The sequence below is a fragment of the Miscanthus floridulus genome, chromosome 16 (genome assembly GCF_019320115.1).
Source record: "Miscanthus floridulus cultivar M001 chromosome 16, ASM1932011v1, whole genome shotgun sequence".
Taxonomy (NCBI): domain Eukaryota; kingdom Viridiplantae; phylum Streptophyta; class Magnoliopsida; order Poales; family Poaceae; genus Miscanthus; species Miscanthus floridulus.
In genome coordinates this window covers 3739359-3883537 of record NC_089595.1, presented here as the reverse complement: position 1 = coordinate 3883537, position 144179 = coordinate 3739359, and the positions used below count along the sequence as shown (strand labels likewise).

At 43.7% G+C, this 144179-nt stretch overlaps 1 protein-coding gene and 4 pseudogenes across 1 annotated transcript; 3 read left to right on the top strand and 2 right to left on the bottom strand.

Moving 5' to 3' along the window:
- The first annotated feature begins 29606 nt into the window (after positions 1 to 29606).
- LOC136511699 (kinesin-like protein KIN-13A) lies at positions 29607 to 37166 on the top strand (annotated as a pseudogene).
- Positions 37167 to 37956: 790 nt separating this feature from the next.
- On the bottom strand, positions 37957 to 73785 carry LOC136510167 (toMV resistance protein Tm-2(2)-like; annotated as a pseudogene).
- On the top strand, positions 40814 to 43944 carry LOC136514219 (uncharacterized; annotated as a pseudogene).
- Positions 73786 to 78901: 5116 nt separating the features above from the next.
- Positions 78902 to 95414, bottom strand: LOC136510166 (probable inactive leucine-rich repeat receptor-like protein kinase At3g03770). The gene is made up of 3 exons (XM_066504719.1): positions 95390 to 95414; positions 92981 to 94084; positions 78902 to 79359 (listed from the first exon to the last, which is right to left on the bottom strand). Exons 1-3 carry the CDS (start codon positions 95412 to 95414, stop codon positions 78902 to 78904), a joined length of 1587 nt encoding a protein of 528 aa, XP_066360816.1.
- Positions 95415 to 133605: 38191 nt separating this feature from the next.
- Positions 133606 to 138304, top strand: LOC136510165 (uncharacterized; annotated as a pseudogene).
- Positions 138305 to 144179: the final 5875 nt, after the last annotated feature.

Sequence of the window (144179 nt, the reverse complement as noted above, 5' to 3'; positions counted from 1 at the left end):
TATCGTTTTACCAAAGGAAAAAAGTACTTGCCTTGGCCAATTTACCAATTGCTTGAAATTAGCTAGCAAAAAGCCTCTGATTTCACATTCTATTTTTTTTTAAAAAAAAAGACATCCGAAGGTGAGATATTACCATTGGTATATGTACTAATGTGTCTATTTTACGTCCAGCAAAAGACAAGTTCAAAAATAGTGTTAGCCTAAACGAGTCTTCGAAGAAGCTTACTACGTGGGTAGGAATTGCATGCGGACGTTGATGGAGGTGAGTGTACGTACGTTATGATCGTCTACGTTATACTGTGTAATTCTAAAATAACAATGTTTTAACGATAAACGACCGTTATTCTTTCGATCCAGGCCATAAAACGGCTCAACAAACAGCCTGACCACTTATTTCTACCATTCAAGGTATTTTTATTAATTTATATCCAATTCAAGGTATTTTTAGTAAGCTCTGATTTCAGGATCACAACGTATAAACGAGGGATACTACTACTTTTTTCCCCCTTTGCAAACAAGAAAAGAAACGGTCGTCAGCCTCGGCATGTCATGTCAGCATTCTCGTGAATTTGACTTGCGTTCCAAGGAGGAGGCGGAGGAGCTGAGGCCCCGTTTAGTTTCAAGCCAAAAACTAAAAATTTTCAAGATTTTCTGTCACATCAAATCTTGCGGCATATGCATAGAATATTAAATGTAGACGAAAAAAAAATTAATTACACAGTTAGTCGAGAAATCGTGAGACGAATCTTTTAAGCCTAAATAGTCCATAATTAAATAATTTTTACCAAATAAAAACGAAAGTCAAAAATTTTCGCAACTAACAAGGGGCCTGAAACCGGATCGCGCGGCGCAGTGTTGCAGTTGCAGCCCGGCAAAACAGCTAGAGCATGAGTAGCATCCAAGTAAGGTCCATCCGTGGAACTTGCGGAAACCATAGGGTGCCATCCGAAAAAAAATCAATCACCGTGCGGTAAAACTGGTAGTTAAAAATTAAAAAAAATAGGAAAGACAAGAAAAGAAAACACCTGTCCGCTGTCCACCACGAACACAAGGTTTGACTACCGGGGGCAGGAGAGGTCTCGGTCAGCACGTGTAAAAGTAGATGACGTGCGCGGGGGCCCAAAGCTCCCTCGGTGGCCGACGACGTCAGTCACGGTGGCTGTACGGTCACTGGGACTCTGGGTGTGGGTGTTCGCGTATGCAATGCAATGCAATGCAAGGAAGGTAAAGGCCACCCCCAGGCGCCGTGCTCTGTCTTCCACGTCCCACATGATGTCTATCAAATCACATCACATTTGTGTTAGTGGTTTAGGTAAGACTGTCTCCAACGGCGCACACCTAAACACGAGAGGCATTTCATGATTTGGGTAGTGTACAGCGAACGGGTCACAGACCCAAAACTTTCCTTTTCCAACGACCGACGCAAACGAGAAGGCCGGAACGCCGCGTCGGGCCGCTCCCGTCCCCACCGCGCATCCATGGCTTCCTCGTCGATCCACATCCACCATCCCCGGCTTGCCGGCGACGAGATCCACCGGACCCTGGAGTCCTCCTACTCCCCCAGCGCGTCCTACTGCTCCGACGAGGCGGCGTACGAGGTGCTCGTGGCAAGCGGGGAGGGGATGTTCCTCAAGAACAAGGCCCCGGCCGCCAGATCCGCCGTCGAGGCGCTCCCGTCCGCCGTCGTCGCGGCCGGCCAGGAAGGCGAGGGGGATGAGTGCGCGGTCTGCAAGGACGGGGTAGCCGCCGGCGGCGTGAATAGCACCTGTTCTTCTTTCTTCTTGTCCTTGGCAGTAGGAGTCGCCGGTGTCACGCCGTGGGATGAAGGGCGCCGGAGCTCGCAGGCGCGGCGAGGCGATGTGACGGATGCGGGCGGCCCCGAGGCCTCACCGGAGCCGGGTGCGCGCGGCCATGGCGGTGGCAGAGGAGGCAGCTCGCAGCCTCGCCGGGCGCGGCCACGACAGTCGCCGCGAGGTGGCGGATGCAGCGGCAGGCGACACAGGAGAGATTGGGGATGAGTGCAAAGCAGAGGACGGTGGGAGGCCAGCGTGTGGAGACGCAAATGACGGAGAGCGGACACATATTTGCGTCCCGCGTCGGCTGGCACCTAAAATGCGTCGCTCGTTTGCCTGCTCCGTTGGAGCTCGTTTGATGCCGATAAAACACGGTAGACAACCCATTTTGGGTTTGGGTCACGCGATGCCTATTCCGTTGGAGTCAGTCTAAGGGGATGTGTGGTTCGAGCTACTAAACTTTAGCTACTAAACAGTTTAGTATATTTTAGTAACTTCAGAGTTACTAGAGATGACTAAAGCTCTTTTAGTAGCTTTTAGTCATAGTGTTTGATTAAAAGTTACTAAAGTGACTAAAAGCTACTAAATTTAATAGCTACTAGGCGAACAAAGAAGCCTTAAGTCATAGTTAGGACAGTGACCATGTAAGCAGCTAGTAGTTCACGTTGGTCTCAAATAAAAGCGACGTACGTTTCGCATAGGTTTGGACAGACGAATGTAACGAACCACTAATGCAGGCTATTAATTACTTCTAGACCCACCAGTGTTACTAATTTGTTTGCTTTTTCCAACTAAGGCCTTGTTTAGATCACCTCCAAATTCCAAGTTTTTTCACTCTCTCTCCATCACATCAATTTTTAGCCGCTTGCATGGAGCATTAAATGTAGATAAAAAAAATAACTAATTACACAGTTTAGTTGGAAATCACGAGATGAATCTTTTGAGCTTAGTTGGTCCACGATTAGACAATATTTACCAAATAAGACGAAAACGTTACTATTCATCAGGTTGCAATTTTTTGCAATCTAAACATGGCCTAAAATAACGTTTCTGCGCACTCACCCGCAGCATTCTCAGTCTCTATATCTCTCTCCGTGGACCACCTGTTGTTCTACTCAAGCCACCGATTCTTCTTTGCAAGTCACCATTTTCTCCTTTCTTTTCCCCGCGTCGTGCCCGAACCTACGAGAGTCCTCGCAAGGCTACAATCCAGACTGGACTACTGGAGCATCGTGGAAGCCCTTATATATCTATATATAGAAGCTACGAAACTTGCATCAACTTAAACATACGTTGTGACGGATTAGCAAACACACGTTCATCACTATCGGACAGAGCATCTTTGCCGAGGGCCCAGGGCACAGGCCCTCGGCAAAGGCCTAAAAGCCCTCGGCAAAGGCTTTGCCGGGCGCCGTCCTTGACAAAGAGCCCTCAGAAAAAAATTTAACGGCAAAGAAGCTCTTTGCCGAGGGCCAGTTGTCGGGCACTCGGCAAAGCATTTTCCGAGGGCCAACAGCGGCGCTCGGCAAAGAAAAGCAGCCGTCAACGGCGCTGCTCCGTTGACGGCGTCTTTGCGAGTGCCGACAGTTTGGGCACTCGGCAAAGACATTTTTTTTCAAAAACTTTTTGCCGAGTGCCACGGCGGCAAGGCACTCGGCAAAGACATTTTTTATTTTTTTTAAAAAAACTCTTTGCCGAGTGCCTCTCGGCTTGGTACTCGGCAAAGATTTTTTGCTTTTTTTAAAAAAAAATCTTTGCCGAGTGCACTGTCCTGGCACTCAGCAAAGTTTCTCAGCTTTGCCGAGTGTCATGACCATTGCACTCGGCAAATCAACTGAAACTACAATTTTTTTTTTGTTTTTTGCATTCCACCGACACAAACAGTTCAAATATATATCACATGTCATATATATATCACAAACATCACAATAATCACATATATATCACAACGAAACCATTTTCACACATTATATCACAACCACAACTCAAATAACAATATATCGCAACCACAAGTCAAATATCACAATCACAAGTCATAAATTCACAAACACAGTCCATCAAGTCAAAGCACAAGTCACAACCACAAGTGAAGCTCAAGTCCAAGCACATGACGAAGCACAACTCCTCAAAAAAGCGGCCTATGACACGATGGTTCATTCGGTGACGCATTAGCGGGGTTATTCGAACCCGCCGACGGAAGCTGCAAAAAGGATAAGAGGTTGCATGTGTGAGATTCATCTAGTAAGTTTCTATGTGAAGCATTGGTGTATGTCATAGCTAGTGCAAGCATGTAGTAAGTTTCTATGTCAAGCATCTAGTAAGTTTCTATGTTAAGCATCTAGTAAGTTTGTATGTCAACCATGGTTGTATGTCAAGGAAGCATCTAGTAAGAGTGAATTTTCATACTTACAGGAGTGGCTGTAGGAGTAGGCGGTGGAGGTGCTGCCAACGGCAAAGGTACACTCCCTTGCTGGACACTCCGCATGAAGGCCTCCATTTCTTGCATCCTCCTCTCCTGGGCCGCGAACGCTTCCCTCTGGGCCTGCAGTTGCGTGCTCTGAGCCTCGACCACGAGCTTCTGGGCCTGCAGCTCGGCCTGCAATACAAACTTCAATGTTTCAGTAATGCAAATGTAACTTAGGTGTGCAAAGATGAACGTACGACGAGTAAAACAGGACGTACCTCGAGAGCGTCGACCCGCTGCAGTGACGGACTAGGCCGTGGGCGTATGGGCTGGCTGGAGCTCGTGCTCCGTGCTCGGAGCACGTCGAGAGAGGGAACAGTGGTGGAGTTGATGGCGTCGTCTGCAATCCACAACCGGCCATGCTTCTTGCCTCCTCCTAGCCTCATGATGGTCTCTGCATCAATGGGCTCAGTGCGCACATCGTAATCTTCCCCATGGACCTCCCTCACCTTTGAGGTGTACTCTTAGACCTTAGTGTGCACGGTCGGGTCGGAGTACACCTCGCGCGGGGCAAACGGGTCGAAGGAGACAGAGGAAGACGCCCTGCCCATGTGGGACATAGCCCACGCAGAGAACTCCGAGACCTCCACGCCTGGGTGTGCAGCCTCCTGCGAGTAAGACGGCAAGATGGTGAGAAATAAGGCAGAACTCAGCGTCAAATAAGATAAAAGAAATCACTTACATATGCTTGTTTGTAGGCCGGGAGGCTGCGGCTGCCTTGATGGTGAGTAGCACCTCGCCTCAGCAGACGCTGGTCCCGCTGCCTCGCGTGGTTCTCAGCAAAGTCGTTGGACAACCACCTGTCCACGATCATCTCCCAGCACAAGGAGTGGGATCGGCACCACCAGGGAACCACCTACAAGTCATCGATTATTTGACATAGAAAAAGATAAAATTAAACCGACTTAATCTCAAAACAAATCATTATTAATGTTTTTCGTCTACCTCAAGGTACTAGGCCCGGGACAGCTCCACCTGTCTTGCATCAGGCTTGCTGATGGACTCCTTCAACACCACGGCGTAGTAGTCTCTGTGGGCCTGCACGCGCGCCTCGTGGTGCATGTCGGTGACGTACTTCCTACAGGCGGCGGCAGCCGCCTGATTCGCCCGGGCCTCAAGTCCTTCTTCCGGCTTGAAATACATCTGCATACAAAACCGATGTATCCATTCATTATTTCAATAAAAGACTTGCCCAATGAAAATGTTGTGCGAGAGAGACTTACCCAAAACTCCGCCAGTACCCGCTCCTGCTTGTTGCGGTACATGTCGTCAGTGGCCAACTGGTACCTGTCCCACGTGTAGGCCGGCTCTCGCACGTCCTCGGACACGTTCACAAGGCCGGGGTACCATTTCCTGCACAAAACACCAAGGATGCTCGTGGGGGAGCGTGCAGAAGTACCCGACAAAACCAACCAGGCCCTGCACAAGTGATTAAGAAAATTTATCAGTTCCTCTTTTGATTTCCAACATTACCATATGAAGTAGTTGTGATAACATCTATAGTTACTTACCTCTTCGCCATAGGGCGAATCAGTGCCCGGTTGTGAGGAAGTGGAGGCTGAGGGAGGCTCACGGGACCTCGCTGGTAGACAGTCGGGGTAGCGAAACTGTCGCCCTCGGCGGCCTCGTCCTCGGCTGCCTTGTCCTGGGTCTGTCAGACGTCCTCGTCCTCGACCTCATCCTCGGGCGTGGCCGTCACGTGCTCCTCCTCCATCACCTCTTCTGAAGGTGGCGGGGAAGGAGTCCGCTACCTCCTGCTGACCCTAGTCCTCCTCCTCTGACCTCCTGTGGATGCTACCCCTAACCCCGACCCCTCGTCTGAAACGGGAGGGCATGGTCTCCCATAAAGGGAGGCCGTCTCACGTCGTGGACGGCTGCTCGCCATCACCTGCAATCACAAAGAATGAACAAGACTTATTAGTATATATATTAGAAATAGATTCAAAATAAATAAAGAAAACACAAACTAAAAGAAACGTAGTATTACATGTATTAGGAATAATCTTCATGATTAGGATCATAGGTGTCGTCATCACTGTCAAAATTGTCCAAATGGGCAACACTATCTGAAGGTTCTATGTTGTCTTCGTTGTCATTGCCTAGCCTTAATCGATCAAGCATTTCTATGTCCTTGGCATTTTGCACCACATCTCCATCAACCTCGTCATCCTCCGTTTCGTTGTCTACTTCCATTTCGATCGCTTCGGGTAAGACTATCTCAAACGTGTCTGGTAGCCCATCTTCTTGAAAGAACTGTTCATTATATGTGTTTGCGTTGAAGTTGTAATCGTCATCGTTTGGGGCAGGTAGTTTACCGTGTGGAGACACCTGGTGCACAATAGCCCAACCCTTAAGATCCGCTTTGTCTTGGTTGGCATATCGCGTATAATACACCTGCACGGCCTGTTGAGCCATAATGTAGACATCTTTTCTTGGATAGACGGAATCTTCTCGAATCTCGACTAGCCCAAGATGAGGGATCCATCTCGTTTCTCGAGGATTAAACCAGTGGCATTTGAACACGACAGGTTTATGTTTGTGACCATGAAATGAGAGTTCATATATTTCCTCAACTCTACCATGATAGTCGAGGCCATCAGTGCCGGGCGTGCAAACTCCACTATTTGTGGTTTTCCGTTTGGGCCGAGTCTGCTCATATCTTGTTGTGTGGAAGCGATATTCGTTCACGTCATAACCCGTAAATGACTGCACCCTAACGTCATAGCCGCCTGCAACCTGTCTCAACTCCTCACTCATGGACGAGTCAGTCTGGGCCTGCAAGCTCAAGCATGATAGGTCGTTATATTAATCGAACGAATGAGAAACTTGGAATATGGAACGTGGGAGCTAAATTGGACATTACCTTTTGTTTGAACCAATAAATGAAATCAGGCCTCCCCGCACCCGCACCCCGAGAAAGAAGGGTGTCATGTTCCTGCGAGGTAGGATCCCTTGATTGATGCTAGGACTCATGAACAAATTCCCTGTCCGAACGAGAATCAGTGGGGTTGCATGAAGAATATTCAGGGCGTATTGAAACAAGTTCGTTGAGAACTTACTCGATGAACGGCTGCACCTCGGGAAGGTTGGTCAACACATATAGCATGACACTTCGCCGCTCTTCATTTCCCAATATCTTATTGGTCGATCCACTTGTGCTGCCGAGTTGGCCTTGGAACAGGCTGTGGGTCCATTCATTTTCGCCAACATTGTAACGAGGGAGTGGATTATGATTGCTAGGAAGTTTCGGCTTGTAGTATAGTGTTGTGAAGTTTGCCACCTCCTCCCTTAGACTTGCCTCTACAATGGAAGCCTCAATTCTGGCTTTATTTATACATTTCTTATGAAGAGTCTTTAGACATCTCTCGATTGGATAGCACCACCGGGCTTGCACGGGCCCCCCCAAACGTGCCTCGGACGGGAGGTGCACAATCAGATGCTGCATGGGCAAGAAGAAGCTGGGTGAAAAGATCTTCTCTAGCTTACAGAGCAACACAGGTGCCGCTTTTTCCAAGTCCTGAGCGACGGTCCGAGATATCTCCTTGGCACAAAGCTGATGGAAGAAAAAGCTCAACTCTGCCAGCACTTGCCAGACATGGTCAGGAACATAGCCTCGGACCATCGCCGGAAGAAGCCGCTCAATCCATATGTGGTAGTCATGACTCTTCATCCTGTTCACTCGTAAAGTGCCTAAGTTCACTCCCCTGCTCAAATTTGCTGCATATCCATCTGGGAATATTAACGTCTTGATCCATTTTAGTACTTCCCTCCTTTGATCGGGTTCCAAGACAAAATCGACCTTAGGTCTTTTCCATTGTTTGTTTCGGCCACTAGGAGGCCGCATCTCTTGCTTCGGTCTATCACACAACGTCGCTAGGTCCACTCTAGCCTTAACGTTGTCCTTAGACTTGTCAGTGTTCATGAGAGTTCCCCAAAGTGCCTCGGCGATATTCTTTTCGGTGTGCATTACATCAATGTTATGTGGCAGAAGAAGGTCATCGAAATAGGGGAGCCTCGTCAAGCCGGACTTATGAGTCCACATATGTTCCTCACCATATCCCACAAAACCACCTCCTTCATTGGGCACGAGAGCATCTATCTGAGCACGCACCTCAGCACCACTCTTCATGCGCGGTTTAGGGTCTATCACTGCAACACCTTTCGTAAAGTTCTTGATGTCTTGTCTAAATTGATGGTTAGAAGGGAGGAATTGACGATGCCTGTCGAACGACGAATACTTGCCACCCTTCTTCAACCAAATGAACCTCACAGCTTCCTTGCATATTGGGCACGGGAATTTCCCGTGGACACACCAGGCGGCGAATATCCCATACGCCAGGAAGTCATGCAGGGAGTAGTGGTACCAAACATGCATCTTGAAGGATGATTTTGTAGCTCAGTCGTATGTCCATACCCCCTTCTCCCAAGCATCGATCAATTCATCAATCATAGGCTCCATGTACACACCCATATTACTCCCCGGGTGTCTAGGAATTATCAACGACAAGAAGACGTTATGCCGCTGAAAGGAGATGCCGGGGGAGAGATTCAGGGGGATAACAAACATGGGCCAACATGTGTATGGGGCAGACAACTGTCCATAAGGATTGAACCCATCTGTTGCCAGCGCGACACGTACATTATGAGTCTCAGCAGCTTTGTCAGGATGTTTGTCATTAAAGTACGTCCATGCTTCGGCATCGGACGGATGCACCATCATCCATGGCTTGTACCGTACACCTTCTTTATGCCATGTCATCTGTTTCGCAGATTCCTCGGTCATGAAAAGTCGTTGGATCCTCGGCACAAACGGAAGGTGCCGTAGGACTTTCATGGGGATCGTAAGCTGCCTCTTCTGGCCATCTCCAGAGTCTACCTCCAGGTACCTTGAGGATTTACACTTCGGACTGTACTTTGCATCCTTGTGATCTTTCCTAAATAAGACACACCTCTTTGGACAAACATGTATCTTGTCATATGGCATCTTAAGCATACGAAGTAGTTTCTATGACTCGTGCAAGTTCTTCGGCAGAATGTGCTTCTCCGGTAGCATGCTGCCAAACATGTCCAACATCTTATCAAAGCCTTCGTGACTCAGATTTAACTCGGCCTTCAACCCCATAACACGTCCAATGGCATCCAGCTGAGAAACCGTTGTACTCTCATGAAGGGGTTTCTGTGCCGAGTCCAACATTTTGTAGAAGGCCTTAGAGGCTTCCTCCATCTCCTCCTTCTCACGTCCTTCTGTGAAGTGAGCTTGGCGAGTGTCATCTAGCATGTCTGCTACTCTGGCATCATCATCAAAAGCCTCGAGGTGTGGTCTCACCACCTCCGCTCTTATACGATCTGCTTCACCATGGTGGATCCACCGGTGGTAGCCAGTCGTATAACCATTGTACACAAGATGTTTACCCATGGTCACCTTGTCTACCCTTCTGTTGTTGTCACATTTGCTACAGGGACACCAAAGTTTAGAATGTCCTTTAGCTACACCCGAGCTCCATGCATGTTCCAAGAAAGCATCTGTCCCATTCACCCACTCAATGTCAAAGTCACTCCTGCTTCTTCGGCCCATGTACATCCACTGATGGTCTTCCATCCTTCCACATATACAGAACATAGCAATGTAACCATCAATTGCATCTACGTGGTGCTCCTACTCTCTAATAGGTGAGGATAGGTCCTAATCCCACCTGTGGATGCGTAGATGAGGTTAGTTTCCATGCTCCACTCCCTATCCGAGACAGAATTTCGGCAGCACCTCCTCGCTGTTCTCCCGATGCACGTCCTGCAAGGGAGAGTGTGTATCCGGAGAACAACAGTGTGATGCCGAAACACCATCTCGGACCGGAGCGGACCATGGAAACTAACTTATCTACGTATCCGCGGGCTGTCCAAAAAACGTGGATAATCCGAAACAGATACGGTCGCAGATATACAAAGATCTGTATACCTCCAACCGTATCTCTTTCGGACGGGAGACACCTAACTAGGTTATGCGACCAAAGACCACATACGGATAGAGGGGTTATACCTAGGGTGCCGGTGAGGTCAGGGTAGCGGGGCGATGGAGAGTCGGTGCAGTGGCGAGTCGACGCGGTGCAGGAAGACCCGCAGCACCGACGAAGACGATCGGGGTCACCGAGTCCCTCCCACAGGTCCTCCTGCAAAAAAGGGCAAAAATGGTTAGTGTCGACTCAAAATTTCGGCAGCACCTCCCCTGCACGGGGAGGTTCCCAAAACCTGCAAAAAACATGGCACAAAGGCCAACAACCACATATATACCAAACATGGGCACGAAGGCCAACAACCACCAATATATCAAGAAGAGTCATGTATTTTAGTTCTCTTTCCATTCAGATGAAAGTATTGAAGTAGTACAACAACAATTACTACTAACCCTACAACTACTACTACTAACCACTACTACTTACTAACTACTACTATTTACTAACTACTACTACTACTAACCCTACAACTAACACTACTAACTACTACTACTAACACTACAACTAACTACTACTAACTACTAACTACTACTACTACTAACCCTACAAGGGTAGGGCTTACCTTGGCGGCAAGAACGACAAGAGCGAGGGCCGACGACGACGGCGGGGATGACCGCAGCAGCGCAAGGATCAACGGGCGGTCGGAACGAAGCGAGGATCGACGGGCGGTCGGGTCGGCACCTTCCTCTTCTTCCTCCTCCCCTTTCTCTTTCTTCCTCTTCCTCCTCCCCTTCTCTTTCTTCCTCCTCCCCCTTCTCTTTCTTCCTCTTGCTCCTCTCCTTCTCCCTCTGCTAGCCGGCCGCAGGGGCGCGGGGCACGGGGCGCGGGGCCGCTGGGCCGCCGGGGCCGAGCGAGAGCGCCGGCCGGGCGCCGGTGAGCTTGGGGCGCGGGCGCGGGGCCACCGGGGTGGGGGCGCGGGGCCGCCGGGGCTGGACGGGGGCGCCGGGGCGGGCCCGGCAGGAGCTCGCCAGCCTGAGGGGGACGACGGCGCGGGCGGCCGGGGGCGGCGGCGGTGCGGCAGGGACGCGGGGGCGCGGGTGGGAGAGAGGAGGGGGTCGGTTGGGCCGGCCCGTTGTGGGCCTTTAGGTTAGAAGCTTTGCCGAGTGTCGGGCCCAGCGGCACTCGGCAAAGTTTTTTACAATTTTTTTTTAAAAAAAATCCTTTGCCGAGCGCCCTATGACCTGGCGCTCGGCAAAGACAGTCTTTGCCGAGTGTCAAGGTTGGCACTCGGCAAATTAAAAAAAAAATTTGTTTTTTTTCTCCCCATTTTTTCCTGGGCCTTGCTACAGTAATTGAAACTCCATTTCAAAATTTGGGACAATTTTGAGTTTTTTTACTATATTTCCTTAATTATTTTTGTTTCGTTGAATTTTTTCGACTATTTCAAATTTGAACTACATGTACATGAAATAATGGAATTTGTCATTCAAAAAATGGTATTCATGATGTTTGGCGTATGTTGAGGCCGTATCCAGGAACTCGCATGAAATTACGAGCATCTTGTTGTCGTAACATGGCGATGTACTTGCGGTAAAAGTGTATTTAAATTATATAAAATCCAAACGAAGTCCGAAAATCACGAAACCTGTCGAGGTGTCTTGTTATCGCATGTGGAGGCCGTGGTAAAAAAATTGAGAAAGTTTGAAGCAAGTGGTGACGTCGGATGCCTAAAAGCCAAACATCTCCACTTGTGATCACATGTGGAGATGTTTAGCTTTTAGGCATCTGACGTCACAATTTGCTTCAAACTTTCTCAATTTTTTACCACGGCCTCCACATGCGATAACAAGACACCTCGACAGGTTTCGTGATTTTCAGACTTCGTTTGGATTTTATATAATTTAAATACACTTTTACCGTAAGTACATCGCCATGTTACGATAACAAGATGCTCGTAATTTCATGCGAGTTCCTGGATACGGCCACAACATATGCCAAACATCATGAATACCATTTTTTGAATGACCAAATTCCATTATTTCATGTACATGCAGTTCAAATTTGAAATAGTCGAAAAATTCAACGAAACAAAAATAATTAAGGAAATATAGTAAAAAAAACTCAAAATTGTCCCAAATTTTGAAATGGAGTTTCAATTACTGTAGCAAGGCCCAGGAAAAAATGGGGAGAAAAAAACAATTTTTTTTTTAATTTGCCGAGTGCCAACCTTGACACTCGGCAAAGACTGTCTTTGCCGAGCGCCAGGTCACAGGGCGCTCGGCAAAGGATTTTTAAAAAAAATTGCAAAAACGGTTAAAAAGTCTTTGCCGAGGGCCTAACGGTGATGCCCTCGGCAAAGATTAACGTTAGAAGACGGACATCGTGTCAGCCGGTGTTGCCGAGAGCCGACCCTTTGCCGAGGGTTTAGCCCTTGGCAAATAATTATTGTTACCATGTGCTTGTCTTTGCCGAGGGTCTGGCCCTCGGCAAAGAGTCTTTGTCAGGCCCTCGGCAAAGACTCTTTGCCGAGTGCCTGATTATTTGCCCTCGGCAAAGGGACAGGCCCTCGGCAAAGATGCTCTGTCCGGTAGTACATGCTTTTTTAGAGGTTGAGAGATATAACAAAAAAAAAAGGCATCAACTTAAACATACGTTGTGACGGATTAGCAAACACACGTTCATGCTTTTTTAGAGGTTGAGAGAGATAAAAAAAAAGTCGAATGATGAAGTAGCGTTTTTTACTATGGCTATTAGCTTAGATTGTAAAATCGATAACTTCGTATGCTCTCTATATATTTGTGCGGACTTGCTACGTGCCTTTTAGCTCAACCATATGTGCAAACAACCCACCAACTAACGTTTGGTTTAATTTAACCCCTTCGAAATAGTTGGTGGGCGTAAATTTAACCACATATTAGTTTAGGGGTTATCTGAACATAGGTCAAATCTTAAGAGAGTATTCCTTTATTTTGGGACGGAGAGAGTACACTATAAACATGGCCAAAAATCCACTGCAGCATCAGATTGCATATATAGAGGTTGTCCAAACTATTAACGATGGGGGATTTTCGGCAACATCATCAGCTCCGATCTTCGATGAATGCTATGGACAGATTTTGCAGAAGTTTCCATTGAGCACCGTACCAGATCGAGAAGCCAACGACGTTGCTCATGAGTTAGCTCGACAAACGTTTATTATGTCTAAAGAGTTTTGTATTCGGGTCGATGAACCCTCCTAGTTATATTTTTCATTTTCTAGCAGACGATGTAACAATTTTTTCAGATGAATAAAGCTCGCCGAGAAGGCTTTGTCAAAAAAAAAAAAAACATGGCCAAAAATCCGTGTCACGCGAGCGCGCCGCCGAGTGGATGCTGCTGGGAGGCTGTGACAATCGGATCACGATCACGACCAGATACGTTGGCACTTAGATGGAGCACGAGCCTCTCCCGGTTCATCGCATCGAGCCGGCATTCCTCTCGGCCAGGCATCAACTAGCATCCAGGTCTGCTCGTACGTAGTACGTGTACGCAATACGGATGCATGCATGGTAGTACTACTCGTCGTCCTCTTTTTTGGCTGGGAGACTGGGGCCTGAATTTCAATGGACGGTTGGTCGGTTTCAGTCGCAGCAGCTGCTCACGGTTTGGATTGCCGGAACCTGGTGGCAGCTAACCTGGACGAAAAACTCGAAGCTCGGCTCAGCTCGTCGAGTAAGGTTTTAGCTCGTTAGCTATAACAAGCCAACTCGAGTCAACTCATGAGCAGCTCGCGAGCCAAGCGAGCCACGGTTTTAGGGAAAAAGTCATCATACCTTATATTACACTACTACAGAAATGAGCTTTAGTCCCGATTGGGAACTAGCTCTACTCCTGGTTTCCCAACCGGGACTAGCAATTCGGGCTAAAGGTGCGCCCTATGAGATTCGAACCCAAGACCTCATGCACTACCTCGCACGTAGCTTACCACCCCACCTACACAACACATCTAACAATAGATGGGATGTTTTTCTTTTGAACTAACCCATCCGGAGACCTTTAGTCCGGGTTGGTGTTACCAACCAGGACTAAAGGGTCTACTTTTAGTCCGGGTTGGTATTACCAACCGGGGCTAAAGGTTGGAGGACTTTTAGTCCCGGTTTAGCCGTTGGGCAGGGACCTTTAGTCTCGGTTGGAGACACCAACCGGGACTAAAGACCTTCTAGTCCCGGAGGCAAAAAAAAATGCCGAGGCTAATGCCAAATTGGGACATCGTTCTAAAGTCTGTTCTCTAGTAGTGTTAGTATTGTATTACTTCATGTCTTGCACTTTACAAATGGTTGATATGTTAGCACATATGAATACTTTGTTCGATTTAAGACTGTTGGCTGTATTATTTTTGTATTATTAGTATTCTCAAGCTTTAGATAAATGCAAATATTATATTTTATGTACTTTTTATACCTGGCTCGCGAGCTTAACGAGCCAGCTCGAGCTCGTAAACAAGCCGAGCCGAGCTGGCTTTCTGGCTCGTTAAGATAACGAGTCGAGCCGAGCTAGCTCGTTATCTTAACGAGCCGAGCCGAGCCGGCTCGTTATCCAGCCTTAGTGGCAGCCGTTCCTGCCCTGCACATGCCTCTTGTTCAGTTCAGTTCTGAGTTCTGGCTCGCCAATGGGAGATGGATGGATCAAAGGCGCCGCCGCCGGCCACGGAGGCGGAGGATGCACAGCCCAGCCCAGTCCCACTCCCACTCCCACGGGCTGGCGGCCGTTGTGGGGGTGGAGGTTCCGTTCACTCCAAGAGTCCAAGTCCAAGTCCAGGAGCAGTGTCCTGGCAACTATTTGCATCTACGTTATATTTCAGTTATTTTTTAATTAAAAAAGGAAATACTTCGGTTATTAAAATCTGCGATTTCATAATATGATTTATGTTTCAAAGATCTTAATTAGAGGTAGGGTATGATTCTACAATTCTATATTTTTATGTTATTATTATGATATTATCGAAGTTCCTCTATATCGATCAAGACCAGAATGGGGAAAGAAATTGCGGAAAACATAAGTATTATACAAGCCCTAAAAGGGTACACTGAATGCAACACCCAGACCTATGCCCATATATGCAACATCTATCTCATTAGTCAATATGGCTTGCTCGAGAGCCCAAGAGATGAGTTCAAGCTGAGTGCTAGAGTGAACCGTCTGTCTCGTCTTCTCTCGTATCGATGACATTTGGTGTTCCGCATTTCTGAGGCCAAGGCGATCGAGTGGCGACTGCCTATAAGGAATGACGAATCACAATCAAGACAGAGGAGGGGTACTGCATGGATCAGAGGCCGAGTGGGCGACTAACCGATTGCCCCTAATGCATCGGTGCAATGATCATGAGTAAATAATGCCGTCCCTTTAGGATTTTCAATTTATTTGCACTTAATGAGGTGACACATCGGAAAAAATGATGACGTACATGGCGCATAGATTATGTGAGGAGAGAAAGAAGACACTACCGTCGATCACCTCTAACAAATGGCCTCTATTAATCCCCTCTGTAAATGGTTTCTAGAAAACTCAAAAAACTAGATGTTATTCAAGACTCGAACCCACAACCTACTACTCACGTACCAATGATTAGTTTTGTGTGGGGGACTATAAAAGGTTTAGCACAATTCTTGAACCCCCTTGCTTCTGACACATTAGAGGTCAAGAAACACCCATCACTTTCGCAAAAAAAGAAACACCCATCACATTTGCTTGCTAGCTAGTGATTGCATTCTTGGTGAAATTAGAGTGATCTTAGTGCATTTGCTTGAGAGATTACATCGACTAGCACTAGAGATCAAATTTACTCTTGGGCGGTGGTTGTCACCACCTAGATGGCTTCAAACAAGCACTCAATTGAAGATTGTGGGGGGTTGCTCCGGAAGTGATTGTGAGGGGCTATTAAGTTCATCCCCACTATAGGAGGGAAAGAACCACTCTAGTGAAATCGGAACTTAGATAGCACCTTGTGATCGAGCTGGCTCAAGATCAAGTGCTCACGTCAGAGCCAACCTTTTGAGGGTTGTATATGTGATATAGGAGCGACGATAATGTTGGGTTTGCCTTAATGTGGACATAGGTGACTGGCAAGTCACTGAATCATGGGGTATATCTTGTGTCATCCTTCTTGTGTGGTATTGATGCTTGTTTACTCTACTCTTGTGGATTACTTTGGGTTGATTCGTTTCACAGTAGAACTATTAGGCATTGTCATCCTAGAAAGCAAACTGTCGGTGTTTTATAAACCGGACTAGTAAATTTATACGATTGCCGTGCTGCTCTAGGTAGACGATGGTAGCATCCAAAAGACACGAGGATTTATACTGGTTCAAGCCGGAGCCTTACGTCCAGTCTCAGAGATAATCGAGTGCGTGTTCCTCACTTGAATGCTCTGAAGTTCTTACAATGGGGGTGCAAGAATGGTGCGAGAGGTGGTAGAACCTATGCTAGGCGAGGGTTTACCCGAAGGGAAGCTTCAGGAGCCCTACTACTATGGTGAATGAATGGAATGGTAGGGGATGTTCAAAATGCGTTGCCCTGGCGGTCCTTATATAGAGTTCGGGGCCAGGGCTAATACAAAGAGGAGGTTCCCCCGACCGAAGGGTCGTGAGCCTAAGGGAATCCTAGCTAACTTGGCTTGCAAGCTACGCCATCTTCTAGTGCTCCTCCAGGCGTGGCTGTCATCATGGTCTTGTGGCCACGTCGTGGCAGGGTGTGACGTGGTGCTACTGTGCTAGCCATGGTGGCACTGTAGACACAGTGATGGTTCATCAGCCATCCTGTGCAATGTGATATCCATCATGGCCTTCGTTGCCATCTCATGGTTTCCCGGGACATCACACAGGAGTTGGTAGCCGCCTCGGGTCGCCGTTCGCCTAGTTGCTTTGAGGGGCTGAGGGCCATGACCCCGATCGTCGGGGTCGGGGTTTTCAGCCAGTCTGGACGGCCTCTGTGTTGGGACCCTTGTCGTGGATCACATCCTATAGTGGGTGGGATCGTACATACGTCTTGTCGGTCCGTATCTGGACGGTGGGTTTTGTACCCGTTGCCTCTGCTATGCAGTGTTGTCTCGTTGGTGTAGCGTGGCACAGGGATAGTGTCTGACCGGACCGAGATGACTACCATCCTCTCGGTCCTTACGGGGTCGGTGCGGCGTGCTTGCTCCTATCAGAGCAGGCACACCAAGCCGGGCTTGACCTCTCCCCGTCCTTCCTAGGGGTCGTGATAGGGGAGAGTTCGTGGGTCTACCGTGCGGCTAAGGAAAGAGAAGGGGCCATGGCCGACCCTGCCCTAGGCGTTGGCCTGACGTGCTTGGCTTAGCTGGGCCTTGGTCATTTGGGCCTTTGCTAGCTAATGTAATACATGCCACGTGGCCTGCTAGCTAATCGGTGCCATGAGACACCCCGGGGTTACAACCCCGATAGTAGCCCCCGAGCGTTTTTACTATCACATAGTGATCATGAAAGCGATGGTATGCGTATTCGCCTAGAGTGCAGGCTCGTAGTTGTGACTTACTCGAGCCTCGTTGCTCGATCCCTTGCGGGTTGGTGGATTCAGTACGTTAGGTGGCCATTGCGTTTCGCCTCGTCGGGATGCCCGGATGACGTGGCACATGACCGCTGAGCTCTGCTGCGTTAGTGACACCGGCTGTGACCTTCCCTGGTTCGCCACGCGGCGTGGGGATCCCGGGCTACTTAGTCTACCTCTCGTTTGAACCACCCATAGCTGTGACTATACATTTCTCCCTTCTTCCCGTTAGGTGAGTGTGGGAATGAGGGAAAGAGTAGCGTGATCGTCCTTTCCAATAGCTAGTGCTAGAAGGGATCTTGCGAGCGGGGGAGGACGAAATGTCGTGGAGGTTGGCTCCGTGACCATGCGACCTTGGTTTTACCTGTGCCTGAGTGGCGCAGGTAACCATGAGGGCTATTGATTAGGGGAAGGTTTTCCCCCTGCCGCGAGTCATCAAGGTGTGCAGGGGGCGAGTCAGTTCCCCGGGGAGAACGTTCGTCGCTTCCTGGCCGCCGAATGATGGATCCAGGGCGTCGTTCGACACCATGCCCCGCTGTGAAATTATGATGACGCGGCGGGAGATTCCACGCCGGAGGCCATTTTGTCCTTCTCTCCTCCCCACGCTCTTTGGTTTCGGGGGGTCGCGATGCTGCGAGGGGGGCTCTAAGGTGATCTTTTCCACCTCGTCTAGTCGTGCTCGCGGTTCGCACCCCTGGTGGTGTCGTCTTTGACGTGGCGTTGGGTTTGTTTCTTTTTGTTTATGTGGATTGGCCGCGCGTGTAATGCCTATACCCATGGAATGCATATTTCTAACTTTTCATTCCTACCTTGAAGTCGCGTCGAGCCCCCGAGCCGCTAAGTTTGGCTGTGGGGCTTTGTTTCCAAAGCCAGGCTTTTTGGGCAGGAGGTCGACCTTCCTTCCTGTGGGATGGAAAGGTTGCCTTTGACATGAAAGCCTTTGCTTCGTTTCCGTTTTGACCTATCTGGTCCGGGCATCCCTGTTCACTGAACAAGTTATGACCTTGTCTCCGAACATCGCTGTGATCATGGGGCGTTTCCCTCTGGCCAAAAGTTGACACTCATGCTCAAGTGAGCCCAGATCGTACGCGCTAGGATCATGGTGGGGTTGTTTTCGCATGGGTTTTTGGCATTGCCTTGTGAGGAGGGCATCATCACAGGCCCCGGGCACCCAAGGGATTTTTCCGTGAGAGGTCGCTGACCCCTGTTGGTCCATCGATTTTTGGTCGTGGATTTGGGATCCTAGAAAGGGCCTTGTTTTGGGATTCCTAGCGGCCTCGGGGGTCATTACGACCTGTTTTTTTGGTCAGTTTTGGTTTCGCACCACGTGGAGAGAGGCATGTCCACCGTAACCACATGGTCAGAGTGGTGTGCCTCGTCGGGGTCAATGGGTAATTCGAGCGGGACCTGATATCCTCCCCATTCGACGTGGAGTTCGATTGTGCCTCACGTGAGATGTCCCATAAATCGTCGGCCGTCAATCCCGTTGGTCCCCAACCGCCTCCGCAGCATCCAGAGGGCAAGATGCCTCCCCTCCAGAGGGGGACAACCCGGGAGACTTTGAAGCGGACAACTCGAACACATGGAGAGATGGTCATGTGGCTCTACACCACTGATTAGAGCCGTGGGGGCCCATCTCCTTCCTGCTCCTATCCCTTTTTTGGCCTCGAAACCTTCTAAGGACTGGCCAAAAGGTAGAATTCCTAGGTACAATGCGGGGTCATGGACGCGGTGGGTCGCTCTGTGCATAGACTTGAGGGATCGTTGCTTCCCCGATCGCTACGTGGCTTAGCGGCGACCGCTCGATTATGGGGCAAGAAAAGGTTGCGTGGGAAATCAAAGAAGTGAAAGAAGGGGTGCAGGTCTTATGCGTGCTCTACCTATCGCTTCTTTGTTCCTTGCCTTTCGCCTCGTCCCGCTGGGGCCATTCCTACTTGTGGTATTTTCGTGAAAGGGGTTACTTTGTGACGGCAAGTGTTGGTATTTCTTAACGCATACAGAAATAATCCGCAAGCGCACAGAATTATCGTTGTAGCATTTCACCCGAAAGTATTCAGGGTATCGTATTTTTCACAGGGAACGAAGATACTCTTCTAGCTATTTCATCCAAGGACAACACAAGGGTAGAGTTTGTAAAGGTTGAGATGGATTCCTATGGTTATAGGGTCTATGGGTAGATAAACTTTACTTTTACTTGCTTACTTCGGGCACCGGGTTGCAACTGGTCTGCCAGTCGATTTCGGCCTGTAGCCGGCGTCGAACCCGGACGTGGGGGAATACGAGGGACGAATAGGGCTATCACCACCTACCGCCTGCCCCTCAACCGTAGGAAATGAGGCAAACGAAGGTAGCCTCCAGCCTAGACACCATGTCTACGCTATCGACTACTACTCTAGTGTGCTAGCTAGGGTTATCCATTTTTATCAGGGCCCTTCTACTAGAGCATCCGCCACGGGAATGGACAACGAACCCATAAACAAGTAAGAGTATAGCTTAACTAATCAAAGACTTTATAACCAAAAGAACCACGAACACTCACTTAGCGGAAAAACCCATTGGAGTACAAGTGCTCATCGAGGTACAAGGCAGGGAGACATCGACAAGCCTGGCGCTTCCCCAAACTCTTCCTCACATCTCTCCCTTACAACTCTAGCTAGCTACTAGGACCTAAGCCCTTTGGAGTGTTGCTCTAACTCAAGTGAGGTGTGCTCTTTGCCTTGTGTGTTGTCTCTTGTAGAAGGGGGGTACCCCTCTATTTATACAAAGTCTTGAGGCGGTGATGAAGCTAATTCTGGCGCAAAACCCAGTCTCCACCGCCTCAGCATGGTTCCATGCAACCGCCACTTGAAGGAGAGGACGAGCGGCATCAGGAAGGGAGCGGCCGCCCCTTGACTAGCTCCGATGGCCACCGACTTCGCACGGTGGGCTCTGGGTTGGACGTAGAGTGTGTCCCGGTGGTGTTTTGCCCTGTTGGAGTTGAGTTGGTGGCGTCTTTGTTATTCCTTTGCGCAAATGAACATCGAAAATGCCTTTTCAGTGAATTTCTTTATGTACTCGTGTTTGTGACCTGCAAAATGTGTTTGCACCAAAACTCGTGGAGAGTGTGAGTTGAAAACCCCTAGTTCTATGTTTTGATGTTCACTTTTGTATATTTTATGTAAATATTGGCGGTAAGATTATGAGTTAAGCATCGCCTGAGGATGTGGTGGAGTTCCAACCCGTCGAATCTTTCTTTGAGTTTTCAGACTTCGTTGCAGTAAGCCGCCATCTTGCTATCATGACATGACGCTTCTTTCATGACCTGGCTAATAACCAGCTCTGAGTCTCCCCTAATGAAGAGGTGGCGGGTGCCAAGCTCAGAGGCAATTCTAAGGCCATGGATGAGGGCTTCGTATTCCACAACGTTGTTGGTTGCCCGGAAGTGGAGTCGGATGGCGTACTCCATGTGCTCTCCTATCGGGGAGATTACGACGACCCCAGCCCCCACGCCCACGGCCATCAGCGACCCGTCGAAATATAGTGTCCAGTACTCCTGGCAGGTCGGAGATGGGGTGTCTGCACTTCGATCCATTCGGCGATGAAGTCCGCGAAGACTTACGATTTGATCACCGTTCTAGGGACGTACGTGATGTGGCAGCCCATGAGCTCAGTTGTCCATTTGGCCACATGGCCAAAGGCATCGCGGTTATGAACCACGTCACCGAGCGGGGAAGATGCCATGACCACAATAGGGTGCCCCTCAAAGTAGTGTAGTAACTTTTGTTTGGCGTAGATGGGCTTCTAGATTTGCGGGTAACGCACCTTGGTGTCTGAGAGAACCTCGCTGATGAATTATACTGGCCTCTGGATCTTGTGGGAGTGCCCGCTCTCTTCTCGCTCGACGATGAGTGCCGCGCTGACCACCTACGTGGTTGTGGCAATGTAGAGGAGGAGTGGTTCTCCCTTCTCGGGCGATACCAGCATAGGGGCCGTTGCTAGGAATGCCTTAAGCTTCTCGAAGGCCTCATGCGCTTTAGCCATCTAGGTGAACTGGTCAGCCTTTTTCAGGAGCTTGTATAGTGACATGCCATGCTCCCCCAGCCGCGAGATGAAGCAGCTAAGGGAGGCTAATCACCCCATGAGCTTTTGGACTCCTTTTAGTTTCATGATGGGGTCTAGATTCTCGATCGCTGTGATCTTCTTCGGGTTGGCTTCGATGCCCTGCTCAGAAACAATGAACCCGAGGAGCTTTCCCTTGGGGACCCCGAATATGCACTTCTCAGGGTTGAGCTTGATCCTGAATTCTCTGAGACGAGCAAAGGCGGCTTGCAGGTTGCCGACCAACAGGGCGGCTTGTTGAAAGCCCTAGTTTGGTTTTAGATAATTGATGAAACCTAGCACTAACCTTTGTCATGAGTTGTGATATGAGCTAGGTTGGTGCAATCCGAGTGTGGAGCTTGGTGACACTCTAGAGAAGGTGATGATCACATGAAATGATGAGATGACCACATGTGATGATGATTAAGTTCTCAACTTGGAAAAGAAGAAAGAGAAAAACAAAAATCAAGATGATCAAGGCAAAGGTATATGATAGGTTTTTGTTTTGCACTCAAGACACCATAGAGGGTGTGGGTGACTTAGGATCAATAGCCATACTATAAAGAGGGGAAATCTTTGGCTAAACGGTTTATCAAGTGCCACTAGGTGACATGATTCTTGCATATGCATTTAGGAACCTAGTGTGCTAACTTTGATCCTTGTAAAATGCTTTGAAAAATACTAACACACGTGCACATAAGTTCTACACTTTGTGGTTAGCAATTGGAAAGCAAGGGCGAAGTGGTTGTGGACTTAGAAAAAGAAAAGGAGGCGAAGGGTGCTGACCGGACGCAGGGGACCTGCACGTCCGGTCCTAAACCCTGGCTCTTGGGTAGTGGCGTAGCACTGACCAGACGATGCACCTAACGCAGCCAGTGCGTCTGGTCATGCTGTTCCAGAGGCGGCGTGAAGCTTGGCAAGCAATCAGACGCAGGCGCGGTCAGTCGATCGGACACGTAGTGCGCGCGTCAGGTGAAGGGTGACGAACGGTGACTTCAGCTCTGCAGGTGAGCATGCAGTAGCTGAGAGCTGACCGGACGCTATAGTGTGTCAGGTCGCATTCAACCGGGCATGTCCGGTTGCTATTTTTCCGCTTTGGAACCTTACTAGAACTGATCGAACTCAGCTTCGTGCGATGTTAGGTCACTCGAGCTGTGCGTCCGGTCCTAACTTGAGTGTTCGGGCATTCAGCTAGTAACCGTTGAGATCGAACGACGTGGATTCGAATGCAGACACGTGGATGGCCAGGGACGACCGGACGACTGGGGTGCGTCCCGTCAGTGCGTTCGGTCACCCCGCGAGTCCCCAAAGGTTCTTTGAGTCTTAGGGCTCTATAAATAGGAAGGTACCGGTTTGGGGCTCACTCTCTTGGCACTTTGACATACTTGACTTCCTTGTGAGCCTAAGCAAACACCTTCCACTCATCTTCATCATTTGATTCATCATCATAGTGAGATTGGGAGTGATTCCAAGTGCATTTGCTTGAGTGATTGCATCTAGTGGCACTTCGGGATCGTTGTGGCTGCGGAGTTCTTGTTACTCTTGGTGGTTGCCACCACCTAGATGCCTTGGAGCAGCGGAGGAGCTTCAGCACGTGTTGGTGATTGTTCATGGCTGGCTCTGGTGATTATGAGGGGTCTTGTACCTTCCCTGGCGAAGAGTCTAAAGGTAACTCTAGTGGATTGCTCGTGTCATTGAGTTACCTCACTTGTGGGTAGGTTCTTGCGGTGTCCAATTGTGTGGACGAGGTTCATGCAACACCTCTTAGCCGCCGAACCACCAAGTGTTGGTCGACACAACGGAGACTAGCGTGCCGACAAGCAAAGATCAGGAGAAAAATTGCTTGTCTCTTGCCCTTTGGTATTCTCCCGGTGATTGAATTGGTATTCATCTTATGATTGGTTCACTCCTCGACACGGCGGTATATCACCCTGCTCACTCTTTTATATTCCTTGCAAACTAGTTGTCAAGCTCTTTAGTGTAGTTAGTCTTTGAGATCTTGTTAGTTTGGTTAGGGTGGCTCTTTAGTTAGTCTTTGAGAGCACACTAGCTTAGTGAGTAGTGACTTAGCTTGTTGAGTGCTTAGTGACCATAGCAACTAGAATTGTTGGGTAGGTGGCTTGCAACCCTTATAGAGCTAGAGCAAATTGCATTACGCTATTTAGTGTACTAACCACTTGCTCTAGTGTGTTTGTAGAAAATTTTTATAGGCTATTCACCCCCCTCTAGATATTTAGGACCTTTCACTTTCCTAGACTTTATGATGATGTCGTCGATGTAGACCTCTACGATGTCCCCGATGAGTTCGCCGAGGCATCGATTCATGCACCTTTGGTAAGTGGCTCCCGCGTTCTTGAGTCCAAAGGGCATGGTGATGTAGCAGTAAGCGTCGATTGAGGTGATGAAGGAAGTCATGAGCTGGTCGTCCTCCTTCATCGCAATTTGATGATACCCCGAATACGCGTCCATGAAGTAGAGGGTTTCGCAACCCGTGGTCGAGTCGACGACTTGATCGATTCACGGTAGTGGGTAAGGTACCTTTGGACATGCCTTGTGTTAAGTTGGTGTAATCCACGCACATCCTCTAGGTCATGTTCTTTTTCCAAACCAGGACCGGGTTAGCGATCCAGTCTAGGTGGAAGACTTCCTTGATGAATTCTGCCGCTAGGAGCCTGGCGATTTCTTCTCCAATGGCCTTTTGCCTTTCGTCGTCGAAGCAGCGGAGGTGCTATTTGACCGGTTTGGGTCCGGGTAGAATATCGAGGCTATGCTCGGTGACCTGCCTCAGGATTCCTAGCATGTTGGAAGGTTTCCATGCAAAGATGTCCCAATTTTGGAGCAGGAAGTTGATGAGCTCGCGCTCTTGCCAGTCGAAAAGGACGCAACCGATTCGAACGGTTTTGCTGGTGTCTTCGGGGTCGACTTGTACCGCCTTGGTGTCTTCTGTGGGCTTGAAGGCTCCCATAGACTGCTTCCTCATGCTAGACTCGAGCGTGACTTTGGTCACGGTAGCCTAGATAGTTCGCAGCTCTGAGGCTCAAACCGCTGCCGTTACGATGTTGAGGTTTTCCTCCTCGGAGGAGTGTGCCTGGTGCAAGTCACCACTTACCGTGATGACCCCTTGAGGACCGGGGAGCTTAAGCTTGAGGTAGGCATAACTAGGGACGACCATGAATTTCACGTAGCATGGTCGGCCCAACATGGCATGATAAGCGTTGGGGAGGTCGATTATCTCGAAATCGAGCGTCTCGGTATGGAAGTTCATTCGTCCTCCGAACGTGACGAGCAAGGTGCTCCGCTCGAGGGGTGATACTCATCCTTTGGGTACGACCCTGTAGATTGGGGCATTCGTTGGTTGTATTGCTGCTCTAGAGAGGCCCATGGCATCGTACGCCCGCAAATAGAGGACGTTGAGTCCGCTTCCTTCATCCATCAACACATTGGTGAAATGTGTTTTTCCGATCGTTGCACTGACGGTGAGGGGAAACCACCCTGGTAGCTGAATGTGGTTGGTGTGATCGGTCCTATCGAAGGTGATCGCTGTTTCCGACTGTTTCAGGTAGGCCAGGGTGGTTTTGGTCTAGGCTGCAGTCATGCTGACCTCCCTCCCCACTGAAGTCGTCTTCAGCTCTGACTTGTCGATGGGTGGCTTGCCGATAAGTGGAATCGATCGTCTTGCTACGATAGATGCCCGGGCATGGCCCTTAAAAGCCGTTCCGTAAATTCACCCGCCATGGCCTAAGAGCTCGGGGCTTCCGGAACGGGGGATTTGATCATGATCTTCGGTGCGGGAAGATAGTGACTCTTCCATCGTGGTGTACTCTTGAATGTGGCCACCGTGGGCCGTTCCATGAGTGTGTCCGCCATCGACGGCGAGAGAGGCCGTTGGCCCCCTTTTGCGGGTTAACTCCGAGATACAGCCCCCGAGGGGTTCCGAGAGTATGTCCGCCGTAAACCGCGGGATCTAGATTTCCAAGGTGGAGGCCTGGACCGTGGCTGAAGGCGGACGTGGGCACTAGACCTTTGACGCCGATGAACTTGTAGTTTTCACGGCGGATGTGGCCATCGCGGGCCATTCCACCAGCGAGTTCATCAGCGATGCGAGAAGCCATCGCTTCCTTCTCAATAATTGAGAGTGCGCGATTGTCCCCTACCTAGTGCGCCAACTATCAGTGTTTTATAAACCGGACTAGTAAATTTATACGATTGTCGCGCTGCTTTAGGAAGACGATGGTAGCATCCAAAAGACATGATGATTTATACTAGTTTAGGTCGAAGCCCTACGTCCAGTTTCAGAGATGATCGAGTGCGTGTTCCTCGCTTGAATGCTCTGAAGTTCTTACAATGGGGGGGGTGCAAGAATGGTGAGAGAGGTGGTAGAACCTATGCTAGGCGAGGGGCTGCCTGAATGGAAGCTTCAGGAGCCCTACTACTATGGTGAACGAATGGAATGGTAGGGGATGTTCAGAATGCGTTGCCCTGGCGGTCCTTATATAGAGTTCGGGGCCAAAGATGATACAAAGAGGAGGTTCCCCAAACCAAAGGGTCGTGAGCCTGAGGGAGGTCCTAGCTAACTTGGCTTGCAAGCTACGCCGTCTTCTGGTGCTCATCCGGGCATGGCTGTCGTCATGGTCTTGTGGCCATATCACGGTAGGGTGTGACGTGGTGCTACTGTGCTGGCCGTGGCGGCACTGTAGACATGGTGATGGTTCGTCAGCCATCCTATGCAACACAGTATCCGTCATGGCCTTCATTACCATCTCCTACTTTCCCGAGACGTCACATGAGAGTTGGTAGCCGCCTCGGGTCATCGTTCTCCTGGTTGCTTCGCAGGGCTAAGGGCATCGGGGTTTTCAGTCGGTCTGGATGGCCTCTATGTTGAGACCCTTGTCATGGATCCCATCCCATAGTGGGTGGGATCGTACATACGTCTTATTGGTCTGTATCTGGATGGTGGGTTTCGTACTCGTTGCCTCTGCTATGCGGTGTTGTCTCGTTGGTGTGGTGTGGCGCAGGGATAGTGTCTGACTAGATCGAGATGACTGCCATCCCCTCGGTCCTTACGGGGTCGGTGCGGCGTGCTTACTCCTATCAGAGCAGGCACCCAAGCCGGGCTTGACCTCTCCTTCCCAGGGGTCATGACGGGGGAGAGGTCGCGCGTCTGCTATGCGGCTAAGGCAGGAGAAGGGGCCGTGGCTGACCCTAGCCTAGGCATTGGTCTGACGTGCTTGGCTTAGCTGGGCCTCGGTCATTCGGGCCTTTACTAGCTAATGTATTGCGTGCCACGTGGCCTGCTAGCTAATCGGTGCCATGAGACACCCCGGGGTTACAACCCCGACACAAACCTAGATAGTTTGTTTAATTATAGTGACATAGCTCAATCTCTCTATCTTGATCACTAGAACTGTGCAGGTTTCTTTCACCCTAGGCTTGCAAAATAATAGTTAGAGGTAGAACTATTAGGGCCTCATTTTGGTCTAACTCTTTTGCCTTTTTTGCTTGCAAGACTTTTAAAATTGGCATATTCAACCCCCTCTAGCCATCCAAAGATCATTTCAACCACCCCACACCAACATAGGGGATATGATCCTCCCCTCTTATTTCCTCACAGAACAACCACATGGGTGCTACACCAATGTAACTTTACATCGAGTTCATATCATTGATGTTCTTGACATGTCAATAACAACCTTGAACTTGCTAGCAATCAAAGAACAAGTTGACAACCAAACAATTCATGGACTTTGCCATATGATGAATCTGGTACACTCTATGCTAGGGTTCTGAATAAAGTAGAACAAATGGTCTAGTCGAAACATGCGTTTACAAGAAAGTAACAATAGCTAAAGTTACAATAAAAGCTAAATCTTGTAATCAATGGTGGGCTAATAATGAATTTTGAAAGCCCTATGTTTTATTTTGGTAATTGAGTGGCAACTAATGGACTAATGCGGCTTTCAATGAGTTGTGATTGAGAGATAGGGTCCACATGGAGTGATGAGTAAGAGCATCTCCAAGAGACTCTAAATCTTTTCTAAATGCTAGAAATAGAGATTTTGGTGAAAAACTACCCTCCAACAGTTTCTTTAAATGGTTATCCAAATATAGCCATCTTCTATTCCAGATTTTTCGCTAGCCAAAAATAGAAGACGAGAATGACTCTCTAGAGTGCGAATGAGATATAGAAAAACTATTGGAGAGTGAAAAGATATAGAAAACGATTTTTATGCAAATGACTCTCCAAATGATGATTTAGAGTGAGATTTAGAAAGGCTCTTGGAGATGTTCTAAGGGTAGGAGATAGTGGAGATGTAGATCAAGCCATATAAAGCTAAGGCTCACATTTGGAGAAGAAGAGGAGATGAAAACAAGCTCGAAGGCAAATGTATATAAGCTAGAGGTTTTTATTTCGCCAACCGAGATGCAATAAAGTGCATGATCAGGTCTAGGATAGATAGCTGTACTATTAACATGGAGAATTCTAAAGCGAATACGGTTGTATAGTGCCACTAGGTTTGAACTAACTTTGCATATGCATTGAACCTGGTGACGTGGTGGGGAAGTAAGTGAACATGCTTGGAAAAATGTTTTGAAATGCTAACGAAGTTCCTAAGGTGAAGACGTTAAGTTGGAACATATTTGAAGTTAGCAAATCCAAAAAGCATCTGGGAGGCCAAACCGATGGTCCAAATGCACCCATATATAGTTTTTCCTTTTGCATGGTTGTCCTCATCAGCGGACTAGTTAAGCTCATGGTGTTCACCTTGAGGAGGGTTTTAAATAATCATGTCAATTGCGGAGATAATTGTAATTTCTGCTGCTAATCTGTTTGCTGAAGTTCTCCTATTGTTGTTCATCATTCATCGCAAGAAGAGTGGATAATTGGCACCGCCAATTCCCTCTTTTATCCCGACAACTTAGGGAAAAGAGCTGAAACCTCTCTTGAGTGATAATGTGCTTATGGACCAAGAGTTCATTCAAACCTCTCGAGTGATAATGTGCTTACATGCTCACATTGCAAAAAGAAAAGAGGAAATAGTTCAATGTGTATCATTTGATTGGTGGTGCAAGGCCGTGTAAAAAACTGCCCTTCTAAACCCACCCTCCGCCACTTGTGCAGTTTTGCTAGTACGCAGGAGTAGCTTACCTGATCTCTCATATCACTTCTGTTGCAATTGTAATTACCAAACCACTAATGCCACACAAGACACAACATGCTGAGTTGATATAATAAACTAAGACTGTGTTTAGTTCAAAAAAGTTTTCCAAAAAGTGCTACAGTTGCCATCACATCAAATCTTACGATACGTGCATGGAACATTAAATGTAGACGAAAAAAAACTAATTGCACAGTTTGGTTAGAAATCACGAGACGAACGTTTTGAGCCTAATTAGTCCATGATTGAACACTAATTGCCAAATAAAAACGAAAATACTACCGTAGCCAAATTCCCAAATTTCACGAACTAAAGACCGCCAAAATAAAAAACAAGCCGGCCATCCTCTCCCCGAAAACGCACAAACAAGTCCTTCTCTTCTCCCCACCAAAAAAAACAAACAAGTCCTTTTCAAACACAAAATTCTCTAGAATTCGAAACAAAGCAACGCCCTTTTTCTTCGCTCGCGAAAAAATTGAAAAACCAGAAAGGAAACTCCGTTCAGGAACTCCAATTTGCAGCCACCTTTTGCCACTCCTTTAATCACTTTTTTGGAGCGGAAAAAAAAAAGAAATAAAAAGCCGAAGACAGCCAGCCAGTCACCCCATAGGCATAGGCCCCCCCAACTCTCTTCTTCCTCCCCCGAATTCCCATTCCCAATTCGCCCCTCAAATCCGGCGCCTCCCGCATTGCCGACCCCCCCGCTCGCGCAGATCTGGGATCCGCCGCCGCCGCCCCGGGACGACGCACGTGATCCCGCTCGCCCGCCCCACCCCCCGAGCCGCCAAGTTGGCGCCCCAGCGGAGGTCGCAGCGCCTCGCCGGCGGCGGCGCGGGCTCCGCTGCCGCCGCCGCCGCGGGGCCGCCCGGAGCCGCCTCCTCCGGTGCGCAGGCCGCGATGGGCGGCGACTCGGGCGACGCCGTCATGGCGCGCTGGCTGCAGTCCGCGGGGCTGCAGCACCTCGCCGCGGCCTCCTCCGCCGCTGGCGGCGCCGCCGACTACCGCGCTGGGATGCCTGCTGGGCTTGGCGGCGCTGGCGCGGGGAGCATGCTGTCCAGCCTGCTCATGCAGGTGAGGTTCCCCTGGCCCTCTCTCTCTCTGTCGGGAGATGAGTGCGTGATCTAGCTGTTGGAATGCGGATCGCGAAGGTGGCCGTCTTCTGCGCGTTCCAGCGCCGCGTGTTCCGGATCGGGTTGCTGTTGATATGAGGCGCCGGAATCCCGCGATTCGCTTTAGGGTTTGTTGCTTTGCACGGAATCGATCGGGTTCAGCTTGGCTTTATGAGTAACTGGTTTGTGTCGTCAGGCTGCGTCAGCATATTAGAATCTACAATTATGCTGAAATTTGGCTTATGCTGATGCTTATGCCTGAACAGAAATGCTATACAACACACATGTGTTTTAACATGAAAAAACACATGAATTTTTTGCACAAAGAAACGCACGCGGCAGCGCGCTTTCGCTTTCTGCGCCTCGACTGTCGTGTGGGCAGCGCAGCACCAGCAGCCAGCAGCGCAGCACCAGCACCTGCACGGCGGCAGCGCAGCACCAGCCGCGCACGCGGCACGCAACGGCAGCAGCACCAAGTGGAACCAACCCCTCTGTACATGACGCGACACCAGCAGTACACCAGCAGCACCTCTGTATTTTGTCCTTCCATAAAAAAAAATTGTTTTCTGTGATATGTGATTTGTGATATGTGGATCTATGATCTTGTAATTGTCTTAAGGTAGAAGAAGACTAGAGGTAGAAGAAGGATGAAGGCTATTGGATCTTAATCTTATGGTGCAAAAAAATTCATGTGTTGGAATCGTATAAAACACATGGTTGTATAATAGACAGACTCATGCTGAAATGTTATGAGAGGAAAACACTGTTACATGGCTGAAAAGTAGCTCAAGCGAACAGGGCAAACCCATTAATCGAGGAGTGTGATGAGCTCTATGAAATGCCCTACCCATTAATTCACGGGCAAACCCACATTGTCTAACTGATAGCCATCTGTGATTACAAACATCTTTATCCATTGTGTAAACTTTTCTGTATTTTAAAATGGAATTTGGAAAGAGAACCGTTAAAATGGCATCAAGGACTTATTTTTTCTTCTTTATGATTCCTTTAGGTGGTATTTTGATTGTTGATTACCATTTCTTTTGGAATGCCTTTGAATACCATACTTCTATCAGCAAAATAGTCTGACAAAATCTGTAAGAGATGATTTAGTTCATGTGTTTATTGTTTGTTATATTAGAAATTAGAAATAGCATGGTTCAGATAAAAGGCAACTTGTACCGACTGCAGCAAGAAATGATCATGGGCCTATTGTGACCAACCATGCATGATCACATCGAATATCATTTTGTCTTTTGTTGAAAGTTGAGGCATCCAGGAAACCCAACTAACTTGAATCTAGTATGATTCTTGTGTAGTTGCGTTGACAAGGAGCACCAAGTTAAAACTAGAAACTAACTTTCAGCACATATGCATATGTCTAAGGTGCCTTATTTAGTCCTTGTTTGTTACGTGTGATGTAATGAAATAATAAATTCTCCTGTTTTCTTCTAACACTGTTTCCTTCAAGTATTGCATGCCACTACATAAAAGTATTATGCTTTTCCTAGTGATAGGACGTTTACATATGCATACTCTCATAACATGTGCAATTGCATAAATGATGATCATCATAACTGTTATTGTTTCATAGGGCTATGGGCCAGAGTCGATTGAAGAAAAGCAGAGGCTTTATACGCTTCTAAGAGGACTAAATTTTAACGGAGACTCTGCACCAACATCAATGTCTGAGCCTTACACACCAACGGTTCAGAGCTTTGGTGGTGGGAACCCTGTGGAGGGGTTTTATTCACCCGAACTTAGAGGGGAACTTGGTGCTGGACTTCTAGACCTTCATGCTATGGATGATACTGAGCTTCTATCTGAGGTATGCCTTGTAAACATTCACGATTGCACGATCTATGCGCGAAAACAGTACTTCGTATTGATTCGTGAAGTGGCTTCATTCAGTTTACTTTAAGCTTATTATTTTTCTGTCGGCAGGATGTAGCATCTGAACCATTTGAGCCGTCGCCTTTTATGCCAAAGGATATTGATGATGATGATGAGGATGTGATATCAGGGAGTCAGCAAGTCCCAGTAGATAATTATGGTGTGGTGACCAGTGAAAAAGAGAGCACTGCTAGAGAAAATAATGTAGCAAAGATTAAAGTAGTGGTATGTTAATCTTGTTCAAGTAAGTGATATGCTTCAATCTGGTTAATACTTGACATACCTGACTTAGTTCTTCACATTTTCAGGTAAGGAAAAGACCTTTGAACAGAAAGGAGCTATCTCGAAAGGAAGAAGACATCATAACTGTGCATGATTCATCATGTTTGACAGTCTACGAGCCTAAGCTGAAGGTATCTATGACTCATCTTCAGGAAGTTTTGTTGTGCTTATATAAAGCTACAACCATTTGTTTGGTTTCTTTTCATGGTTATGGAAATCAACCATTTTACACTTAAATGTCTATTTGATGCATTAGATGGTCAACATCGCTAGAGATACTCCTTTAACTCTTTTATGGTTGTATACTTCATTAGAGTTACTTGCTGCCAGTCATATTAACTATGTATCAAACCTGGAATGCTGATACTATTCCATGCCTACCGTGCTAGATAGCTACCAGATGGGTACTAAGTAGGCATGTAGCTTTCCAGTGGTGTGTGTATATATTTGTGTTGGGGCGTGCCTGTTCCTTGGAATGTGCAGGAATAGATTGCCACCATTTTGATTTATTATGTTCTAATTTAATGATAACTTAATGTCTCTTGTTGACTAGCATGTTGGGTTTAACATTGCTGCTACACATTCCTGAGCTTATTAATGAACCTATGCAGTGAACCTGCAGTGCTTAAAGTAATCCTTTAGAACGTTATTGCGAAAAAAAGGCATCGAAACTAACTGAAATGCTGCTCGTTTTCCTTTACTTATCAGCTATATATACATTTTCCAAAACAATTCTAAAATAATTCTGAAATGCTGTAGGATAAACGTGAATTCATAACTTAAGATTTCACAGGTACTTCTTCGGACCCTTCTTTCCTACTTTTATGCTGTCTGCTAACATATTCTTTCCACTGGAAGGTGGATCTGACAGCCTATGTGGAGAAGCATGAATTTTGTTTCGATGCTGTCCTCGATGAACATGTTTCCAATGATGAGGTGTTGCTCTTTTTTATCTGTTTTTTTTTCTTGAACAAGCAGGAGGGTGTACGCTCAAAACGAACTTACAGTTAACCTTATGGAATTTTCTGGGCAGGTTTACCGTGAAACAGTTGAGCCCATAATCCCAATTATATTTCAGAGAACAAAAGCAACATGTTTTGCTTATGGACAAACAGGTTAGATAGTACATTCTGTTATTACAGGGTTATCAATATATATCTTTTGTGCATAATTGCGTTGTGGTTTCTAATAGTTTCTGTTGACCTACCATCTATCTAATTCGTGAACAGGCAGTGGCAAGACATACACAATGCAGCCTCTGCCTCTGAGAGCTGCACAAGACATGGTTCGTCTACTGCACCAACCTGTCTATCGGAATCAGAATTTTAAGTTGTGGCTTAGTTATTTCGAAATATATGGTGGGAAACTCTTCGATCTTCTATCTGACAGAAGGTTAGTTTTTGGATTTTCTTGTATTTTTCAGGTTACATGACCTACGTAAATATTTAAAAATGGCATACCTTTCTACCTTCGTGATTTTGATGTATTGAATACGAGTCACATTGTCTTTTTCCCTCTTCCTGGTTGTGTGTGGGTGAACTTGTGCATGTGTGATTGTCGCTCTTATTCATGATCACTGGTGCGAGTGTTGAAGCATGTTCTCTACTTCAAAGTATCTATTCTTCATCTATACATAGTCTATTGTTAGCCTTGAGCCATTATTTGTTTGGATTAGAAATCCATGTTTTCAGATGTTAGGCTGAAATGCCACTTGATGTTTTTTTTTTTAAACAGCAGTATTGTAGATTTATGAAACACTGTTAAAGTTCTCGTTGATATAACTTACATTTTTCATCAATTACCGAAAAGAAATATTTATGTCTGAAACAATGACACTTCCTTTTGGGTTTTGAAGATTCAACTTATTGTTTGAAATATGGGCCTAAAAATTGTTCTTGGGTTGTTATGTCCAAAGTATACTACCTGAACTGAAATTTTTCTATCCTTTGTTTTATAGGCAACTACTAATGAGGGAAGATGGCAAGAAACAAGTTTGCATTGTTGGTCTACAGGAATTTGAGGTTTCTGACGTCCAGATCGTCAAGGAATATATTGAAAGAGGAAATGCAGCCAGGAGCACAGGTTCAACAGGGGCCAATGAGGAATCATCAAGGTCACATGCTATTCTGCAACTGGCTGTCAAGAAGCATATCATTGTAAAAGATACCAGGAGACAGAGAGATCGTGATGCTAATGAAGCTAAAAATACAAAGGCTGTGGGGAAAATATCATTTATTGATCTTGCTGGAAGTGAGCGTGGTGCTGATACTACTGACAATGATAGACAGACAAGGTGTGTTGCTAATGTCTCTATATATTTGCACCGCTTTGTTGACTTCTCAAGCTCCTTTACCATCTCACTTATTTTTACCATCAACTTGTTATCATATATCAGGATTGAGGGAGCAGAGATAAATAAAAGTCTGTTAGCTCTTAAGGAATGCATTCGAGCTCTTGATAATGATCAGATACACATTCCTTTCAGAGGAAGCAAGCTTACAGAGGTTCTTCGTGACTCATTTGTTGGTAACTCTAGGACAGTGATGATTTCTTGCATTTCTCCAAACGCAGGTTCATGTGAACACACACTAAATACCTTGAGATACGCAGATAGGTAACAATGCTATATATTCAAGTGATATACGTGATTTGTTTGTTTCAAAAATGCTTCCTGTCATTAAATTGAATTAAATAATAATAACAGGGTTAAAAGTCTTTCCAAGGGTGGAAACACAAGAAAAGAGCAGTCCACAGGACCAACTACCACTTCTAGCCGGGAGTCTTCGTCAGCTCCATCATATCCATTGCCTGCTGAAGCTGAAGAAGTTCCTAGTCAGATTCAAGATAAGAGACCAGTTGATACCTACCGGAAGGGCATTGAAAATTTTGTCTCCAACGCTTCTGCAGAGCCTGACAGAAATTCCTTTAGTATGATTCCAAGTTATTCTAATAGAGGGAGAGAAGAGAACGGTGCAGCATCTGGTAATGACAGGGAGAGGTATGATTTGAAATCCAGCCAAACGGCTTATACTAGTAAGGCACAGTTGGTTCAGAATTCAGCAAATACACAGGAGGAGGAGAAAGTCACAAAAGTCTCACCTCCTCGGAGAAAGGCTTCTAGAGAAGACAAATCTGATAGGCAGAGCAACTACACGAAAAAGGATAATGTTCCTGACACAGGTCGGGTTGGGTATAAGATGCAGCAGGCAAAGCAGCAGCAACAGCAGCAAAGGCCAGCATCTGCTTCAGCTTCATCAAGGCAATCTGAAAAGGAAAGTTCTTGTGATGATGTAGAAATTGATGCAATTCTTGAGGTAAAGAACAATTCATGAATACCAATTCATGAAACTGCTGTGTTATTTATCCTGCATCAAGCTGTGGTGCTAAGCTTTCTTTTGTATGTTAGGAAGAGGAGGCCCTCATAGCAGCTCACAGGAAGGAAATCGAGAATACTATGGAGATCGTGCGGGAAGTAAGTCTTAATATACTTAATAATGTCCATGATCATGTTCTTAGATTGACAGCTGTATACAATAACTATAAGTCATCTCACTGTATGCTACTACCTCCATTTCAGACTGTAGGCTGAATTAGAATTCGAAAAAAGCCAGTCACTGTAAGCTTTGACCATCAATTAGTTAAAATCTATCTACGTTTACTTTTTTAGTGGACAAAATGATAAACCAATAGATTTGTACTCCATCCCAAAAAGGATGCGAATAGTGCTAAGTCAAACGATTTGAAGTTTGACCAAATTTATATAAAGAGATGCTAATGTTATCATATAAATAAGTATCATTAGAACCATCATAAAATATATTTTTATGGTATATCTATTTGGAGTCATACATATTGGTAATATTTTCTATAAACTCTGACAAACTTAAGATAGTTTTACTTTGACCAGACCTAGAATTGCATCCTTTTTGGGATGGAGGTGTATTTCACAGATCTTTTAGTAACATAGTTTTGTAGTAATTGATATTATATTGTAAGAGAATCAATGGCCAAACCACACCTTGTAGATTCTTCTAATCATATTATGCCTTGTTATAATGATATTAGTGTGTTCCTAGGAAGAAATGTGATTAGCTAGTACACATATATTCAGATATATGTCGAGTTATCATGAGGACCATATATTTTGTGAATTAATGTTAAGCTGTCTATTTGCTTTAACTTCCTTGTTTGTTCTGTAAGGTCACTGGTTAATACTACTGTTAAACATATGTTTTATTTGTCTCAGGAGATGAACCTTTTGGCAGAGGTTGATCAACCAGGTAGCCTGATTGACAACTATGTGACCCAACTGAGCTTTCTGCTGTCACGCAAGGCTGCGGGCTTGGTCAGCCTCCAAGCACGCTTGGCACGGTTCCAGCACCGCCTCAAAGAGCAAGAGATTCTTAGCCGCAAGAAACCCTCTAGATAGTATGACCAGCAATGGCTCTGGCCTTTTGCTTGGAAATCTGATCGTTTGGAGCTCAACTGTGGTCTATTAGTGTTTTTTCTCCCGTGTGCTCCAGAAATGCTAGATCATCGCAAGGCGGTGAAAGAAGACACGTGGGAGTGGCTTAGGGCTGGGCTGATGTCGGTGCGTGGTCCTGGTTGATATCATCCGGACACTTTGGATTTGTCAGGGTTGATAACCAGTTTGGTAATAGTCTTTTTTTACAGTGGGGCTGCTTGGGTGTGTTTTTTTGGTGGATGTATGGCTTGCCCACTTTGCCTTTCTTTTCTTTTCCCCATTTTGTACGAGGAGAAACTGGAACTGTTTGCAGATATCAGTGGGTTGATTTTCGCCGTGGGGCCTTTGTTGAAACTAATACATTGTTGTTGTATATTCATTACTGATATATTATTTGCATTGAGGAAGGAAAGGATGTGTGAATGGTGAAGTGTTTGAAATTGCGTTATTCCCATTTGTTTTGAGCGAAAACAGGAAACACCTGTCGTATTTATGGAATTTCTTCCTGTTCCAAACACGTAACACTGAACGTTCTCTGTGACCCTGCTAGTATTCTTTTTTCTTGACAGGCTCCAAATGTTTAGAAGGGCACTCATTTCTCTCCAACTTTAGGTATGAATCAACTTCAAACTATGAAGATTGATGACTACTCATGAAGGACGATAGTAGAGGACTGAATAAAAAAAAAGGATTTTGACATTATTGTGCATTTCCCTTTGTGACTTTTTACTTGAATGTTTTTCTCATAATTTTTTTTAACAAAACAGCATATATATGCTCTATACTATTTTATCCAAGGACAATTTCCCCCACTTGGAACGAATTTTTAACAAGCATGTCAAAATCTCACATCATTCACCAAGCAAGAGTATTGCAGTTCAAAATTGGAGCCAGATTGACTTACAAATAAGAGAATACATTATCCACCATACAGTTATGGTTTTTTTATGAATAAAGAAGAAGAGAGATGGGGGAGGGAAATGTCTCAACCACTAGCAACATGCATATTTATTTATTACAAATAAGTAAGTCCTCGACAACTTGAAAACACTAGTATATATAGATCTCGATGACATCTAGCGATAGATGGTATACACGCAACTGGATTGGTGCATAAACCACCAGTCCCATTTGACTAAATATATATCTAGCAGCCAAAGCCGAATATTTAATTGAATCTGTCATTGTATGCCAAGCAAGCATTGCCATGTCACCTCGTCGCCCGATCACACGTCAAGTACTTGGCTGTGACCACCGCTGTTGCTGACATCACTAGGTGGACACTGTTCTGAGGAGGCGTTGCTCCCCACTTGTACGTCTTCTGTATCCAACGGCTCCAGCACAAGAACTGCACCATCGCTCGTGCCCACTGCAACCTGGTTTGGCTTCCACGGATGCGTAGTGACAACTGTGGGATAGACAGTTTCACCACGGCTGTAAACAAGAGAGGTAACAGAAACAAGATGTTGGTAATGGTTAGCAGAATTTTTTTGCAGAGCCGCACACAAACCACAGCAACTTGAGCGAGCTGGGTAGGGTGTGAACTACCACTCACAAACAAAAAATAGGAACTGCTTGAAACTCCACATACCTGGATATTGAAGATGGTATGTAGGCAGAGGGTGCTATCCTGCACTGCAACTTAAGAGATTCTGCCTCGAATATTCCAATTGCACCATCACGAAATCCAGCATAGACCAACAAACAACCAAGTGAGTATACTGCACTCGAAATTGGAGCAAGGAGTGCATCTCTTGGGAACCACTGCATTATCAAGTTATGGAAGGTCAAATATCAGTGTGTAACATGTTTATTGCAATGCATCGCTAAGATTAGAGGCATTCTACAGGCATGATGTAAAACATGTAATATGTTAGTCAAGACTGCATATGGCAAGTAAGAGAAAATATATTTTTATGAAAATGTTGTAAATGACTTACCGAGCACATGCATTCTAGTTGCCAATCATAGATCACCAACTGGCTCTCATGAACTACTAAAAGATGTGTTTCATCATAGTGAAACTATACCATTGTATCACCAGCTAAAGTACTGGAAACATTAGATGGAGGTTGGATGTATCTCGATTTCTTCTTCTCCCATCCATCAATGCTCCAAACGCATAGCTGAAGATTAATTTTATTTCATTGCAAAAATGATTCAGAAACAAACAAATATAATATGAATAAATTTTCATGCCATCAAGATTGCATTTATAGATCTTTATATCTTTTAGAAAATGGAGTAAAGGAAAATATGAAATGCCACGAATATAACATTGGGGTTGGGGGTTGAAGCCATGCTCACATGCACAGAGCTTACATTTAACTTAGGATGCCTTTAATAAAAAACAAAAAAATTGCCAGTCCAATTTTTTTGATATATATTGGAATTCACACCTGAGCATCAGCACATGAAGATACAAGCACCTTCCTTGATTTTGAAAATGCTAGTCCAGTTATCTTTTTCTGATGACCCGTGAGCACATTTTCAGCTTGTGCAATTCGATTAAGTTGATATTTATCACGTCAATGTTAAATATATACTAATGGTAAGTAGTACATTAAGCATAATGTTCCACATAGGAAGAATCCATAATCATCAAGTATTCCCAGATCTTTAAAAAACAACATATGGTTTATGAAGTTTTTTTGGTGTTATGAGTCATGACACAAGGTACTTTATGCTTGTTTGGCATAGCTTCTTGTGGCTCCTCTGCACTAGCAACCGTAGCTGTTTTTTTTCTCTATCCCGACGAAATAAATTATGAGCCCGAAGAAGCCACGTTTTGTGGTTCCTCCATCTCCATCTCCTTTGTACTGTAGCAAGAAGACGAAGCCAGAAAGAGCCGGACAAACAAGGCCTTACTACTCTTCATATGTTGCCTGGAGATACGACAAACTTGTGATGGTGTACCTCTGTGGTATCTCCTCAAAGTCCGCAAAGAGTGCATAATTTGTTATAAAGAAAAGAACACATGCAAAACAACATTTACAAACTCATGATATCCTGATACATACGTAAAAGATGAGGGATATATAGTCTGAAACGAGAATATATTATTTTATGATGGGTATGTACACTACAACACTCACTACGTGAAAAACGGTTTGTAGAAACGAGCCGTTTTTTAGGGGCGGCTGAGGTTGGCGGCGCCCCTACAGTGGACGTCCTCGGGCCCCAGCAGAGGAGCCGCCCCTACAAATTGCACAGTAGGGACGGCTGGTAACACGAGCCGCCCCTACAAATGGGCTGATTTGTAGGGGCGGCTCACTCACCAGCCGCCCCTACTGTCCGATTTATAGGGGCGGCTATTATCACCCGCCCTTGCTATTCCCATTTGTAGGGGCGGCTAAATCACCGCCACCCCTACAAATACCCGACGTATACAGCACAACAACCATATTCTTCCACCTCGGGACACACTCTTCTACCCGAAAAAAAGGTTGGGAGCTGACCTTGGACTCCTCCTAAAAATTGCTCTACTAAGGGGGGAGGTTTTAATTTCAAATACTTTGGTGGAGAGGTTGTAGAAGGTAAGAAAATACTATTCCAAGCTTTTATTTGAAGTTTTAATGGTTGGTTAGTGAGTAATTAGAGTTTTGTTTTTCTCTCTCTTCCATGGTGCTTGAGCTTTGTACGAAGCAAATTAGACCCTAGTTTTCAAGTTATTAGTGTAAATTAGTTAGAGAAATGAGGTTACACCCTTTATTAGTTGATCTTGCTTGATTTTAGTGGAGATTACACCTTAGTTTCATGTATGTTTCATGTAGATCTAGTTCTAGATCTAGGGTTTTTTTTTATTTTTTATTTTGTAATTTATGTTTCATGAAATTGGAATGGAGTTGGCATGAAAGGTAGTGGGTAAAATATTAATTGTTGTCTTTGAAATTGTTTATTTTAACCAATTAATATATTTTAAAATATTTATGCATTAATAGGCAATTAATTAATTATCCTTTACCATGGTGTGTGTCTAAAGTATATACAATTATTCTCGAGTAATTAATTATTAATTTGATTCCTTTAATTTATTTTCTTTGGTTGTTTTGTTTTGATAAGATGGAGTATAGGAACTCTTGGATGTATGGTTCGTTAAGGTTTAAGGCAGGTTTCCGTAAAGAGGTGGATGAATTTATTGAAGCCGCAGCGAAGCATGCAGCGACGTTGACAGAGAATAAGGATACAATTATTTGTTCATGCAAAGATTGCAAGAACCTTATGGCATTTCAGAAGTGACAACCATCAGAGAACATCTGATTATACGAGGATTTGTTCCAGACTACACAGTGTGGATTCATCATGGTGAAACAATGGTTGTTGATGACAACGACGATGATCAAGAAGACGAAGCTGAAACCCTAGAATACCTGTCCCAATTCTCAAACGAGCTTGCTGCACAAATGGATCGTGACTTTGGCAATGAACAAGGTGGTGACTTTGGCAATGAACAAGGTGGTGATGATGCTGGTGGTGCCGACAATGATGGCGAAGCACGTGAGGGGGATGAAGATGACGGTGACAATTTGGAGGAAATGCTTCGGGCCTTTGGACCATAAATATTACTAAAGAGCAAGAAAGGTCTAGAAAATCTAGACAGGGTGAAAAAAGCATCGAAGGAAACTGTGTATGGTGTTGAAAAGGGTTGTCCGACACACTGGACACTGCTATGTTTTGTGCTTGAGCTACTCATCCTGAAGGCTAAGTACGGCTGGTCAGACTGCGGTTTCAATGATCTGTTGCGTCTCCTGTCATGGTTGCTCCCATAGCCGAACTCAGTTCCCGCCAACACATACCAAGCGAAGATGGTTATAAGTCCATTGACAATGGGTGTTGAAAAAATCCATGCATGCCCCAACCATTGTATCCTTTTTCGTGGAGAAACGTTCAAGAGACTGGATAAATGTCCTCGGTGTGGGGCCAGCCGGTACAAGAACAATGACCTTTACAGTGGGGACGAAGCATCCACGGGGAATAAGAGGAATAAGAAGGGTATGAAAAAGCCGGTGCAAGAATCTCAGCCCCCAGAGGACACTCCATTAGGCAATGATGCAAAGCAGAGAAGAATTCCTGCCTTGGTAATGTGGTACATGCCAGTGACTGACCGCTTGAGGCGTATGTTCCTAAACCCTAAGGAAGCCGCACTCATGGCATGGTGGGATGATGAGCACAAGGTGGATGATGATAAAATTGCACACCCGGGCGATTGTAGTCAGTGGCAAGTGTTCGATGAGAAGCACAAAGATTTCAGTGAGGACCCAATGAATGTACGGTTTGGCTTGAGCACCGATGTATTGAATCCCTTCAATGAGAGAATGAGCGACCATAGCACATGGCCTGTGATCTTGACCATGTACAACATCTCAACGTATTTGTCTCAGAAGAGAAAGTACCTTCTCCTCACTATTCTTATTTCTGGCCCCAAATAACCAGGCATTGATATAGACGTGTTCCTGGAGCCTCTAATGCAAGAAATTGAGAGGCTATGGAGGTATGGGGAGCCGATGTACGATGCATTCTGACAGGAGGACTTCATATGTAGAGTAATAATATTTGTTACTACCAATGATTACCTCGCGTTGTTTGCCTTGTCTGGACAGATCAAAGGCAAGACGTGATGCTTAGTCTGTTTGGATGGTACTAAATGGGTGTTCCTAGATGGATCCAAGAAGGTAGTTTACCTAAGGAATCGGCGCTTCTTAAAGATAGGTCACAAGTACTGCAGCAGATTGTACTTAAGATACTATGACAACACCCCGGAGAATGAACCCCCTCCGGAGAGATGTCGTAATGGAGAACATGTGTACAAAATGATGAAAAACATACGTGTCATCTATGGAAAGAAGAATCCAGATGGAACGAACAGAGATAGAAGCACACCTCCTATCGAAGGCATACCTTTTAAGAAACAATCGATCTTCTTTCAGTATCTGCCTTATTGGCCAGACTTGGAGGTCCCCCATGCCATTGATGCGATGCACGTGCAAAAGAATGTCTTTGAGAGTCTCATGGCTACCTTGATAGACATAGGCAAGTCAAAGGATGGTCTGAAATCACATAAAGACATGGTGCAGCTAAAAGTGGTGCCAGAGCTTCACCCGGTACTTTAGGATAATGGAAAATACACTTTGCCCGCGCTAGCTTCAACCTAACCCTAGAAGAGAGGAGAGCTATATGCACTTTCCCGAGGGGGGGTCAAAGTACCGACTAGGTTTTCGGCGAACCTAAAGAAGCTAGTGTCGATGAAGGACCTGTCATTTACACACTGCAAGGCTCACGATTGTCATGTGATGCTGACAATGTTCCTACCAATTGCAATCAGGGCTATAAAGCCAGAGTTCTTGAAGATGGCCATCACCCACATGTGCTACTTCTTTTCGAAGATCTTACAGAAGACAATTCGCAGGGAAGAGCTGAGTGACCTACATGATTTCGTGGTGGAGACCCAGAACCAACTAGAGATGTGTTTACCTCTCGCTTTTTTTGATATAATGGTACATCTCATGATTCATATGGTTCATCAAATACAGGCACTGGACCCTTGCTACTTGCATGAAATATGGTTCTACGAGCGTTTCATGTCGGTTCTAAGCCTATACGTGCATAATCGAGCATACCCAGAGGGCTCCATGATAGAGGGTTACAGTACTGAAGAAGTCGTCGAGTGTTGTCAAGAGTACCTAAAAGTATAGGGAGGGATTGGTAATCCCGATTCTCGTCACAAGGGTAGGCTAGTTGGGAAGGGCACAAGTGGTAGAAAAGTGTTCATCGACCATGATTACAAAGAAGTGAGTCGGGCGCATTACAGTGTCTTGCAGAGCACAACACTGATGCAACCGTACATTGAAGAACACATGGCTATCATTACGGCGGAGAGAAATGGTCATTCAAATGATTGGGTCATGAAACAGCACAAGCAACGCCTAACATCATGGTTGAAGGACCAGAACATACCGCCCGGAGAAACCATAGATTATATTACCATCAGTAGGTTGACGGAGGGGCCATCGAGACAAGTGACATCTTGAAATGCTTATGACATCAATGGGTACACATACTATACCCACACAAAGGAGAGTAAATGTGTGAACCAAAACAGTGGCGTTCGAATAGAGGCTCTCGACAGAGTGGGGCGAAAGATCCAGTTCTTTGGCATAATTGAAGATATATGGGAACTTGACTATGGAAGGGATATAAATGTGGCCCTGTTTCGATGCCGCTGGATCAAGCAACATCAACTTAATGAGATCGGATTGAGAGTCCTGGACCTCCAGAATGTAGGCTACCAAGATGACCCTTGGGTGCTCGCTTCACGTGTCGCACAAGTTTTCTATATGCCTGCCCGACCCGCAAAGTAACCTCCCCCCGAAGAAGAAGACAAAGCACGTGGTTGCCTCAGGGAAACAACACATTATCGGAGTTGATGGCATGGACGATGTTGAAGCTTACAATAACTACGATGAGATGCCGCTATTCATAGACTTTTGTAAGAAGATCGATGTTGTGGAAAAGAACCTGCCCAAAGACATATTGCCATGGGAACGAAAAGGTGTCAATGGGAAAGTTGTTACGGCGGGGGCTAGCTAGTTTGTGTAAGTGTCTGTGTGTTTGTAAGACTTCATTTATGTATGTGTGTGAGACTACATTTATGTATGTGTGTGAGACTATACATTTATGTATGTGTGTGAGACTACCTTTGTGTATGTGTGTGAGACTATATATTTATGTATGTGTGTGAAAACCTTTGAGAGATATGTCAATTTGTCATCAATGTTTGCTACCACTTTGTGAAATGAAGAATGACCAAAGTAAAAGTTGTAGGTCTTGATGAGCTCTTTAACTTTTATATTCATCACTTTTTAGCTGAAATCATTCAATGTTTGAAAATCGGGTTTGAATTTGCCATTTTTTGAAATTCAAAATTTTAATTTTTTAAAATTAGTCACATGGATAGATGACCAGACTAAAATGATAGAGCTTAATTTTAGAAAATTTTAGGAAAAAGAACCATCACATTTGGAGTTAGTATGAGGCAGAAAGACTAGTTACAAGTTTCAGCTACGGATTAAAAAAAGAAATCACACTTGTTCATCGTGACCTCCGTCTTACTTGCCTCGTCTCCGACCTCGACACCCACGGCTAGGGTTTCAGCTCCCCCAGCCCGCCCGCGCACTGTGGCTGCTGTCCCCCGGCCGGCAGGTAAGCTCAACCCCTTCTGCTTCCCTGCAGTCATTGTGCTATTCTGCTTGAGTCATTGTCGCTGAATGTGACTGTTCTCTGTTTGGAATGAGTGGTATGTTTTGTTTTAATGAATGAATTTTCCATGAATCCCTGATTGCAGAACTGGTTTACTTATGTTTTTGTCTGGTACTTTGTCTTTTAGCTACTGTTCAATCATGTTTAGTGGCCTGCTAAGAATTTCAAAAAGATGTGTGCCTTTGTTGTTGTTGTGCAGCAGTCTTCTGTTTTATCAGAACAAGTAATGTGTATGAGTGATTTAGTGCAATATCTTGAAGATGATTTCCACAGTCTTCCCAAGTGGGAGTTTCAGAATTTGATTAGATTCATTCAACCAGAAGGCATACCTGAAACTATCTGAGTTAGGTTGTTATGCTTTCATGGAGATGATTTTCTCAGGTGCTGCATAAACTGAATAACTAGTTAGCATACAGATGTATGTTGTTTAATATCAGGTTTCTCAGGTGCTGCATAAACTGAATAATATTGCGTTTCTTTGATTGCTAAAATAATCTCCCGGTGGAAGTTGTTTGATTTACCCATACAGATATTACAGCTTCAGACAAGTTATCTTATAGACCCATACATGCCACCTTATCTTGGCCAGATTCCTAGTCATTAACTCTTGTCCTCACCCCAACTTATCAATTCTGTCATATCAATAATGGATCCTTGGTTCAAGTTTCAGAATTGCTTGTCGTTGAAAAAATATGACCTAATATATTTGCTCACCCTAACTTATCAATTCTGTCATATCAACTCTTTGATTGCTTGTTGTTGGAAAAAATGGCAACCTATTGAATACATCGGGCTTTTTTTTTTGATAGACTATGATGTGTTCAGAATTGATATACCTTCAGTTTTACATTTCACTAAGAATAGTGTAATGATTTGCGACGATTCTGTATCATAATATTCATATATGATGGCAGTGATATGTTGACATCTATTTTTCTTGAAAGCACAATTTCTGTCTGGCATTGCTTTCCTATGCAATTTACATATCCCATTGCTATATCTAATTCCAGCAGCATATCGGTTTCAAGCTTTCCCAATCTGCCATTCATGTAGCAGGCACACTGTACTGTTCTTGTTTGGCTTGATGTCAGTGTGATGATGATAAGATCTAACAGGCAGCCTCTCTAATCTATAGAATTTAGTAAATGAGAAAAAATAGTATTGACATGTGCTACTAGCTAAAAAAATTAACAAATTTGTACTATCATTTGCATACTGTATTGAGGTGTTACTAGCCTTTCACCTTTTTTTCTTTTAAATAGAGTCATCAGTTAGCATTGCTGCAGTTACTAAATAATTTCAATAAGCTAGCTGAATGTTTGCCCTCTGCTAGATGGACAAACTTTACTCTATATTTCATTCATGTTCCATGTGAACTACAGAAAAAGATGAGGTTGATTGTCTCAATCACTATGGTCTTTGTGAAGTTTGTTTTTTTAAAAGATGTGATTAGTGGTCCAATTAAACAACATACATGTGCTAGGTTACACATTGCAGATTTGGTACTTTGGTAACCTGTATCAGGTTTCTTTTATTGTATCAGGTTAAGCCACGATTTACCGTGGCCTCTAGGCCGCGGCGGACAGCTTTGCCCGCCGCGGAAAATAAAAAACGTCCGCCTCCATTAAAGTTTGTGTAGTAGTGTCACCATAAGATGTGACAGAAAAGATGTTTAAACTTCACTAGCATTGCTGCCTGCTATAAAAAGGTTAGAACAACCAAAAATATGGTGAGAAAATGGGCATGAACTAGCATGGACTGTTGTTCCATTGTTGCTTCCATTGTTTGACTGAGAGAGCCATTTACTGCTGTACAAGGATGAGAAAGGCATGAGAAGGGACCCGATCGTCGGCGACCTTTGCAACTTCATATTGGACCAGATTGTACACGTCAGAGGCACTTACCATCACCTAGCTTCCGACTTAGGTAGTAATCCTCAATACCAACACCTTTGTGAGACTGAAAGACTAGGTCTAGGCCGTTGATAATAATGTGTATGCAATTTAACATTGGCCTTAACTTGTGGAACGGTTTGGACTTGTGAATTATAACTATGTAATGATGGACTTGTGAATTATGACTTGTGAATTGGACTTGTGAATTGGACTTCTAATGATGGTCTATATAATACTCTTGTGTTTGTGGATGCATATATGTATATATGTAGTGGTCAGATTTGTATTTGAATTATATATGCATATATGTATACATGTTGTGGTCAGATTTGAATTATATATTTAAATTTTTGTGCTGGAAAATATACCGTAGGTGCGGTTCTAGACTGAACCGTTCCTGCAAATAGAAACTATAGGGGCGGCTGGTTCTAAAACCGCTCCTACAAATTGTTTTTGTAGAGGCGGTTGGTATTACCAGCCGCCCTACAAACCGCTCCTATAAATTGATTTGTAGAGGCGGTCAAGGAACCGCCCCTACAAATGGGTCATTTGTAGAAACACCCTGGCAGGAGCGGCTGGCCGAGCCGCCCCTACAAACCCTGGCTGTAGTAGTGACTTCCAGTTAGAACCATGCATAATTAGTTTTGCCAATACTTTGACTTTGAGATTCACGCAAATAGGGAATGACAGACACACATCTAATACTCACCTCACCATAAAAGAAATTGTAGATTTGAATTGAAAAGTCCATTCCAATAGCTATGATGTCATCGTCTAGCGGGTGGAATGCAAGGAAAGTTGTTGCTGGTGGTGGTGCCATGAAAGTACACATGACCTATGAGAGTCCACGAAATCAGTGAAGCCAAAGAAAGGCCATGGTGTAACTATTGAATAAAAATTACTATACAGAAGTAGTCATGATTTGTGAGAGATCAAGCGTGGAATTAATTACTTATTGTTCTAGACAACCGAAGACATTCCTTGAAAGTATCCATGTCGAACATCGAGACTTTGCCACCAGAAGCAGAAACTATTCGATAGTCACCATACTGGTATACTTCAATAATGCAAGCTGTTACTTCTTCATGGTTGCCAGTAGTGTCGTTTTTCATTAGAATGCCATTTTCCGGTTGCCATAATACATGTGGAATAGATTTGGATGATGTCGATGTTTAACACTGATAGTCTGCCACGGGGTACCCGGGACAGTTGTTCGGGCTTCGGCGTATGCTGAACTCGACGGTTAACGCAAGAGACAGTCGATTTATACTGGTTCGGGCCCTCGTGGTCGAGTAATAACCTTTACGTCCAGTCGGCTTTAGCCTTTGCGTTGGATTAATTGTTATGATCGTGTTTTTCTGGTATGTTTACAGGGTTTAGACCGTGAGGTCTGTTCCTATTGTCTCATCTCCTGATCTAGGGAGCCTTGCCCTCCTTTATATAGTCCAGGAGGCAAAAGTCCTAGTCGGTTTACAATGTAGAGTCCTAGTAGGATTACAGGATAGCACTACTATTAGAATTACATGGGAGGAATCCTAGTCGAACTAGATCTTTTCCCTTCCTTACGGGGTACCTTGGGTACTATGTACCGACAAGCCCTCGAGCACTGTATGGTTGATCTTGGAAGCCTCTTCTTGCTCCTCTAAGTTTTGCCGAGTAGAAGCAAGCGTCGTCCGAGTGTCTTCTTAAGAGAAACCATGTAGCGCTTCTTGAGATCTTTGAGTGGTGTGCACCCACTGGGTGTAGCCCCCGATCCTCTTGCTATTTGGAACAAGGAGCTGGAGGGTCTTGTCTTGAAATTGCTCCAATTTCCTTTCATTTTTTTTGAAAGCATCTGCTGAGGATATGTATCTCGTAGCCCCCGAGCCTGTGTCCGAGTACTTGTAGTCGGCACTAGGATCTGAGAAGAATATACTCAGGGATACAGGAGTAGTTTGTACGTTTGTAGAATGGGTCTTCCGTCCTTGAATCCGAGCCCTCGAGCATAGTCAGAGTAAAACCAACTAAGTCGAAGCAATGGCGAGCCCCCGAGCTTAGTGGCGTAGTGTCCAAGTAGATGGATATGGCGCTCGCGCTTGGACAGCTACTCGACGGCTCGCTTGCGGCTCGGGTGGTGGGTACTCGACGGTTCGCTTGTTTTGGTCTCACGACATGCACACTTGTGGAGGTACGATGTCGTCTTGAGGATGGGGTTGATCTTGTATTGGAGTTCGTGATTTGAGGTGTCCGCTTGCATCTCACTGGATTGTGCAGGAGTAGGACATTTTGGCTTGTATCCGGGTTGAACTTCGTCAGCTGGGTGCGCGCGTGGTGCGCTGCTAGGCCCGCAGCACCCGGGCGCATCAATAAATGCTTGAGCCTTGTCTGAATCTGCGCTTGGACTACGTGCCGCCGCCAAGTTTCTTTGGAGCCTCGAATCCCGTACCATGAATTCCCCAAAAGCTTGCTAGCTTGTCATCATCTTGCACGTTGGATGGAGTGGTGATACGTGCATGTTGGATTACTTGCGTGCCGCGCGGCCCGGATGACTTGCACATCTTGCGGAGGTTCACTTCCGGCTTGGTAAGCACCAAATTTAATCGGAGTTTGATGCTTCAGTTAGGTTTCATATCTCTGTAGTTTATTGATGCATACATGCATACAAATAGCTCCAGAACTTGCTAAATTTATAATGATGCGTCTTGCACTCCTCTGATTGCTTGTGGCCGACGGAAGGCATGTATATATGCCAACATATGTTGTGATACCACTGCCAATTCCTGAGAGGTTAGCTTTCTTCATCAAGTAGTGTGTTTTTGAAAAACTTGTCCTTGCTGGTTGTCCATTCCGAGTATCTGCTCCATGCGGACAGGTAGTCTGCTTAGCACCATACAGCACAAGGATCTTGTCTAGAAGCTCATATTATTCTGGATATTTGCCGAGGTCATCGAGCCCTATCAGAAGTCAAAGAGCAAAGCAGTGTAATCCTGCCTAGGCTGCCAAGTTGCCAGAGATAATGTTGATCTTGTTGAGAAATCGCGGGCTGGGCTCTGATGCGTGCTGAGTTGAAGAATCAGCATGCCGGCCACGCCGAGTAATCGTGAGGTCGAACTGATGACGAGTGTTCGTTTCACTCTCATCTAGGTTGAATAAACTAGGATATGGCGAGTGTTCTTTTACTCTCATCCAGGTTGAATAACCTGGGATAGGGTGAGTATTCATTTACTCTCATCCAGGTTGAATAACTTAGGATAGGACGAGTATGTATTATTCTCATCCGAGTTGAATAACTCAGGATAGGGCGAGTATGTATTACTCTCATCCAGGTTGAATAACCTGGGATAGGGCGAGTGTTCTTTTACTCTCATCCAGGTTGAATAACCTGGGATAGGGCGAGTGTTCATTTACTCTCATCCAGGTTGAACAACCTGGGATAGGGCGAGCGTTTTTTTCGCTCTCATCCGTGTTGTGAGGACAACTCGGGGTAGGGCGAGAGTTGGCTTAGTTGCCAGATAGCTCTCATCTGGGTCGTGAAAACAACTCGGGATAGTCATGAACAGTTGTTAGGCTGTGTACTTTTGTAGCAGGAACCTTTAGACGAGCCAAAGTGTGATGCTTTGAGTAAGATTGTAGTAGAATGACATGAGCTGCATCGTGTCGTCGTGTTGTCGACGACAAGGGCCGAAGCCATTGCCTGTTGATGCTTTGAAGGTTGGAGCTGGAGTTCAGGGCACTGGTACAGAGACGACCTTTACTCCCGGTGGGGAACCCCCTCTAGTCCCGATTCCCCACCCAGGAGCAAGCATCTGGGACTAAAAGGGGTCCTTTAGTCCCGGATCAGGAACCGGGACTAAAGGGGGAACTTTAGTCCCGGTGGGTAACACCAACCGGGACTAAAGGTGCCTCCTGACATGCCACGAGGCCGGCACCCTTTAGTCCCGGTTGGTAATACGAACCGGGACTAAATGTTTCTTTTTTCTTTTTTTTTCTTTTTATTTTTTTGTTTTCTTTTCAAAATAGGTTTTCGAAGTTGTATTGTACGCTGCTAATAATACATTTATACGCGCGTATAGTATGTTTCGGTTCAAGCACAATGAACGTATTAATGCATCATATATATATTTACATGCATGCATGCATATGTGTATTTTACATTATATTATTTTATGTGCATATATTACAAAAGATTGCATTACAGTTGTTGTGATATAACAAGTTTCCTCTCATCCTCTAGCTTGTCTTCCATGGCAGTGTTGAGTCGAAGTAGAATTCGCCCTTGGAATCGATGACCTGGTCATTAAAAAATCCGGCTATAAACTCTTGAATTGCTTTGATTTGGTCTTGTCGTATGACCTTTTCCTCCAACCATCGAGCCTACAGGTTTGAATTAAAGGAAAATAAATTAATATATATATATATATATATATATATATAAAGACATAGTAACACAATCAATAATAATAATTAAATGAATATATAGTGTATTTTTAACGTACTTTGAGTCTCTCTGTAGGAGTTCTTTGGGAGACCTCCTTGATAAACTTGCAAACATAGTAACCTCAGTAGTTGTTCCCCTGTTCCTGCCTCAGACACCACTTTACGAGAAAAAGATTTATCATCCAATCTGGTGATCCGGTGAAAGCTATATGTTTAATTAATAAAGATGATGCGATTTAGGGGACTTACTTTCAAAGGGATTACATTCAGTGGCGCTTTGCATTTTCCCATGTGTTGCTTCTCAATAAAGGTTTTCCAAACACTGCCCAATAAAAAATTTGTCACGTCATCAGATATAGTTAATCATCATGTTTGTGTGTATATATAGTTGCTAGAGATACCGAAATTACCTCTGGATAATATCTATCATATCTTGGTAGTCTTGTTGTGGTTTTCTCATTGAGTCATAGATTATCAAGTGACTTTTCATCAGATCGATGTCCATCAATATCTAGTGATTGCTGCATGTGTTTATAGGATATAACGCATAACACTCATTAATTAACTAGAATCAACATATGAGCCATTAAGGATGATCGACATTATTAACACTCACTTGAAGTTGTAGGGAAAGAGTATATCCTTCTTGTGGTGTTGGTTCACTAAGAAGTTCATGAGGTTACTCTCTGACTCAGACTTCCAATTAGGCTTTGGAGTAACTGGGTCTTTGAATACTATATGGGGATCAACAAAACCAATTTCATTGCAGCCTTCCTTTCTGTGCTCTGTCATTGTAAATCTGCATATATATAGTACTTGTTAGGATAATTTATATGCATATACACACATATGATGAGTTTAATAATAGATCGAAAGAATTATTACTTACAGGCAATAGCAGCTAATGATAACTTTGTCCAGAGAGGTCAGGTGGCATAGTTGATGAAATTCTGCAAAGTCAACATACATAACATCATCGCCACGGAACCAATGTTCGTCTCTAATTCTGACACCAACGCAGAAGTCTCCACCGGTAGACGCCTGCATGTACCACTTGTTTAGCAGGTACATTTGCGTCCCCAGATCACCTAAGGCTTGAGGGTTGTATAGACTCTGGCCTAGTACAAATTTTTTCTTCCAAATATCAACCTCCGCCGCACTCTCAATGTTTCCATCACCAAACATCTGGTAAAGGTCGAGACCAGTCTCTTCAATAAATTCACCAAGGTGATCCAAATCGACATCCGAAGGTATGTTTGCCTGATGCATTAATCCTAAATTCGAACCATATTCATTACCAACAACTAGCGGGGGGGACTGATTGGTGCGATTGTTGTCCGAGTTGTGCAACTCCTTTCCCTGCCCGCTTCTTTTTCTGTGCCGCCTCAATTGACTTGGTGAGAGTGCGGTCATAGTCCGTTAACGTTGATTTGGACTGGCTTACGAGATTCCCGCTGTTGTTGCTGGTAAGAAGCCACCTTTTTTCTTAGAATATCTGGAGCTACGAAGAAGTACTGGTTTCTCCAGGGTTTCTCCTTGCTTCTTGATCATTTTTAAGTTTGTCATAGAATCTGGACATATCTTTTTTATATGCATCAGTTACTTCTTCCTTCTCTTCAGATATTATTTTGGGAATAGCCCTTGGTTTCACGGTGGCTTTCTTTGCCGGTGGGGACTGGTTCTTCGTTTGCGGGGCTGGCCTCTTGCTAGTACTTGGCTTCTTGGTAGGCGGGGGTGGGGGAGGCGTTGGAGACCTCCTTAGGAGGTGGTGGTAGCGGCGTTGGAGACCTCCTTGGAGGTGGCGGCTGCGGCGTTGGAGACCTCCTTGGAGATGGTGTGGATGCAAGCCTCGCCTTCCAACACATTGTCATCGTACAGAGCACTATGATGATCTGGCGATTGAACAATTGGATTTAGGTTGGGGGAGGATCTGCTACAAAAAAAGGAATGACATATTATTATGAGCAGATTGTTAATTATTTAAGCCAATATAAATTAATGATGTATTGTTTTCATCCGCACCTATGGTGAGGTAGTTTAGGAGGAGGTGGAGGCGACATCCCGGGAATGATGATGTAGCGCTTGCGCCATAGAATGAATGTCTTCTCTGCTTCTCCTAGAGTCTTCTCGCCATCACCTCCAGGAATGTCAAGAGGCAAATCACTAAAACCTTTTTCAGCTTTATCTACCGAGATGGTAGCATATCCTTCTTGGATTATATTCCCATGAATCCTTGGTGTCTTGGTTCGGTCGATAGGATTAACAAGACCGATAGCCACCTTGATTGTGGAATTCCCCTTCGGAATGTGTAGCTCACACGATGTACAAGGTTCAGTGATGTCATCCACAGGGAAGCGCAGTCCTGTGTCCCCTTGATTTGGTATCTCCGTGGAAGCACAGCTGCTTTTCAACTGAACAGATTGGCTAATGTTGATTCCTGGCTCTGATGCCTGCTTGCTTGCACTCACTGCTATTTGCACTTGCCTTCTGATTTCCTCCTGCATTCTCGCTTCAAGGTTTTTTTCCCGCTCCTGTGCTTCACGCACCGCTTCCTCCAACCTCTAGAGCCGCTGTGCCTCTTCTTCCTTCTTTCTCTGGCGGCTTCTGTAGGAAGGTCTGTCCTGAGGGAATCCATGCTCCCACGAGACACTTCCTTTGCCTCTAGTTCGGCCACCGTGTTCAATAGTCCCGATGGCGTATGTCAGTTCATCCTTCTCTCTGTTGGGCCTGAACGCACCACTAGCAGTAGCTCTCTGAGCATAAAACAATCTTTCTGCTGCTTCTTGTAGTCTTGCGCCATAAACGCACTTCCCTGTCTCCTGGTCCAGTGTTCCCCCATGAGCGAAAAACCAATTCTTTGCACGCTCTCCCCACTCGAGTGATTCTGGTGTGATACCCTTGGCAAGAAGGTCTGCTTCCATTTTGTTCCACTTCTTAATGGCAGTCGGGTAGCCACCTGATCCCAAGTTATGGTGGTATGTCTTCTGTTGGGCATTACGTTGGTTCTTTATCACCCGACTCACACCCTCTTCCGACGTCTTGTACTGTACAAACTCATCCCCAATAGGGCCTCTGCTTTGAGATCGGGCTGGGACAGTGAAATCTGGTGCTATGTTCTTCTTGACATACGTCGTGTATAGGTGTTTCTTCCAAGTCTGAAACTAGGGTGGCCATCTTCTTCATTGCCCAATCCCTAACTCGCTCCTTCAATTCATCACCATCTATTATATCATCATAACCATCTGTTTGGAGCGTGAAATGTGCCAAGACATCTTTCCAAATTAACGTCTTGTCACGATCGGAGACAAAACTGATATGAGGAGCAATTGGTCTTCTTCTTCCATTCGCAGGGTACTGATCTGGAGCTGGTCCCTTACAAGGTAACCACAGTGGTGCACGAATTTCGTTTTATTTGCCCCCCCCGGTTCGCCTGTATCCACATTGAACTCCGAGATGATGAAGCGGCCCTCCAATGGACTTTTTGGGACCTCGAACATTTTTACTCTTCGTTGTAGTTGTTGATGTCGATCCAGAGGGCTACAAAACATAAACATTATTTTTAATGTCATGAGCACACATAAGACATATGATAATATATATAGCTAATAATAAAAAATATATACTTGGCCAATATGTTGTTGCTCATTTTGTTCAAGAGCTAAGTACTGACTCCCGTCATCTGCATCCACTTGCATGTTATTTTTAGCACCATCATCGCCGGCAACTTGAGTGCCAGTGTTGATCAAATTCATCATCAACTCCTCCTCATCCATGTTTCTCGGGTCGGCCATCTAGCTTCAAAAAACAAAACCAATATATAGTACGTCAAATCTTTGCTTACATGCGTAAAATCTACGAACAATATGCATTATTAAATCTTGCCCCTCGGTCACGGACGCAATTCGCCACACTAGGGCGAACTGCATCGGTACTAGGGCGAATTAGGGCTATACATAAACGGCCGAGGGCAAATTGCGTCGGTGACTAGGGCGAACCACGTCGGTGACATCAACAACGCGGTTCGCCCTAGTCACCGACGCAATTCACCCTAGTGTGATTGTTTAGCGTTAACGATAACGATAATACGAATGTTGATCGACTAGGCCGCGAGAGGAGGGCGGTGTGACGAGAGTGGCAGGTGCTCCACTCGACCGTATATATGTTTGTACACATGGGTGAACGAGGGCGGCGGTGCTCCGCCGTATACATAGAAACGCATGGGCGAACGAGGGCGGCGGTGCTCCGCGACGTATATATACATGCATATGAATACAAATGACGTATATATATGTGTCGACACGGTGGCCGGTGTGCTGACGACGAAGACGTGAGGCGGGCCGGCGTGCTGACGACGACGACGTGAGGCGGGCTGGGGCAGTGTCGGTGCAGTGGATGGCGTCATCGGCGCGGAGCGGCCTGGGCCGGGGCTGCGGTCAATGCGCTGGAGGGTGTGGCCCGCGCGTCGGGCTGGGGCTGTGATCAAAAGGAGTATATTATATATCATGCATGCATGTCCACATGTTTTTTTTTCTTTTTGCAAAACACAGTACAAACGTCAATATATAGCATTGCAAACCGGCAAAAAATAAAAAAAATTGCGAAACTCCATAGCCACGAGCAAGCCACGGCACCACGCCATCATCCTCGCCATGGCCGGCCATGCGACCCCGCCATGCCCATACCGCGACTGGCCGTTGAATGGCGAAACCCTAGGCACTAGGAGAGAGAAAGCCGAGAGAACTCACCTCGGGCGGGCGCGGTGGAGGGCCGCACGGGCGCGTGCGGTGGAGGGCCGCATGAGGTCGTCGGTGCGAGGTCGTCGGCGGTGGAGGGCCGCACGGGCGCGCGCGGTGGAGGGCCACACGAGGCGAGGCGAGGGCTCCGGTGTCACGGCGGCGGGCTGATGCGCAGGGGAAGACGAATCGGCGGCGGCGCGAGGAAGAAGAGAGAAAGGGCGACGGTGTTCGACGAGGAAGAAGAGGAGGGGATCGATCTACGCCAGGCACTGGTGGTTATATACCAGGGAGATTTACTCCCGGTGCCAGCCACCAGCCGGGAGTAAAGGTCCTTTACTTCCGGTGCGTGTTACCAACCGGGAGTAAGGGTATACCTTTACTCCCGATTGGTAACACGCACCGGGAGCAAAGGTTTTTTTTGGCGGGCCACGAAACTACAGCCCACCTTTACTCCCGGGTGGGAGTAAAGGTGGGCTGCAGTTTCGTTTCCCGCCTGTTTTGAGCAAATTTTTTTAATAGAAATGCAATAGTCTTGTTAAATACATAGTAAATTAAATAAAAGGCATAAAATTATTTTGTTAAAAATATGGATTTTCTTTTTCTTTATTGCACATAGGAAAAATCTATAACCTAACTTTTTTTATTTTTTGTTATAATTATAAAACATAATGTAACTAATATTTATTATTTCGTTAATGCAAAAATGTAGTGTTTAATTAAAATTATTAAAACTATTGGTTTTGGACAGGAAATTTGTTTTCACATCATTTTAACGTTAATATTTTAATTTTTCATCACTCAATATCCTAATTTAACTTTTCGAGAGAGAAATCCCACCAAATCAAACATTGATTTAATTTGAAACATGACATAATAAACATCTGAATTCACAATTATTACATAATATCTCAAACACAGCTACATTAAATCACTATATCATCAAGTGGGCACAGCAGTGAACTTCTTCTTTATGTATGTCCCTTGGTTATGATCGCGTCGTAACCATGGAGTGTCCTCATCATTTACCAAGATGCTAGGGTCTTTGTTCACTTTGAAGGGCGGAATTCGGTCATCCTTTTCATAATCTTCTAACATGTCCGACTTGTCCTCAATTCCCACGATGACTCTTTTCCCTGAAAGAACTATGTGGCGCTTCGGCTCTTTGGTTGAGTCATTATCGTTTTTCCCTCTTTTTGGTTTGGTAGACATATCATTGACATAGAACACCTGATTCACATCCTTGGCAAGGACGAATGGTTCGTCTTTGTACCCAATATTACTAAGGTCTACTGTTGTCATTCCATACTCGTTGTCTACTGTTACCCCGCCTCCGGTCACCTTGACCCATTGGCACTTGAACAATGGGATCTTCAAAGTAGGTGCATATTCTAGTTCCCATATTTCATCTATGCGGCCATAATATGTCTGCTTATTCCCATTCGGGTCTGTGGCATCTATGCGGACACCACTGTTTTGGTTGGTACTCCTTTTATCTTGGGCTACTGTGTAGAATATGTTCCCATTTATCTCGTACCCTTTGTATGTGACGATATGCCATGATGGTTGCATAGCCAATAAATACAGTTGCTCATGGATGCTCTCATCACCTTGACATTTTTTTCGCAACCAACCGCCGAAAGTTTCCATGTGCTTACGCGTAATCCAAGCTTCAGTCTTCCCTGGAAACTCGGATCGTAAGAGATCCTTGTGTGTCTCAATATACGGATCTACCAAAGAGGAGTTCTGTAGAACTGTGTAGTGCGCTTTATTGAAATAATCATCCTCCGTACCAATATATGTTTTCCTCCCTAGTGTCCCCTTTCCGCTTAGTCTCCCCTCATGTCTCGATTCAGGAACACCAATCGAGTCAAGGTCGGGAATAAAGTCAACACAGAACTCAATGACCTCTTCTGTTCCATAGCCCTTGGCGATGCTTCCTTCTAGGCGAGCACGGTTGTGAACATATTTCTTAGGACTCCCATGAATCTCTCTAAGGGGAACATGTTGTGTAGGAACATAGGACCGAGAATGAAAATCTCCTTGACTAGGTGAACTAGGAGGTGTGTCATGATATCAAAGAAGGAAGGAGGGAACACCAACTCAAAGCTGACTGAGACATTGAACCACATCATTCTATAGTTTAGCTAGATCAGTTGGATCAATTGCCTTCTGAGAAATTGCATTGAGGAATGCACATAGCTTCACGGTGGCTAGACGTACATTTGGAGGTAGAATTCCTCTTAATGCAACTGAGAAGTAATTGCGTCATGAGAACGTGACAGTCATGGGACTTTAAGTTACAGAATTTCTTCTCTGGCACATTTATAATACCCTTTATATTCGAGGAGAATCCAGATGGTACCTTGATGTTGTTTAAGCATTCAAACATGATTTCCTTCTCCTCTTTGCTTAGAGTGTAGCTGGCAGGACGTAAGTAATGGCGTCCATCATCTGTCTTCTCTAGGATGCAGGTTGTCTCTTTCTCTCAAACAACATAGGTCCTGTCGTGCTTCAAATGTGTCCTTAGGCTTTCCATACACACCCATGAAGCCTAGCAGGTTCACACAAAGATTCTTCGTCAGGTGCATCACGTCGATCGAGCTGCGGACCTCTAGGACTTGCTAATAGGGTAGCTCCCAAAATATGGACTTCTTCCACATGGGTGCGTGACCGTTAGCGTCGTTCGGAATAGGTTGGCTGCCATGTCCTTTTCCAAAGACGACTTTCACATCATTGACCATATCGAGTACATCCTCACCGGTTCAGTTGTGAGGCTTGGTCAGGTGGTCTGCCTTCCCTTTAAAATGCTTGCCTTTCTTTCTTACGGGGTGATTTGCAGGAAGAAATCGACGATGGCCAAGGTACACGACCTTTCGAACATTTTTTCAAGAATACACCTCTAATATCACCGAAGCAGTGTGTGCATGCATTATATCCCTTGTTTGACTGTCCTGAAAGATTACTTAGAGCAGGCCAATCATTGATTGTTACGAACAACAATGCTCGCAGATCAAAGTGTTCCTGTTTGTACTCATCCCACACACGTACACCTTCTTTATTCCACAAAATGAGAAGTTCGTCAATAAGTGGTCTCAGGTACACATCGATGTCATTGCCAGGTTGCTTCGGGCCTTGGATGAGCACAGGCATCATAATGAACTTCCTGCTTCATGCATAACCAAGGAGGAAGGTTGTAGATACTTAGAGTAACAGGCCAAGTGCTATGACTACTGTTCTGCTCTCCTAAAAGGATTGATACCATCTGTACTTAAAGCAAACCTTAAGTTTCTTACGTCATTTGCAAACTCCAGGAATTCTCTGTCGATTGCTCTCCACTAGGACCCATCAGCAGGGTGTCTCAACATATTGTCTACCTTACGGTCTTCTTTGTGCCATCGCAACAATTTTGCATGTTCTTTGTTTCTGAACAGACGTTTCAAGCATGGTATTATAGGAGCATACCACATAACATTGGCAGGGATTTTCTTCCGCGGACGTTCGCCCTCAACATCACAAGGGTCATCTCGCCTGATCTTATACCGCGATGCATGGCATACTGGGCATGCATCCAATTTCTCATACTCTTTGCCACGGTAGAGGATGCAGTCATTAGGACATGCATGTATCTTCTCGATTTCTAGCCCCATAGGACAGACAACTTGTTTTGCTTCGTAGGTAGTGGCGGGCAATTCATTGTCCTTCGGAAGCATCTTCTTTTGGATTTTTAGTAACTCTCCAAATCCCTTGTCAGATACACCATTCTTTGCCTTCCATTGCAGCAATTCTAGTGTGGTTCCCAACTTTTTCTGCCCTGCATCATAAGTTGGGTACAACAATTTCTTGTGATCTTCTAGCATCCGCTCGAACTTGATCTTCTCCTTTTCACTTTCACATTCTCTTTGTGCGTCACGAATGACCTGACAAAGATCATCAGCAGACTCATCTTCTACGGCTACCTCTTCTTCAGCTTCTCCCATTGCAGTATCATTGAAGCACGCACCATCGGAATAATATCATTGTCGTCCCATTGTTCTTCTTCACCTTCTTCCATTACAACAGCCGGATTTCTCCGTGCTTCGTCCAACAAATATAGTTTGGCATGAAACCCGACTTGAACAAGTGTGAATGAAGAGTCCTTGAGCAAGGATATTCCACCGTATTCTTACATACGGCACATGGGCAGCACATGAAACCATCGCGTTTGTTTGCCTCGGCCGCACGTAACAAAGAATGCACGCCATCCATGAACTCTTGGGAGCGACGATCAGCATTGTACATCCAATGCCGACTCATCTGCATTACATGACATAAATATCGTATTAAAACTTAGAACATAATTAGTTAATTATACAACATGCATACCACCACAAAAGCTATAAATTTAAGAAATCATCGCTACAATGTAGACAATCCCAACTACCACTAAAAACACTAAAGCTAAAATGCACTTCAGCAGCACAAGGATTTCACGACCAATCCCATCTAAAACAGACAGATCCCCCATTTGTTCAACATCTTTGGGCTTCTTCGGCTAGATCACTGCCTCATTAGCCGCCATATCTGCCTGTTGTGCAAGATATTTTTGCACGAGTTCAACATACTCTTCCTCCCAGTAGAAGCCTGAACATCCAGTGCCATCCCACTGAAATTAAAACAGAAAATTAGAACTTTAATCACAACCATCATGAAAATAGGTATAAACTAACCATAGTCATTAAATACGATAAAATAACTCACATTGCGATCCGGACACTTGTAGAAAATGCGACCCTTGTTGGGACCCTCCTTCTTCACTCGGTACTCCATCACAATCTTTGTCTCATCACAACACTTGTCGCATGCAATGAGTGGGAGGCCCGGCCTAAGTCGCTTTGGAAACCCATGAGAGGCCGAGGACCCAGAAGCAGTTGTCATCTACTCTCTATACTCATTTTTTAATACACTATAAATTTCTCATTTTATAAACAAATAAAATTAAAAAAACTCTAAAATTCTCTATATCTCTAAACAATGAAGTGTGCTATGCATGCTACAAATGAACAGTGAATACTAGTTTTTAATAGCTACTTTAACCTTCCTTCATGTAAATATGCAAGCTTGAAGTTTAAAGGTTTCCAGAGCGTTTAACACTACTCTGCTTGCCGAGAAAGTTGCTAGTGTTGTGTCGTTGGCAGTTTTCATGGCCGTGGCCATGGTCATTGTGTTCTCGTCTTTTACTATGGCAGGTAAGTAATTCACATGATATTTCCGCAAATTAACAGAAGAATGGGAGTGTACACATAACAATCGATTATCGTTTATATTTATATATATACTACGTTTGGGTACGGTGATTGACAGACTACTGCGATGATATCAGGACGTGTGAATAAATAACCATCCGTACTAGTTGACCTTGCTTACGTGATCATCTCGGCGAGCATTTCTCCACCGGACGGCACCGTACTTGGCCACAGAAGAGCTCCGATTCTACGAGGAAGGGAACACGGTCTTCCACGACCATTGCCGCTCTCCCTCATAGAATCAAAGCTCCTCCTTGACGTCCGTTACCGCTTGGCAGAGAACATGCTCGCCGAGATGAACACGGTCCGCAAGTTCAACTAGCTACTTTAACCTTCGTTCATGTAAATATGCAAGCTTAAAGTGATTTTGAGCTCAAATTGCTTACAAATGAAAAAAACCCACAATAAAGAACCATATATATATAGTGAACAAAATGAGATAAGACAATGATGAAAAATGAGAGTATGAGATTGGTAACCTTTACAACTGAAGAATCGACGGAGGAATCGAAGAAATCGACGGAGGAATCGAAGAATGGATGGAGGAACAATGGAGGGAGGAAGCAAGAACACTAGTGTAGTGAGCTTCAAAATGTGCTGAGCTCGGGCTCGAGGAGGAAGAAGGAGATGGCCGGGATATAAAGGGGGACCTTTAGTCCCGGTTGGTGGCTCTAACTGGGACTAAAGGTCCCTCCCAACGGCTACTGCGCCAGAAAGAGGTGGCAGGGACCTTTAGTCCCGGTTGGAGCCACCAACTGGGAGTAAACGTCTACCTTTAGTCCCGGTTGATGGCTCCAACCGGGACTAAAGGTTCCTGCCACCTCTATCTGGCGCAGTAGCCGTTGAGAGGGACCTTTAGTCCCGGTTGGAGCCACCAACCGGGACTAAAGGTATCTCTAGTCCCGGGCGCAAAAAATGCCAGGACTAGAGCCCATTTTGGCCGAGGATCAAAGGTCTGTTCTCTACTAGTGGGGGTTATCGCATCGAGTTGTTTGATAGAGGGAACTGACAACTCCTCTACGAACACTCCAGGTGGGACGTTCACCCTGTTCGATTCGAGTTCTTTGATATAATTGATGAATACTTGTGTCTACGCTGGAGCGACGACCATGATCTGAGTGGTTGGAGCTAGGAGTTCAGGGGTTATCACACCGGGTTATTTGATAGAGGGAGCTGACAACTCCATGAATACCCCAGGTGGGACCTTCACCCTGTCCGATCCGAGCTTGGCAAGGATGTCTACGGCAACTTTTGAGTCGCATAGGACATGTAGAATTTCTAGGTCTTGAAAGTCTTTCTCGAGCTTGCATTCTTCAGCGCGGTAAGCGTCCATGTTATCTTCGTCGAGGTATTTGGAATTCATCCCCGGCTGGTGCATTGAGGCACTCGGGACTCATTTCCGACTGGTGCTTTGGGTGCAATTAGTAGTCAAAGTAGTTTATTGAGGATCTCAGCGAAGTAGCTGAGTTGTCGTCGTGGTCATTGCTGACGGTTTGATGTGGTACTCAGATGAGTATTTAGATGTTTTGATGGTTTTGTTTGTCAGAATTGTCCTGGTTGTTTCGATCTAGAAATCTTTCTTGGGTCTTTTCCTCTGCAGTGATCATCTTTTCCACTGTGCGTTTGAATTCTTCATTACTTCGTGGGTTCTCTTTGCAGAAATCTTGGAATTGCCACTTGGCTAGAATTCCGTAGGAGAAGGCCTCAATGACTTCTCATTCGGTGATGTCGTGAATCACCAAACCGTCAATAATAGTCCTTGAGACTTTCACTTCCTTTCCGTTTGAGTCCTTTTAGTTCCGCATGAGTGATACGGTGCGTGACGATGCTTGCGAAATTTTCACAAAAGGCTCTCAGCAAGTCTTCCCAGCCCCTGATTGATCCAGGGCTCAGCTTGTCAAACCATTAGAGCGGCATGCCTTCCAATTCCACGGGGAAGAAGAGTGCTTTGATGTCGTCATCACCACCAGATAGTTTGATTGACTAAGAGTAGATCCTAAGCCATTGCTTAGGTTCGGTCTTGCCATCATATTTGGAGTGGTCGGAAGGCTTGAATTTGTAAGGTAGCCGTACTGAAAGAAGTCGATTTGCAAAACAAGGGAACCTATCGGGTACTCCAGCTTCTCTGTATTCAGATTCAGCTCCACCTTCCTGCCAGTTGTTGATTCGGTGCGAGTAGTTTTGAGGACTTGAAGGAATAGGAGGTCTGGTTCTGTTTTCCCTTGTTCGTTCAACCCGGATGCTTTGATTCTGGTCTCCCCTGCTTCCTTTGTTGCTACTCCCATTTGGACCTAGCCTGTCAAAAGCTGATCTCCGTTGACTTTGGTTATCCTACCTCTGTGAAACTGAGCTAGCGGGTTGTTTTGAATTGGTCCTTCCACCCCATATCTGTAGAGCTGTTGATCGAAGAATTTCTCTAAGGCGTTCTTGCTCCTTGTTGGGATGAGAGATAGCTTCGAGTTCTTCAGCCAATTCTTGAATTTTGGTGTATGGAGAGTTGTGTGTTCTCCCGGCCGCGCGTCTTTCTTTGGCTTCTTGCTCTGATTTTCTTCTATTCTACTCGGCCAGATTAGATTCATATCTGACCCAGGCTTCCTTGCGCTGCCGGACGCGGCGTCGGCGTCCCTGCTTTGTCTTGTTCCTCCTCTCTCTGGCTTGTTTCTGGCTGTCAATTTCACTATCATGTCCCTGAGCAAAGGGCGATATATTGGATTTGGATTCATCTGATGACCTGATGTCGGGTGCTTCTGGAGGGACCAATGGTGATCGGGGATGACGAACCATGAATACTTCTCGAGTATGAAGCGTTCTGTTGTTGATGCCAGTTTCCATACTATTAGAGTTGTTGAGAACTTTAGTAGAGACTTCAGTGTCGTAGATTGAATCTCCTTCTTGGTAGGGTAGAATTGTTGTCGTGCCAACTAGCCGGGTACTGTCATCCTCAGGAATAGAGCCTGGCTAGTGGACGATATAGTCTTGAGATGTTATAGTCAGTACGAGGCCTTCCTGAGCTCCTATCAGTGGCACCCTTCGCACCGGACTGGTTGATCCTTGGAGTAGCGCTTGATAAGATGTTGCCATGTTATGGAGTCCAAATGGGAAAGGACCCGACTTCTTGAAGGAATTCTGAAGGAATCTCGAGTTGAATTCTTGATAGGTTGATGCTGTGTTCCAGAGCCCCATCGGAAAAGAACTTGGTTTGTCATGGAAAGAACTCCAATTGGACTTTGAGTTGGATGCCGAGGCAGAGTCCGAGTTGGAGTTGATTACTCACGAAATCCGAGTCGGAACAGACATTGCGAGCCACGCGAATCTTCTAGATAGTTGATCTGTCGTAGTTGTCAAAATAGCGAGGTCTTCATGGTGAGCCGAATCTTCGAGGAGATGACCTTGGAGCTTGACTTCGTCGTCTGCCTCGCAGATCCATGATCCGAAGATGAAGGATGACCCCATCGAGAAGATCATGATGTCGAGGTCCGTCGAGCTTTTGGATGCAAATCCGCCAAAAGCCCCTACCTGGCGCGCCAGCTATCGATGTTTTACCACCGATAGCCTGCCACGGGGATACCCAGGACAGTTGTTCGGGCTTCGGCGTATGCTGAACTCGACGATTAACGCAAGAGACAGTCGATTTATACTGGTTCGGGCCCTCGTGAGCGAGTAATAGCCTTTATGTCCAGTCGACGTTAGCCTTTGCATTGGATTGATTGTTATGATCGTGTTTTTCTAGTCTGTTTACAGGGTTTAGACCGTGAGGTCTGTTCCTATTGTCTCATCTCCCGATTTAGTGAGCCTTGCCCTCCTTTATATAGTCCAGGATGCAAGAGTCCTAGTCGGTTTACAATATAGAGTCCTAGTAGGATTACATGATAGCACTCAAGGTTCAAGAAAACGCTAGGCGCTAGGCAGGCGTTAGCCTACTGACTAGCGCCTAGGAAGATTAAACGTAGATTAAACATGATTGATCGTTTGTGTGTGTTTTTTTATTTTTGTGCTGCTGAGAGCAACATTAGTAGTAAGTACTAAGTAATAACACTACTAAGTAGTGACCATACCTAGATTGAACTCAAAGCGTTCACAACTCCTTGCCATCTTCTTTGAGAAGGATCCATGTCTCTTTTGGAATTTTTCCAAGTCCTCATTAATAGCCCTATATTCCTTATCATCCTCCTCACCATGATAAAAGGTCTCCACACATTGCATGAATTTTTCCACTACAATTGAATCAGAGAAGATTGCTGGATTGCTATAACTATAGTATGGATTCAGCATATATGCAGCCACATGCAATGGAGAATCAAGCCTATCTTTCATCTTCTTGTCAACAATAGCCATCACTTCTCTGTAGTTCTTTTCCACATTTCCAAAGGCCTCCTTGATCTCCCTCTTTGCCTTGAGAAGTTCTCCATACACATAACCCATAGATGGCTTCACATCCCCATCAACCAAACGTAGAACTTTCACCAAGGGCTCAAAGATCTTCAAACAAAGGGACACATCTTTCCAAAAATGAATGTTCAACACCGTGGCTGTAGCATCCTTGCCCTTCTTGGTCTTCACATCAGGTAAGTCATACCACTTGGAGTCAACGACAATATTCCTTAGATAATCCTTCTTTTCCATCATACTTTGCAGTGTAAGATAGGCTGTAGCAAATCTGGTTACCCCTGGCCTTATGATTTCTCTCTTCAAGGTGAAGGACCTCAAACAGGCCAAGGTTCGATGGTGACCATAGACAAAGATAGTGAATGATTTTGCTAGATCAATTGTCTTCTTGAAATTTGGAACGTTGCTAATACCTTGCAGCATCAAATTGATGGTATGAGTTGCACAAGAAGTCCAAAATATGTTTGGCCTCTTGAGATGCAGCAATGCCTTTGCTCCCATGTTGTTAGAAGCATTATCTGTCACAATCTGCACGACATTGTCAGCACCTACATCCTCAATTGCCTTGTCAACCAGCTCATATATAACCTCACTAGTGTGTGACTGATCTGACATCTCCTTTGACTTGATAAAAGTTGTTCTCTCACTAGTATTTGTGCACAAGTTTATAATACTTCTTCTCTTCATATCTGTCCAAGCATCAGTCATAATGGAGCATCCATGCTTAATCTTCTCATCTTCACGGTCTTGTAGCAAGCTCTTGGTTCTTGCATGCTCCTCTTCCAACAATTTACCCCGAAGATCATGCTATCCTGGAGGTTGGAAACCAGGACCAAATTGACCAATAGCTTCAACCATTTCCTTGAACTCATCATTATCACAAGCATTGAATGGAATAGCTGCAAAATAGATTGGTGCAGAAAATTAAAATTCCAGCAACTAATAATGCATGGATTGGAACAACAAGTATGAAGGCTGCAGCAATAAGGATTGGTAAATTACTTGAGTACATAACATACCATGTGTATACACCCATCTAGCAACATATTGCTGCACTTGGTGTGTTCTCTCTTTCCAAAGTGCATCATTTATGTTTTGTTGCCTCTTAGCTTCAGCACTGCTTAATTTGGGATCAATGGGACGTGTAAATTTGTCGATGGGTCCTAGCTTGCGAGGTGTACTTGAGCTTCCAGCAAGTGACTCAACTTCTATCACTTCCTCTTCAGTTGTTGCAAGTTGCACATTCTCCCTAACCTCTTTATCATGTTGCTGCTTATCTTTCTTCTTCTTTGCTGTTTCATCAAGATTCTTCTTGCACTTCTGCTTAATTTCCTCACTTACTTTTGGGCACTTAACAATAGATGTGCCAACATGAGCAAGATGCTGCTTAAGGCGATAAATTCCTGCTGTGCTCTCTTGTCCACAAAGACGACACTTGACTCTGTTCTTGTCATTGGGATCACAGAGACGCCCCTACTCCTAGCCTATATCAGATGACTTCCTCTTCAGGTGGTTGGCAACCTCGGCGGCTTCTGGAGCCGCTGCCGTAGTCCCAGCAGCAGCTGCAGCTTCGGACGTCGACATCCTAATCCCAATCCAAGAACAAGAGTAGCATAATAAGGACCAACAGAGGCAGATAGGCAGTACACATTCAATCTTAACCCTAAATCCCCAATCCAATTCATCGATTGAGTGATTCACATGCAGAAATCAAAACTACAGACCATGGGAAGATGGGGGGAGACCGTGGGAGCACCTGGAGAGAAGGACCGAGGGGCTTTGCCGCCGCCGCCGACCCCTGCGTCTGCAACGGCCTACGCGAAGTCGACTCCTGCGCCTGCGGCCTGCCCTCTGTTGCAGGCGACGACCCCGTCAGGCGGAGGGGACGGCAACGTCCCGTTGCAGGCGGAGGGGCGTGGGCCGGCGGTCGCCGTCATGGCGTTGTCGCCTCGCCGGACGGGTGGATGAAGCCGGCAGGGCACCCCGGCTAACTCGCTGTCTCGCTCGTCCTCAGTCTGACGCGCAAGGAGGAACCTACGCCAGCGCGGAGGATCGACGTGCGGGGAAGGAGTAAGCGTCGTTGGAGGGGAAACCTAGGAATCCAAGCGGAGGAGCGGCAGGGGGAGAGAGCAGAGTGGTGGCGCGGTGGGTGGAGGAATCGACCTTGTCGTTCGGTCGAACCGCATCGAGGCGGAGGGGAAGAAGGGCAGCTTCGGCGACTTCTGCTCCCGCTCAGGCCCGCCTGCTCTTTCCCGCGCGCAGGCGCGCTTCTTTCCCACGGGTAGGCGCGCTTCCCGCCCTCGCGCCGCGCGCTTTCCAGCCCGCGCGAGCCGCGCGATTTCCAGTGCGTAGCCCTGGTTTTTCTCCGATTCAGCGCCGTTTAATCTCTGATGCGCGTGTAGACGAGCGCCTAGGCGCGCCCAGCGTTTAATTGATGCCTGGTTTGTTTCCAAAAAATTTTCACCCCAAACTATCACATCGAATCTTGCGGCACATGCATGGAGTATTAAATATAGACAAAAAAAACTAATTGCACAGTTTGGTTGGAAATCGCGAGACGAATGTTTTAAGACTAATTAGTCCATGATTAGCCATAAGTACTAAAATAACTAACATGTGCTAATGATGGATTAATTAGGCTTAATAAATTCGTCTCGCAGTTTCCAGACGAGCTATGTAATTAGTTTTTTTATTAGTATCCGAAAACCCCTTTCGACATCCCCGAAACATCCGATGTGACATCCAAAAATTTTCATTTCGCGAACTAAACACAGCCTGAGCGTCTACCCCCTAAACGAGACGCTGGGCCTCCGTTTAACGTTTAAACTCGATTAATCGACGTTTAATGACGTTTTTGCGAACCTTATAGCATTACTATTAGGATTATATGGGAGGAATCCTAGTCGAACTAGATCTTCTCTCTTACGGGGTACCCCGGGTACTATGTACCGACAGATGACTAGTGAAAAGTAGTGATGGATGGTTTTTAGAAAACAACCAAACTGAACAGCAGTGTTGAAATCAAAATAAGCCAGTTGTCCTGCCTAACCTTGGCACGTGGATTCTTGTCACTGCACTCCCATTTCCACACCTTATGAACAGCATTGGAGCTGAGAGCCACAAGGGCCACCCCGTTATCTGTGTACAGCAAGCGGATAACCTATGAAGAAAACAAATAAACACAATGCTTATCAGAACTGTATATTGCTCTGAATGTGACAATAACAATCGTAAATTCTACCGAACTGTTTGGCGTGTGCTATGTCACGAAAATCATAAGAATATCAACAGATACTGCTGTGTGATATTATAGAAGATGTACATGCAAACGTTGTTGAACATACTTTGCTTGAGGATGCTTCTAGATCTGGCATACGTAGTATTTGAATATGTCCTGAGCCAATGATGTCCGCCAACTTCCATGCCTTGGTTACTAACTCAGGGACTCTGCTCATTTCCATACATGCCTACCATTTGTTTGATACGGTTAGGAAATAAGGCCCTGTTTAGATTCCAAAAATTTTTAACCTAAAGTGTCACATCGAATCTTACGGCACATGCATGGAGTACTAAATGTAGATGAAAAACAAAACTAATTGCACAGTTAGGTGAGAAATCGTGAGACGAAACTTTCGAACCTAATTAGTCCATAATTAGATACTAATTACCAAATACAAACGAAAGTGCTACAGTAGCCAAACCGTAGCCAAATCCAAAAAAATTTGGGAACTAAACGCGCCCTAAATATATTGAACTAGGAGGAAAAAAAAGCACATGCACACTCAGCTGGCCACTCGTGAGTTCCCCGTCGTCATAGGAACACAATATACACATGGCCCTATACACATTCCAAAACTGAGTCATTTTCCTTACATTTTTACGGTCCTTCAGTTTTAGTAGTTAGGCATAACACTTCATAATTTTAATTTCTGGTATTTTTCTATATGTCAAAATCTGGGTCACTAGTCTATTGGATATCAAATCATCTTGAATGAATCTAGCGTGAGCCACGCAACGCGACTGACAAGTTGGTGGACTATGGCATTTGTGAGACAACTCCTGTGATGGAAAATCCATACTATTCTTTTTTTTGCGTCCACAAGGGGATGGAAAATCAATAAAGAAGGAAACTTATCGCCTACTTTACCACTGTGGAAGTAGAAAGGTGGGTACACCATCCCAAATTATAAGTCATTCTAACTTTTTTGGAGAGTCAATGCATCTTAAGTTTGATCAAAATTATAAAAAATTATAAAGATTTATGACATCAAATAGTTATACTATAAAAATATAATTAATAGAAAATTTAATTATACTTATTTAGTATCATAAATGTTATTATTTTATTAAATAAATTTGGGAGATGATTTGACTCTCTAAAAAAGTTAGAATGACTTATAATTTGGAATGGAGGGAATAGTAATAAGCTTAATAAGACCAGGCAATAGCCATTAGAAAAATTATACGTGTGGGCCAAGGCGCTACAATACATGCATGCAACTGAGAACAAGATAAACGGGATCTTTTTTTACTTTTTATATGGGCATGCCCTTGTTACATGTTTTGGGTATAGATATGTCGTTCTGGTTTTTAATATATATATCTAAACATAATGTTATATATTGGCGCATAGCAAAACTATGTATTTCGAAACGTCAGAACAACTTATAATTTGAAATGGAGGGTATTGCCCTTGTCCACAATACTGTATAGGAGAACCAGATTGAGCTTGGACTAATAATGACTAAAAGAAGAGAAACTGGCAGCAGCAAGCTAGATTGAGTTCAGGTACAATAGTAGGGGGGAGTACCTAGGACCTGTAGTCCTGTACCGCTTGAATAACCAACGTAGGTACTGTAGAGATAAACATTTTATTGGGACTATTATAAAGAAAAGACAGGACAGAGCAATTTAGGAAGCAATAGTTAATCAGAGAGCCAGTAGCATTTGAAAGCACGGATTCGGGATTACTCGGTCAACAATATTAATGCGCATGCATGCATGCATGATCAGTTCATCATACCTCTTGGTAGCAAGACATCATATCTTCTTCATGTACCCTCCGGCTTACAAGTGTGGGATGTTTTGGATGGACTGCGGCCGCGTGCTTCAACGCAGCCTCCGCTTCCTCCACCCGCCGAGTACCGGCACCTCTACAGTTCACTTTGGCGATCACTCTTTGGAGCGAACTTGTTCCGAGATTGTTGAACCCAAGCAGTTTGTCAAAACCAAGATGCAGCTTCTCATCTTTTAGGGACCGCACATGGACACCAAGCTCAAGGGATTCAAGACTTGGCATGATAGTATTAGATGTTGCTCTGCTACTGTTGCACTCGCTGACGCGCAGATCAAAGCAGAGAGATGGACCGAATATCTTCAAGAATCTCAACTTGCGAAAGTAGCCAACACCTTCGTTACGAATCTTTATGCTAACTACTGACTTGGTGTCACTTTTCGAATGCAGTACGAGGCAACTGAGCTCTGGCAACTTGGCAAGGGTTTCCATGTCCTGGTCCTTCAGAGCTACCACTTTCACATCCAGATAGGAGAGCTTTGGAGCAAGGGACAGGTTAATCCACGCCGGCAGTCCAGAGAACACCAAGTAGTCCAAATGCAGGAAACGGAGATGCCGACAGGAGACCCATCCTCCATCGCTGCTCATCACCCAGTCCTCACTTGGAGATGAGCCCGAAATTTGAAGTTCCTGGATATTGTGCAGATGGCCCAGGGACTCCAGCAAAGCACTCTCGATGCTCTCATTTCTAACGGAAATGGTAGTCTTGAGCACCCTCAGTTCCTTTAGCTGGCTCAGCTCCTTCACAAATTGCATTGCAGCATCCTGATCACTTCTAGGCACTATAAACTGCTCTTGCAAATTTGCAATAAAGTCAGCATACCCATCAAACCTACCGGCACTCTTGTTCCCAAATGAGTTGGTAGTCGTAGGCAAATAAGTTGCGTCAGAAGTCCCACCACCTCCGGCAGCTCCTCCATCCAGCTGTTCTGTAGATCCAGTGTTTGCAGAAACATCAGATATCTTACCTCCCTAGGCAGCTCAGTGGGAGTGTCACTCATATTCTCTATTCTGAGGTACCTCAAGTGAGGTAAACTTCCTAGATGATCCGGTACATTTTTGCAACAGTCTGAACAAACAAAACATTTTACCATTTCTACTACACGTAAAAATGGGAGGCGTGGGCATAATGCACAAAAATCGCAGTCACTGACAAAGATGATGGATCTCAATTTCTCCACAGAGATGTTAGCCAGAGCCAGCTGACCAACGTTGTGCTCTTTAACACACTATAGGGATAACCTGCGAGAAATGCTTCCCTGAAGTTTCTGTCGCTCACCACCATTCAATACAGTTACAAAATTTTCTTGACTCGATAAATGATGTATCAAATCAAGAACCATATCATGAACAGAGCATGCATCAACGTACCCTTCATACTGTGTCTCCTGTGGTTGGATCATGCTTCTATTTACCAATTCATTGAAGCACCTTTCCCCGAGCTGAAATAATCCGACCCCTGCTGCGGCTGCTTCTTCCTCAGTGATGAAACCTTCAGCTATCCACTTCCATATCAAACTATTTTTCTCTATCACATCATCTTCTGGAAATATGCCTAGATACAATAAGCAAGCCTTTAGATGTGAAGGCAGATCATAGTAGCTAAAAGATAATATCCTTCTAGTATTAGTGACATCATCACTGTTTTCATGCCCAAATCCAATAGAGCTGTAGACCTCAGACCAGTCCTCCCCTGGTCTACTTGCCAATAGACTAGCTATTGTAATGATAGCTAATGGCACACCGCTGCATTTCTTCAAAAAAATTTCACATGCCTCAATTGATGGGCTACCAAGATACTTCCCTTCACTGTCAGATATTCTTGCAAACAATAATTTTTCAGAGTTATCACGAGAAAGTGGCTTTATTTTGTAAACTTCATCTGCCTGTGTGGCAACTTTAGAAATACGAGTAGTTATGATAAATCTACTTGCATAGTTACTTTCTTGCAGAGCGCATCTGATTAATTCCCATTAATCCTTGTCCCATATATCATCAATGACAATGAAGCACCTACACGTTCACATGACAGCGCAGTTGCCTTCATGAGTTGGAAATTAAAATGCGAAAGCATATAAAGAACAGAGCAGTGGCATTATCGACCATAAAAAAGAACAGGTGGCTGTATATTTGTATTTTATACAACCGTTTATGCTTGCTGCTGAAAATACAAATTGACTTCTTTATGGCTCTTTCAAATCAATTGTGTATGGATCCTTGATTACTATACCTATAGACTTGAAGTGGAACATGCCAGCTCCTTCCAGCCTTAATGTAATATATAAAATAAAGAACATATAAGGAAAGAATTCTACGGCTTTGTACTTACTGAAAATCTGAAATATAGTTAAAAGTTTGTATGCAGTGACCAGCATTGAGTCAAGTGATTAAACTCGTACCTCTTTTTATTGATGAATTCCTTGAGTTCGTCCATGAGTTGCTTTTCATCCAACATCGTCATATTGAAATTCATGAACTTTTCCTTATCAAGGCCAAAGAGAATGTCTCTAAGGACTTTCTTGATGTCAGGGTTTCGACCCACTGGAATAAAAGCATGCCATTTGAAATGTGATTTAAGCCGGTCATAGACAACTTTTGTAAGCGTAGTCTTGCCCAATCCTCCAAATCCAACAACAGAGACTATCTTCATCTTCTTATTATCAGGCACATCACCGTCGTCATCCCCTAGGGACAGCATATCTATGAGCTCATCCTTTGGTCCCTCAATGCCAACAAGCTCTGTTGCACTCTTGTATAGATTCAAGATACAAGGGTCGATGGTCATTGCTCGCTTGGTGACAACGCTGTCGACTGTTTTGTACCTGTCACGCCTTGCTGCCAACTCCTCAAGCTTCTTGTAGATTTCTTGGATCTTGCTAGAGATGGTCCGGCGAGCCTTGCTTTTCTTGAAGAGTGTACCCACCTTCCTTCGGAGGCGCATGAGCATGTTTGGATCAGCAGGTTTAGGGCTATCAATGTGCAGTAGGAATGTGTCGACGATGTCTTCCATGTCGTAGGATGCCTCCTTGATCTCGCGGAGGACGGCGTGCACGGCTTGGAGCTCCCGTGAGAGAGTCTCAACCTTCTTCTTCACGCCCTTCTGCAGGCCATACTCTACCTTGAGCAGCTCGCCCAGCTTGGGCAGCAGGCTCCCCATCGCCCTCACCGCTAGCTCCATGTTCGCAAGCTCGGTGGATGGCTGTGGCTCCTGCAGGCAGCAGTGCAGCACAGCTTCGTAACTAGAGCTTATATATTTGTGCTGGTGTTGATAGTGTAATTTGGCTGGAGAGTATGATTGGCCACATTATATAGGTTATTGATAATTAGTCTCAATTAGTTGGCATGCTACAGATCAAGAATATGCACAACATGGAGGTCGGACGCCAATTTATTGGATGCCCGCTGGAGTGCACGTGTGAAGAAAAGAAAGCAATATAGAAACGGAAAAGGAGATCATGCAAAGGCTTTTCACGGATTAATCCTTTCGCTAAAGGATGCAGTTTCTATTCGTGTCGCATGTTCCAGGTGCAACCATGCAGGGCCAGACGGATCAAGGAAACGAATCAGGCTGGACTACAAGAGATATTATTATTTTATTTTATTTTTCTTCTACTTTTTCACATCTAGGTCAGTAGCCATGCTTTGCTAGCTTCCCGCAAACAAGCCGCGTGCTCCGGCGTCATCGGAGTATCATTCTTTGCTGTTCTTGCTCGTAAAGCAGCCGGTGGTTCTTCGCCGTAATCGAAGAAGTTATCTCTTTACTAGTTTGCTCGAAAACTAGTCGTGTGCACTTCTACGAAAGTGAGGTAATCTATACATCGGCGACTCCTGTGTTGATTTTCGGCGTCAACACAATTTGGCGACTCTGCTAGGGATCTCGATCGATTCGGCTATCTACGACCGAATTATTTTACCTAGCCAACTCTTAAATTGATCCTATTTTTACACGTAATCGCCGTAGCATCTGGCCTCAAGGCCGATTGCATCTATTTCTCCCGACGTCTATTGACGAATCAGGAAGGCCGGTCGTGTGTTCGTGTCTATCATCGCCGCCACGAATTGCTAAGGAATTCAGCCAGCAATAAAATTGGCGCCGTTCCATGCTGATTGATCGGTGGTTTGCATACGTGGTTTAGCAAAAGGCTGTATTGATTCGCGTGGTTCCTGTTCTAATCCAACTCGGAAGCTGCGCCAGAGTGAATCTACGCCTACGACTTTACGGCCCGACGTGAAGAGAAGCGGCGTGAAAGATTGATTTCAGTGAAAGTGCTACGCGACTGCACCAGAGGAAACATCAACTAGTACGTACGTCATCAATTTTCCTACCTTGCTTTAAGATGGATATATTTAACCATGCTAGGCCTACTTTTAATGAACGTACTGTATTGGCTGGTAATTATTCAGATAATTGTTTTAGATATGCAAATTATGGATCTGAAAATTATATGCAAAATCCTATATCAAATAATATGCATGCTTTTAATATTAAGGGTAAAGTCCAATTTACACCCTCCAACTTTCACCAAAGTCCGGATTTCAACCTCAACTACAAAACCGGATAATATTGGCTGACAATTTCGCGTGATGAGACTCAAATTTCAAAAAATAGAAAACCCTTCAATACGATGTCGGATGAAGATAATTTTTATATGTAAATTGTAGAACTCAATAAGGTCTACAACTTTATAGTTTTAAATTTTTTCATATGAGGACGTTAAGATGCTCGAAAAAATAATATAAAATTTCAGCATCATATTTTGTCGCGTGATGAGACTCAAATTTCAAAAAATATAAAACCCTTCAATACGATATCGGATGAAGATAATTTTTATATGTAAATTATAGACCTCGATGAGATCTACAACTTTGTAGTTTTGAGTTTTTTCATTTGAGGACGTTAAGATGCTCGAAAAAATAATATAAAATTTTGGTGCCTCCCGAAAATATCGAAAGTTACTGTTCATCCACAAAACCGCCCAGAAGATTGAAAGTTGAACGGTTTAAGAGTTGGAGGGCCAAAGTTATCCGGTTTTAAAGTTTAATGTTGAAATCCGGACTTTAATGAAAGTTGGAGGGTGTAAATTGGACTTTACCCTAATATTAATAATGCCCCTAGCCATACAAACCATGCATATATGTTTTCTCATACATCGGCACTGCCGCAATCCCAAATGCCGATGTATAGTCAGCAAGGCCAAACTAACATGATGAATTCGGCCAATTTCTTTGAAGCATCATGTCATAATAATTTTGCAAATTTGCAACAAGATGTTTCACATCTTAGTTCATCGGTAACAAGTTATCAATATAGCTTACCACAAATTAGCATGCCGATGACTAACCAACATGGCCAAATTAGTGGGATAGGTTCAGTTAATGACTTCAGCCACTCATGTATTAATAATTTTAGTAATACACAACAAGAAATACCTCTTACTCCATCGGCAACATATTCAAGTCATTTGATTAGTCAACAATTCATGCCGATGGATAATACGTATGACCGAAATAATGCGGTTTCGGTCAATTACTTTGAACCATCAGTTGGTATACCAAATACTAATAGACTAGAGGAGGGTCTACCGTTTGGGTTTTCGTCCTCGTATGCAATACCTAACACACACATGATTCGGCCACATTTGCAAATCATGACAGAGTCAGTGTATTTCCTACAACACCCCAAATTGCCGAAATACCCTATGGTTCATTTTCGGAAACTCATCTTAATGACCAACGGGTGTTACAAGTTGGTTCCACATCTAGTCAGTCTATAGCAGAGCAACATTTAGAGCTTAACAGCAGTAGGCAACTTGATGAAAAGGTAAGATCTGCCATGGAAACTATTATAGCTCAAGTACATAAGGATGTTAGGAAGAATTTGGATGCTTGTCTTGTAAGTATGGGAAGAAAATCTGTTTTTTCACAAGAACTAAGGCCGGCTGTTATTAAATTGTCGGCTAATAGTGAGAAAGAGGAAGAAGCTCTGCTACTTAATGAAATTAGCAAAGGCAAAATAATAGTGACAGATGTGGACAATAGTTCGGTTGTTACTAAAGCCGAACAAAATCATACTTGTTCTGAATCCATCATATCAAAAGAGTCAAGCTTAGCTTTGCAAAAACGTTCCAAGCGCAACAAGGTGGCTGTGCTTGATTTCATTGGAATCAATGGACCTTTTGTTTTGTCATCTGAGTTCCGTGCCCCAGTCGATGATTTTCATGAAGCACAACATAAAGCCGAACAAAATTCGGTCGACAAGATGCATCCAGATGATAGAGCACGGGATCTTAAAGTCAAGGAGATAGTGTTGGGGAGTCATAAGGCAAGGAAAGATATCATTCAAGTAGAGCAACCACCGCGCTTCTCCAACTTATCTCAGAAGGTACTATCTAGAAGTAATTTACCTACTTTTCAATCAGATCATAAATTTGCAATTACTGCATGCATTAGTGATTTTGTTAAGAATAATTATGAGATATTGATTGAGAATGGTAGTTTACTTACTAGCAATATTTCAAAACATATTGGCCAATATATTGAGCAACCTAGAGAGGCCGATAGTAGCAATTTATTAGAGCTAAAGCTTTGCCCATTGTTTTCTCCAAATTTCATATTTACATGGGTAGCTTTACTTGTTTTACACTCGGTTTACACTCAGTCTCAAATGAGATATATGTGCTATAATTATTTTGGATTCAAAAATGCAAAGCCGAGGTTGAAAAACGTTGAGGAAGCCGATGCTAGTATTATGGTCAATTCTAAAACATTGGATAAAATTAAATGTATAGCCGAATGGATAGATGAGAAATCTAAACCATTTGTTTGCTTAGCATTAAAGCCGTCTCCACAAAAGAATCGGCCGAAGAAAATGAAGTACACTTTTGATATGACTTTGTGTGATCACATATTTGATATTTTGTTAGAAAATCAGTATATTAGAATAACTGATCACCAAGTCATGCCATTGATTAAATGTTTAGAAGAATGTATATACTGTAAATGGCATAATTCATTTGATCATAGCACCAATGCTTGCAATATATTTCGTCGAAAAATACAATCAGCTATTGATAAAGGTCGATTGAAATTCCCAAGCTCTCAAGATTGCTCTAATAATCCTGTCATCAATTTTGAGAAGTCGACGAGCAGAAATAGCAAAAATAGACAATCTGATTTAGTTTTGGGAGAAGTAACAGTAGCTAAGTCATTCCTTACATTAATGTCAATAGTAGTCCTATGCTAAAAAACAGTACAGCCGAAGGCAGTAATGCTTCGGCTAGTGTACATGTTGATGAGAAAGAAACAAACTGTACAACAAAAGTGAAAGCTGAACAAGTGTTGTCTTGTTCGGATTCAAGTACTGGCTCGCTCGCTCATGCGTCAGTTGAGCAAAGCCATCTTATTTCAGATATGAGTATTAGTGCTTGAAAAACAGCAGCTACAGATGACCACAATGACAGTTCGGTTGTCTATTTGACCAAGGCGGAAGCAGTAGTTATGGCCGAACTGAATAGTTCAGACATGTCTAAAATGACAGGGAATTCAGTTGCTGCAAATTGTAAACATTCGGCTACTATTGATGAGCACCCAAAGGTTTTTGTGGAAAGCACCAAGATTGCATCAAGCACTGGGGGGCATACTGAAGTTAAACCAAAGACTCTTAAAAAGCCGAAGCTTACCTTTAAAGAGCTTCTGGCTAAGTACCAAAGAGAAGCAGATGCAAAAGTTGCTAGTCAGTCCAAAAATTTCAGGCAAGCAAGTTCATATTCAAGACAGAAGGTTGATGGTCTGAATCGGCAGCAGGAGAATTTTCATACATCAACGCCGTTTCAACCTGGACCAGTGATGCATATGCCATGGGAGTGTCCTCCGGGTATGTCTTATTCTTATCCATCTTGGAGTTATTATAATATACATGGATGTCATATCCTCCTATGCACGGTGATTATTTTTGTTCGGATTGGGCTGCTCCAAGAATATCCACGCACGGAATATATTCTAATAAGAGTTAAATGCACCAGAGATCCATTAACTTATGAGGAGGTTTTAGTTGGGTCCATCAGCTTCCAAAGTAATTTTTTTGGGTCCATAAACTTTTAAAATGGTTCACTGCAGTCCATACCTATTTATTTAACCTTAAATTCAAAGCACATTTGTAGAAAACACATTCCCACACGCATGTAGGTGCATGCATGGCTCCCAGCGCCCTCCTCCAGCGGTCGCTCTCCCTCCTCGCCGTGACGCGCCAGTGCGCGGCCACGGTGCCCGCTGCCCGCGCCAGGACAACAAGCTGCTCTGCAGCTGGCACTCATCTCGGACCAGCGCACGCTCGAGCTCGGCAAGGCCTCCAGCGCTCTGCACAGCAAGGAGGGCGTCATGCTGGAGCTCCCGGCGGAGGGACGGATGGACGTGATGGGCCTCCCGGTTACGACCTCCAGCGGGATCACGCCGAAGTCGTAGATGTTGAGGTTGTTGGCGAAGAGGCCCTGCATGATGCCCCCGTGCAGGAACTGGATGCCCCTGGCCACGCCGGTGGCCGCCAAGATCCTCTGCACCCAGGGGAACGAAACGAACGCCGTGCCTGCTCCTCACAGGTCCGCCCTCGCCATGCCACCTCCTCCTAGATCTGCCTGAATGTCGCCGCCTGGGAGCCACACACTACTACAGGATGGACTTGTTGTCCCGAGCGGTAACGGCCTTTAGTCCCGGTTACCGTGCCGGGACAACGATCCCGGGACTAAAGGTGGAACCTTTAGTCCCGGGTCATCGAGCCACCAACCGGGACTAAAGGCCCTCCAGCCGAGCAAACGTGGCCGCACCCTTTAGTCTCGGTTGGTAACCCCAACCGGGACTAAAGGTTCATTTTCTTTTTTTTTTGTTTAATTTGTTTTCAGTTCAGTTATACATATTTGTTTAATATATAATATGTTTTTATGTACGTATTCTACGTTGCTAATATAAATACACGCACGCATATAATTACATCTAATTCTCATCTCGAGCATTATTATATTCGAATAAAGTATGAAACTATATATATTATAGATATATATGTATATATACAACACTTTCATAATCTTATTCTCGAAAATAACTATATCAATAAACATTTAATTTACATCATTAGTTCCTTAGGATCAAAGTAGAACTCGCCGTTGGGATTTAGCACTTTTTTCTAGAAGAAATCCTGCTATTGACTCTTGAACTGCTTTCAGATGGTCTTTTTACATGACCCTTTGTTTCAACCATTCAATCTTGTATTGAAAATAAAAAGAAAAGTATTAATATATATATATATATATTCATTAAAAATAAATAAAAAATTGATATATACGTACTCTGAGGACATCTTCAGGAGTTCTTCTTATGTGTACAGTGATAAATTCACAAACGTAGTATCCACACAAGTTATTACCTGGTTGCTGCCGCAAACACCACTGTACGAGAAGAAGATTATTCTCATCATCTCACACGTAAATTGAAGTACGATATAGTAATTAAACACGTGGGGAAGTATATATAGTACAACTTACTGGTATTTCAACTACATTAAGTGGTGCCTTGCAATCCTTACGGTGTTGCCGAATAAACTCTTTCCAAATCCTGTGCGACCAATAATGTACGATCGTTAATAAATTATGACAAAGTCTATTCAATAATAGTTGTGCGCGAGAGATCGAAATTACCCCTGGATAATGTCTATCATATCTTGGTATAGTGCCCGCTCTTTTCTCAATGAGTCTAAGATTACTAACCGACTTGAGTTTAACTCAATGACAATGAGTATCCAGTGAAACCTGCATTGGTTTATACACACACGTACATGCATATAAGTTGTATTGATATTACATAAAATGTGTAGACTATATTATTATTAACACTTACTCAAAGTTGTACGGGAAAAGTATTGTTGTCTTGTCGTGCTGCTTCATGAAGAACTTGATGATATTCGTCTGTGCTTCAGATACCCAGTGCTCCTTGACAATAATATCGGTTTTGAATACGATATAAGGATAAATGAAGCCAACACTGGTGTCTTGTATTCTTTGGAGCTTTGACATCTGGAATCTATATATAAATATAAGTTACATGTGAGGATAATTATATACACGTACGCATGGAAGTGAGTTTATTAAATAAAAGTAAGAATCACTTACAAACAAAAGGAGCTAATGATTGATTTGTCCAGAGCGTCCAAGTGGTATAGTTGATGCAATTCTTCGAAACTAATATGTAAGATGTCATCGCCACGGAAGTAATGATGGTCTCTAAATCTGACAAAGATCCACTGCTCACCCCTGCCACACGCCTGCATGTACCACTTGTTCAGCAAGTACATTTGCGTACCCAATTCATTCAGAGCCGCAGGGTTGTATAGACTTTTGCCAAATTTATAAGTCTTCTAGGTATCAACTTCCAGGTTCTGGATTGGAGCTTTGCCCGTCAATTGATCCAAGGTTAAACCGGATAGTTCAAAAAAGCATTAAGGTCTTGAACCGACACTTCTCCAGAGTTGTCTGATCGATAGACTTCTATGTTGGAACCATATTCATTAGCAACAACAAGATTTTGCATTGGTTGCTTCTGTTGTCCGAGCTGTGGGACATCCTTCCCTGATGCTCTTTTCCTTTTCTTATGTGCATCATGTGACTTCACGAGGGAGCGGTCATAGTCTGATAGTGGCGGAGGCTTACGAACTTCAAGCATCTTTTTCTTGTGAGCTTCGACCTTCTGCCTCAGCTGATCTCGTGGTATGTAAAAGTATGGCTTCTTCTTAAGCTTCGCTTGTCTCTGCTTTTGGATATCTATAAAAAAATCTTTCACTTTTTTGTCTTCTTCGGCTGCTATTTGTTCATCAGTCTTTTCAGGAAGTATTTCTTGAGAAATAACTCTTTTTTAGGGTCTTCTTTGCCGCCAAGACCTTAGACGTCTTTGTAGTGCGTCGCTGTGGAGGGGGTGGGGGCGGTGTTGGAGACCGGTGTGGAGGCGATGAGGCTGGTGTTGGAGTCTGGCGTGGAGGCGTTGGAGATCATTGTGGAGGCGGTGGGGCCGGTGTAGGAGTTGGAGATCGTTGTGGAGGCGATGGGGCCGGTGTAGGAGTTGGAGATCGCCGTGGGGATGAAGTCGTCTCGCCCCCCGCGACACTGTGATGAGATGGGGAATGAATGATTGGGCTAGGCTGGGGGGAGACCCTGCTACAAAAATAAGTTGTGGGTCAATTATTTTTGAAGCCAATATAAAATTAATGGAAAATAATATTTCATTCACTTTCATTCGTACCTAAGGTGAGGTAGGGGAAGCGGTGGCGCCCCAGGAATAATGATGAAGCGTTTGCGCCATTGAATAAATGTCTTCTCTGCTTCTCCTAGTGTCTTCTCCCCATCACCGCCTTCAATGTCAAGAGGAACATTGCTGTAACCTTTGAGCACTCTATCGACCGAGACGCTAGCATATCCAGGTTGAATAACTGACCCATGGATTCTTGGTGTCTTTGTTCGGTCTATTGGAGATACAACCCCGACAGCCACCATGATTGATGCATTATTATCATCTGGAATGTGCAGCTCACATGTTGTTAGAGGCTCGGTAATGTCATCAACAGGGAAGCGCAACCCAGCGTCACCTTGAATAAATGGCAGCTCCGTGGAAGCACAACTGCTTTTCATCTGACCAACGGGGCAAATGGTGACTCACGGCGTTGATTGCGATTGCATTTGACTCATTGCTAACTGCACTTGCCTCTTCATCTCCGCCTGCATTCTTGCCTCAAGAGATTTTTCTCGTTCACGTGATTCATGCAATGCTTGTCGTGACTCATTAATAAATTGCTCCAATACACGGATTCGGTCTGCCTCCTCATCCTTCTTTCTCTGGCGGCTTCTGTAGGTATCCTTGTCTGCTGGGAATGCTTGTAGCCACGGAACCGCCCCATAGTCTCTTGTTCGACCACCGTGTTCGGGATTCTCTAGGGCATATGTCAATTCATCCTTTTCTCTATTGGGCTTGAAAACACCACTATCAGCTTCTTTCCTTGCACGAGCTAGTCTCTGTGTTGCTCTCTCAATTTTTTGGCCGAAAATTAGCTTGCCAGTGTCTGGGTCTAGGCTTCCCCCATGAGCATAGAACCAATTCTTCGCGCATTGAGGCCAGTTCTTCTCTATTGTTTCAGGTATGATTCCCTTGGCAGTAATCTCTGCTTCTAGGTTCTGCCACTTGGGAATAGCACTCCTATAACCACCTGATCCCATGCGATGATGGTATTGCTTCTGTCGGGCATTCTGCTGATTCCTCATCACACGCTCCTCACTCTCTTGAGATGTCTTGTATTGTACGAAGTCATCCCAATGGGACTCCAACTTGACAAACGCCTTAGCATTGAAATCCGATGTTTCATTCTTCAAGATAAACTTTTTATACAATGTCTTCTTCCAACTCTGGAACAATATTGCCATCTTCTTCATTGTCCAATCCCTCACTAGCTCCTTCAAAGCATCATCTGCTTGTAATGTGAAATGCTGAGTGATATCTCTCCAAGCTAGGTTCTTGTCACGATCAGATACAAAACTAACATTAGGAGCGGATATCTTCTGCTTCCATTCACGAGCACTAACTGGGATCCTATCCCTTACAATGAACCCACATTGATTGACATATGTCTGAGCATGTGGTCCCAATGGTTTACCGGTGTCGGTGTCGAATTCTGATATTATGAAACGGCCCTCTAATGGTTTTTTTGGCCCTCGGACTTTCCTACTCTTGTCGGTGGTTGATGTAGATCCAGAGACCGGCTACATGAGTAGAAACACAACGATTAACAACAAATATACGTACGCATGCATCTATAAGAGATGATAGATAATCGAATATACCCGTCAGTATTTTCTTACGCGATAATTTGTTGATCTTCAACCACCGGGATATTCAGGATATCCTCATAATCAGCAAAGTACTGACTCCTGTCATCTACATCCATATTGGTGCCGGCGTTGATAATATCCGCCATTATGTCATCATTCAAGTTATCATCCGGAGCAGTCATTTGTATCTTCAAGACATAGATAGAATTACTATGGCACATAACATAAGTACATGTGATAACACATATAGAATTACTAAATCTAATTAAATATAACAACACATAATATTTCATAAGGATAAACAATAATAAGGTATAGGCTTTGGAATCGAATCAAAAACACTTTTGATCCAAAAACATGGAAATAAGTACATGTATATATACACATAGAATGATACAATTTTCTCTCTCTCTCAACACATAGAAATAAGTGCATATGTATATATCTCTAGATATGCATGTGATAACACATAGAATGTCTCTCTAGATACAATTTTCTCTCTCTCTCAACACATGGAAATAATTAAGTACATGTATATATACACATAGAAATAATTAAGTACATATATATGTATACATATAGAATCTCTCTCTAGATACATGTGATATAGATAGAATTACTAATAAAATATCCAAGTGATATATAGATAGAATTACTAAAATAAAATATGCATGTGATATAGAGATAGAATTACTAATAAAATATGCATGTGTCAATTACTAAAACAAAATTAAATCTAACATATATAGAGAGAGATAGAATATAATTACTAAATCCAATTAAATAAAATAACACACATATATCTAGATAGAATTAATTACTAAATCTAATTAAACCTAACATATATACATAGATAGAATTACTAAATCAAAATTAAATCTAACACATATATAGAGAGAGATAGAATAATAATTACTAAATATATCAAAAACTATAATAAAAAACTATCTAAAAACTATCTAAATAAAGTACTAATTAAATTTTAATACATTTAAATCTAATTAACATATATCAAAAACTATCTAAAAAACTAACTAAAAATACTATTTAAAAACTATCTAAAAAATATGGCCGAGCTATAGCTAGCAGGCGGGCGGATGGCGGGCGTGCTGGCCGGCCACGGGGCCGAGCTGAGCCACGCGAGGACGACGTACGGCGGAGACGAGCTCGACGGCCGCCGGGCGGGGCTCGACGACGAGGCCGGGCGGGGGTAGACGACGTACGACGGCGGCGTAGTAGAGCTCGACGCGGCCGGGCACGGCAGAGACGAGATCGACGTTATAGATCGAAAAGTAAAAGATGAACAGAGGAACCGTTCGATATATATAGGCCGGGACCCTTTAGTCCCGGCTGGTAAGCCGAACCGGGACTAAAGGTCCAACCCTTTAGTCCTGGCTCGGCTTACCAGCCAGGACTAAAGGATCTTTAGTCCCGGTTGGTGTTACCAGCCGGGACTAAAGGTATTTTTTGGGCGGGCAATTCCGCCCACCCTTTAGTCCCGGTTTCTGGCCTGGGCCGGGACTGAAGGCCTGAAAATTTTGGCAGCCCGCCAGAGTAATTGGAAAGGTCTGGGATTTTGATTTTGTTCTCCTTGTTTAATACTAATTAATTCTATAGCAACTTTAATACTTTGCAATATTTATTTTAAAAAATACTATTGATTAACTAATTATTTATTGTAAATAGGAAAATTTTGTAACCTAAAGTTTTTAATTTCTTTTATGAATATAGAATATAAATGTTACTAATACTAAGTATTTTGTTAATGCAAAAATGTATTTGTAACTTAAAATTAATAAAACTAATATTATTCGGTAGGAAATTTATTATCACATTATTGTAACATCACTGTTTCAATTTTTTCTCGGTTTTTGACCAAAATGACAGGAATTTTTTGTTGAACCTATAAAAATAAAGAAAATATAGTATTTTTGTTCTACAACTTTTTCAAATGAAAAAAATGGCCTATATAAGGATTGTAGATCTTGATGAGTTGAACAAACTTAATATTCAAAACTTTTCAATTTTAAGTCATTTAGAGTCCATAATACTAGAGTCAAAGTGTTGTATTTTCATTTGACCAAATTTGACTTGGTCAAACTTGCTCAAATGAGAAACTAAATGACCTCAGATGAAAAATCTCTGAATACCAAGTTTGATCATCTTAGCAAGATCTACAATTGTTACATAGCTTATTTTCCTATTTGAGAAATTTTTATCAAACACTAGTCACAAATTCTTGAATCTCATAGACTTTTTAAAACTATGTCACACACTTGTGAAATTTGAACTACATTTTATTCAAACTTTCTCAAATAAAAAATGGCCTATATAAGGATTGTAGATCTTGATGAGCTGAACAAACTTGGTATTCAAAACTTTTCAATTTGAGACAATCTAGGGTTCCGAAAACTACTTTGTAGGCGTAGAAATTTAAAAATCACAAATTTGAGCCATCCAAGCTATCTCAAATGGAAAGTTGACCAAAACAACAATTGTAGATCTTGATGATTTTAACAAACTTGGTATTCAAAAATTTTCAATTTGAAGTCATTTATAGTCCATAATACTAGAGTCAAAGTGTTGTTTTTTCATTTGACCAAATTTGACTTGGTCAAACTTGCTCAAATGAGACACTAAATGACCTCAGATAAAAAATCTCTGAATACCAAGTTTGATCATCTTAGCAAGATCTATAATTGTTACATAGATCATTTTCCCATTTGAGAAAGTTTTATCAAACACTAGTCACAAATTCTTGAATCTCATATAGACTTTCTAAGACTATGTCACATACTTGTGAAATTTGAACTATATTTTATTCAAACTTTCTCAAATGAAAAAATGGCCTATATAAGGATTGTAGATCTTGATGAGCTGAACAAACTTGGTATTCAAAATTTTTCAATTTGAGACAATCTAGGGTTCTGAAAACTAGTTTGTAGGCGTCGAAATTTAAAAATCATAAATTTGAACCATCCAAACTATCTCAAATGGAAAGTTGACCAAAACAACAATTGTAGATCTTGATGATTTTAACAAACTTGGTATTCAAAACATTTCAATTTGAAGTCATTTAGAGTTCATAATATTAGAGTCAAAGTGTTGTTTTTTCATTTGACCAAATTTGACTTGGTCAAACTTGCTCAAATGAGACACTAAATGACCTCAGATGAAAAAACTCTGAATACCAAGTTTGATCATCTCAGCAAGATCTACAATTGTTACATAGCTTATTTTTACATTTGAGAAAGTTTTATCAAACACGAGTCATAAATTCTTAAATCTCATATAGACTTTCTAAAACTATGTCACACACTTGTGAAATTTGAACTACATTTTGTTCAAACTTTCTAAAATGAAAAATGGCCTATATAAGGATTGTATATCTTGATGAGCTGAACAAACTTGGTATTCAAAACTTTTCAATTTGAGACAATCTAGGGTTCCGAAAACTAGTTTGTAGGCGTCGAAATTTAAAAATCATAAATTTGAACCATCCAAACTATCTCAAATGGAAAGTTCACCAAAACAACAATTGTAGATCTTGATGATTTTAACAAACTTGATATTCAAAACTTTTCAATTTGAAGTCATTTAAAGTTTATAATACTAGAGTCAAAGTGTTGTTTTTTCATTTGACCAAATTTGACTTGGTCAAACTTGCTCAAATGAGACACTAAATGACCTCAGATGAAAAAACTCTGAATACCAAGTTTGATCATCTCAACAAGATATACAATTGTTACATAGCTTATTTTCCCATTTGAGAAAGTTTTATCAAACACAAGTCATAAATTCTTGAATCTCATATAGACTTTCTAAAACTATGTCACAACAGTGCATCGTTGTATCATGCGGACACAACAGTGAATTTCTTCTTGACGTATGACCCTTGGTTATGATCTTGTCATAACCATGGAGTGTCTTCATCATTTAACATGATGCTTGGATCTTTCTTCACTATGAAGGGTGGAATGCAGACATTTTTTTCATAATCTTCTGACATGTCTGACTTGTCTTCAATTCCCACTATATTTATTTTTCTAGAAAGAACTATGTGGCGCTTTGGCTCATTGATCATTGAGTTGATGTCTTCGTTTTTTCCTCTCTTTGATTTTGTAGACATGTCTTTCACATAGAACATCTGACTCACATCGGCAGCAAGGACGAATGGTTCGTCTTTGTACCCAATATTGTTGAGGCCCACTGTTGTCATTCCATACTCTTTGTCGACTGTTACCCCTCCTCCGATCAGCTTCACCCATTGGCACCGGAACAAAGGGACTTTAAAATTAGGTGCGTAGTCTAGTTCCCATATATCTTCTATGCGGCCATAATATGTTTGTATATTCCCATTTGGATCTGTGCCATCTATGCGAACACCACTATTTTGATTGGTGCTCCTTTTATCTTGGGCAACTGTGTAAAATATATTCCCATTTATCTCGTACCCTTGGTATGTGAGGATATGCCACGATGGTTGCCTAGCCAACAAATACAGTTACTCATCAATATTGTCATCGCCTTGACATTCTTTTCGCAACCAACCACTGAAACTTTCCATCTGACGCCTAATCCAAGCTTCAGTCTTTCCTGGAAACTTGGATCGTAAGAACTCCTTATGTATCTCGATGTACGGATGCACCAATGACGAGTTCTGAAGAACTGTGTAGTGTGCTTTATTGAAATAATCGTCTTCCATGCTAATATATGTTTTCTTCCCTAAAGTTCCTTTACCATTGAGTCTCCCCTCGTGCCGCGATTTAGGAACGCCAATCGGGGCAAGGTCAGGAATAAAGTCAACACAAAACTCAATGACCTCCTCTGTTCCATAGCCCTAGGTGATGCTTCCTTCAGGCTTAGAACGGACTTTCACATATTTCTTCAAGACTCCCATAAACCTCTCGAAGGGGAACATGTTATGTAAGAACACAGGTCCAAGAATACTAATCTCCTTCACCAAATGAACTAGGAGGTGTGTCATGATATTAAAGAAGGATGGAGGAAACACCAACTCAAAGCTGACAAGACATTAAACCACATCATTCTGTAGAGTAGCTAGTTCCACTTGATTGATTGCCTTCTGAGAAATTGCATTGAGGAATGCACATAGCTTCACGGTGGCTAGACGTACATGTGGAGGTAGAATTCCTCTTAAAGCAACTGGAAGCAATTACGTCATAAGCACGTGGCAGTCGTGGGACTTTAAGTTTAGGAATTTCTTCTCTGGCACATTTATTATACCCTTTATATTGGAGGAGAATCCCGATGGGACCTTGATGCTGCTTAGACATTCGAACATGCTGTCCCTCTCTTCTTTGCTAAGCGTGTAGCTAGCAGGACTTAAGTAATGACGTCCATCATCTGTCTTCTCTGGATGAAGGTTGTCTCGTTCTTTCATGCCCTGCAAGTCCTGACGTGCTTCAAGTGAATCCTTTGGCTTCCCGTATACACCCATGAATCCTAACAGGTTCACACAAAGATTCTTTGTCAGGTACATCATGTCGATTGCGTTGCGGACCTCTAGGACTTGCCAATAGGGTAGCTCCCAAAAGATGGACTTCTTCTTCCACATGGGTGCGTGTCCCTTAGCATCTTTGGGAATAGATTCGCTGCCTTGTCCCTTTCCAAATACTACTTTCACATCCTTAACCATTGCGAGTACATCTTCCCCGGTTCAGTTATGAGGCTTCTTCCGGTGGTCTGGCTTACCTTTAAAATGCTTACCTTTCTTTCTTACTTGGTGATTCAAAGGAAGGAATCGACGATGGCCAAGGTACACAACCTTTCGACATCTTTTCAAATATATACTGTCAAGGTCATCAAAATAATGTGTGCATGTATTATATCCTTTGTTTGTCTGACCTGAAAGATTACTTAAAGCAGGCCAATCATTGATTGATACGAACAACATTGCTCGTAGGTCAAAGTGTTCTTGTTTGTACTCATCCCAGACACGTACACCTGGTTTGTTTCATAACACTAGAAGTTCTTCAACTAATGGCTTCAGATAGACATCAATGTCGTTGCCAGGTTGCCTCAGACCTTGGATGAGGATCGGCATCATAATGAACTTCCGCTTCATGCATAACCATGGAGGAAGGTTGTAGATACATAGAGTAACTGGCCAAGTGCTATGACTAGTGCTCTGCTCCCCAAAAGGATTCATACCATCTGTACTTAAGGCGAACCTTAAGTTTCTAGCCTCATTTGCAAACTCTGGAAATTCCCTATCTATCGCTCTCCACTGGGACCCATCAGCTGGGTGTCTCAGCATATTGTCTACCTTAAGGTCTTCTTTATGCCACCGCAACAATTTTGCATGGTCTTTATTTCTAAACAAACGTTTTAAGCGTGGCATTATAGGAGCATACCACATAACATTGGCAGGGATTTTCTTTCTAGGACGTTGTTCACCCTCGACGTCACCAGGATCATCGCGCCTGATCTTATACCGCGCTGCTTTACATACTGGGCATTCATCCAAATTCTCGTATTCATTGCCATGGTAGAGGATGCAGTCATTAGGACATGCATGTATCTTTTGGATTTTTAATCCCAAAGGGCAGACAACATTTTTTGCTTCGTACGTAGTGGTGGGCAATTCATTTGGCTTCGAAAGCATCTTCTTTATGAGGTTCAATAAATTCCCAAATGCCTTGTCGGATACACCATTTTTTGTCTTCCACTGTAGCAATTCCAGTGTTGTACCCAACTTTTTTTGCCCCTCTTCGGCCGTCGGGTATAGCAACTTCCTATGATCCTCAAGCATGTGCTCGAACTTAACTTTCTCTTTTTCACTTTCGCATTCTTGTTGTGCATCACGAATGGCATCGCCAAGATCATCACCGAGATCATCTTCTGCCTTTACCTCTTCTTCATCTCCCCCCATTGTAGTATCATCAAAGGCACCATACTGAGCAATAATGTCATCAATGGCTAAATCTTCTCCTTCATCTTCTTCCATCATGACCCCGCTTTCTCCATGCTTAGTCCAACATATATAGTTTGACATGAAACCTGACTTAAGCAAATGTGAATGAAAACTCATTGAGCTTGAATATTCCTTTAAATTCTTACATATGGCACATTGACAGCACATGAAACCATCCCGCTTATTTGCCTCGGCCACACATAAGAAATAGTGCACGCCCTCAATAAAGTCTTGGGAGCGGCGATCGGCATTGTACATCCAATGGCGTGACATAATCTGCATTACACGACAAATTATGAAAACCTTGAACATAATTAAGTATTTTATTACACAACATAGATGACACACACACACGGTTGATTAATTAACTAAGCCTGGCTACAACGTAAGCAATCCCAACTATCACTAAACAAACTAAAACTACAATGCACTTCAGTAACATAATTATTTCGTGACCGTACGCAACTAAAACAGACAAATCATTCGTTTGTTGAATATCAATAAGCTTCTTCTGCTGGCTCACTGCCTCATCATCAGCAGCCGCTACCTCAAGCGCACCCGAATTCTGCACGTATGTAGCATAATCTTCCTCCCAGTACCAACCATCGCATCCATTGTCCTCCCACTGAAATTAAAGCTAAAAAATATTTAGTCAAAAATATTCAAAAAAAGCATGTCAATTAGTCATAATAATCAAATGCGTAAGAAACTCACATCGTGATCCGGGCACTTGTAGAAAACACGACCCTTGTTGGGTCCCTGTCTCTTGACTCGGTACTCCATCACAATCTTCTGCTTACACTTGCCGCAGATAATGAGAAGGAGTTCTGGCCTCAGTCGTTTCGCAACCGAACGAGAGGCCGAGGATCCGGTACCAGTTGTCATCTACTTTCTATACTTATTTTTGCAAACTAGTGTAAATTTCACATTTTCTAAAATAATATATTTAAACAAAACTAAAATTATTTATTTATCTAACTAAACCATGAAATATGTACTATGTATAATAGTAAAATACCAAACTATCAAGTGATTTTACTATTGTAAATCATCATGTGATTTTGAGCTAAAAATGACATAGAAATCACATAGCTCAAAAACATGTTTCAATAAATAACCATCCGTACTAGTTGACCTTGCTTATGTGATCATCTCGGCGAGCATTTCTCCACCGGACGGCACCGTACTTGACCAAGGAAGAGCTCCGATTCTACGAGGAAGGGAACACGGTTTTCCACGACCGTTGCCGCTCTCCCTCGTAGAATCAAAGCTCCTCCTTGACGTCCGTTACCGCTCGGCAGAGAACATGCTCGCCGAGATGAACACGGTCCGCAAGTTCAACTAGTACGGATTTTCTATAATTTTCTAACTATTTTCTAAGTTTTTCATTTCATGGAAAATTTAATTCTAAAAAATAAAAGGCATGATTTCTAAGTATTTCATTTCATGGAAAAAATAATTCTAAGTGACCTGCTCGATATCGGCGAGCTCGCGGGCGTTTAGGTTGCCGAGGATAGTAACATTTGTAGATGACATTTGTAGGTCTGAAGTTATCAAATATCCATCAAATTATAGCTCAAAAACATGTTTTAATAAATAACCATCCGTACTAGTTGACCTTGCTTACGTGATCATCTCGGCGAGCATTTCTCCACCGGACGGCACCGTACTTGGCCAAGGAAGAGCTCCGATTCTACGAGGAAGGGAACACGGTCTTCCACGACCGTTGTCGCTCTCCCTCGTAAAATCAAAGCTCCTCCTTGACGTCCGTTACCGCTCGGCAGAGAACATGCTCGCTGAGCTGAACATGGTCCGCAAGTTCAACTAGTACGGATTTTCTATAATTTTCTAACTATTTTCTAAATTTTTCATTTCATGGAAAAATTAATTCTAAGATCAAGTAAGCCGCTGGGGACGAGGATGGCGTGTGCTCCAGCGAGGACGAGCGAGGCGTGATTTTGATGAACTAATTTAACTTTTGTTTATCCAAACATATATGCAAATCATCATGTGATTTTGAGCTAAAAATAACATATAAAATCATAATAAAGTCCAACATATAAAGTTACACATGCATCTACATCGCAAAATGAGATAAGCTACTGATAAAACATAAGAGGATTAAGTTTGTTAACTCCAAAATCGAAGAGCAACACCAATGGAGGGGGAGAGAGAGCAAGAACAACAGCAAGCTGAAGAACAGAGGTTTGAATGGAATGGCTCGGGTTCAGGGAGGAAGAAATGAGCTGGTCTATAGGCCGGGATAATTAGTCCCGGTTAGGGGGCCAAACCGGGACTAAAGATTAATCTTTAGTCCCGGGGCATCACCCAAACCGGGACTAAAAGATCCCTGCCCCGGGACTAAAGAACCCAACGATGCGATGGTCTGTGGTGGGCAGTGTGGCACTCACGCGAGATCCAGCTCCTGAGGTTGCCGTTGTGCACGTACTCGAACACGAGGTAGAGCTGCGTGACGATGGTGTCGTCAAGGTTGTACTCGAAGCAGTGGCCCAGCGCGCTCACCAAGTGCCGGTGCCGCAGCCTGGAGATCATCTCCACGTGCCGGTTGAACGCCGCGGCCTGCGACCCCCGCCGCGCCACCCGCAGCGACCGGATCGTCACCGCCGTGCCGTTGCTGAGCGTGCCGCGGTACATCTGCCCGTGCGCGTCCTGCCCCATCACGCCCTGTAGCTTCACCGTCTGCGAGATGTACCGCGCGTCGGCGAACAACTGTGACGGGTACGCGCCGCTGATGGACATGGACATGGACAACGCGGCGTGCTCCACTAGCCGCCGCGGGGGATGGGCCTTGGCGCGCCGCACTGCCGCCTTCCGCGCGGCGAGGAAAGCGGCCACACCGCCGAGCAACGCGGCGGCGAGCGCGGCCGCCACGGCGCCGTCCACGACCCCGGCCTTCGCCTTGCCCTTGTCACCGCCGCGCGACTGGACGGGCACGATGCCCACAGCCAGCGCCTGGTTCTGGCAGAATAGGGCTGGGTGCTGCGTGCCCGCGATGGACATGGCGGACAGGCGGTTGGACGCCGCCAAGAGCGTCACCTTGCCGGAGGAGGAGGAGGACTCGTCGTCGTTGTTGCCGGCGGCGGCTCGCGTCGTGAGGCACGATGGGAGCGTCCCCGTGAGGAGGTTCGAGGAGACGTCCACGAACCGGAGGTTCTCGCCGCAGGACATGTTGGCGGCGAGCAGGCCGATGAGGCGGTTCCCGGCGACGCTGAGGTACTCGATGGACGGCAGCGCGAGCAGCGCGGGCGGGAACGGACCGACGAACCGGTTCCTCGACACGTCGAGCCGCTTGAGGAGGTAGAACGAGGCGACCTCCTCGGCGGGGAGCCCGTTGCCGAAGCGGTTGCCGCTGAGCACGACGCCGGCCACCTTCTGGCCGAGCCGCGGGAACGCCGGGCCCAGCGAGTTGTTGGCGAGGTTCGTCAGCGCGCTCAGGTCCGGCACCACGCCCGAGAGGTTGTTGCACCGCGCCCATCCTGCTGCTCGAGCGTGCTCTGGTCCGAGATGAGTGCCAGCTGCAGAGCAGCTTGTTGTCCTGGCGCGGGCGGCTTCGGGCAGCGGGCACCGCGGCCGCGCACTGGCGTGTCACGGCGAGGAGGGATAGCGGCGGCTGGAGGAGGGCGCTGGAGCCATGCATGCACCTGCATGCGTGTGGGAAGGGGTTTTCTACAAATGTGCTTTGAATTTAAGGTTAAATAAATAGGTATGGACTGCAGTGAACCATTTTAAAAGTTTATGGACCCAAAAAGGCACTTTGGAAGTTGATGGACTCAACTGAAACCTCCTCACAAGTTAATGGATCTCTGGTGCATTTAACTCTTCTAATAACGCCGTTTTAATCAAAAAAATCGGTCTGGTCCAAACTCCAAAGAGAAGAGGCAAAGTGGTTAAACAGGTTTATCAAATCAAAAAAGGACAAAAGGATGTGGTGCTCAATGATACTGTTGTTGGCAAGAGTGGAGAAATAATTGAGTCTGAGCAGTTTGTTCCATCTGGGAACAAGAAAAATGGCAGGACAGCTGCAGGAGCAAACAACAGCAATGAAGAAACGGTACATAGTGTGATTAGTACGTCGGCTATGGTTCCGTCCGCTCATGCTGCCATGCATGCAGATATCAGACAACCTAAGACAGTAATTTTGACCGAATCGACCAATGATTCCGGTAATAAAAAGATTGTCCCGAAATTATCCTTGTTGTCTGATACAAAACCACAGCCGAGATGGTGTCCACTCGTAAGCTTGAGTGGACCGACTGAGATCTAAAATACTATGGTTAGGAACAGCTTGACTTATCTCAACAAGTGCAATTTCTTTCAGGCTTATTCACTGAAATATTAGAAACCCTTTTTTCTTTCTTAATGACTTCGCTCTTCACTTACTTCATATCCAACTATTGATAGCCGGCCTAGTTTCAAAGGATACCCAGGGCGCTAAGCATGAATAGGAGACAGTGAAAAACAGCAATCAGTATAAGAACGAAAACAAATAGTAGAAAGGAGTTAACTTGGGTATAGGTTTCTAGCTTGGGTGGGAGGACTCACTCACTAGGGAGGTAGCCGCAAAAATAGGAAACATAGGGAGTAGCAGCAATTTCTAATAGGAAAGTAGGTGTAAGCAGCTACCCGATAGAAGTCTAACGAAAGTAGGAAAGAGTTTATTGAGTGACTTGAGGATAACGAAACCACTATCTATATAGATAGGATTTCCTATGCATAAGATTTCTGAGTAGTACTTGAAGCTTAGCACTAGCATTGGCATTTAGTAGTAGTTCTGGCAATGAGTGACTACCTCTATATACCTTGCTCAGGGAAAGGAATAGGCATATTTCTAAAAAGGATAAGCTGGCAAGCACAGGTTTCTAAACAGGAGTTAGGTATGGGTTGTGTGATTTGAACGACCAAGTAACGGATACAAGACATAGGCCCACTATAAAAAGGAGTTCATTTTTGCGTAACGGTGCAGTACCGGTATATCCATATGGTTTAGGTCAAGTAGTTGGATAAGCTGGATAGGTCAACAAGTGAGTACGTTGAGGGAGCCGTAGTTGATTTGTTTTTTCGTTTTCACGGGCAGAGACAGGTATAGTTGTTTTTACAAGGGCTATTGTTTAGCCAATAGAGACATATTGAATAGGTCAATGCTAGGAATATGCAGTCACAGATAAGATAAGTAAAGAATAAGTGAGTATGTACGAGTCAACTCATAGGTTTAGTAGGGCTACTAGAAAGAGGAGCTTGGGACAGAGCTAGCAAGATATGAACCACGAGCAGAGGTTGCCCCTTGAAAGAAGCACCGACCGGAATAACAGGTATCGAGATATGCATCTGGATAGGTTGTTTTAGCTAGCTAGGCATTTGCTTGTGATTAATACTTCTTAAGGTAGTTAGCTAAGCAAGTATGTATTCACGGAGAAGCAATGGTATAGGTTGAGTAGTACCGGTTTAGAAAGCTAAGTAAAGTATTTCAAGTATGCATGCGTGATAAGTCAAGCAAAACCCGGACGGAGTGGGAGAAGAGATGGATTTTTTGATTTGTTAGAGGAAGGAGATGCGGTGTAATATGTGTATGTAATAGGACTAGAAAGAGGCATGTATGGTATAAGTAAGGAATAGGCTTTCACAGAAAGGCATGGAATAGCTTAGAGGGATAGTATTTAACAAAGAAGCACGTACCGGTATAGGCATCTGGTTAGGTCAACAAGTTGTTGGTTGGCATTCAAGGTATGTGTAACGTTAAGAAACAGGTGCTAGGTATGAACGAGTAAGCTACTAAAAATAGGCGAGATATGGTTTCAATAGCCTAAGAGTGGCATTCATGGAAAGGGATTCACAGATAGGCATTCAGTGGGCATGGGAAAGTCAAGTTATGTATGCAAGAGACAGGTATGCACGGAATAGGGATAAGCGAGCACCGGGAGAGATATGCCAGTAATAGGACTAGGTTTAGAGAAATAGGCATATGTGAATAGGGCTACTAGATCATTAAAGTATAGGTTTTGGGTAAGCTCGCTCATATCGAAAGAAGAAATCGAAGGAAATGAAGCATAAGCTGACTAGGTCAAATCCTAGGCTGTTTTGATAGACAAAAGAAAATAGAAAAAAGTAGTGAGTGAGAAAGAAATAAGTAAAAAAATCAAAGACGACCCAGACGAAACAATTAGTGAAATCGTTCTATTTCCTCCATATCCTCAAACATATGCCTATCCCCGCACATGTTCTTACTCGCATATTGGACTTACGAAAGGTAAGCCTTATTCCCAGCTATTTAACTAAAAAAAAACTCTTCACAATGCTTAACGCCCATATGTTCATTCTTTCTTTGCTTCTCATGTTTCCATGCTCCTTTCTGGTGGCAGGAGGCAAAGAAGAGACATAATGGAGATAATGATGGTTCAAATCCAACCATTCCTTGGGCGTGGTTCGAGCGAGAATTCAATGATCAGTATTTAGATGTTATGTCTCGGGAAGCGCTTCGACAGCAATTCGTTAGCCTAAAACAAGGGAGTGGTACTGTTCAGGACTACAATATGAAATGCGACAACTTGATGAGGTATGCTCCCGACATTGTGGCAGATGACTTCCGCTTGCGACGGCAATATCTGGAAGGGCTTCATCCCAGATTTACACAAATAATCGACCTTCCTGAGTGAGACTAGTGGATCTGATGGCACATGCGCTACGAGTGGAGTCATATGAGCCTAGCAAGGGTCAGCAAAGCTTTGTTCTCAATGTAAAGCCACGAGTTGATGGATCATCAATCAAGGCCAAGTCAGTCAATGAATTCCCCGCCATCAGCAAATCCAGCTAAGCAAAATTCTGGCGTTGTGAATTACGAGAAGGTTTGGTGTCGATATTGTCAAGGGAGACATCATGAGTCAACTTGCTACAGGAAGAATGGCACTTGTTACAATTGTGGTGGGCTCGGTCATTTCGCTAGGGAGTGTCCCAAGCCAAATTCAAAACTCATGCTTGGAGACCGAACCAAACCGATGACACAGGGAGTAGTGGCGAGAGGTGGCGGTACACAACAGCCGAGAGGTCGTGGAGGTCCCATCTCTCAGCGGGACGTGAGATTTGGAGGCAGAGGAGGCGCGCGAGTCACAGTTCAGGCACATCACAGCGAGGCTGGGGGACCAATCGACAGACTAGATCAGACAGATGACACTACCGTGGCCACAGAACTGATAGCAGGTATCTTCAATATTTCTGGGTGCTTTGCTTACGTACTGATTGATACTGGATGCAGTCACTCAGTATCATCTAAAGCTTGGGTCAAAAGATGTGGGCTGGCGACAATAGAGAGTGGAAAAACAATGTTGATCGGAACACCCACCTTTGAATTCTTCATTCAGGAATTGAGGTGTTCATACCTTAAGATACAGATTGCAGGACGAGAGCTAAGAGTAGACCCAATAGTTGCAAAAGCAGGACGATATGATGCTGGGCTTGGAATGGTTGACTATGCATCATGCCACGATTGATTCGCAGGAAGGTGACATTCCAGAAACCGGGGACTAAGCCATTTTCATTGCAATTCAGACAAGTTGGTGATCGAATCACGACAATCTCAGCTTTACAGGCACAGCATCTAATCGAGTCAGGTTGTACCGCCTACCTTGTATCAGCCATGCAGACGAAATCGGAGGTCAAGAACCTATCATCTATTCCAGTGGTGTCAGAATTTACCGACGTCTTCCATGAGACTCTACCAGGATTACCGCCTGAACGAGAGGTTGATTTATGCATCGAAACCAAACAAGCAACGGATGGAGCAACTAGCGCGAAAGCCGTTGCGCGTTTTGGTTTGCTTTATCCGCCATAGTAGAAAGAATAAGCTGCTTCTTGTTTAGGGCGGGCTATCTTGACTCTTGAGCCTGAGAGGGAGAAGGCTTCCCGCGTGGGCGGATTAGCAATCCCTAGTCTTCCATAACGCGTATTGGACTTATGTTTCCTCCTCCTCGAAGATGATGGATCTATCTGGTCACCGAAGCTAAATGGACCCGAGCTGTTGATGACCGAATAGAAAGGTTTATTTTCAATGGCAAGTCCTAGATGATGTAGGCTTTGCTTATCCTGGCCAACCACAAAGTACGCATCTCATGTGCAAAGAGACGATCTTCCGTCATAGACTATAATAAATAGTAAATGGACCGATCACCAGTTTATTGGCTCGTTCATTCACTCGCTGGGTAAGGAGGCTGTGACTTACAAGATGTCAAAGGGAAACCATTGTGGAAGTTCTTCGGTAAAGGGCTTTAAGCGAGTAGGGGTAGCTGATACTACGGCAGGGATTCGCGAAGAGCAACGCCTTACGATGTTCATGACCAATTGGTCAGCATCTAGCAAGAAAATGGATGCGTCGCCGTGGCTTATGACTTTCGAACCCTTTTATGCCTTTGATACCACCCTCGGTAACGCACTAATAGACCCCGCTGTTGACTCACGTTGGATTCAATCGATTGCTTTCTGCATTTCTAGCCACGTTTCAGCCCTATCCTTCTGTTCTTTATGCAGTAGTTGGTTGTTTATGGCCAGCCAGCCTAGAGACTAGGGATAAGATCAAGCAATAGCCGGCATTCAATTCTTCTTTACATCTGCAGCTCCAAGAAAAGAATCAGAAATTGAACCTTTCCACCAAGAGCCAGCCTATAGTGAAATTGGTAAGTTGAGGGCGCTAAGCCTTTTGTTTAAGATGAGTAAGGGCTCCTTTTTTTCACACAACCGGGAATAAGAATAATCCGAAAGTCGCTAGATTAGGAAAGCATAGGATCGAAGTCTTGAACGGACTCATTCACCGCCTCAGAATATGCCCACGCTGCGCGCCCTTGACATTTTGCATCACTGTACCATTAGCCCCACACGAACCAGATTTGCTTTTTGAAGCACTAGAAAAGCCAAGCAAAACTCCAAAGTGCCCGGGCCTGCGAAAGCTGAATGAGGGTAGCCTCTCAATTCCTTGATATTAGTAGGAAACGGCATCCCCAGTATGTCTTTTGTTTTGGCGGGATACACCTTAATCCCTTTCTTTCGTACTCAGAATCCGAGGTTAGAATATGCTCGACTGATCCTATTTCACTGTCACCACCTTTGCTTCTTCGGTTGATGAGTCTCAGGTGACTCTATTAGATTCTTGGGTCGGGGAGTTTTCAGTTTCTCTAGTGGGAGAAATGGTGTTTGACAGGAGGGCCAACAGTGTTAAGAAAAACAAAGGAGATTCTGGCAAGAGCTGGGATACATAAAAACCAAATGCTTAATGTAGGGGATTTTCATACTGTCAGATCAAGAAGGGTTAGGGGAACCATTCAATGCCAGAGTAAGCTGGGATTAATACAGCTTAATTGAAGACTTCTTTCTCTTTTTACCGAAGATCATTCTTCCCGAATAGAGTACGCGTAAGGATCTTAACTTTTTTATTAGTAAGGAGTAGCGAAAAGAGACTTTCTATTTCTCAGAAGCCTGCCTCCATCTGGCAGCTTTTTTTCTCACGAAAGACCCTTTGACTTGATAGCCAGAACGCCGATGAAAGAGAACGGAAGGAAGTGTACCGCGTAAGTAAGTCTCCTAAAAATAAGTAGTAGCCCTATCCGATTCATTCTCCTATGCCTACAGATCGATTTTGAGCCGATGATCAGAGTGTTTGTTTGGAAGGAGGTAGTCCCATGTAAGTGGATGTAGGCAGATAGCCTTCCCTTGTTGAAGAGGCTAGTCTTTGTTTCGGATTCCCATGTTGACGAAGAAAGTGCCCGAGCTATCACATTTCTGAAATTTCTTATTCGAGGGATTTTGATGTTTACGATTTGCGTGTTTGGGTGAACCTTGACCAGCCTCGGTATCTAGTGAGCCAATGAAATTTTCTTCCAGAGAGGAGCCTTACCTAAAGAAGAAACTATGCCCCTGGTTTGAAGCGAGAAAAGACAGCCTTTACCATCTTGACGATAACGAGTCACTAGTCTACAACGTAAGCAGATTCCTGAACTGACCCAGCTCTACTTATGCAAGTCCGGCACAGACAATTCACTTATATCTTGAGTAGCTAGCTATATAGGATCTAGAGAGCTATCTTCTTTGTTGAATGCTCTTTGAGAGTAGTAGAGCCAAGAGGAATAGTACGTTGACCAGTGCTACAAGTTTGGAGTTGAAGCCCGAGCGTTAGCGAGTTTCTTTTTCACATGAGATGTAGGCAAGCACTAAGGTAGCCGATTCCACTCCGAACTCCGCGCCTTTCCATACACTCTTACTCCAAACCATTTGAGAAAAGCATACTGCGTCTTATTGCCAGATTAACGTCCGGGCCAAGCACGCACCGATTGCACTCTGACCTTATCTTGTCAGGCGTAGACGAGACAAGCAATGAAACGAAGAATTTACTAGTGAAGCCCAAGAAAAGCGGAGACAAACCCAGGAAGAGATCTGATCGAGAACGCTGCGCGCCTTTTCCACTTACGACAATATACGAAACACTTCATGATATCGCAAAACACAACCACAATCTAGATCCGTCAAAATGTGAGTTGGTAGCCCGCCCGTGCAACTTAGAAATGTGGTATAAGAACAATCGGGCAACATCGGGAGCAGTAAATGGGTTTACCGAGTATAAAGAAGAGCTGATGTTAGAACGCTTCAAAGCCCGGCTAGTAGCCAAAGGTGCGGAGCAAAGAGGAAGGAGTAGATTTCACAGACACTTTCAGCCCTGTTGTTCGACCCACATCAGTACGTGTTGTACTTACCATTGCCTTATCTTTTGGTTGGCCATTACATCAATTGGATGTCAATAATGCTTTTCTGCATGGTGACTTGGAAGAGCCGGTTTACATGCTTCAACCACCGGGTTTGACTGATCCAACCTATCCACAGCATGTTTGTAAACTTAGAAAGGCGCTCTATGGCCTTAAACAGGCTCCCCGTGCCTGGTACAACAAATTCCAAACTTGCTTGCAATCACTAGGCTTTCATTCTTCTCAATGCTTCGCCCTTCCTTATTCCTCTTCGTCTTGGTATGATACTTTCCTAAAAGCAAGGATTTTCTGAAAAAAATGATCTGATCTAACAATTGAATGAAAGCACATGGTTTCGGATCCAAGCACATGGTTTGCGGCTCTGGGCAAGGGATGCTGTAGTTTTTTCTGCTAAAAAAAGAACTGTTATTATTCGCTCCACTCTTGCCATCACGCTCTGTCTTGAGCATCTCCCACATCTAACTGCAAGCCTTGCTTTCCATTGGCTGATTCTCTGTTCCAGGTACAAGTCAAGTGGTCCGGGGATGGATTCCTGGTGAAGAGCACTTTTGGATTATCTAGTTGTTGCTTTGACTACCCCAATACCCAGGATTAAAGAAATACGATTCCTAGCGCTAGAAAAATGCATATATAGGGTCCAGAATTCATGCAATGGAATGAAATAAGGGTTTAAGCCGGGGATTAAAGAAAAGGTAATATCCTCGGGAAAGGCTAAGCACATTCGAAGACAGGCTTTCTATTTCGCATTCTCTGGCGGCAAGCCAACTGGAAGCAAATGGGATGAGAATTGCTGATATCCTTGGTACTGTCAAGTGCGGATTTCATGAGTTACTGTGATTGCATAGCGGATTTCACATTTCCAGTCAGTACGCTTTCAGGTGAAGCCTTGGGGCAGAGATCATTTCCTCCACCCACTCCAAATTCAAGTGCTGCAATGACGAACAGTGGGATCAACTATACCTCTTCAACTATACCTCTGGTTCTTCTGGCATATTTGATGAGACCCGTTCTTTTTATGTATGCAAATTCCTTGATTGCGTAGCAGTTATGGATATTTCCCCAATCTTTCTTGCTTATGAAACATCTTTGTAGATTGGAAGAGTTCCACTAGGACAGCAAATCAGCTACTTCGAAAAGACCAGAGCTCAGATACTGGAGAACATGGAGGAGGAAGCAGCAAGTGATTTCTTCAAGACGGCGCTCTTCATTGTAGCTGCAGGATCCAATGACATTTTGGAGTATCTTTCACCTTCAGTACCGTTCTTTGGACGAGAGAAGCCTTATCCTTCATACTTTCTGGACGTGTTGGTTTCCAATCTGACATTTTATCAGAAGGTTCTGCCAATTTATCCCTACTGTAGTTTTGTGTCGCTTGCTCTTGTTTGCTGCTGACCTCTATTTTCTTTCCCTCGATTAAGAGGCTAAATGAACTGGGTGCTCGAAAGTTTGTTGTGTCCGACGTCGGGCCACTCGGTTGTATACCGTACGTTCGTGCTCTGGAGTTCATGCCTACAGGGGAGTGTTCAGCATCCGCGAATCGAGTCACTGAAGGTTACAACAAGAAATTGAAGAGGATGGTCGAAAAGATGAACCAGGAGATGGGTCCAGAGAGCAAATTTGTGTACGTAAATACGAAGGAGTTTGGCAGCGCCGAAGCAGAGGAAGGAACCCGAAGCAATGGAAAGAACGACGACCTAGGAGGTAGTAGTAGTACGAAGCCGGAAGGTGGTTTGATTCAGAAGTTGAGTGAGGAGGCTTCGACCGTCGCCACAAAGATTCTTATGAGGCATGCTTCTGACGGGCTGCCACGCGGGAGGTACTGGAAGACTTTTCAAAGGGCTAAGTATAGGCACCGGGAAAGAGTGGGGGGTTGAAGTGGAGTTGCCACGACGATTTCTGGTAAGTCGATTGCGGAGGAACTGAGAGGGAGAAGGCCGGGCTTCCCAGATTGTGCAAATTAGCCATTCCACTTCGGGGCCGTGTGCACATAGCATGGAGGCGATGCCTTATGCCGTGGCGTCAATTCTAGCTTCTGATGCGGGAGCTTCTAGCTGTTCGCTTTTAAATTGGCACTTTGAGGGCGGAGCGTGAATTAAGTAAAGGCTTATTTGTCAAATAATATCCAGTCCTGAATGTTTCATTTTTATTAACCAAAACCAACATTTCTCATACTTGCAACTAAGACCTCGAATGTTTGGAAAAGACGATGTCGACAAAGCGGAGTTTTTTAATGAAATAAAAGACATTTGCAAGTGCTGGCTTACACCCGGGGAATTGTCAGTAAATAAGGCGCCAGGAGGTTGTGCAAGCACTAGAAATGACGAGCATGGAGAGGTCAATCTTGGTAGTCAGGTCTGGTAGAGCAATCTCAAATTATCATATAGAAATGTTATGATTTCGGTATTGATCAAAAGGTGCTGGGACCTTAGGGGATACATTAGTGCCATGTTCTATTGCGGAACGGTCGTATCCTGGTAACCTAGCCCCCGTAAGAGCTCTACCTAATCGTCGACATAATGGGTAGAAGGCAGGCTGTGCTTATTTCTCGGCAAATAGCTAAGTCGACACCTCGAGGTAGCAACTCAACTCTTCGTAGATAAAAACAAGTGTTCAGTGGATCAAACCCTGTATTAATGGTTCTGGCAGGCTGCTGGCGTGGGACTGTAAATCCTCTTTCGCTAGAAACACTACAACAATAGAAGCACCCTTCTAGAGATAAGAATAGCAAATGTTTTGAGGCACTGATGGAAGCATGCCAAGGTGAAGTTGATGATCTCTTTAGCGTTTATCCTTCTCTTTATCTTGCCCTATGTGCTCATGCTGTGAGTGCCGCACGATGATTTAGTTCTGATCGAGTGCTTGACCCCTTGAGGAGGGCATATTCTTCAGCATCTCTCTTGTCGGATCGTATCCCCGTGACCACGTCGTTAAAGAGACAGTCTTTCTTTGGTTTGGCCCACCGATTTACCGTCGTTGGTGACACTCTTCTGAGCCCCTAGATTCGCCGAAGGATGAGATCTTGCCTATGCTGTAGTGTAGGATGAACAGGAAAGTTCTCCTCCATTGAGACCCTACTGTCTGACTTGCTCAGGAACCTTCTAGCCATTCGTGCCCTACTGAATGCACTTTCCAATCCAATTCGTTCATATCGTTTTCGAACCAATTCATTCATTGAACTATATACGAGACGATACGAGTAGCGCGTGTGCGCGCGCGGTAATAGTGCCAGTACGAAGAGATAGCGTTGCAGTCTTTGCGTTCATCTTATTCGAATGCGCTACTCTTCTATAGTACAGTCAGCCGGTAGTCACAAGTCAGAAAATCGTCTTGATCTGGTTGAGAAGATTATCATAAGAAGAGAGAAGCCAATTAGGATTTGCGAAACATCTATCTGTCCAAACGCACCTTATTCATTATCTCGCTCTGCCCTTGGTGTGTTCAAAGTATATATATATCCAATATAGCCGAAAGAAGTGAGAACAAAGTGATGTAGAGTATTTAAGAAAGCGGGTATTGGAGTAGCTGAGCAGATCTACTACCAAGTTAATAAGGCCAAAGTAATGGAAGTCTCCAATTCCAGTGGCAGGTACCATCTGGTTGTGAATGTCATGTTTCTCAGTGGATTCCTAGGTTGGTGGTTATTAATTGCGGTGGATTGCCCATGAATCAAGGTGACAATGGCGAGAAGGTTCAGAGGTATGCTTGACTTGCTTTCACTTAAGCTTCTCTTTCTATTCCTAAGGCTTTAACTATAAGTTAGTTGTAAGGGGATATCGATCAGGCAGGGGCGGGCTATATGAAAAGGTTAGGGGCAAGGAAGCAAGAGATTCAACTTACTCCTCTCATTCCAAGAAATCAGATTAGCTCCCAAGAATACTGCCTCCAGTGGACTTGCGATCATCTGGACATCCTGCCCAATCAGCATCTGAGAACGCACTTACTAGAGTGGAATCTGACTTGCAAATTCGAAGACCAAGTCCCAAGGATCCTTTGAGATATCTCAATATGCGCTTAACTGCTGTCCAGTGCAATGAAGTGGGAGCATGTAGATATTGGCAAACTTGATTTACCGGAAAAGCTATATCCGGTCTGGTCAATGTCAAGTACTGTAACGCACCAACAATACTTCGATACCTTGTAGAGTCCTCCGCACCTAGAGGCTCACCTTCTTTCGCCAATAATAACGCTAGAGAACGTAGTGAGCGCTAGAGTAGAGATATTCCTTTTCATCTGAGTCCTTCCTATTCCTATTCCTTTTACGAGCGCAATACTAATCGAATCCAGTCCCATGTCTCCGGTTCAGCTCCTATCCCTCTAACAAAGGCAAAGGGGCACGGTACCAATGCTAGGCTCTCCTTTTAACAAAGTTAGGATCATTCTCATATATGGGCAAAAGTAGTAAACCCGATTTCCCTTCGGAAAGTAGATGATGGCGGAAGTTAGTAGTTCTCATATGAAGTTAGTAGTTCTCATATAGCGGGGAAATCAATGAATAGCATTTTCACTAAGGAAGTGGGTCACCCATTGCTAAAAAGGTTAGGAACACATATAGGCGAAAGTACGACTTTTGAATTCAACTATAACTGAGCGGAACCTTCCTTTTGGGGCAAGGCACGGCAACAACGGAAAGGACATTCAGGTTAACCAGGATCAAACCTAGTACTACGCCCTCCAAACAGATCGTATCCTCGGCTATTTCATTAGAAATATCAAAAGCATATTTCCCTAGGGGTTGATTCGGTTGGGACAACAGGTTAATAGTGATAAGAGAGAAAGGGATAGCCAAGCCATACCAATCATTACCCGGTATGCAGCGATAAAGCAGACAATTGTATTTGACTTACTTAATTGTATTTGACTTACTTAGAGTAGGCATTAACTAGACGAGTAGGCATTAACTAGACCAGTTTGAATAGCTAGAGCAGAGGGAAGCCGTATTGAGCTTATTTTGGGCTCTGTTCCCAATTCCAATACCGAGGGGGGGAGCAGCTATTGCCATCTTAGAGTTCACACTTTTCCCCCTAAAAGGCAGTTAAGGGTAAAGCAGTAGCAGACTTTCTAGCGGATCATCCCATTATTGATGTGTCACCAGAACAGTACGAGATTGGATCCGTAGAAGCAAGCCCGTGCCAGCTATGGTTTAACGGGTCAAGAACAAAAGAAGGCGCGCGGGGCAATACAAGATCTTCGTTGCCTTAGAATAAAGAAGGATAGGGAAAGACATACAGACCAGTAGCAGCACTTGAAAGAGACCCCGTGTTCGTCTGAGGGGTTGCCATTCGATTTTCAATTAGATTCTGTTTGGGTCCCTGCCTGCTTTGCCAATTAAGTCAGCGCTATAGTCTGGTGCTAAAGTCAATGAAATTAAGTGTCTCGATTGAGCGAACCTTCCTACCCGTGCAAGCATGTTTAGAATGTTGGTAGCCAGTCCAAGCAGTATGCCCAACCTAACTCGGCCAACTCTCTGATCCTACTCGTTAAGTAAGAGGGGCACCTGCCTTCTGATTCAAATCTGTTAGACGCTACCCCAGGAGAAGATTTATTGGAAGGACGCGGACCATGTGACCTAGTTTAGCCATAGCTTTCCTTGCATTGATTGACGGAAGAGATAGATTTTTCTTTTTTATAGTTGAAAACCAGACCCAGGCGCTCTCCACTGTTCTGGTAGAGAGCTATTTAATCCCTAGTCTACTTTGAACGGCTAGAGATTTCAGGGAATCAACTTAGTATGCATACACAGATCAGTAAGAAAAGAAATTGAGAGCTTGTAAATTCATTGTGTAAAAGAATGGTTGCTACGAAAAGGGATTCGTATATACATTCAATGGTAGTATCGGATTTCACGACTTCTCCATCTTTTTTATTCCATTAAAGCCGATGTTATTGGTTCTGAAGGAATAAACGTATTGGTTGCTATGAAGCATGCTATCATGATAGCAGTACCAACACATGCATAATTATGCGCAGCAACAGCATTATTTTCAATGTTGTATTCACTCGGGGGAAGTATATCAGTGAAGGGGATCTCCTTTTGATATATTGATATAGCTGTCTCAACGATGTCTTTTGTCAAGATGTAATTAACCCTCTGGTACCCCGGAAGAACGGCTTTCGGGTTCCGAAAAGTTTCATACGGTGGTGCTGGCATGAATCCCTCCGGTAGTTCTGAAGGAAAAGAAGTCCCTGGAAAAAACTTGTACCAAACAACTACCCCTACCCCCGTCATAACAAGTGTATTAAACATACCCCATACATACTTTTTGGTAGAGTGGTCAAAAGTCTTTGTTACTACTTGCACTATACTGGATAAAAAGGCATTTTTCCCAAATCTGTCATTCATAGATTTAAGACCACGTTCTAAAAAACAGAGATTGATGGTATTACAATCAATAACCATTTTCCCAATATGCTGTATTCCTAAAGATTCCTTAATTCTTAATAATTTCGTTAATGAAAAATATTGATTTTCTTTTGTCATCCAACTACCCGCTATTGGGGTAACAATCCAATTACGATTTCGTAAATCGGGATTTTTCAAAAGCAATTCTAACCTATCAACGAGGTGTGTTGGTACCTGTACCCATAAATCGAGTTTCACGATATCTTTGAATTTTACATACCTATAACATGCGGTTATAAAAGTTACTAATCTTTCAAATACATATACAGATGCTAATGAGAAAAAATACACGTACAATTGATTGATTAAACAGGGTGTTATACTACCTAAGATAGGTAATATACTACCTGCGAAAGCATGGATAGAAGCCAAAATGCCGTTTATATAGTCAGTTGTTATGGCCATATAATCGAAGAATTGTGTCGGGATGATATTAGGAAATACCTCCGTTATTTTAGATAAGTACCCTTTGAGCAAACTTCTGATTAGATAACTGATACCTGTTCTCGGGGCTCCAGAATCAGTTTCACTAATACCACCGTTTGAACCACCGTTATCACTATTCCCTTTTCCACCAACTGGGGGAATTATACCTACCGGTTTTTCCATATCATTCTCTCGGGTTTCCTTATCAGATTTACTGCTATCACCACTGCCACTGTTTCCACCACTGTTCTCTGTATTACTTCCGTTATCACTATCTAGAGAAGCTCTCCCTATGAAACTGTCCACCGAGTTATTACTTGAATGAGTTCCGTAACTCAACGAATCCATCATATCTACATCGTAATATTGTAGTAATCCTAGTAAGAAATTCATCATGATGTTTTGTTTGTCTCATTTGTTTGGTTGGGATTTTAGTGAAGTTGTCATTACCCTTGTGTTTATTTCTGTACACCTCTAGTCGTGTTATTGGCTAGAGAAAGACAACCAGAGATTTGAATAATATATCCTCTCTTGCAAGAGATAGGAATATTATTGAGTTAAACAGAAGACACCATTATTACTCTTCTCTCCCTTTAAAGGAAGGCCCAAGCAAGCTTCCATCTTCATACGTGGATCCTTTGTTGGCAAAAGATTCCCGCCTATAAAGCACTATTCGGATTTCTTTGTTTACTAGAGCAGACACCTGGTCCCTAAGTACTCCATACCATAGTTTGGAATGGTTCCCGTTGATATGACCCTATGTCTTTGGATTCCACTAAATTGGAATCATTGGATGAACACAATAGAAACATTTCTACGGTCGAATCCCACTTAGGATTAACACCGTAAAACAAATTAGAATTAGAGGATTTATATAGTCAATTTCATTAGTGATATAGTCTACTTTATCTACCAATATGTGATTTTGATCGTCTAGATACTGGGTATTATTAACATTCATCCCTTGACTTAGGATCGTATTTAGAATTGTTTCGGTTGCTCCCAGTTTTTGCATATAAATATCAATGAAAATTAACATACAAATATAGAAACAACCCGATATACTTAATATATTTACTATTAATACATAGTATAGTGGCACTCTAGATTTTAATATCTTACGCATCGATAATAATAGATTCCTGATTCTACGATTCATCCAACGATATCCCCCTTGAAAACAAATCCTTATTCTCTTTATTAACCGATTCAATAACCTAGTAAAGAACTGAAACAACCTAGTAAAGAACTGAAACACTTCCACATACCGTTTAGTAATAAACAATTTCAAGTTGTTTATTTTATTACACCATACAACTTTAATAGAGTTCATTTGATTGCCTATTTGATTCCGAATAGAGTTCATTTGATTGCCTATTTTATCGCTTGAATCAGAAAAGCTTCTTTTATTATACCTGTAACACACTCTTAGATCCATCAAACTGCTGGTTTGCTTACTATCCATCAAACTGCTGGTTTGCATCCTAACTGAAATTAGATCGACTATCCTTTTTGAGGTATTGGATAAACCCTTCTTCTGCATTATTCTCATGGTTGTTCTTATTCCTTTTAAGAAAGATGCTATTTCTATTTAGTTTAGGGATCCCGCTACATCCCAAGGGAACCTTATTTATAGCTTATATGGAGGATTTTCCTAAACCCTTATATCATTTCTATAGCGGATTTGATTTGGAACAATAGGAACGAAGTAGCTCGCTCATTGCTTTTAGCTAGAGGTTTAGCTAGAGCATGGCTTTTAGCTGATGGTAAGAACATCTCAAATAATCGATTCAGCAGTTTCTGTTACAGACATCAACCACTATGTCCTAATAGACTAAGATGGTATACTAGCTGGTGTAGACTCCACTAAACTCATTAACAGAATAACGACAACCATACTAATAAGTTGGCACTTTCCTCTTTTTGCCATACGACCCTTAGCTGTATCATTGAAGTCTTCCAATAATTTCCCAACATCTTCCGCACTCTTTTGGACTATATCCATTGGGTCGAAAACAATAGTTAGACGTAGGGCTAGGGATCCAAGTAGCTCTATTACTTTCTCATTCAGTAATCTAGATTTCCCAAGTTCTTCTGGTCGGATATGTTTTAGTTCACTCCAACATGGATAATAATGATGTTTGATATATTTCACTGTAGTACTACTAGTATCAAAGTCGAAATCAGTTGATGGTGTTAGAATTGAAGGTATTTTCTTCAGAATACATTTGGTTGGTTCTATTCTCAGATGTTGACTAGAACTCAATATTGAATGAGTTATTGTATACACGTATGGTTGTTGAACGATCTCTCGACATAATTCGATCTGAGGGATATGAACCGGGTGCGAGTTAAACCAGAGTGTAAACCCTATGCTTAATAACAGGTAAATAATGATACGAAAGTCATGACGGTAACCCCTTACAAGTAGATCCGTGAAATTCCAACTTTTGATTCCATTTATAGGTACCGAAAGAACTTCCCCCAGACCTTGAACTTTATGAGTAGGAGTACCAATATCAGACTTATTATTATGTATGTAGTGTCGGTCATATCTTTTGAGAAATTCCTGTATCAAATCGTTTTGATCTTCCTTCGCGAGAAGTGGTACTTTATATACTCCTGCTTCATTCAAGTTGTTAAACCAAGGTAATTTGCTAAACATAAAATACATCGTGTTTTTCATTTGTGATAGTTTTGATTTCTTGTTTCATTGTTGGTAGGATTTTAATGACCTATTCAGATAATGAGAGAGAAGGGTCGAGCATCTATTCTAATGGAAGCAACAGGATCCGAGATCAAGAAAGAATTGCCACTGCTTAAATCAAAATCACAGCCGAGATGCCCACTCGGCTTATCAAGTTGGCAAGAGAAGAAATTGCAGAGGCTCAGTGCACAAGAGCTGAAAAAGAAGAATATGGCATGGGTTCCAAAAGGAATAGTGCGGATTCATGTTGATAAAGATAATGAACTTATGGTGTCGACAAGGAAAAAGAAGGGGGCTAGGAGACGTTTATGTTATCAGAAGTGTACATCCAATCATCAAGGTCTTTGGCCATCGCATCATCTATGTTCATTAGCCATGCCATTAACACTAATGCCATGGAGTCCGTCCTCAGGTATGTTTGGTTATCCTTCATGGTCTGACTATGATCCCTGGGTGCAGTCGCTATATCATGGAGGGATACATGTTTGACTTATTATTGCTATCAAACTAAAAGCCGAAATATTTAGGGGTTAAAGTTATTTCTATTCTTGCATTTATTTATTTCGGCTATACATATTTTTGAGGATATAGTGATATTTCACCCATGGTTTATTTGCCATCATGTAAAAATGCTATTAGCTGAGCAGTTTTTAGTGTGGCTCTTTTGTTATGGGCTAGTTCTTCAAACTACATGTCAGTCAATATGGCCGAGTAATTAGTGTTGGTTTGTTTATTAGGTAATTCGGCTGTTTAGTTTCTTTTGGGCTATTTACAAAATAAATGGTTTGGCCGATATTTTAACTATCGTCCTTAGAAAAAATACTTATGACTGGTATTTTGTTTATCATCATTAAAAAATATGAGCTTGGCCGATATATTGTTATCGCCCTCAGAACAAACATATGGCTGGTAAATTGTTATCATACTTAGAACAATTATAAGTATGGCCGATATTCTGTGATCGTCCTTAGAACAAATATATAAATATGGTGGATGAATGTGTTGACATCGTCCTTAGAGTGAAGGATACTTATTTTTTGGCACTCAAATTTGGCTCAGGTCGTATTTTCATTTTCAATTGTTAATTGCCAAATTTGACAATCTTGTTAGGCTTATCCTTTGTGCATTATTTTAATTAATTCGGCTGCTATATAATTGTGTTCATGGCCCTTTGCCGATTAATTATTCAACTGGTGAACAATGGATTATATTGATCAGTTAACAAAAGCATGAGACGAAGGGTAAAATAGATATAAACAAGATCAGTATTGGATTATTGTTTTAAGTGCTCGTGCATGCATCAGGTGCATGCAGCTTTCAGCGGCTTCAGGATCTTATTGTCTGCCACGAAGAGAGAGACATATACGGTGTATAGGAACATATCTCCAGGTGAATAAGTGATATCCTAGTGTTTGGCAAGCTGCTTGATAGTACTATGGCCGATATGTTGATTAAATATCGGGCTGAGGAAAATATTTGGCCGATTGTAGTTCGGACATCGTCCCAAGCAAAATATTTGGCCGATGTATTATGGAGACATTGCCCTAAGAGGTGGTGTGGCCAGTGAAACGATTGACATGTCTTAAGGTACAATACTGGTTGCTACAGTGTTTTCGGTAAATGCAATTGTACCGAAAACAGGGGGGCATGCATGTGTTGATAGTGTAATTTGGCTGGAGAGTATGATTGGCCAAATTATATAGGTTATTGATAATTAGTCTCAATTAGTTGGCATGCTACAGATCAAGAATATGCACAACATGGAGGTCGGACGCCAATTTATTTGATGCCCGCTGGAGTGCACGTGTGAAGAAAAGAAAGCAATATAGAAACCGGAAAAGGAGATCATGCAAAGGCTTTTCACGGATTAATCCTTTGGCTAAAGGATGCAGTTTCTATTCGTGTCGCATGTCCCAGGTGCAACCATGCAGGGCCAAACGGATCAAGGAAACGAATCAGGTAGATATTATTATTTTATTTTATTTGATGTATATGCACTAGTAGTACTAGTACGTATCTGTTTATATATAAGAGTCCTAATACTTTACGGCAAAGACCAGCCGCCTATTTAAAGGTGATGGCCGATTGGAAAAGTCCATACACAATCGACACAAAACAAATCTATTATTATCGTTCTTTTACTTTTCTTCTACTTTTTCGCACCAGGTCAGTAGCCATGCTTTGCTAGTTTTCCGCAAACAAGCCGCGTGCTCCGGCGTCATCGGAGTATCATCCTTTGATGTTCTTGCTCGTAAAGCAGCCGGTGGTTCTTCGCCGTAATCGAAGAAGTTATCTCTTTACTAGTTTGCTCGAAAACTAGCTGCACTTCTACGAAAGTGAAGTAATCTATACATCAGCGACTCCTGTGTTGATTTTCGGCGTCAACAGCTGGTAGATAGAGAGGAATTAAAGCTCACCTAGTAGCAGATTCGATGGCTGCTCTTGGTCTGAAGCAGGATGGATCAGAGGTCGAGGAAGTTGTGCAGCATCAGCGGATATCTTGGCGCCGCTCGCTGTCAGCTAGCTAGATGCAGCGTGCCAAGGCACGGTCGCGAAAAAAAAGCTAGCTAAATGCTGGTACTGGAAGGGACCGACGACAGGGGTGGGTGGCTTCTGTGAGGCCGGCTGGACAGCCGGAGTGGGATGGCATGCCAGTCCTGAGGTGGAAGTGGAACGACAATCAGCAATGGTGGCCATCAAAGAGAAATAAGTATAGCAAGATGGAGACATGAGCCAGGACAATAAGAAAAACACGGAGAAGCACACACAAGTACACAACTTTCCGGTTGACGACAGTAGAAAAGTTACTAGCTTTAGTTAGTGCATTTTTTTACTATTTATAATAATAGAGATATATTTTTTTTCTATTACATAGTACAACTCAAACACTAATAACGCACGCACGCGAACCTTACCGCTATGAGCATCTTCAAAGACTGAACCCACAACACCGTTAAACCCTATGATATTCACTCCTATGAGGAGTCAAACCCAGGACCTGAAATGCTACTGAGGCTCTTGTAACCACTACTCTATCTGTTCTGTAATATAGTGCATTCTAAAAATTTTAAGACAAATTAAGAGTGAACATAAAAGACACATGTACCCTCATTTTATTTTCTAATCAGACGCTATCATCAATATGATTAATGGTGATTGGTTGATAAATGAAAAATATTTAATGAAAAATTAGTTTTTATCCTCTAGAATTCATTATATTTGAGGATAAATTTTTAATGCTCGAATGCACTATATTACGGGACGGAGGGAGTAGACTACATGCCATTCCGCTAATATAGATAGATTAATTAACCTGTATGTGGCCGTGTGGGTCACGCATAGCATTGCACGCAAATGAAAGAGAAAATAAAATTATTACAAAAGCCATCTACATCACGTTAGGTTACGCGTTCCTTTACATGTAAACAATTGTAGTATGTATACCGTTTCTCGGCGGCCATGGCCCATGACCATGAGCACTGCACGCTTCATTTCTTTCTTTTAACTGTACTGTGTGCTTGTGGTCCCCGAGTCAATCAAATACATAAATTGAATTCCCCACTCCCTTAGCCGCCATTCAGGAAACTAATAACAGGCCAGCAGTCCTCTTCTCTGTGTCTTGCGTCTCTCATCTCTGCTCGTACACGTTTGCCTGCATGAAAACTAATAATCGCCTTTGTTCAGTTGTTGATAGATGTAAGCCCGCATGAAAACTGATCAAGTTGATTTACTAAACAGGTTGTTGCAGTTCCACTACAGCGCAAATTAAATGGTTTTTACATTCGGCTTCCGGGGATCGTGCACGTAGGAAACTGACGCTAACTCATACGAGGAACACTGTAGCCAACGGCCACCCTTAAAATTCAATTTTTACGAAACGGTCTGCTTAAGACAGCCGTCCCTAGAGATACTTCTATTTTCATGGGCGAAGCCTATTACCATAAAAGTTACCAGGAGACAGAGAGCTCGTGATGCTATTGAAGCTAAAATACAAAGTCGGTGGCCAAATACCATTTATTGATCTCACTGGAAGTCAGTGTGGTGCTGATACACTACTGACAATCATAGACAGACAAGGTGTTGCTTATGTCTCTTATAGATTAGACTTGCACCCCTTTGTCCATTTTCTCAGGCTCCTCTGCCATCTCACTTATTTTAACCATGAAGTTTTTACTATATATCAGGATTGACGGAGCAGAGAGAATAAAAATCTGTTAGCTCTCAAGCAATGCATTCAGGCTTCTGGGGAAACTGTCGGATACACATTCCTTTCAGAGGAAGTATCTAGGACGGTGATGATTTCTTGCATTTCTCCGAACGCAGGCTCATGTGAATCGATACTAAATACCTTGAGAATTGAGATACGCTGATAGCTAACAATGCTATATTTATGCCATATACGTGATTTTTATGTTCCAAGGGTGGAAACACAAGAAAAGAGCAGTATACAGGACCAACTACCACTTCTAGCTTGGAGTCTTTGTCAGCTCCATCATATCCTTTGCCTCCTAACAGGACCTGCATTGGAGTTAAGCAGATCTTCCAGGCTATCTTACAGGTCAAGTTGAAAAGATTTCTACGCCGACACTATCTTTACACTCCAAGCCGTCCAAATACAGGATACGGAGACGCCGACAGGAGACTGATCCTTCAATGACCACCCAGTCCTTACTTGGAGATGTGTCCCAAATTTGAACTTCACGGATATTACGCAGATGGCCCAGGGAGTCCAACAAAGCACTCTCCACGCTCTCACTCAAGAACCCTCAGTTGCCTCAGCAGACCCAGCTCCTTCACAAACTGCATTGTATCATCTTCACCTTTTGAACACCATATATTGATGCATTTGCACATGTATTGGAGAATAAGTGTTTTGCCGGACACATAGATGAAAAACGTGAAAATTATGGTCAGAAGTGAGTAACCAGACAAAGCGTAAAGCAGACTCATGCAAAGAATTAGAGGAAAGGTGCGCCCACCTACTTGGCAATTCTGGGCCTCAAGCGCACGGGAACGCGGCCCAGGCCCAACACCCAACCAACCAGAGAAGGACGGTGGAGGGGAGGCATAGCCTGGGGGCGGCCGCACCCCTAGCTCACCGCCCTCCCTCCTCCTTCCACGTGGGGGCTCCTGGGTGCTTCCCTATGGCGGTTCAAGGCGCATCTCCGCGGAATATTCCATCTAAACTGCCTTTAGACTAGTATAAAGAGGGAGAGGCTCCCCCCTCACTCACACACCACACTTGAAGAGCCTCTCTCGCTCTACACTTGTACTTTTCCTTTTAGTAGTACTTTGGAGCTAGGCAAAGCTTGGTGAAGAGCTTGGACATCTAGGAGATACTTGGTATGAGAAATATATTTGGTTCCTTTATGGTTTTGCTCTCATTCTATCAAAGTAATTATGCTATAGAATTAGAGCAAAGTTCTTATGTTATTAGTTTAGCATATGAACCCTTATCTCTTGATACGATTCACGCAGCAAAAGAAGGCCAGCGAGCATGGCCACGTCGCCCGTCTTTCTCGGCCGTCGGATCGGGCTCACGAATGGCCCAGATCGTGCAATGGACGGCAGACATCGGGCTCGAGCTTGGACGCCGCCGCCCGTCCTTGTCGCTGCGTACGGTTGCGAGCCGAGCTGAGCTCGCTCAGCTGCGGGCACACCTTGGCCACTGGTGCCGTGCAGCCTGCCCTCGCCGGCAGCCGTGCTCCACCACGCCGCTGCCGCTAGCCGCCGACCGCCGCGCCTGGCGTTGTGTGCAACCGCGCCCCTGCGGGCCACGAAGGGGTGAGCCGCCCCACCCACGGGTGCGGCCCGCACTCCCGCTGCCCCCGCACCACCGCTCGCCGCCAGGGAGCTGCCCCTCCGGCTAGAATCGGTCCTGCCGCGGCCCTCCTCTGCTCGGCAACGATGGGGAAGAAGAAAAAATGAATCAAAGTTTTTCAAGGTTCCCAATGTAAATTTTGTGACTCATATGAATAGTGCTGAATAGAATATTAGAGTGCGGCAGGGGCATTTTCGAAAAAATGCATGGCTGTGCCTGGGCCAACTTGCGCGTAGGTTGGCCTGCTTCCGGCTGGGCCACGCCGGTTGCCCCGTGCTGGGCTACATCGCCGCTGGACCGTGCCGAGTGGGCCGGAGCTGGCGCATCGCGGGCTTTTTCTTTTCTTTGTGTTTGTTCTTTTCCTTTCTAAATCAGTGATCTTCTAAAATTCATATAAAATTGTAGAAAAATCAAAAAATGCCAAACTTGTTTTGCTGCACTCCACACAACTAGATCTATGTATTAGAGATACAATATTATATGTTTTAGTATATTTTTTTGCTGTAGATTTAAATCTACTCTTTTTAAGTGTTTATGTTTAATTAAGCAATTAAGATTAATAGATGTTTAGATTAGAGTTAATATGTGTTTTCTATTCTACTTGTTTAACGTGTTACTTAAGTAAATTTTACTTAACACTATTTAGTAGGCTGGAATCGGGTCGGGACCGGCTGTTGCCCTGCTCTGCTCTGCGTCTTCCTGAAGAAGAAAGGAAAAAAAATGATTACGAACTTTTTCCAGGATTCCAGATGCGAATTTGTAGACTCATATGAATAGTGTTGCTAATATCGAGAAAAGTTCGGGGTACTAGCTGTTAAAGTGTTTTTCGTTATCTATTAATCTTTTTCTTTTATGAATAAATTTACTGAAACTTTGAAATTGCGTAGTAAACCACAGAAAAATCGAAAAAATATAAAATCAATCTGGAATCTTCATGAGTAGATCTATGCGGTGCATCCATATGACATGTTTTAGTAGACAGTTTTTGCTGTAATTTTTTTTCCTATGCTTTTTAGGGGTAAAATCATATCGACAATTATTACAACAACGCGTCATTTTTAACACTAACACTACTTTCATAAGGAAAGTACCCTAACAACCTAAGATCCAATTTTGCTATAAAAAAACATACCATTGTTCTTCTACATATTTTCGTGCTAGCTCTACACCCCTACTTCCTTAAAGAAAATTACATCACGGCAACTCCTCATTTCACAATTACATTAAGCTTCCGGCTACTTATGATCCTCCCTCCTTAATAAATAATTTAACCCCTTCTTTCTCCACAATAAATATAGTCAAAAAGATGTGATAGCTCCATTTCAATACCCAAAATAATATATTACTTACATAATACCTTCATGATAACGGAGCCTCCAAAATATATAACAACTGCAACAACAGGCTGCAAACCATGACACATATGCATACAAATAAAGTCTGCATCAAGTATAATACCACAACATAATACAGGCCCTGCGTGGCAACATCACGCGCCTTTCTAGTGCTTAACCATTCATGCAACATATATGTTTAGACTATGATCTAAGTTGAAGTGGCAGTTCGTTGTGCCTTCGGGTTTGCCCAAGTTCTATGCTTGTCGATCCGTAGGGTCAAAGTCCCGGGGGGATTTGGGTAGTTTCTTTGTACACGGGCGTGGTGCTCGGGTGCACGAGAACCTGCGGATATGATGGTGTTCCACGGTTGAGGGATAGGCGGCAGGTGGTGACAGCCCTATCCGTCCCTTATAATCCCCCAAGTCCAGGTACAGTGTAAGAGTCCGTAAATGCCTCTCACGCTTTCTAGCAGACCAGTGCTCGGTGGTCTCCCCGTCCATCTGTATGCTTAGAGCTAAGTCTTAAACATATATTTGTATGATCATCTGCTAGTCTTAGCATAACAACTTTAGGATATGCTTGCTCCTGTTTAGGAATATTCTTTTATTCTTTATTCTTTACTCTTTCTTTTATCCTTGAAATTGGCTTGTGTGTGTGTCACACTATCTAGCTATTTATCCTGGCTTACCCCTGTTATGGACATTGGTATACTATACAGTCATGTCATCTTGTTCAGGTCCCTACTACAGACTTTTACACCATGCCTTCCTTTGGGAAAATATAAATTAACAATACCCTGAATACTTCCGAGTGAAATGCTACAACGGTATATCTGGGCGTTTGCAGATTATTTCTGCATACGTTAAGAAATACTAACAGTACCCTCATCCGAGATCTCAATTCAAGCTCTATCACTTATGTTCAGTGGCATGGTGTAGGTCTTAAATGACTGCTTATGGTATATTGTAGTATTTAAGAATTTACTCTATGACCTAAAATCCTTATTTTAAAAAGATGCAAAAAGAGAGTTAATAAAAGATGTAATAAGCAAAAGAGTTTTAGCTAATCTTGAGAGTAAGAATATGTAGCAGTCAATAAGAATAAAATTTGAAAAATCAAAATTTATATTCAGGACTTCGTAAGATAGATGGTGCAACAAGAGCAACCATAACTAATGGTAAGGTTTTTGTCATGGTCCTAGATCATAGGACCAATAGTACGCTAAGCGGGCCGGGAGGAGCCCACGACCCACCTCTACCATATTGTCTCTCATTTTGATAATGATACTGTGCGGGTGTCCGTCCCGTCTGGGCGCCGCGCGCCTGGGCCTACGGCCCAATAGAACGACGCTCATGCCGAACACAAAAGGAGGACGCCCGCATCGATTCCTCTGACCTCACCATTCCAACACCGCTGCTCCCCATCCACCACCGCGTGCCCCCGGCCGCTCGCTGCAGTCCCGCCCACCCGCTCTCCTTCCCTCCCTCCCTCCCCCTCCGCGACCTCCATTGCACCCCGTGCTCCCCAGTGACCTGGCTCCCACTCCCCCACCGGAGACGAGGACGACGGCGGCAGCTCCGATGAGGTAGGTCGGTCCTTCTCTGGATTTGAGTGCTCCTCCTCCTCTAGATCTGAGCCCTCCTCCTTCTCCTCCTCCTCCTCCTCTGGATCCAAGGGACGCGGCGGTGGCTAGGGGTTCGGTGAGCTCTGGGGTCCTATTCCCTCCTCCCTCCGGCGAGCTCGAAGGTGATGGGCCAGGGCTAGAGTAGCCTGCACCTCGAACCCATCCCCTTGCTGTTTGTACGTCCTTGTTGTTTCTCCGTGTTGCAATAAGTTTTTTTGGGATGTTACAACAGATGATTTTTGAATGTTGCAATGAGATTTTTGGGTTGTTACAACAGATGATTTTCGAATGTTTCCATTTCCATGTTTCATGGTTGATTTTTCGACGTTGCAATACTACTGTTTGAGATATTGCAGTACATAATTTTTTATGTTACAGTACATAATTTTTGATGTAGTAATACATATTTTTCGATGTTGTAGTACATGTTTTCGATGTTGCACTACATATTTTTGCGATGTTGCAGTATTTATATCCCGATGTTGCACTACATAGTTTTTCCATATGTTTGCGATGTTGCACTTGAAGTGTTTCGTGCTCTTTGGGACAGGGGCGCGGTGGGGGAACAGGTTGCGCTGGGGAATGGGGAAAGGGCCGCGGTGGGGAACGGAGGACAGGGGTGCGGTGGACGTAATTCCATTCCATTCTATTCCGATCTGCTTTCTATTTGCGTTGCAGGGGCGGGCATGTTTGGGAAGGGGAGAGGCATCCGGACGCATCTTGCGCGCCGGACGTCTGGGCGCTAGGATAACCGCTCTCATTTTGCTCTTCCGGTCCTGTGTTAAAGGCAAAACCTTCAGATAAACCTTTACAACGAGTGATATACGTGATTTGTTTATTTAAAAATACTTCGTGTCATTAACTTGAACTAAATAATAACAGGGTCAAAAGTTTTTCCAAGGACGGAAACAGAACAAAAGAGCAGTCCATAGGACAACTACTACTTCTAGGCAGGAGTCTATCAGCTCCATCATATACATTGTATAATGCACCAGCCCATTAATAGCTAGTAGTTGACCCATATAACCTACGTGCAGTTGTGATTGGTGCGTTTAGTATCACCATAAAAGTTTAGAAAAGTAAGGGTCATCATATAATTCTTGTTGTTCTAAACATAGCGGTTAACTCTTTTACACGAAACGAGAAAAAAACGTACGAGATATGGTACACGTATAAGGGCCCATTTCGTGTTAGGAACAATGCCATAGGGATCATACTTGGTAACTTTATTTGTTTAAATTTATTTGTCTAACCATATACCCTAGCTTCTGTTATCTACAGAACATGCAAGATGAGACAATGGATCTTATGAATGTGAGAAATTCAAAATGTTTTTATTTTTTATTTGTTAACTGGCATTGGCAAAAATTACTATCAGTGCAACAACACATGATCTATGATTTTTTTTTCATGTTCAGTTCATTGGAGATGTAGTATGTTGCAGCTTATCAGTGGAAATAGCTTATCATTGGAAACAGACCATGAGCTTCATTGTTTTTGTTGTTTGGAAATGCATTTATATTATGCTGAATTCTTTTTTAAGATATGCCATTGAGTACAATCCATATTAGCGCCGATTGTTGTTTTGTACATTTTTTTAGGTTAAGGGGCAGTTCTGTACATTGTTGTTAATTGATTCTTCGGTACACATTCAGTTCACCTTCAGTAAACAAGTAGTTGGGTCGCTGTTCTAACCATGGCAGCAGCAGTCATGAATTTCTATGAATTACTATTTAATGTGTGTTATCCTAGATGTCACCTTAGCGTTAGCACGGACAATATACTAGTTAAATTAGTTATCTTGTTTTTTTTATGCAGGTTGGCGGGCTGCACCATCACCACAAACACAGATCATTTGTTTCCCCGTATGGAGCTTGGATGGGTGCCATACCCACACTAGATAGCCATGGCAGTATGGCAGTATGGACACATCACAAATTCATCAATGCGGTAAACAAATTGATATACATTGTTTTGACTGGTTTAGATACACATACACCTGCCAACATTGCTTTGGCAGGTGGTGCTGGACTTGTTGCCAACATTGATGCACCGAAACTGTCTGTTGGCTTAATATTAGAAGCGAATTGAACCCATGGTTTGGCAAATGGACTTTAATGGGCTCAACCCACAGGTGAGACATTGGTTTAATTTGGTGTAGGGGGCATGTTACAGCTAGGGATGGGTTGGTTTTACATCGAGTGGATGAATGGATTGGTATGGATTAAATAGCATAGTAAGGTGGACATGGTTTGGTGTGGTTTTGGTTTGGACCTCAGCCCATTCTTAGAGCTAGGGCGTTGTGAATCTTTGTTTAGGCATAATAATAGTTTTGAAAGTTGTCTTTGGGAAAAGATGAAAGATACATCTAGCTCTGGTACGTACGTAGATTTAAGAAGTGAGATTTTTAATTCTTCTCTAAATATTGTAAGCTAATATTAATAATATTTTTGCAGTGCATCTTCTCTTAATCATTGGCTTATCATTGCTGTGGTTATATTGCTAGGTCATACGGAAGTACTTAGAACAAGATAATGAACATATGGCTGGTTACTTGAACATTATTTGACATTATAAGCTACCCAATATATTTTTCCCATGTTAAGAGATGAAAAGAATCTGCTTGAATCCACTTTACGTCCACTCTTGTTCACTTTTAGTCAGTACTCGCAGCTACATTGACATAGTTATTTATAGTAATTATGGCACAACATAAATTGAAATTGTCTTAGTTTTAGATGCTTTATTATTATTTTTCCAATTATAGTATAGCAACATTCTTACAATAGTCCCTTTTTTCTATCATTGCAGATTAATATTTTGTCACCTTGTTCCATAGCTCAAGTATGATGGATGCATGGTCATATAGTTGAAGAACATACATGGATATTTATTTAGTCTCGAACTCTATGAATTCATATGCTATATGTAAATGGTCTACATGATGGTTCATAGTATTCTTGATATCACCTCAAAACACACTGAAGGGGGTCTCCAAATCACCTCATTCTTTTGTGAAGGCATTTTTTTAAATTGCCTCAAGTATTGTTCTTAGACTAACAAGTTGGTTCTTAGACACTCTGAAATACCTTTTTTTTTTAATTTAGGCATTTCAGAACATTGGTTCTGCTCGATTACGACCTTCTTAATTGCCTACCCGTTCCTACTCTAGTGTCATATGAGGACCACGATGTGATGCCCTATTAGCTAGGAAGACACTCGACACACAATGCGACGTCCTTGCAGCTTAGGAATTGGAAGTTCACATGTATATATTTCTTGGTAACAATTTAATGGTAACATTATTTTGTGTTACTATAGGGTGCATATTTGTCACACATTTCATGTGTTCCATGAATGTGTTACAATATAGTACCACTATTGTAACACTTTACTTGTAACATTAATTTTGTGTTACTATAATTGTTGTTAGTAACATATTTTTGTAAAACAAGTCATTTGTGTTACAATTCATATTTGTAACACACAGTTTTGTGTTACTATGAAATTTCTTTGGAACACATCAATGAATGTGTTACAATATCTTGTTTTGTAGTAGTGATATGCTGTAGTATCATGCTACTGGTCCCATGTTGTAGTTTCTCTTTTTCGCCACTGCATCTTTTATTTGAAACAGAACTCATCTTGGCTTGCTGAGACAGTTGTTTTTCTTCATTCATTCGCACATAGAGACTGTCGGAGATGTCGTCCCAGATGCCTTCTATTCCTAAGTGACCTTGCTATGCTGCAGCTCCACCATGTTCTAGGCTTATGTGTTGCATCAATTAGGGTCAGTTAGCTAGCCTCGCCTAATTCATCACTGTAGCTAACTGTTTGCTTAATTTCAAAGAGCAATCTTCAAGCCTCACATGTGCGGCACATCATACACGCTAGTATCACCCATTCTTTTGACATAATGAGCGGCCTGGCTCTGCTTTTCACTCCAAACAGGCACTGGCATATGGCTCCTTCACTGAAGAAGGGTGGTAGGCCAGCTCCTACTGCTTGATGGTTCAGGTAGAAGTCAACACCCATGCTTCAGAGAAGGATGAATCAATGAACGCATTTGCCACGACTGTATAGAGGAGTTTCTGGATACTTCCTATCCCCCAACGATTCCTTTGTGTTATGCATGCTTTGGTCGACTCCAAACTAATACCAGTAGTTCATCATTGGGTGCTGTTGCTCTGCCTTTGTGATGACTTCCACAGGGGTTAGTTTGAGGTTATATGCTAGCTAGTGCCACCACATCTACTGGATCGGAATATTATAACCAATTAGTTGATGTATTAATTTCCGCACGTACTTCCTGAGGTTAATACCGAGCTCCTGTATGTACTTTCATGATTCAAGTACGACTCTACAAGCACATGCGTCAACACAAGATGACTCAACTGAACTTATATCTATGGCTAGAAATACAGCGAGGTGACTCTGGCACTACTATAAATACTGTCAAAGGTGCCGTTTCATAACTGGCTAGTGCTAAGAGAAAATGAACAGGAGCGAGGTGACTCTGGCGCTACTATAAACAGCTCAAGTTGACCAAAATTATAAATAAAGTTATAAAAACTTATGACATCAAATAGCTATACTACACTACTGGAGGCCGCGGCTTTGCCGTGTGTTTTTACACTCGGCAAAGAGCCCTTTGCACTCGGCAAAGGCTTTGCCGAGTGCAGCACTCTGCAAAGTCCGCTCGGCAAAATTTTTCTCAGCAAAGAGTCTTTGCCGAGTGCTTTTTATCCGGGCACTCGGCAAAATAAAAAAAAAATTGCCGAGTGCTTGGGGCGGCACTCGGCAAAATATTTTTGGCCGTTGCGGCGCCGGCCGTTAACGGTTATTTTGCCGAGTGCCCGACCCAGCACTCGGCAAAAATTTTTTTTTTTTAAATTACTTTGTCGAGTGCCCCAGCCCAGGCACTCGGCAAAGTTTTTTTTTTTAAAAGTACTTTGCCGAGTGCCCCCGCCCATGCACTCGGCAAAGTTTTTTTTAAAAAAAAAAATTACTTTGCCGAGTGCCCCTGCCCAGGCACTCGGCAAAGTTTTTTAATTTTTTTTAAATAATTTCTTTGCCGAGTGCACTCGGCAAAGAATTTCTGAATTTTTTTAAAAAATACTTTGCCAAGTGCTGCGGCAAGGCACTCGGCAAAGAATTTTTTTTTTGAAAAATCGGCAAAGAAATTTTATTTCTTTTTTGAAAAATCTTTACCGACTGCCTTGCCCATGGCACTCGGCAAAGACCCCGAGAATTGCAAAAAAAATTTTACATTCCATTATAACAGACAATATATATATATATATATATATATATATATATATATATATATATATATATATATATATATATATATATATACGCACACACACATCAATCATCACATCTATATCACCAACATGCATTATATATCACAAGCACACGCATATTTAATAAATCCATCGAAAATCCATCACAAATGCACCAAAGTTCAACATCACAAGTTTATTATTACAAGTTCAACATCACAAAGTTCAACATCCCTACTGCGTCGACGGAGACTGCAGGTGCGGCGACGAAAATATAATTAATGAAGAATCTAATGATACGTATTTGATATCATAAATGTTATTATTTTATCAAATAAATTTAGTCAAATTTGAGATGCTTTAACTCTCCAAAAAAATTGAAATGACTTGTAATCTGGGACGGAGGGAGTATATGATATATTCAAACTGAAAGTTTTATTCAATGCAGTTTGGCTCCCCTATAGTCAGTCTGGGTGATGTAATCCAGTCTGATAATTTGAAAAAAAACAAGATTCAACAGAGGAGTATAATTTTCATTATTTCCTCGTCCGTTCACTATTGAATTCAGGTATGCACGACAGGAGACACTTAGAACCTGTTTGGCACGGCTCCGGACGGCTCCGGCTTCGGCCTGCAAAATTACTGTTCATTCACTGTAGCGGAGCCATTTTCTCTCTCCTTCCCTCTCCCTCTCACAGCCAGCAGCTTCACCGGTGAAGCCCGAAATTTTGGCTCCTCCTTCCGTGAACAGTACCCCCGAGCTACAGTGAGAGAAAAAAGCAGGAGAGAGAAATTCGGCTCCGAGCTACAGTGATCTACAGTGATCTGCGCGGTTATTGTCAGGCGGAGCCGGAGCTGGCCGAAGCCTTGCCAAACATGTTCTTATCAGTTCATGGCCCTTTCTGCAGCAGAGTGACGGTTGCAATTCAGTCTCAAGCTGCATTTGGAAAATACAATCCGCAAAAATCAGGTTGCCTGGATCTACGGAGGCTGTTTTCAAGTCTTCTTAACAGAAACTGCTGGAGAAACCTGGGTGGGTATGATATCCATGTCACCCGTCAAACTGTTCAATCAGCCCAGTTTGCTATATAGACCGTCCAATATGGACCTGTTCGGGTCTCTGCACAATCCATTGTCGACCTAAAATACAACAAACTTTCTCGGCACAGGGCGGCACGGGGCACCACAACAACGGATCGACGCCGCCACACCCACACACTACTGCAGAATTGAATATTACTGCCGGCATTATTACTGTTGGATTTCGATTAGAACCGGTAGTAAGTGGACGTTCACATATCACTGTCGGTTCTAGCCAAGAACCGACAGTGATATGGAGATATCACTGTCGGTTCAAGCCAAGAACCGACGGTGATAATTTGACAGTACAAAAAGTTGTTGCCGTCTTCTCCTCCCTCCTCTCTTTCATCCTGAGCACAGAGACGCGCGTTTGCCCCCTCCCTTCATTGCTGCGGCTGCTCTTCACCCTGAAGCTAGCTCTTCCATTTTGAAGAATGGGCTTGATCTTTTTGCTTTAAGATTAGTAACAAGCATCGACTCCTTTGATTTTGTTGCTTAATTACCGTTGTTTTGATGGCTAGATTGCTTGATTCTCATTCTGGTTCTTTCTCCGAGAGCACTTTCCAATTAGACTTGCCTCTGCATGCCACTGGCTGCCGCACTTGCCTCCTATGTCCGCTCCTCAGCCTGCCTGCGTGCCACTGGCTGCCACACTTGCCTCTGCGTCAGCCTTCTTCCCTGTGGTGCATCCTTGACACTGACAAATTTGTACCCGAGACGCGGCAGCCTGCCTCCCCATATCACTCGCAATGTCCACATATTTTCTTGTATATGTTTCCAATATCGAGCCAGCTAGTATTAAGTAGATATTCTCAGAACATATGTAGCTGGGCTCCATGTCATTCTTCTTTCATCCACGAGAAGTGGTATTTAAAAAAATGATGATATGTGGTTGCGTGATTAGTGTCTACTCAATAGCTGCACCTGAGACTCGCTAGCTACACTGGACACAGGATGCCACATGAACAGGAAGGCTACTGGTTTATATATCACGCTGGATGTTATTACAATGAGACAAGAAAATAAAAGGCGATATATTGAAGTGATGTCCTTTTTATTGTTGGTTTGAGTGCACTGCTGGATCACTTTTCATCACTGCACGGACAGTTAACCTCCACAGTCAACATATATGTGTGACCAAGAGGATAATAATCTATGGATCTCCAAGTGTCCATGGCAAGCATGAACTGCCTTTAGATGAATCCATTAATGGTTGACTGACTGCGCCTAAATTCGAATAGCTTGTTGCTCATTCTTCTCAACGCTGCACTTCGAAGAATGTTCCGGATGCCTCGTACTCCCAACGAGTTTGTCATGCTCTAGCTCCTTTCTGATAGTAGGTTCTCAGAGTTCCAGCCTTCTCTTTCTAGTGACTACTGACTATGTAGATGGGACAGATTTGGGGCTGCTTGATGCGCCATGATGTGCGTGGGTAGCTAATACAGTGCGTTCGGCTGTTCCGGTCTCGGATTGTTTCAGCTTGTTTCAGCTTATTCTCCCTCACATAACCCTATTCAAACATCCACAACCATCCGAGCTACCGTGCCCGAAGGTACCAGCCGAACGCCGACAGGTGGTCATGGATGATAACAACACTATGCCCTTAAACCCGGCTCGATCCGCTTCTTTTTTCATCCGGAACAGTGTTTTTCTCTCACAAATTCCTCCAGCATTCCTCCAAACCATCCAAATTCCTCCAAGCGAACAGGCCCTATACGTTAAGTACTAGTATGCTTCAGATGACATATATAATGAGATTTGATGTATATGATATAAAAGGGAAGCTGGTGTTTTGGGGTAATTATATTAATTAAAAAATTGCTCACAAGAGGAAAGATGGGGTGCATTTTTAATTTGGAAGACAGCTGGTACTGTACCATATGCTAAGAAGGGTGGAGAGATTGGTTAATGGAGCAAATTAATGTTGTTCACTGTAAACCGCATGTATCCACCTCATGTGTGCCTTGACATCAATTTGAACAGACATAGTGAGTGAATAATCATATGGATCATATCTTTTTACTACATGCATGCTTGATGGTTCATAAGGGAGAGCACAGGACAAGATAGGGATGCTCCCGAATCCAATTCATAAAGGCGTTGTCTTTTCATTTAGATAACGGAATTAAACCACCTATACAAAATGAAATCCTTGAGGGTCAAAAACCGCCATGGAAAATGGAAAAAAACACCACAGAAAATGGGGAACCAAAAATTTCTTGATGATCGAAAACTGCTAAAGAAAATGGAAAAAAAACACACCAAAGAAATGCTTCTTGAGGGGCAACCGTCAAGCAATGGCCGCCAGATATAGAGAGCAAGAGAAATTCAATTTCCTTGACGCTCCACCCTCAAGGATCAATTTTTTGGCGTTTTGGCCACCAAGGAAAATCGGGTCATGGCAAAATTTACCAAACGTCAAGGAAATTCTTGAACCACCAAGTATATATAATTTCTTTAGTGCCACAAGTCCCCAAAGAAATGTGTTTCAACCACCAAGAGAATATGAAAAAGGTTCAAAAATCTCAAAACCCTGAGACCACCAAAGTTTTGAACTCCCAACCTCAACCTTCACTTGGTTACTTCTTACCACTGCACCTCAAAATCACCTGTGACTAAATGGCTAATGCATTGCTTTTGTTAGGAATTGGGGGAGAAGAGAAGGAGCAGAGGTGGAGAACCGTGGAGATACTGGTGGGAACAACGAATGGTTGTTTATTTTTTTGAACAATTTGAATGGAATAAGCGAATAACATTGTAAATACATTGCTTAACCATCATTCCCTCTCTTGACAAACTTTCAAGCACATCTGGCCCACAAGCCTAAACTTCAAGCCTAGTTGCTTTCCTATTTCAACCCAGATTATGTAGGGACTTACGGTACTCCCAAATGATATGACTTTTATCATGTGTATTATCTCCCGAATGATTGTAGACTACCAATCCTGAGTTTTTAAGAAGTTCTTGAGATGCTGTACGTGACATAGAGCGCTCATGCCAACAAAACAAGAGCCAAAGTCTTGGCAAAAATTGGCACAGGATTTACACGTACAGGAGAATACACTGAACTCTTGGCAAGCTAAGTACTACCTGATAGGAATCAAATAGAGCTTCCACATGCGTCACCAAACCAAACACAGGGCCTAATAACCATGATCTAGCTGTGGTTTTATACTCAATGTTGTGGAGATGTGCAGTTTGTGCATGACACTGATCCAAGACGCTTCATCCACACCTGTCTTACAAATGGAGAGCATGCTTTTCTACTGCATCACGGGCCACTGCACTAGTGTTCGAGGGAGCAGAGATCCTGTGCCTTGATGGATCATCTACAACCATGCGCATGCATCAACGCCGGTTGATTGAACTAATAAGGCTTTCAGCAACACAGCAGAGATGTTTCCTGATACTTCCTATTCCCAACAATTCTTGTTGTGGATGCTAGCTTCAGATCGATCCTGAGCTACTACTAGTCCTTGTTTATTTCCGTTTGTAGCTATTGCTCTACTTTTGTACCGAGTGTAGTTTGGGCCGGGTAACATGCTAGCTAGTGATGCCACGAGATATATAGTAGGTGACCACGAGGGAAGTAGGCTTGCTACCGATTCGTGACATCATAACTTGTATTGGATGATATATATGCTGGGTGACCACGGGAAGAAGGCACATCACATGCTCATGTGTTTCACTAGTAGAGAAATGATTTTTGATCTACTTTAAAATTTGGCTTTAGTCCCGATATTTTTCACGCTCGGGACTAGAGAAACCTTTAGTCTCGGTTGGTAGCTCCACCCGGGACTAAAGGTCCCTGCCCAACGGTTACTGAGGTGTGTCAGAGGCACGTCAGTGCGAGAATCTTTAGTCCCGGTTTGAGACATGAACCCGGACTAAAAGTGTGACTTTTAGTCCCAGTTTGAAACACGAACCTGGACTAAAGGTACCTTTAGTCCCGGTTTATGTCTCAAACCCGGACTAAAGGTGTCTCCAAGCTGAATTTAAAAGTAAAACGTATCTTATCTAAGTTAGATGTGCGGTGATAGGTGAGATGGTAACGTGTGCAGAGCTGAAGTGGGAGGTCGTAGGTTCGAATTTCTACAACTGCAACTTTTTTTTATCCAATAAACACCTCTACTCCTGGTTGGAAGAACCGGGACTAAAAATCAATACCTTTAGTCCCGATTGCATAGTCCCGGTTTTAAAACCGGGATTAAAGGTGGTTGAGAACCGGAACTACAACCCGTTTCTCTACTAGTGTTTCAAGCTGTAGTTCACTTTAACCTTGTCATAAGTCAAACTTCTATCAAATTTTTACCATGTCTATATAAATATGCATGAATGTTGACAATATCAATTTTTTTACTAAATATATGCCTTGATCAACATTTTCTAAGCAAGCGTGTTCATGTTATCAATATATTTTCTCTAACAACTTAGTTGCATTAAATATATATTTTCAGGCTGCTTCGTTGCCCGTTGGTCCTCGGTTGCCGCATGCAGTGCTAGGTTTCACTATTTTTTTAAATTGTTCACGGGGGGGGGGGGGGGGGGGGGGGGGGCGCACAAGGCCTGAATTGTATTCCTTTATGGCCTTGAAACAGCTCAACCCAGTACAGGTCAAAATGGTGAAATGATCATCATTGAGTAAGGCAGCTTTCACTATTTTATCATGGGCAGTGGGCCCATACTAAGCTTCCGCATGTGAAGCTCCGACCAAGCCATGTTTGGCATGTGAAGAAAGGCTTCACATTATATTAGTAGAAATTAAATGTGTGAAGAGAGTGAGCTGGCTAATGGGATCCTAGATTATACTATTTTTTTCTACATTTTACGACTGCTTTTTTTATTCCTTGCCTGCAAATGCAAATGGCTGATTTATATAGATAATTTCACAGTTACGGTAGCTTTTTTTCACAGTTACGGTAGCTTTTATTTTGTCTACTTTTTAAGGTTGCTTTTTTTTATTTATGATTGCAGGCAAGGAAATAATTTCACAGTTACGGTAGCTTACTAGATAATTTATTAAAGACGTAACCAAGACACTGGATGGCTGATTAAAGTGATGTTCCTTTGTATCATTGGTTTGAGTTCACTGCTTGATCATTTTTCGTCGCTGCCTTCATGTAGGGGTGTCAATGTCCCAGGCAAGCATCATTTACTTAATCTAGTAAGCTGCCTTCGTCTTCGAGACACAGGTGTCATCTAGCAGAGCTGTAGTTCTGGTGCCCTCTCTAGATGAATCCATTATTGATTAACTTGATGAGCCCAAATTCGGGGAGGTTTGTCATGCCCAGATGCCTCCTACTCCCAACGAGTTTGTCATGCTCCAGCTCCTTTCTGCTGGGGCCAGGTTCTACTGACTACGTACGTGAGATGGAGTTAGCTTGAGCTGCTTGGTGCGTCTAGATGTGGGTGTAAGGCACATCCATGGGTAAGAACACTACGTTAAGTACTACATTGTGGACAGCACGATGAGATTTACCCTTATATATATGACATGAAAAGGGAACTCGCATGTATGTATGAACCCTATCACGTACTAGTACTATGTCCTACAGCTGACATTAATTTGAATAATAGATATAGCCTGTGGAAGATCATATAGATCATATCCTTTTACTGCTTGCTTGATGGTTCAGAAGGGAGAGCACGTGATAGCATAGGGATGCTCCCGAATCCAAATCATAAAGGCATAGTTTTTCCTTTAGATAATGGAATTAAACCACCGATACAAAATGCATTAAACAGAGACAGGCAAGACAGTATTAGAGGCAGGATGACCGCCCGCCTCTATGTCAAGGTCTCGGCTAATCGGATATAACAAAAGTGGGGTTCACCATATATACACCATTGAGACCCAATTGGCATTCTATTCTTCTCTGTTTTATAGGTTAATTATAAAGTTTGTTCTGTTGCCGAATCTTAACAAATGATGCACTCGAATCAAGATTTGATTAGCCTTTTCTGTCTAGGCCAAGCAAGATGCTTGGATTTGGGAGGAACGAGAAAAAGAAGCGGTGAAGAAGCATGGAGAGACCTGCAGGAATGATGAATGGTTGTTTATTTGGGTTGTTTGACTGTCTTTCTCTGTAACACCCTACGTTCAAAACTGCTTATAGCTCCGCACGTGGAACAAGTCTGCATATGTGTAGCACCCTTCTACACTTTTGTCCTCGCTTCGTGTAAAAGGGTTAATCTAAATGTGCTAGGTTTGGAATGACAAGGTGGCCCTCACCCTCCTAAACTTCTAAGGTGGAACGGGCCTGCATATGCGTAGCACATCTCTTACGCTTCCGTCCTACTTCGTGTAAAAGAGTTAACCCGGAGGTGCTATGTTTGGAACGATAAGGCTTATAAGTTGGTCCTCACCCTCCTAAACTTTCAAGGTGGTACTAAACCCACCAACTACAACCACACATGAGCCACTTGAGTCACATAGGTCAACTTCAAAACTACTACAGGCTACTAATGGGTCTAGGTTTGTTACATTCTCTTTACTTTGCTGACATGTGCTACGGAGCTTTCCTCTATGACTATCTGGTTGCACTACAACATGTGAACAGTATGGATCACCACGTGGGCTTCACTGGAAAGCAGCATTGCTTGTACAGATCTGCCTCGGTTCCTTGATCTAGAGACCCCTCAAACATTATATCCCAGCGCATTGCATTGCGAGCCTTGCTTCAGTTTAGCTTGATAATGTATTCTGTCGGGATGTGTACCAGAACTAAATAGGCTCCTTGCATTGACAGTTCATCTTCCCCGTGGAGCTCAACCAGGTTCCTGTTGCCTCAGCTCATATACGCATAACGCATGGTTCTGATAGTTCCCTTCCACACACACACACATACATACGTACACTATTTTAGAGCCTGGGCTCCAAATAGCATTGAGGGCACCGGCGGAGCGCCGCTTGCCTCCGGCGACCATTTAATGGTACCCCTCGTTTATTTATTATTACCATATACTATGCTTAAAGGAGAATAAAAGTGCACGTCTTTTATTCAGCCTGTTCGCTTGTTGGTTTCAGCCAGCCCAAACCCGCCAGCCAACAGTGTTTTCCTTTCACAACAAACCAGCACCAGCCAGCCCAAACCAGCCCAGAAACCAACCAGCGAACAGGGCGATTACTGCCTCCGGCGACCATTGAAGTCTTTTAATTACGTCGTGAGGCCGTGAAGACCGCCTTGATGGCAGCTCATGCCAATTTAGAGCAAGTATAATAACGTTTTTTAGCCAGTAGGGAGGAGTCCACATCGACACGGACACGTCGGAGAGAGATTATGGAGCGAGCGTTTCCCATCTCGCCCCCTTGCAGCTCATGGTCCGAGAAAAAAATTATTTCTCGCAGCCGTCTCCTAGCTCGCTATCGGCAAGAAGCCGACGCTTCGCTCTCCTGTCTCTCTCCTTCCCGATCCCGTGCTCCACACCATCTCTCTCGACGCCAAATCGGCATGCTCTCCCACCAAATTGCTTCCCCGCGCGCCAGATTGATTGTTTGCGCGCCAAATCGAACGATTTAAGCCTCAATTCCTCCCCAATCGACCTCTCTCCCAAACCCTAGACACCACACCGACCGGCCGCCGCCGTTGCCTGTGCGAGATGAGTAAGAAATCGAAGAGAACCTCTGCGCCGACACCTATGGAGATTCCCCGGCCGGTGGTTCAGCCTGTTGGCGCCCCGGGCACTCAGCCTGTTCAACCAGCATCCATCCCTTCCATGTTCGGACCCGGCATGTGGTGTCCGCCTCACCCGCCGCAGTGTTTGCCTCCTTCATCCACACCATACTGGTTCGGTGGCGGCATACAGCAACCAGGCGTGGCAGGTTCGTCAGCTCAGCAACCAGGCATGACTGGTTCGTCAACTCAAGGGGCTTGGTGGACACCTGCTGTTGCTGGTATTGGTGGCTCAAGGCATTCTTGGCCTACGGCTGACAGTCAAGAAGATTCTGATGTGCTAGTATGGTACGTGATCCATTCTTGATTAATATTGTTTTGTGGCCCTTTTAAGTATTCTTAGTTATTTAATTTTGTTCTGTAATTAGATGGCTTATATTTTGCTCTGTAATTAGATGGCTTATATTTCATATGAGAGACTTCTGCAACAAAAATGATGCATATTTTTTTCTAGCAATATTTGTGGTGTTTCTTATCTAGCCTAGATGTCTGCGCGATCCCTCATGGTCTGATCAGGAGATTAGTTAGTTTATATTTATTTTTGGCAGGGCTAATCTAGTACACAAGAATTCAGTATTCATATTTATTTTTGACAGGGGATTAGATTCTCACCCTCCTGGTGGGTTTGTTAATATGTTGAAGAGCACACCACAAGTTGCAAGCAATAGGACTGCATCACAGGCAATCCATATTGACAGTGACAACAATGATGCTGATCATAGTAGGTCTGAAAAGCGCTTGACATGGACAAAAGAGGAGGATCTTAAATTGGTAAGTGTTTTTTTAATTAAAAGGCATTATGCGTTACATTGCTAGCACACACATCAATTGACATCTATTGATAATGTTGCAGGTTAGTGCTTGGCTGATGAATTCAAATGATCCCATCCAAGCCAATTATAAGAAGAATGATCAGTACTGGAATGGTGTTGCTGAAGGTTTTAACAGAACCGTCCCAAAAAATCGAGTTAGATCAGCTAAGCAAGTAAAGGATAATTGGTGGAGAATTAAGCTAAGGTTTGGTTGGTTTTGTGGTAACTAGAAGGAGGCTGATTCTATGTGGGGTAGTGGTGAATCAGAAGATGATGTAATGAAGAAGGCACTGGCAAGTTACGAAGAAGATCACAAAAAAGATGGTCCATTTACGTATAGGCATTGTTGGGAAGTTCTTTCCAATGAACCAAAATGGGAAGCCTATTTGGAACGCCTTAAAGATCTAGAGCCAGAGAAGAGAAAGTTTAGTGTTGATGAGGAAGTGGAGCAGCAGTTCTCTCTGGATGATGTTAGAGATGGACGACCAATGGGGGGCAGGAAAGCTAAAGAGCTACGCAAGAAAAAGAAAAAGGACCAGCCTTCTATAATAGATATCGAAGATGAGCTTCACAGCTTTTTAGATGCTCAAAAAGCTACAAATGAAGGGCGTACAGAGATGTTAGAGACACAAAGGCGTGTGTCTAGTGAGAAGCTTGAATCTCGGAGGCTTGCTCACCTTGCAGCAAAACAAAACAAGGAGGCAGTTATGCTAGAAACATATCGATCATTACTGACGCAAGACACAACTGGAATGGATGAAGATGTGAAAGTCGAGCATATGTTGGCATTGAGGTGCCTGAGGGAGAGCTTATTTTAAAAAAATGACTAAGGTATTCCTTACGGCTCCATTTATTATACTGAATGATTACTATGCTGAAAATGTGGACTGTTAGCATGCAGTCCAGATACCCATACATGTAGTCAATACTCCAGATAACCATATTACAATTAAATTGCACATAACTACAATGCAGTGCAGAACTACAACACGTATCAGAACACTCTATATAATCTCCTCATCTTTCTATTCTGGCTGCAAGGAAAGATGTGGAGCGTGCTTTTGGGGTATTGCAGTCCCGTTTTTCCATTGTTCGTCGTCATGCACGCCTATGGAAGAGAAAGAGTATTGGAAGGATCATGCTAGCTTGTGTGATTCTCCACAATATGATAGTGGAAGATGAAAGAGAGGATGTTAAAATTCATATTGACTTGAATGAGAATCCAGGGGCATCATTTGCTCCACCTCCTGAAGTGAACACTAGTCGTAATCCACGCTTTGCCGATGTCATGCGTAGAAAAGCTGTTATCCGAGATCGTCCACAGCATACCCAGCTTAAAAATGATCTCATTGAGCACATTTGGCGCAAGTTCGGAAATAGGCAACGTAACTAGTCATGGTAGAATTCTGAAACCTGCATGTTTCTGTTGTTTTTTCCCTTTATAGTGAGAACTAACATGATGTCTTACATGTATTTTTCCAGGAATCAAGACCGGGCATGGTGTACTGAATGCTGCAGATGCTACTTGTAGGTATCCACTCTAAAATTCTGAACATGTTGTCTTGAACGTATTTGATCCACACTTGTCCACAAACTTGAACTTTTCTAGCTAATTTTCAGGACCCGTATGTTTAACTTTGACACTATTATGCTTACAGTGTTGTCACTTGATGCAAATGTGCTGGCTGCTCCATTCTACCGAAGTTGCTTCTATCTCCGTCGTCTAGATCTATGTGCTAGCGAACTCTTGCTTGAACTTATCAGTGTGCTAGTTAATGAACTTATTTAGGCGCCGTTCGGTTTGGCATTCCCGGCCATTCAAGGCCAGGATTAGTTCCTCTTCAGTATAAATTATCAAACTGTTCCGGCTCTAGAATAGTTCCAGGCCATTCCTGGCTTCTAACGAACGAAGCCTTAGCATGGCTTGGTTGATGTTGTTTCACTAGTTGGAGAAAAAAATTCTCTAAAGTTCTGTGGATCTCATTTCAGTATACAGTCATGTCTTGGCTTAGTATTTTTCATTTATCCACATGTTTCCATCATATTATTATTGTTTGGTGAATGGCTACAAAGATATCTATCACAGCTGATGGCATGTACATGGGTTTCTACATGTTGACATTAAATGCTTATATTTTTATTATAGTACACCTCTCAGCTGGCTCACTGTATAGATTGACTGTATGATTAGCTGTAAGTGATATGGCAGCTTCTCTCAGCCGACAGTCCATTAGCCTTGCTCTTATAGTAGTCTATATATAGCAGCCCATCCGGTCGCCGCTCCCTCCCTAAGAGCAAGGCTAATAATACAGCCGATTTGTTGGCTATAAGGTTCTTTGCAGCCTTCTCTCAGCCCACTCATATAGTAGTTAGCTATTTACAGTTAATACATAGCACACTTATCTCTCCTCGTTTCTCCTCTCCTCTCTTTTCCACCTCAGCATTTAGTCAGCTTACACCTACTATTATACTCGCTCTAATCCCTCCCCATCCGCAATAATTTCTCCACACCGGGCAGCGCGCTCTCGGTCCGCGTGCACACGACGCGCTCGGGCGGTGGTGGCGCGTCCTCGCCTCGCGCGGACGACGTGCCCCGACGGTGGCGGCGCACCCTCGACCCGTCCGCACGGCGCGCCCTGGTGGTGGCAGTTGCAGCGCACCCTCGATTCGTGCTCGCGACACGCCCGGTGGTGGCGCGGCCCGTCCCAGCGGGGATGGCGGCCACCGGCGGTGTGGCGACCCGCCCCACACGGACGTCGCACTGCTCGCATCCTGGGAGCTCGTCTTCCTCGCCGCCGCCGTCGTGGGTGTCATCCTCGGCGCACACTCACGGCAAGCAGCGACCCCGTGCTGAGAGGCGCGGCAGTCTGCCCGCTGGTGGACGGATCTTGCGGAGCGGCGGCCGGCGGCCTGCTTGGGGCCAGAGCTCGTGGTGCGGACGACCTCCCCACCTCGCCCCCATCAGGTTACGGCGGCCCCGACCCCACCATGGTGCTGCCCACTCGACGATGGCCATCGCCGACACCACCGGCGGCCTCCGATCCCCGACCCCACCACCGGGGGCGGCAGCGGCGACCACACCTTCAACGCAGACCGGTGGCGGCTTCTGCGAGCTCGCGTGGCGGCGCTGCGTTGGGCGAAGCGAATGCGGCTTCATGGCTGGCGGAGCGAACGGCGTGGTGGATCCCAGCTCTATCCGGTCGGTGCCTCCTCTCGTAGAATATCCAGCCGCAGCTCTCTTTGTTCAGTTGACTTCTTGCCAGGTTCGTGTGGATGTTCGATTCGGATCGGATGGTGTATGTGTGTGTGCGCTTATGCTTTTGCAATGCAAAATCGATTTGAATAGATGGACCAAATACATGCTGGCGTTTGTGAATTTAATCTAGCATGTGTTTCGTTTTGGTAGTATATATTTGGCACCAAATGATTAATTGTTCTTTATAATAGCCTATTTGTTTCTACTTTCTAGTTATGGCTGAGATATGAATGATTCTGACTTATGTTGCAGGCCTGACTTATGTTCAGGTGGCCAAAGGATAAAGTACTCGAGAAGATGCTAGATTGTCCAAGACTGGGCCTTGTTCAGATCGCAAGAGTTAGAAAAATTTGGCACTGTAGTAATTTTGTTTGTATTTGATAATTATTATCTAATTATGGACTAACTAGGTTCAAAAGATTCGTCTCGTAATTTATAATCAAACTATGTAATTAGTTATTTTTTTTATCTATATTTACTGCTGTATGCATGTGTCCCTAGATTGTGATGAAGAGAGAGTGAAAAAACTTGGAATTTTGAAGCAATCTAAACAAGGTCTAGTTAAGGAAACTCCCCTCGGGAACAGATGAACAGCCAGCAATAGATTGGATTAATCCTATGGAATTTTTGTACAAAATTTTGATGAATCAAATCTAGTTGCAATGGATTCAGAGATGTTTGTTCATGGTCTATCTGAATCTGACTAATTACTACATTGCTCGAAGATTTTAAATCACTAATTACGTTTATGAAAATCAATTAATTATTACTACTTGAGCTTATCCCTACGATGCTAAAATATTTACTACTCGACCAAAATTTACCGCTCACATGACAGAAGGAATTAAATGATACTATTAGTAGTAAAAAAAAACAGTTTGACCGGCGGCCAAAGATGCCGGTGATAAGCACACAGAAGTTTACCGCTCATACTCCAGGAAGGAATTTTTTACTCAACAGAATGATGCTATTAGTAATAAAAAAATAGTCTGGCCAGCGACCGGACACTCCGTGATTACCTCAGACAAATTTACCGCTCACAGTCTGAGAAGGAATTGTTTACTTAATAAAATGATACTGTTAGTAATACAAAATAGTTTGACCAGTGATCGTACACTCCATGATTAGCTCAGAAAAATTTACCGCTCACAGTCTAAGAAGGAATTATTTACTTAACAAAATAATACTATTAGTAATAAAAAATAGTCTAGCCGGCGGCCGAGGATACCGGTGATTAGCACACGCAAATTTACAGCTCACAGGGCCGGTAGGAATTATTTACTTAGCTAAATAATATTATTAGTAATAAAAAATAGTCTGATCGGCGACTGGACACTCCGTGATTAGCTCAAACAAATTCACCGCTCACAGTCCGAGAAGGAATTATTTGCTTAACGAAATGATACTACTAGTAATAAAAAATAGTCTAGCCGGCGGCTGAAGACGCTGGTGATTAGCACACGCAAATTGATGCTATTTGTAATTAAAAAAATAGTGTGACCGGCAACAGGACACGCGGGTGATAAGGACACGTAAATTAATCGCTCACTTGCGTGGAAGTACTTATTTACTCAATGAAATAATACTATTAGTAATAAAAAATAGTCCGACAAAACACTCCGTGATTAGCTCATACAAATTTACCACTTACACACCGAGAAGGAATTATTTACTTAATAAAATGATACTATTAGTAATAAAAAAGTCTCGGTAAGTACTCAAATGGTACTATTAGTAATAAAAAATTATGCTGCGGACGGAATGTGAGCGGTAAATTGGCTCTTGGCATGTGAGCGGTAATTTTGCCTGTGCTAAAGACTGGCGTGAACGGTCGCCGGTCAGGCTTTTTTTTATTACCATTTGTATCATTTTGTTAAGCAAATAATTCCCTCCTTGGCTGTGAGTGGTAAATTTGCCTGTGCTAAAGATCGACGTGTCCTGTCGCCGGTCAGACTATTTTTTATTACTATTTGTATCATTTTGTTAAGCAAATAATTCCCTCCTAGGATGCGAGCAGTAAATTTCTCTGTGGTAAAGATCGGTGCGTCCGGGTCACCGGTCAAACTAATTTTTATTACTCATAGTATCAAATTGTTAAGCAAATAATTCCCTACTGGGATGTGAGCGGTAAATTTCTCTGTGCTAAAGACCGACGTGACCGGTCAACGGTCAAATTAATTTTTATTACTATTTGTATCATTTTGTTATCCAAATAATTCCCTCTTCGGCTATGAGCGGTAAATTTGCCTGTGCTAAAGATCGACGTGTCCGGTCCCCGCTCAAACTATTTTTTTATTACTATTTGTATCGTTTTGTTAAGCAAATAATTCTCTCCTAGGATGGGAGCGGTAAATTTCTCTGTGCTAAAGATCGGCGCGTCTGGGTCACCGGTCAAACTAATTTTTATTACTAATAGTATCATATTGTTAAGCAAATAATTCCCTCCGGGCACGTGAGTGGTAAATTTCTATTTGCTAAAGATTAGCGTGTCCAGTTCACCACGATAAGCAGCAAGTTTACTCTGCATGGACTCGTCTTGAATTATTTATCCAAACAAATGATTATAGTAGTCATTCTTTTTACTACTAGTAATAAAAAAATATTACGCCTCAGTAATTATCATAGCCAGTTTTACTGCACATGGGACCTAACAAAATTATTTATAGACCCAAACGATACCATTATTAATAAAAATTACCCTGCATGGAGACGAGACGCCTCAGTGACTATCACCGCCAATTTTTACTGTACACTAGTCCAGACGGAATTATTTCTAAACCCAAATGATGCTATTAGTAATAAAAAAATACCCCAAACGCCTCGGTACGTACCACATCCAAGTTTACTGTGCCTGTAATTACTTTTGGTGGCAAATGACAACAGTAATAATAAAAAATAAAAACTAGAGAAATTGCAAACCTCAAGAAAAATTAGTGTGTCCGCACTGTTCATTTAAAATTTGAATGCTGGAATAGTCTTTTCAATTTTACTCCAACACGACACGTCCAAATAAAACAATTTGAGTTTTTATCCTATCATGTGCCTGCCTTTTTTTTAAAAAAAAAAATCACCGTTGAAGAAATTATGATCGATAAAACAAGGACCATTAATTCCTCGTACACAATTTCTCAAAACCCTGAACAAGCGCATGGAGCTGGCACCTCAGTCAATGCAATTATATAATAACGTCATCCTTTAAAGCTTCACGGCAGCCATGCATTCTAAAAAAGGAAGTAAAAAAGTACTTTTATTTGTATCAGCGGACTAAGGGGTGTTTGGTTCCTTGGACTAGATTTTAGTCCATGTCCCATCAGATGTTTGGACACATGCATGGAGTATTAAATATAGACTAAAAATAACTAATTACATAGATTACAACTAATTTGCGAGATGAATTTTTAAGTCTAATTAGTCAATGATTTGATAATGTGGTGCTACAGTAAACATGTGCTAATGATGGATTAATTAAGCTTAATAGATTCATCTCGTAAATTAGTCTACTCATGTGTAATTAGTTTTTTAATTAGCTCATATTTAGTCCTTTTAGTTAACATCTGAATGTCTGATGTGACACGAACTAAACTTTAGTCCCGGAATCAAACACCCCCTAATTAAGACGGCATGTCAGATTTGCAGCAGTTTTAGTGCCATGATGACAGTAGTTCTTTTGGTCTTGAATACTCTTTTATAGGCGCGTGTGGACAGGGGTGTTGGCGCGTCATCAGGTGCATGCACGCATGCAACAACTCCGCCGGTCACTAAAAACGGATCGAATACAGCAATGCCAGATAGGATCCTATTTGACATCGACATCATAGATATGCGATTTAAGTTTTCAAATACGGATACGGTATCGGATGATGAATATCCGAATTTAGATACGAACAGATCTAAACTCCTCTAAACAGATTCGGTCTCGAATACGGAAAATATCCGTACCGTTTTTAACCCTATTACTGAGGCGTAATATTTTTTTATTACTAGTAGTAAAAAAAATGACTACTATAATAATTTGTTTGGATAAATAATTCAAGACGAGTCCATGCAGAGTAAACTTGCTGCTTATGGTGGTGAACCGGACACGCTAATCTTTAGCAAATAGAAATTTACCACTCACGTGCCCGGAGGGAATTACTTGCTTAACAATATGATACTATTAGTAATAAAAATTAGTTTGACCGGTAACCCAGACGCGCCGATCTTTAGCACAGAGAAATTTACCGCTCCCATCCTAGGAGAGAATTATTTGCTTAACAAAATGATACAAATTTTATTACTACATAAAGGCCTCGTTCGCTGGTCTGAAACTTGGCTGAAAAACACTGTTCCGGCTGAATTATTGTGAGAGAAAAACACTGTTGGCTGGTTTGATGAACAGTGCAATGGGAGGGAAACCAGCCAGCTGAACTTTTCAGTTCAGACCAGCGAACGCCCTGAAAGACTCTACAGAGGCAGCTAGGATGCTTCTATAAAGGCGGTTGGACCAGCTATCTGTACTTTTCTGCCTCTACACCCAGCCGCCTCTAGAAATCGAATATGTAGAGGCGGCTGGGAATAGGAGCCGCCTTTAGAAAGGAATTATTTGTAGAGACTGCTTGATAGGAGTCACCTCTACAAATCGATATCCAGTTGTATTTTGAGACGTCTTTACAAATCGTTGTCTAGAAATAATAAAATCTAGGACTAAAAAATAGCAAAAAAGTTTTACCTGCGAAGACCTCGATGAAAGGATCAAGATGCCCAAGGAGGGTGAATTGGGTTAATTCTAAATTTTTTTGTAATAATTAAACTCTACGGTTAGCCCAATTAACTCCTTGTGCCTAGAAAGTGCTTCTAATGATCTAACGTACAAAAGTCTAGTACCCAAAGTTTCAATCCTACTCTAGCATGTCAATTCTAGGAATGTAAATAATAAGAATTGAATTGCTCAAAGTAAATGCTCAAAGTAAAGAGAGAAGGAGGAACGCGGCGATGTTTTGCCGAGGTATCGAAGAGTCACCACTCCCCACTAGTCTTCGTTGGAGCACCCGCGCAAGGGTGTCGCTCCTCCTTGATCCGCGCAAGGATCAAGTGCTCTCTACGGGTTGATTCTTCGATACCTCGTCGCGGTGAATCACCCACAACTGCTCACAACTTGAGTTGGATCATCCACAAGCTCTCCGGATGATCACCAAGCTCCCAATCACCACCAAGTCGTTTAGGTGATGGCGATCACCAAGAGTAACAAGCACGGACTCTCACTTGACCACGATAAGCCTAATGAGAAGGGTGGATGCACACTTTGCTACTCTTGATCTTGCTAGTGAGGGCTCTCTTTGGGATTCTCAAATCTCAATCACCTCACTAGGACCTTGCTCTTCTTGGCACTCTCTAAGGTGTTTCTCAGCTGTTGGAATGAGCAAAAGTCGCCCCACACACGAATGGAGGGGGTATTTATAACATGGACTAAAAAACGAACCGTTATGTGCCTCTGCGGGATGATCGGACGCTCCGGTCAGTTCTCCCCGAACTCTAGTGTTTAAAGTGTGACCGGACGCGTCCGGTCGTGATTTTCCCTCTCTGGAACCTTACTGGAGTCGATCGGACGCTGGCCCTCAACGTCCGGTCAGCACTGACTGGACGCGTCCGATCGTGATTTTCCCTCTCTAGGACCTTACTAGAAACGACCGGACGCTGGCTCTCAGCATCCGGTCACTTCACCTCTTAGCGTCTGGTCGTGCCAGATGAAATCACCTTGGTCAAATGAACTGATCGGACCCTAAGCCAGCGTCCGGTCAGTATTTGACCCACTATTCACTTCCAACTCTCGATCATATGTGAATGAAGTTTGCTCCATTGGATCTAAGGACTGTTTTGGAGCTATCTAGTGCTAGTTATAATAAGTGTGCACCACACCTAACTCACTAGACTCACCTAGGTCAAGCTACCCGTCCATACCCCCCTTAATAGTACGGTCAAGAGAGAAAAACAAAGTCCTAAATTACTATAAGTGTCTCTTCAACTCCAAACGACACTTAGAACTAGTTCATCCTTAACCTTGTCCATCCTTTAAAAACCGAAATGATTTCCATCGTAGGGGCATGACCACCATGATAGCCCAATCGATCTCCATTACCATGACCTAACTTGATTGCCTCTATAAAACACATGTTAGTCACAGTAATCATGTATTGTTATTAATCACCGAAACCTAACTAGAGGCCTAGATGCTTTCAATCTCCCCCTTTTTGGTGATTGACGACAATACCACCTTGAGTATGTGAAAGAGATGAGGTTTTTAACCTGCTTGGTTCATATAAACTTTTGTCAATAAGAACAAACATGTTAGGTAAGCTTATAAGACCCAAGCCAACATGATGTACTCAAAAGATATGAAGTAAGCATGAGTACAAGAAATAAAGATCATTTGTATCAGAGTAAAACACAGAAGCA

Bases quoted from the DNA above. Each gene is read 5' to 3' on its own strand.
- LOC136510166 (XM_066504719.1), bottom strand. From the start codon at position 95,414: ATGCCTATTCCTTTCCCTGAGCAAG. The intron at 94,085-95,389 runs GTATATAGAGGT...ATCTCGGACCAG, and splicing joins TATTCCTTTCCCTGAGCAAG to AGCACGCTCGAGCAGCAGGA. The intron at 79,360-92,980 runs GTGAGTGCCACA...ACCTGTGAGGAG, and splicing joins CCTCAGGAGCTGGATCTCGC to CAGGCACGGCGTTCGTTTCG.